A 144,179-nucleotide genomic window follows, 5' to 3' on the forward strand; every position below is an offset into this window, starting at 1 on the left:
CGGGCTGATGTGAAAACGCCTAATAAGAAATGAAATAGCGCGCTAATGCGGCGATCGCAAAAAATATCTCGAGCTTGGATTTTTATCGGGCTGATGTGAAAACGCCTAATGAGCAAGGATGATGACATGGCAGCCTCGCCATAAGAAAATGTAGGAGTGGGGGCTCAAGGAAGCAGAACAAAAGAAGAAAGCATGCGTAGATTCTACACAGGTGAACTTGTTAAGAAAGCGGTATTATTGCTGCATGTCTGAATTATGTGAGCTTCCTATTATATAATATCATCCTCGTTCAGTGTAATTTGTTTTGGTTCTTTCAGAATATTGGTTTCACTGCTCAAGTACTACAATAAGTCGATTTATGTACTACATGATGTGAAATTATGAAAATTATCTGGATTTCCCCTTTAATCAATCGTCATGAAATTATCAACACGTGATAGTTTCGATATCTGTCCCGAGCGTTTTTTTTTAATGTGTGTATGTGTTTTCAAACAGTAGATGCTTTTCCTGTTTAACTGCTTACATATTCAACTTTAATATGTCTTATGCAATGTAGAAACTACAATAAAAAGATCATTCAATTCAATTCAACTCAATGCAATTGAATTGAATTCAATTCTCTTATGCATAACATAAAGTAGGCCTGTGCATTCGTCGAGTCACAGGATTGCTAAACAATTTGAAAGTAGTAGAAGTCATAAAGTATAGCACAAAATATATGTACTATGAATTATTTCATTATGACAAAATGCACACTTTACAATGAAAACAAAAGATAAATGTGCAATAGAATGATCATTGCGGGCACTCCTAGAACATATATTTCTATAGCCGCGAGACTAACTAAACAATTCCGTACATTTTCACTTTGGAAATTTCAAATGCTAAATCTTGTAAACCCACTTTAAATGATGGAAACGCTTAATTTTCCAATTTGTAGATTCTGTAACTTTCATTAGCAGATTAAAAGAATAATGATAACCGCTCTCCTATAGACGAGCTCGTGGCAATGACAGTTTAGTTTTGTCTTAATCCTTAATTTCCGTTAGTAGTAGTTTTTGCTGGCATGTTCAACATTTCCTTTCGTTTACGTCGAGTTTCCATACCTAATACAAACTGGATTATTTCATTATGAGACAAAATATCACAAACGTCGAAACCATATCCAGACCGCACGAGAGAAAGAAGTTTTAATATAATTGATATAATTTTTTTAATTTCATTTCATTTCATTTCATTCATTTCATTAAAATTAATCTATTTCATTTCCGACAAAATGCAATCACACGCTAACAATATTGCATACACACATTTCTATCATCACAGTTATTATTCATTAATAATGATATACGGTACAAGTCTTACCATTATTTCTATGATACCAAATCATTATCACCATCACCATTATCATTGTTATTCTTTCATTCGGCCACAATTTATACAAGAAAAAATCTAGTCAACAAAATGCTCTCTTGACCCAGTTTCATGTATGAAATGAAAGTGACATTGCTCTCAAAATAGAATGGTGATCATGTTAGTAACCGATGACATGCTTGGTACCAGTGGTAAAAGGTCGGGTGACCCCTTCGTGAATAGAGAAACATCCAAAAAGGGTTCAAGCGACCTTTTATTAAAGTAACCAACATCTGATCCAGGTGCCACACTTCTGTCCCGAAATTGAGCCATGGTGGGCATACTCTCTAAAAAAAAAATCGAGTGAAAATGTTCACTCTAAAAAGAGTGAATACAAAAAAGAGTGAATTTCGAGTGAAATTGGAGTGAATTTTGAGTGAAAATGCTCATTTTCACTCATTTTGGAGTGACGTCAGGGATCACTCCAAAATCTCCAAGATCCCTGACGTCACTCCAAAATGAGTGAAAATGAGCATTTTCACTCAAAATTCACTCCAATTTCACTCGAAATTCACTTTTTTTGTATTCACTCTTTTTAGAGTGAAAATTTTCACTCGATTTTTTTAGAGAGTAGTTTATGACAAAGGAAATACTCAAATTCCGCTCTGATCACCTGATCACATGACTTCCAGGGGAGTTTATCTGATTCCAGCAGCGACTTTGTGCGGTGGCAAAAGTCTTCGCGCAGCTATTATATTGTGTATATCCTTCGTGTCTGATCCTTCGTATACTTCAGTAGTCTCCGTGTGTGGTTCGGGCGTCATCATTCGCATGTGACCTTTTGCATACAGGCATCGGACTTGTTTTGGCTGTTGCTTGGGTTTTGACCAAGTTTGGGACAATTTTGCACCAAATTGAAAACTCCACATTCGTATTGCCATCTTGTGTCAATTTCGGGGCAATATGAGGCACCCTAATGCAGACATCTTCCCTGTTGACAAGGCCTGTATTTTCCACGCCGTCACAGACGAGACAAGCTGTCGATGATAATAATAAGGTCTTATTTACCCAGGGTAGCCTCTTCAATGTTGCCACTGCTCTACCAGAGGGCCCTGCCATTCTACAGGTATTACCCTAGCGTTGCCAGGTACCCATTTATACACCTGGGTCGAGAGGGACATAGTGGGTAAAAACATCTTGTCCAAGGACGTAAGCATTGGGCGGGATTCGAACTCTGGTCCTCCGATCGGGAGTCGGGAGTCGGGAGTCGGGAGCCGTAGGCGCAGGATTCCAAGGTCACAGTCCCTTTGTGATGCTTCCAGTGGGTCTCAATTTGGTTTATGGAACGCAAGATCCTTGACGAATAAAGTCGATGCAGTGTCAACTCTGATCATAGATAATGATATTGATGTGTTAGTCATCACTGAGTCATGGCTTTCAGGTGACCAGAGGGATGAGCCTACCCTTGCTGAATTGAAATTATCCCTTCCAAATTTCAATATTATCAATCATCCCAGAAAGACATCTAGAGGAGGTGGTATCTGCGTCCTGTATAGGTCTGCTGCGCGTTGTGTTGTCAATGACACACACAAATTTATGTCTTTTGAACTGCTAGATTTCACGATTCATCTCACTTCTTCATCTACTGTTCGGGTTTATTGCATTCATCGCCCACCCCATTCCTCTCGTCACACCTTTACCAGCAACGACTTTCTTGATAAGTTTTTAACTCTCCTCGAGAGTGCTGCTGTTGATGCTCATCCAACCATTCTTCTTGGTGACTTTAATATACATGTAGATGATTCTGCTGATAGTTTCGCTCAGTCTTTTCTCAATGCCGTTGAAGCCTTTGGGTTTCATCAACATGTTAAGGGTGCCACTCACCGAGCAGGCCACACACTTGATTTAGTCTTTAGTAGGAAATCTGAAGATATTATTTCCCATATCACTGTATTGTCATCTTTGCCATCTGATCACTCCGCCATTCTTTCCGCCATTAATCTTAAAGGCCCACCAAATCCTAGAAGGAAAGTAAGCTTTAGAAAGCTTCGCAATATTGACACCAACTCTTTCCGCCAGGATATTAAACAGGCTTTGTTGACTTCCCAGTGTACGTCTTGTCCTACAGAAGCAATTTCAATGTATAATGACATGCTGAGTAATCTGTTGGACAAGCATGCCCCTGTTAAAACCGTGACTGTGACAATTAGACCCAATGCCCCTTGGTTCTCTGATGAGATTAGGGAGGCCAGGAGGCGTCGGCGTCGTGCTGAACGTCGCATGTTGAAGTCCGGCATGCAGACTGACATGGACCTGTATCGTCAAGAATGTGAGCTGTACTACAGTCTGATTACTGATGCAAAGTCCCAGTACCTGAGAAAAGAGATCGCCAATGCTGACTCGAAACGACTATTCAACTTTGTGAAGAAACTGTCCACCCCTTCTGACTCTTCTATTTATCCTGAACACTCATCTGATTCAGAACTAGCGCATAGGTTCAGTATATTCTTCATGAAGAAAATCGATGATATTGTGTCTTCCTTTGTATCTGACGTGAACCATTTGGAGTTATCCGTCCAGGCTCCTGAGAACTCTTTGAACTGCAACCTGAGCGAGTGTAATCCAGTCACTGATGAACAGCTTCGACGTCTCATCATGCTATCTCCACCAAAATCTTGCAGTCTGGACCCTCTTCCAACTTGGCTGCTCAAAGAGTGCCTTGATGAGCTGCTTCCGGTTCTAAAAAACATCATTAACACATCATTGTCATCGGGTATAGTTCCAATACCTTTCAAGACATCTCTTGTTTCCCCTCTGTTGAAGAAACCGAACCTAGATCCCGATGTCCTGAGCAATTACCGACCAATTGCCAATCTGCCATTTGTGAGTAAGCTTCTTGAAAGGATTGTGTCTACACAGTTAATGTCTTATGTTGACAGTAATCATCTGCTTCCCACAAACCAGTCGGCATACCGCAACCTCCACTCAACAGAAACTGCCTTGTTGAAAGTGCTCAACAATCTCCTTCTTGCTGTCGACAAGGGCAATGAGGCTGCTCTTCTTCTTCTTGACTATTCGGCTGCGTTTGACACGCTCGACCACACATTGCTACTACAACGACTTAGTAATGACTATTCCATCACAGGCACTGCCATCCAATGGATCAAGTCATATCTTCAAGATCGCACGCAGAGGGTGATAATCAATGGGACCTGGTCACGTCCTAGTCCTATCAGCTGCGGAGTTCCGCAAGGATCCGTTGCCGGCCCCCTTCTTTTTCTCCTCTATATAGGTCCACTCACCAGAATCATCAATTGTCATCATGGAGTCAACTACGCTATGTATGCTGACGACACTCAAATTTACATAATTATGTCACCTGGCGATAGGATTGCTGCTGTTAATTCACTGAGAGAATGTCTCAACGACATCAAAGCCTGGTCCACTGCCAACAGACTCCGTCTGAATGAAGACAAGTCTGAACTCATCCATTTCTCATCACAGTTTAGGAGCACAGTTCCTCTACCAGATCTAACTACTCGGGATGGGATTATTAAGGTCTCTGACTGTGTTAGAGACCTTGGCTTTACTTTGGACAAACACTTAACTCTTAAACACCATATCACAAACATTTGTAAGTCTGCATCATGGGGTATTTTCAAAATAGGGAAGATCAGGCGTCTGCTTGATCAATCATCAGCTGAGCGGCTCGTCCATGCCTTCGTCTCCTCCTATCTGGACTACTGCAACTCCCTCCTTGCCGGCCTCCCTCTTTCTCACATATCCCCTCTCCAACGTATCCAAAATTCAGCCGCTAGATTAGTCTCCCTTAGTAGGAGACAATATGACCATATATCTCCTGTTCTCCGCTCACTCCATTGGCTTCCAGTACATTCCCGTATTACTTTCAAGATCCTACTTCTGACGTACAAAATCACACGTAATCTTGCACCCATATATCTTCAAAACCTAGTCTCTCTCCGCTCCTCCTCTTCTGCCAGACCCCTCCGTTCATCTTCCTCTCTCCAATTACTTCATGGCCCACGTACAAAAACCCGTTATGGTGACCGAGCTTTCTCTTCCATTGCTCCCACTCTTTGGAATAAACTCCCTCTGTATATTCAGAATGCCTCATCTGTCGAATCATTTAAAATTCTTCTTAAAACTCACCTGTTTAATCAGCTGTAATTTTTTTTTCTGGAGGCGCACACAGTTATCAATTATTGTACCATTGTATCACATGTATTTTTCTTTTCTTTTCTTTTCTTTCTTCTTCTTTTGTTACTGTTAACGTTAATTTTGTTAATGTTATTGTGTTTTCTAGCCTATTTGTATGAGTAGCAAAGTGCGTTTAGAAACGTCAGTATGAAGCGCCATATAAATGCAATTATTATTATTATTATTATTATTATTAATCCACTGTGCCACAGCGCCCCCATGATATGGAGATATGAAGTGATGCCGAGTGAACGCGACAGCGAGCGATAGGCCTTTTTGACATTTGGTTTTTTCCTGATTGTGTAGTCATGAATAATATGGAAAGCTGTCCTAATGCAACTATACAAGCAGGGATTCAATTAACCATTGTCCATTCTCGACACAACTGATTAACAACAAAGCAAGCAAAACAAAACAAAACAAAAAAAAAAAGCAAACACTCGATAATTTGTCATTTTAGAAGTGAGGTCAATAATTAGCTTGACATCAAAGTGAAAAATATAAGAAGATTTCGAGCATCAATCATGCATTATAAAAAGTTTTTAACAATCTGCCTTGGATTTAGAGATAATGTAGAGTGAAATATAACTGAAAGCTCCACTTTCGTTGGTTTTAATTCAACCCGAGTATGTCTGCCCATGGATTTGTGTCATGGCTACTATTAATTTGACGAACACACTGAACAGTCGGTGCGTATTTACTTCGATGAATAGCAATTTTGTCATTCATTTACAACAAACAAACAAACAAACAAACAAACAAACAAATAAACAAACAAACAAACTCAACTTGACTATAAAGAAAGCAAATGTGAATATGAATGGTATAGCTTTGATGACGGTTTAAGGACAAAACACTTCTAACATTGTCTAATGCTCATTTGTTTTGTTTTGTTTCCTTCGTACACCTATTGAGTTTATTAACGAAATTAAAAGAAAAATTGTTGGAAATCTGCAAACAAAGTAACTGTATCAAAGAGGCACTAGGTGAGCTCCTCCTTGGGTGTATATTATGAGGTCATGTGTGATGATGGTAATTTTCCTTTCTCCTCCTAGTCATGCTGGCGATGGAGTTATAAAGATAATAATAATAAAAAGGCCAAGTTTACAACGAATCAATATGTTCGTTTGCAGAGACTTTTATACGTCGAATCATACTATTGGCAAACTGCAAACATTTGGTATTTGATCAGCAGGGACGTGAACTTCTGAAATTTTGAATCACCTGCTCAGAGTATACTGATCTTTGAATTAATGGACGACACGATTGAATGATATAAAAGTATGTATACAGACGAAAATCTGCATTTCAAGCAACGTGAGTTGGCTAAAGCCACAAACATCTGTGGGAGTCTGATCGCCTCAGCTACGTGAGTGTAACCTCCATGAGTTTGCTTACAGTCTTAATTGTGTATAAAAATACGAAGTCTTAATTCACTGTATCAGTTGAAGGACAAGTTCATCTTCATATATATGTTGATTGAGTAAATGCAGCAATATTAGTAGAACACATCAATGAAAGTTTAAGGAAAAATCGGACAATCCATTCAAAGGTTATGAATTTCTAACACTGCAGGATGAGAAAGCTACTACCAGGGAGGTGGGAAATCCCTGTTACTACAGTGCTTGATGTCATGCGTAGAACGACATAATGAATATATGAAGAGAATTTCACAAAAATTTACTTGTTGAAAACAGTGCACATTACATCGACTTGTCACTGACGTATGTTGAGGGTGATCATTCTCCCTACCTTCTGAAAGAGGGAAGTCAAGTGTTCTTATATTATGCGAGAAAAGTGAAAAAAAAATATACGTTGAATTTTCTTTATCATTTTCTTAATATTGGTGTACACAACAGTAGAATGTGACGTCACAAGCTGTAGTAGTCTTTTCATCCTGCAGTGACTGAGCAGAAACTTCAAAAATTCATAAATTTTGAACGAATGGTTCGATTTTACTCAATCTCTCACTGATATGTTCTACTAATACAAGTGTAATATTGCTGCTTTCACTCAATCCATCACGTGCCTATGAACTTGTCCTTTAACGTTGCCAGAGCTGGCATAATATCTATACTTTTTTTTTTGTTTTGTTTGTGAGTTTGGAAGGGAACTGCCAGCAAAAAATGTGAAGTACTTTTTTGTTTGTATGTTTCTTTCTCTTTTTTTAACCTATCAGGTACCTTATATAACTTTGGCTATCACCATTGTCACTATGCTCGACATCGCTCTCAACGCCTTGTCCGATTTCGGATACAGCGGTCTTCTTTTGGTCACCATCACTTTTCTCGTCTTGACCCGGGTATTGAAGACTGACGGACAGCAGAAGTTAAACCTTCCGCCTGGTCCCGGGGGCTTGCCGTGGCCGATCAACTACCTGATTGGATTTATGAACATCTTTCAAAATACAATCATCGTGATCTACAATCTCTCTAAGAAGTAAGAAATATTCCATTTCAGCATGCTTTTTTTAAACTCTGTTTCTTGTTAACGCAGAACTCTTCAAAACAAACACAACAACAGCAACAACAACAAAAACTACAGCAACAACTATAGTTTCTCAATTTTCGATATATATATATATATATATATATATATATATATATATATATATATTTCGCCTGGTAGGAAATCCTGCATAGTTTGTGAGGAATGACGAACCTTCGGGGTAACAAATTGTAACCATTATTGTCATGATTGTTAATTGTCAATAGCCAACAACTATAAAACTCAATTCGGTTTTCCCACATCTCTAACCCCCCCTCTCCATCACCTGATCTATGGTGTGTAGGATCTGTGTGTAGGATCCTATGGTATCTTGACTTGAGTTACCATGACAAGATTGATAGCGCTGCATCCAACACATCATGATAATGATCTTACACCACAATAATGACTTCATGACCACCATGTACGATTCTAGTAAATTTGATTCAATTCCACATCCTTAACGTTTATTGTTTAAAGGTACGGGGACGTCGTTTTCCTGAACTTACTGGAGAGGAAAATGGTTTTCTTGGCCAGCCCTGAGCTGGTAAATGAAATTCTTGTCAAACAGGCTGACGTCACAACGGGAAGGGAGCCGGATAAAGAGCTTTGGTCCGTGCTGAACTACAGAGGTAATTCTTTTTACGAATCGGTGATATTAAAGTCTGTGGAAACGACATGCTCATATCGCTGGCCAGAGCTGGCCGGGGTGGGGGTGGGGGAGGGGCGGCCGATACATAGGAATTCATAGGGTGTATAACCACTTGGGCCCCACTCTTTTTCTTTTTACCCCGGAAGTGGCGCCAGAACAAAATAGAATGTGGTTATATGGTTGAGCTTTTGTCGATTGCAAGTTGCACCAGACGCTTGTAAGACGTGTGTGTGTGTTTTTTTTTTGACTTGTCAGCTGAGAAAATCCGAAAGTGGCATTAGACAGGACGTTGCGCTGAAGACCTCTTTTTCCCTTCTTCTTCTTGGTTGAAGAAACACGGAAATGGCATTCACCAGAAATGTAAACTACACTCATTTTAAAAACGTGGCGCCGACCATGCTCAAAGAACTGGACGCAAGCTTTCGTTGAGAATATGAAATCAATGCGCAAATAAATGTTCTTTGTATCACGTTTCCGTAGTGTTGGAGTTACCCAAAAGCTATGAATTGTTTGACGCCAAGAAGGAAGAAATCGCACTTGTCCACTCGTTTAATTAAAGTTGAATACGATTAGAGTTCTATGTCTAAACTAATGCATGAACGCAAAGAGTGTAGTAAAGGAGAAGTGCACATAATAAAAGAATACCTGTAAAAGACCATGTTCCTCTGTATTCATTTATTACCAAATGGTCTACACGGCACTCGTCCTCGATACAGGTGGGGTGGTCTTCTCGGAGGGCGCAGATTGGGTCGACCATCGGCGGTTCGGTCTAAACGCTCTACGCAATTTCGGCATGGGGAAGAGGAGCTTGGAAAGTCGCATCAACGAGGAAGCGCGCATGCTGAAAGACGTCTTCTCTTGCAAGGGTGGTGCCCCACTAGACCCACATGCCAACTTTGTGACGGCCATCTCAAACATCATCTGTGCGATCACCTTTGGTCACAGGTTCGAGTACTCGGATCCTGTGTTTCAGAAACTCACACAGTATCTGAACGACGTGGTCGCCGAGCCACCTGGCGTTTTCAAATTTATGCCGAGCTTCCTCTACAATTCGCGCAGAACCAAGCTCAAGGCCCTTCAGGAGTTCATAATAGACGATGTGAGAGAGCACGAGAAGACCTTTGACCCGAATGACGTGAGAGACATCATTGATATGTACATCAGCCAAGTACGAGAGTTGGAAAAGACGGGTCAAAGGTCGGAGCTGAGTATGGAGAAAGCATGGTCCATCGTCTTTGATTTCTTCATTGCGGGGACAGAGACAACATCAACGACGATGACCTGGGCGATTCTCTTCATGGCTGGTTATCCTGATATCCAGAAAAAGGTAAGTTTTGTATGAAGTCATATAATTCCTTCCTTACCCCGCATTGACCCATCGCTCACCCTTCTTTACTTCAACTTAGTTAAAAAGACCATTTTGTGGTACGACATCACGTTACCCGTAGAAAGTTGGAGATCATAACAGAACGAATACGCACGTAAATCTGACTGTGGCAACACAACTTTTTCAGTTTTCTAATTCTCATTTTTTTTTTGTAAGGATATTTTCAAAGTAATTTATAGGGGAAATTCTAATGTATAAATTCAAAACTTGGCATTTAATGAATCCATCAAAAGAAAAGACTTCCTTTTTTGGGGAGGGGGCTACAGAAACATGATCTATGCTTTTTCCAATTCTCTGAATCATAAAGAAAGACTCCATAAAAGACTTTGCATGATTTTTGTAAATATTAGGTAGTGTTATGGGAGAGCAGAAGAACGAGCTCACCCATCGCATATTAAAATGAACTTTACCTCCAAAAACCAATTCACAGGTTGTTGCGGAAATTAAGCGGGAAATCGGACTCGACGCAGCACCTTCTTACGAGCATCAGAAGGCAATGCCGTACACCCAGGCAGTTCTGACAGAAATTCTGCGATTTCGACCCATTGCTCCTATCGGTGTCCCGCATCGAGCCACGGCTGATATTAAGATCAAGGACTACGACATTCCAAAGGGAACAAACATCGGGATGAACATCTTGTACATCCATCATGACCCCAAATTGTGGGGCGACCCGGAAGTGTTCCGACCTGAGCGTTTCCTGTCTAAGGATGGGAAATCTTTTGTGAAGCACGACGCGTACATGCCCTTTGGCGCAGGTGAGATGGAGCATTCTGGTTTTCGGGAATATCACAATTCTGTTAAATCATTCATTACCACCAGCAACGGTTCTGTCTAGAATATCATTGGTACTTTAAGGAAATTGTATTTTGATTTTCAAATAGCCAGAGCAAGCCCCAGTTTTACTGTATTCTCTCACGATTAGTTTGAAGGGGTTTTTCTTTAAGAATGTCACCCTGTAAACAAAGATTATAAGATTAAGATGCTACTATTCATTTTATGGTGAGTTGTTGATTGTTCCGTCGTCATCGTTGTGGCAGTTGATAACAGTTCGTTATTCCGAAGGGTCATTAATGGAAAATCAAATAAGGTTAGGACGTTCGAAGGTTCTCTATTCCGAAGGTTTTTTATTTTGCGAAAGTCAAATATGGTTCGTTAACCTAACTGTTCGTTTCTAAGGAGGTTTGTTTTACCGAAGGTTCGATAATCTGAAAATGAAGCAACGGTCGTTATTCCGAAGGCGCGGTCATCCGAAAATAATATAAGGTTCATTATTCCGTAGGCTCGTTGATCCGAAAATGATATCAAGTTCATTTTCTCAAGGTTCGTTAATTCGAAAACAACGGAGGGTTCGCAATATCGAATGTTCAGATTAACAAATCTTATTGCCTTCATTTTCAGATTTACAAGCCATCAGAATAGCAAACATCGTTTTATTTTCGGGTAAAAGACTTTCGGAATAATGAACCGTGAGATTAAGGAACCTACGGAATAACTGTCCGGATTAAAGGGATGGTATTAATTTGGTGAGGATGGGGTATTCCAATGTCAACTTTTCGCGAGATGATGAAAAACCACTTATGAAATATTCAAGATCATACCATTCTAAAAAGGAATTCAAAATTAAATTGATAAAAGTCAGTTTTGGAATTGCTGAGATATCCAAAAAATAAAAATAAAACAAAGTTGTCCTAATAACAAATGGGTCACATCTTTTATCGAGACCTCTTTACTTTTGCATATCTTATAGCTATTTCACAACCAATTTTCATCAAATAACTTCAAATCCCTTAAGAATTGTATTCTCTTTCATATTTCATGATGGGTTTCTCATTATCTCATGAAAAAGTTTGGAAACATGAAACTCCATCTTAAACCACAGACGATAGAGTTCCTTATAGCCAAACTATACCATCCCTTAACCCAGTTTCATTGTCAGATTTACAAACGTTATAGGTACAGGGAATTTGTGCTTTTTGGAACAACAAACCTTATTCCATTTAACAAACATTTCAAATAGTTTAGAACGTTTTGGGAATGTACCCCTAACAAAAATAAATATAATATGCATTAATTTAAGGAATTATGAGAGATAATACAGGAGTAACAAAGACAAGGACAGAAATATTGACAAATATATAGATTAATACAGACCGTAAATATGAATACATTAATTCATTGGCCATTGAATACAGTAATTGATCGTTGTGATTGATTTACAGGTCGTCGCAAGTGTCTTGGTGAGCAGCTGGCCAAGATGGAATCATTCCTCTTCTTCACCAACATCATGCAGCGGTTCAAAGTTTCCCTTCCCCCGGGGGTCAAGGCTGACTATAGCTTCGGTCACCGTGTCACTACCCTCCTCCCGAAGCCCTACCAGGTCATCTTCGATGAACGCTGAACGGGTGTAACCATGGCAACATCATCAATGGAAGTACAAGAGTGTACACCAGGAGACTGGACTGGATGGCATCAGAAAGACTCGGGGAAAATGCATCTTTAAAGTCGCTAGGCAATTATTGCTGGTATAAAACATAGCTATTATATTCCCATTCCTATAAAGAAGGCTCCTCAACTTTCTTATCATACGTTAAAAGTAGAACAAATTGGTATGAGGAACAATAAGCATAGAATTATTTTCTGGGGGGAAAAAGGATCAAGATAAGCATACAAAACGTAAAATACGAAAGTCTGAAATCTGCCTAATATAGCGTAATATTCGTGTCTAACGAATTTGGTCATAATTATCATTTTTCGTTATAAAAAATCGTATTTGTAAAAATGTTTATAAGGCTGTGTAAGTAGATAGAGCTTTAAGCTGCGTATATAGCACTGCCGATGATTCATATGTCGCTCCATTCACGTCACATCGTTTTTAATGTCTAAATCTATACATATACGCATTCTTGCTCTTACGTGCTTTTCGGCGTGAACGTTATCAGTCATTGTCAAACTCTTGCTTGTTTCTGAATCATAATATATGAAAACGTTTCTCTATCTTTCTTTTCTCTTTTAAAAAGTTTTTCTTCTAAAAGTTCTGTAACAGCACCCTCCTCGTTGAAAGAATCAGACTTCACTGGGTGCCTTTGAATACTCTGTACTACCCCAGCAAATGAATAACCTAATATCAGCTGCATCAGTTGTTGTATTTTATGCTATGGTTATACCATATACACACATTAACAGGAACGTTTTAAGAATTTCTTGCATCGAGTCATTTTTTATTGCAACTCTTCGACAAATTGCCCATCATTGTCGTCGATTGGTAAGCACTGATTATTCATTGATATACTAGTATATAGATATGATTATAAGAAAAATGATGGGCATACATACTCGGGCTGAACGCAAAACATGTCTTTATAACTGCGATATACTCTTTTATGCAGATTACTAGATTTTTGATATCAAAATTACCTCTGTTCTATTCCATTATGAAAAACCATGCACACCGTCGAATGATCAGTTGATGTATGAAAATATGCAGCTTCTAGACTTCCACTTTAATCATCTCTATCTCATTGGATATCAAATATCCATCGTGTTTAACAGTATTTTTTCTCTATGTTGTAAATATCGTTAGAGTAAAATTTAACACACTCGTCTCTGTATAGATACGAATCCCATTTAGATCTTTATCAATCTGTCTATTTTTCGTGTGAAATATATTTCACTGCAAGCAGAATGTATACTCTTAGGGACATATACCTGGATTTAAAAAAAGAAAAAAAAAATCTTGTTGACTTGTTACCGTCATATGTTTAAGATTTAAGCAAGGTTTTTGAATAGACCCTCCATTTTCATTCCCATCCGTATTTAATTTGTGCTATGCGTATGTATGAAAAACAATAATAAAAACCCAATTATGTTTTCTTCATTTTGATACTCATTATCCCATATATTTTGTAAATTAACGCGGTTTTTTATTGCAATTGTTACAAATATATTCTGCTTATTCACTAATTATACATAAGTTTTCTGCTTATTATTTTGATGGAAATGAATATAAATTTGAAATTTCAATTAAGCGATGTTATTCCTCCTGCACTTGTACAATGAGTGCTCATCCATCATTATGGTAGAAAATGAAAGTATGCCCACAGTTCTAAAGCATAAAGTAAAATACAGAAATTAGGCATGGTTAAAGGGGAAATCAAGTCCAAATATATAAGTTAGTTTGGTAAAAAAAGGGTGAAATCTTACAAGTTCAACTGCAAAAAAATTGACTGAAATCGGATGAAAATAAGAAAGCTATGTAATTTTGAAGTTTGCTAATTTCTGCAAAACAGCTATTGTACAGTGGATATGAATATGCAAATGAGTAAGCTGACCATGTCATACCCTCAGAATTTTCCATTGATTGTGTACAAAAAATTATGAAAATTCAATGTTTTGTCATTGAAGTCTGAAACATCATGTTATTCCTAATTGAATAACTTCAGAATAGCGATCAGTTTGATATATCAGGATTTGAGCATCGGGCATAATTGCGTTTGAATGAAAAACTGGAAATTTCAAAATCTTATGTACAAACTATATGGCAAGTTTCAAGGGGATGAAATGCTCAATTTTCCTTTTGCATATTTATATTAACAGTTCAAGAACTAAAGCATTAGCGAAACTTCAAAGGGTCATATAAAACCTTATTTTTCACCTGATTTCGATCAAAATTTTACCGTTGAACTCGTAATATTTTACTTTTTCTCACCAGACTAATTATATTTGGATTGGATTTCCCCTTTAAAGTGAAATGATTGCCATGATGCCACTGCCAGGCAAAAAAGAAAAAGGAGTTCTCATCCAAGGACCAAACAATACACAATACCACATAATTTTGTTGACTCTAGCTTCAGAGGAACTTGGCCTCCTTTTCACATCTTTTTGTTGACACGCGGTATTGAAAAAGTTCTGTATATATTAACTTGTTAGAAAAACACCTTATGATCTGTCATGCAGTTTGACTATTATTTTTTCTTTTGTTGGCACATTTCTAGCTCTTTATGAAAGTTACAGTCTGTTGCGATTATTCGATACATGGGACGGTTTCATTTGAAGATCGAACCTTGAACTAAAATACACTTGTAACACCGGCGTCACGTAATGTACAGATTTGCACGTTAGGGCGTCTCTGTCTGGAAAAAAAAAAAAAAGGTCGCGTGAACCTATTGCCGATGAAAAGGTCGCGCGACCTCCAGATATTAGGGTATCGTTTCATGATAGTTGCCAGCCCTGACAAGTTGTCAGTTTCTGACAACTTCAATGAAATCCTTTGTTTTGATTAGCTGACGAGCTCTGGTCACTGATTGTTACTCTGTTGATTGTAAGAGACTGACAACTTGTCAGGGCTGACAACTTTCATGAAACAGTGCCCCGAGCTCTCCCTCCAAAACTTCATGCCACTGTGTACCTTCTTATAATTTAATATGCTAGTTTTTATGTTATATTCTCATTTTCAGTGGAGGTACATACTATCCGAGCACTGCTACACAAGCAGAATGGTAATTATCGTTATCCCTGTGTAAAGGGTTCATTATACATGGCTCGACACTAACTTTTTTGTTTGGTGGCCCGATGGGGCCGCCAATATCCTAAATTTCAAATTTTTGGTGGCCCGAGAGAAAAAAAAAAACATTAAAAGTCCTTTTTTTAATGAGTCAAATATTTAAGATTTATGATAGTAACAATTAGAAGTTGGGCATATCTACTCATAAATAAACTTCAACAAACTTGCAACACTCACTCTCAGGCATTCATTCAGTCCTTTTCATCCATCCTTTGAACAAATTTAACTGCTAATTTCCGGCGCAAAAAGTTAAGAATTTATTGACATACTTTTCAAAAAATGTTGGTGGCCCGAGGCGGGCCACCAAATTTGCCTTTTTTTTTGAAATTTGGTGACCCGACTTTCATTTTTGGTGGCCCCGGGCCACCGGGCCACCGTTAGTGTCGAGCCCTGATATATATATATATATATATATATATATATATATATATATATATCAACAGTTCTGTAAATTGTCATACATTTTCTCGGTTCTCCTCCCAGAAATGCCTCCTTTTAGCCAATTAGTGTTGCAATGTGAGTATTGCCCATAAGCAGTGAATGTAAATTAAACATTGCTTTCAGCAAGACTTTCCTCGTTCCTATGTCTTGTACCTCCGTAAAATCGGTCTAGCGACGTAATTTCCCTGAAGCGTTTCCCAACTTCTCAAAAAGATGAATAGATAAATAAATGAAATAAAACAGAACTAACAAGATTGTCGAATTGGAATACAATCGTTTTGTAATAGGGAAAGAAATACTCTTCGACGTCTTAAGTTTCCTGTATGGCTATTAGATTGATTTTCGGCTAAAAAAAATGCAAGGAAGCAACATTTACTGCAAAACAACAACAATGCACCAACATCACAGATATTTTATAATCTAATATACACCATCAGAATCCTCACATCCACTATCATCACCACCAAACGACAGCCAATACTGCGACTCTTAATGCACACTACAAATCGTATCTACACAGCAGCAGCAGCAGTAGCAGCAATAACAACAACAACAACAAAATGCAATAAATAAAGATGCCAACAGCCAGAAAAAAAAATTGAACTACTACAATTGATTTGACATCACTACAAATATCAACACAACCGACATCAAAAGTGTCATTTCCACTGTCACAACTATCAACTAATCGACAACTCTACACAACTATCACCACCCCTATCACGACCAAACCATCCACCGGTACTTACATGATATTAGCATGAATATGACTCCAATCAAAGTTCAATTTTCTGTAGGATGATATTTAACGATTTCGAAAAAAAAAAATGTTGCACTGAACGATTACTACTAGTTTAATATTTCCAAATACAAAAAGAAAATTGTAATTACAGATACAGTGCTTTGGATTGAGAGGTCATGCGACCTTTTTGCAAGCACATTTTTATTTTTTTTTTCCCTTGACGCAAGCGTTATTGAGTGTCAGCATTGTCCAAGGCCGTTACCTTCAGCCAACACTCGTTTGTCTGTTGCTTAAGTTGGCAATCTTCCCTGGGAAAATAGCCTGACGTATAGATATTTGACCACATTGTGTATTTGAGCTGAATCATTCTTGGATAAAGCAGAGAGAAAAAAGGAAAAAAAAATTCAATGTTTGTTTTCCTCGGCGTGATGTCAACATAGTTTCAGGGCATGCTCTGAGTGCTCGGTACGAAGTTGTCGTGTAATTCTTTCTATTGGTGGATTGTGATCATGTGACTTCTTGTTGGCCTGAGGTTGAACTTTATGACCACTTTTTCACAATCCGTGGTGCTCGTATAAGAGGCTAGATGCAAAGTGGGTGACAAACACTAGCTCTGCCACAAGTTCAGGTAAGAAAACAGATCGCTTTGTCTGCAAGCTGATCACAACTACACATTAAGGGGCAAGTCGAAAAATACTGCTCTTACCATCGCCATTATCGTCTTCATCATGATCAACCTCGTGATCAACGCCTTGTCCGAAGTCGGGCAGACCGGTGTTCTGTTGGGTGCCGTGTTTTGCCTCGGCCTGAGTTGGATGCTGAGGAGTACCAAGAGTCGTCGACGCTTCAACCTTCCACCAGGGCCTTCAAACCTCCCCTGGCCTCTAAACTACGTCTTCGCCATCACCAGTATCTTCAAGAACCCCATCAAAGTCATCTACAACCTCTCCAAGAGGTAAGGATTCAACCAACAAATCACACTCTCCTTGTTATATGAATATTGTTGTCGTTTCATCAAAGTTAGTGCAGTGGTTCTAATCATTATCATGAACATAACAACATAGGCTACTTGATTATTAGTCTAGATTTGAGTCTGCTCTACTTTTTGTGATATCTTCGAGATCACAATAAGTAGAGATCACAACATTCATTAATAACAACTCATTAATTTTCACCTTATAGTGAGATGAGCATTGTTTTGAAACGTTCGTGACTTTCCCGTCAGATTCGTCAACCTGCAGCACAAACTTGTGATTACAACAAGACCGGCGTCACGCTTTTAAAAGTGGTTGTGTGTGTGGGTGTGTGGGGGGGAGGGGGAAGAGGTGGGGTTGATATTTTTGTTGCCACTTCCAGTCTTCTTCAGCTGACAAGCATATAGGGAAAAAGCCTTACCTTCCAGGTTTCATCGGCTTGCATTGGCTCGATCGTTAACGGGCCGTTAACGATTGCCCCGTCACTGTGCAGGCATGCTAGCCTGGAAACATTGCACTTTACACATTACTTGACTATGAGACCGTTCCAAAGCAAATAATTTTCACACAACAATAATAATGTACTCTTAAATGAATCCCACAAGGATTGGAACAATCATCACCCAGCATTCCAACTGATTCCCACTGATCAGTTAGTAGCCATCCCCTTTATGTAAGTAAATGAATATAGGACATATTTCAGATTTTCCAAAATTATTCAATCTTATCAGCAGAAATATTAAAAGAATATCAAATTTGGGAAAAAAGCCACATTACTAAATCCCTCATAAATCCACAGTGTATTTCAATTGTAAACATTATATAGAGCTCGTTTGGACAGCCTTTTAGCGAGAAAGAGAGAGCGAGATAGAGAGATGGGGGTGGGGGTGTAGGAGTTGTGGCTTAAGGCACTCCAAAGTACATGACCATGAAATCATAACGGTTAAGTCTTGTGTATATTTGATGAAGTAATAAATCTTGTTTTACATCGTTTTTGTATATTATGATATACATCAAACTTTGCAAACAAACTTATGTGACGTAATGATACACAAATTAATGGGTCTCATCTCGTTGCTATTGTCATTACATTAGATTATATCGTGAAATGTCTAATCTCTCATAGGTATGGGGACGTTGTGTACTTCGACTTAGGTGACCGGAAAATGGTATTCTTGTCAACCCCCGAACTAGTAAACGAGATTCTCGTTAAGAAAGCTGACGTCACAACGGGAAGAGAACCTGATCGAGAACTTCAGTCAGTCTTGAATTACAATGGTAAGCTCTATATTCCTGGCATTGAAGTAGATTTTCTTCATTTCTTATGAGGTCTGACTACTCTTGATTATAATTTTTTCTTTATTTCTTGTCTTCCTCTTATAACTGTGCCAAACCAATCGTATCTGCAATATACCTATTATTTACATAATTAGCCGTGGCCAGTAGGCAGAGGCCAATAAAAGTTTGTGTCGGGCCACCACATTTATCTTTTGGTACCACGATCGGGCAGCTAAGACTCAATTAGGGATTGTTACTTTTTTTTCGGCCCACTTGACCTAGGCCTACTTTGTATGTTTTTCGTTACCCCCAAATTTCAGATTTGAAGATTTATTGGTCCGGACACCGGGCCATCAGGCGAAACGGTCAGTGTTGAGCCTTGCTATATACTAACTATCTACTCGAATTACCTGATCCTCTTTCATCTGTACTTCCTACTCAGGTGGGGTGATCTTGTCAGAGGGTGAAGATTGGGTCGACCATCGTCGATTCGGCCTAACAGCGCTGCGCAGTTTCGGCATGGGGAAGAGGAGCTTGGAAAGTCGCATCAACGAGGAAGCACGTATGTTGACAGATGCCTTTGCAAGCAAAGGTGGCGCCCCGCTAGACCCGCATGCCAACTTCGTGACGGCCGTCTCGAACATCATCTGCGCCATCACCTTTGGTCACAGGTTTGAATATTCCGATCCAGTCTTCCAGAAACTCACTAAGGACATGAATGACGTTGTTGCTGAGGAACCAAGTATTATCAAGTACTTTCCTGCTTTCATTCCAAACGGGCGGAGAAGGAAACTGCGCTCAATCCATAACTACATGAACAAAGAAGTGAAGGAGCACGAGAAGACCTTTGACCCGAATGACGTCAGAGACGTGATCGATATGTACATCAGCCAAGTACGCGAGTTGGAAAAGACAGGTCAAAGGTCGGAGTTAAGTATGGAGAAGGCTTGGACCATCGTCTTTGATTTCTTCGTTGCGGGGACAGAAACGACATCGACAACAATCACATGGGCGTTGCTCTTCATGGCTACTTATCCTGATATCCAGAAAAAAGTGAGAAATAAACTGTTCAAAACGTAAATTCTGTTTAAACCGCTGCAATTTTACTACCAATGGTCATAGTTATAATTGTCATGAAACTGAAAACATCTGTTTGCTTGAAGACAAAACAAATTGCATAATGAAACAATGAACTAAGAACGATTTCTCCCCCAAATTGCACAATGCAACGAAGATCGAGATCCTTCAGGTATGAGGGCCATTCTCAGATTAAGTGTTCAATTCCATGTGAGTAAAACCGAAAAATCAACCACAAAGTAATACATTCAAAGATGTGTTTTCGGAAACTTCAAAACCGGTCAAATACGAAACAAAAAGTGGAACATTCTAAATGATGGCCATTCATTGAGTAAAAATGAATTGAAATAGAGCATCATATATGATTTTTGATCACCAATCAGATACGTTACCGCAAATTTACATGTTGTAATGGACTCCTAACTCTTAATTAAATTTATTGTTTTGATCCAATTTCTGTTCAGGAAAAGACATCTGTCCCCCTAAAGATATTGGGGTTTTTCAAGAGGTAAAGATGTTGTCATCCCTTGCTAATTGGTAGAAATTATTTCTGTGTGGTAGGTTGAAATATGCTTTTTGCTGAAATGAAATATAACCTTAAGATTCACTTTGTATTTTTTGCAAATTTCGCTTACAAATAAAGTTTCGAATCCCACAAATCATGCAAAGGGAACGATTCGATCTGGAATTTCCACAGGAAACAAATATGAATTGCTTTCCTGGGGAAATAACTATTGAAAAACATCGAATCACCTTTGGTAACGTATCTGGTAAAATATAAGTAATAATTTTAGTTGTGTATGAATTAATAAATATCACCTGTTTAATTATTTACCTCATGAATTGATGTAAAAATGAACGATGTAGGCCCAAATTAACCATTTTAAACATTGTACGTAATATTTAAACTATGAAATGTAGTGGAAAAGAGCCCTAAATGTGAAAGCTAAGTTCTTCATTCACAGAATATTCTCATCTTACGTCTGAATGTATTTATCCATCTGACTATAAATATTCATTAAGTTTTGATGGATAATGCAAACAAAGTTTAAAAAATATATTTTTGCAGGCACTTAGAAGGAAGTAGGTACAGTTTCTATGAACTCGATATGCTAACCAGTTGTTTGACCTATGGTAACGTATTTGGCTCATCCCTTTTAATGAAAATGAATAAATAATTGTTCAACTTATCAATGAATCTTGAGTAGTTCTTCATATGTTGAAAAACACTAGAATAAATATGCAACAGAACATTGAAACTTTTCTCGGAAGCGTTTCATAAACTACTTTTTACTCTTTCAAAGTTTGGTAACGTATCTGGCGTACCGTAAATGAATCTGTCGGTGAAGTTACAGAGCAATTTCTACTGAACATTCTTCATTTGAACATAACTTAAATCTTTTATGGAAGCGTCATTCTATGCAGAATTGTTTTATGAGCACTTTGTTTTACATAACATTCTTTGTCACCGTGGGTGCCCTGAATTATACGTAACGTATCTGCTAAATATGAAAAGCAAAAAACTGATATGCTGAATCTTAGCTTCGTCTTGTAAAATAATCGTTCAAAGTTGTTGCATAGAATATGAAAGTGGCTGGGTTTTATAGAATAGAACTTTGGAGTTTATGAGCACACAACGATTTGTTTGTAAAAACATTTACAATTTCTTTTCAGTATTTTGATTATGTGGTAACGTATCTGTCGGAAAACTTGGTATTAAGTTGTGAGACACTGACGCAGAAAGAAAAACCATGTGGAAGTGTTGCTCTTTTTCACCTCTCTGTCCTTTTGGTGTAAGAATATAATCCTGAGGTTCAACAAAACGAAGCATGTAATTTGTAGGGATGAATTTTGACCAGATTTGATCCCCAGAAAGCACAAGACCAATGCGCAAAATTCGGTCACGTATCTGGGGTAACGTATCTGTGGTAACGTATATGGTCGATCATATTATTATGAGAGCGATATCTACCAAATATTTCTCACTTGTACTAAACTTTAATGTTGAATCGATGCGTCATTCCGAGGAGTAATGTATAATATACAATTTGTCTGACATTGCAATATCTGTCGCAGTGGGTGGCGTGAAAAGTATGTAACGTATCTGTCCAAATAAAAGTGTAGAAAACCGATATTTCAAACATTGTACCGTATTCTCAATAAAGAGCTGTTGCACAAAAAATCTAAGTACTTGCAATGTATGAAGTATATCCTCAGGGTTTTATATACACAGGGTCATTGCATAGTCTTGTTATTTTCGCAATGCTGTAACACTAAAGAAACTGGTAACGTATCTGGCGGTGAACTTGGCGACAGGTTTCAAAAGGCTATAAAAAAAGAAGTCAATAAAAATTTTTGGAACTTTTTGAGTATTGTGATTAGCACATATGATATGCTCATCGTCCATGAAAATGATATTTGGAAAGTGTGTTTGTGGATGGAGAGAAGCAATAAAACATAATTCTGAAATAGCCGGCGACACTGCGTTTTGGGGGTCTTAACGAAGTTTAACAGCAAAATTTTATACAAAAAGGCAGACAACCGCATTTGATCGTGTTTATTTCTAACAAATAAAGTCCTCGTGATATATTATAAACATTTAAATAGTATCTAATAGGTTTCAGGGAAACGCAAACTGTCATGGAATGTCGGCGACACCAAAATTCCGTATTTGAACGCTTTTACTGAGAATGGGCCATCTAGATGTCATAATCAGTGCTTTGTATAATTGTTGTTTACAGACGTTGCAACCGAGTAATTTTAAAGACAGTCTTGGAGACACTATTGTGTTGCTACTGGCGCATATTTTATTAGGGAGCTTTAGATTTTAGACGCGCGGACGTTCCAAGGAAAAAAACATGATCTGAGCTTGCGCAGTAGCGCGCGTAAAGTCAATCTATTTTTAGCTTGCGTCGCCTGAGTTGTTTACTACGCGTACTGGGCTATTTTCACGTCCGCACAGTTTGCGACGCAGAGAGCTCCTTCATGCACTGATCATATGGGGGCGCGATTTTATTTTTTATACGTTGCGTCCCAGCGTAATCTAAAGCTACTTTTCCCCACGACGCAGGGAGAGGAGAACGTCCAGCGCAAGCGTCGGCTCAAACGTCCGCGCGTCAAAATCTAAAGCTCCCTATTATTGCATTTTTGAAGACGTAAAGGCTTAATTGCACCTCTGAAGTTTCAACTTCAAATTTTCTTGAGCTTTCCAGCAATATTCGTTTAAGTTTGGAACGGTCTCTTAGTGACTCACCAAAATTATGCACACCGATCATGCCGATAGTTGTTATTTCTTTCGAAGCGAATTTAGGTTATCATTTAGCATTTTTGAATGATTGACGGCACGGAGCAAGATATGTCAGATTTTCAATCAAAATATGAATGTAACACTTACAGGTCGTTGCTGAAATCCAACGAGAGATCGGATTTGACTCACCGCCGTCATACGAGCATCAGAAGGTTATGCCGTACACCCAGGCAGTTCTGACAGAAATTCTGCGATTTCGACCCATTGCTCCTATTGGTGTTCCCCATCGAGCCACGGCTGATATGAAGATCAAGGACTACGACATTCCTAAGGGAACAAACATCGGGATGAACATCTTGTACATCCATCATGACCCCAAAGTGTGGGGCGACCCGGAAGTGTTCCGACCTGAACGTTTCCTGTCCAAAGACGGGAAGAGCTTTGTGAAGCACGACGCGTTTATGCCCTTCGGTGCAGGTGAGCATGACCTTTGCCCTATGAGGATGAACGTGATACATTCATCTCTTTGAAGACATTGGTTTCTTAAATTCCATTGCAAATTGCAGAAGAAAAACTAATAAAAAATATACCTTCCCTGTTTTGCTTTGTCAAATATCCTACCGTTGTATAGACTTCTTCTTTAATCACCCCTGTAAGAATATAACGATGCCCGGTATGGAAGTGCAGATATTAATAAGATCCCGAGTTCGAATTCGAGCACAGTGCGTTTCTGCACTTACGTTTCAAAAAGATGGTACCAATGCTATAAGAGGAGATGCTAATGGGTCCTCGGAGGCGATACTGTAATGCACCAGCAAGAGACCTCTATGATTACAACATAGTAACGTTTTACTTTATAGCTTTGACGACTATTATTTGTAGTTTTGTAGTAACATTAGTAGTAATAGTAGTATTACCATCATAATCACTATAAGTGCGTTTGTAATGTTGGTTGCTGAATATATTGTTGTCTTTGATTGACAGGTCGTCGCAAGTGTCTTGGTGAGCAACTGGCCAAGATGGAATCGTTCCTCTTCTTCACCAACATCATGCAGCGGTTCAAGGTTTCCCTTCCCCCCGGAGCCAAGGCAGACTTAAGCTACGGTCACCGAGCAGTCACTTTGCTCCCGAATCCCTACAAAGTCCTATGCGAGGAGCGCTAAGCAACAGCAGCTCCCAGTGGACGAACAGACCTTTACCACAGGTGGACAACAGCAACAAGAAGAGAGGATCGCGGTCAACAGCAAAGACAATAAAAAATAACAGTACTTAATACTGCAAAAGTGTCTTCAATATGATATAAGATTTGATGAAATATTCGAAGGTGATATGTCTCGGTAAACGGCGCAATTCTATGTTACGATTGTGCAACACATTGCGAATGTTGCTCTTTTTATGGAACGGTTTGAATGTGTGTTTGAATGATGTATTTGAAATGACTTCTTTCACAGATCCGATCCTGTATGATATTTTACTCAAAGATGGTTCCTCTAAATGTAATGTTATGTTTGTTTATGTTGATACGTTCAACCAATTTTCCATCTGAGTGTCAGGCCCCTTATGATATCTACACGAGTGTAATATGCACCATGAATAATAGTTAGATAAGCTGAATAGGAACGGTATATGAGATACATAATGCAACTGCACTATTCTTCATTGAGAGTGCAAGCAGTGAAATCAAGATCATTTTCTTTAGATTTCTTTTTTACTTTATCGTATTATAAACATTCATACAATTCCTGGAAATAATGAGATAGACGATTTAGTTTTGAATCATGATGTTGCTCATTTTCATCGAATTACAGGGAAATTGTTTCAGAATACTTAGTACACACCTTAATTTGTTGATTACATATCTTTACTTTGTATGTTTTTTCATTGATAGTACCGTAGTATGACATTTCAATTTCAATATCAATTCAATAGTTTATCTATTTCCATCAAAGAAGAAAAAGAAAACACGATTCAAAGCGGTACAAGTTGTCAATTTGACTTTGATTCATCTAATAACGACAGTTCGTCGAATACAATATAAAGTATATGCACGAATGATGATATTGTCATGGTAACAAAAGATGTAGGTAATCATTACGACGGAAAAGAGTGTTCCAATTAAAAAAAAAAGCTTGTGGAACGTGAAACACTGGAATGAAAGCAACGATACCACCAATATACCAATAAAATGTATTCATATTTAATTCATCTATGTACAATTCTACATGTGCTCATTGATATGTGATGTTGATGATACAAGCATACTGTGTATAATAGTACTTACGATGATTTTAGAATGTTTACAAATAAAATATATTATAAGATAGCAAAATAATGGCACAGACACTGTGTATATAGACTTGCATATCAGGAAAATGTGACCAAGAAGGAAGATATGCACGCGGCCACACAAAACAATATACCGACAACTACAACAAAACACAGAAATAACAGAAATGAAGAAAATGCACACACACAGTTCCTCGACAAAGAACCAGGAAAGAGGAGCAGGGAAGAATGATGCAAGAAAAGGAAGAGGAAAGAAATGGAAAAGGTCTGTGGACACGTACGCTGCACAATCTCAAGGACAAGTAAAAATATGGAGGATTTTTTTTCATAAACGTAATTAACTGGTATATGCAGAAAACATATATTTTTAAAGTGTATATTTGAATGTGATTAACTTAACAGATTCTTTTAAATCATAATCTATTCAAAAATCGGGGTCGAGTATAAACAAATGTATTTTGAGTGTGTAGGCCTACAGTTCTCACCAAGGAAAGATTAAATTCATTGGATTGTCTTGTAGGATAGTTATATCACGTGGCTGCTACTCTGAAATAAAGAGTGACATATTTTGGGTTAATGGTATACCTGTATACGTGCGATTGCATTGCAAGTATTATTGATATAACACTTCCATGAAAGCTTGTTATCAACACAAGCACCTACAAAATTGATAGACGAAACCTCTTTTAGGGGAGTCGTGTCAAATACAACATTACCTGGAAGTCTCTCTAAGGAATTATTCAAAAACTTGAAGTATTATGCTTTGTCTTTTTTATATTTAGTGACAATCTATTTGCACAAATGCATTGAGTAGCATTCTTTAATATTCATGATTCACTGTACTAATCAAAATTAAGGGTCAAGGTGGGAATAAAAAAAATTAGAATCATCCGCAAATATAGGTTTTCCATGTCAATTTCATATTTTTGTCATTCAAATTCATTAATGTGCATTCAAATTCACACAGCACAAGCACGCGAAAATATTCGGGCATTCAAATTCAGAATCCGAACGATCAATTTCATTTATTGGCGTTCTATTTCGTTTTCGTGAAATCAAATTCACGATTGGACATTCAATTTCAAAATGCGAGCACCAACTTTCCTACTCGTGCATTCAAAATCATACGATAATCATGTGATAGTCCCAATGAGCTTGTTTGGAGCGTTCAATTTCATTTTTAGGCGATTAAATTCCTACTTCGTGCAATCAATTCAATGACGAAAATGGAGTAGACTTTTTAAGAAAGGAAAAAGGGCCAACACAACCAATGAAGGCTTGCATATAGTGTGATTATGATTGTTTACAGGTTCTACATTGTTCTCTGTTCATGCATTCTTTGTGTTTCATCTCAATAAATTTCAAATTGTAATGTCCAAGCAGCAGTGCATCCAAACAACACAAAGACAATTTAATCATATTTCTTCTTGATACTGCATGCTGACTACGCCCCAACACCAACCACATAAGGACAATTCATCAATTTAAAGACAAACTGACACAATCATCTCACATAGTCCCGCAAAAGTAAACCAATTAGACAGCAATACACAACAAACAAGACGTATAAAATGTTCATAAATCAGTTTCAATATGGTGGAAATTGTTTTTATTTTTTTCTCGAAGGTGTCAACGTCATCCAACTCTCCATATTATGCTCTTCTGTAGGCCTATATACAATGACTAATGTTCGTTTGTTTGTTTCATTTTCCATCAAAGAAGATGGCTGAATAGTCCATATTCAGCTGCAATAGCTGGTTATCCATATGGGGTCCAGTTGGATGTAAGCCTTAAACACCCTGCTCTTTGCGATGAATAAATGAAGTGGGATCTTTTACGTGCATGAGTTGTGACTCTCTCACACATGGGACCACCATTTTATGTCCAATCCGAGGGACATGTGCCTGTATATTCCTTTTCGCTAAGCGCGAGTTCAAAATTTTCTATGAATAGGTGGACCTCTACTGCAAAATAGATAATCATCATAGATCCCAATATATTCAAAACCAAATGAAAAACACATGCATATATACACGTCCCAAAACTAATTAAATTCAGGACTTCTTTTAAATTGAATGCACATTTGGAACATGGTTGCCTATTCACGAATTTGAATGACCGACGAGATTCCGTCGCCAGCTTGACATGAATTTGAATGCTCATTGATGAAATGCGTGCTCCTCTCTTAAATTTGAATGCTCTGATAGTGAATTTGAATGCCCCGTTAGTGAATTTGAATGCTCCGACAGTGAATTTGAATGCTCGGATTTTGAATTTGATTGCTGATTCTGTGCTGCGAGCGTGGAATGCGTGAAATCGAATGATTGTAAAAGGAACTTGAATGACAAAAGTGAAATAATTGATCGGGAAAACCTATGATATAAACGAGAGTTTATCTGAAGACCATAAAAATTATTAATGTAAACAGTGGGTCTATATAACAAACATCCTTGATGAGCACTGCATTCATTTTTTTTTATTTTATTGAAGAATCAAAACTGTTAACATGTACATTTTGTACATCTATTAGATAAATAACTCGTGAACCATTGCAAGACTTTTCCACGTATGCAGTATTGGGATAAGTTTAGAGAGAAGCATACCATGATTAATCTTATTTAAAGCCTATAGGAAAAGTCCAGGAAGCTGCCAATTCTATGCGAAAATGTATCGAGTGCATGCGTTGTCTTCTCCACAAAGGTAAGTAAAACGTGTGTGGTATTATGATTTTCTCTAAATCCAAGTTGAAATTGGTAAATATATTACTCATGTTAAAAAAATTCACTGTTCGGATGTACACTATTCTTTCAAAAATTTTAGAAACTGAAAGTGAATAGCGACATTGGTCTGTAGTTATTGGCATCATTTTTCTCCCATTTCTTATGTATAGGAATAGCTTTTGCAGTCTTCATCTTATTTGGTACAAGTCCAGTCATAAGCGATAGATTAATAATGTATATACATGTACTAAAGGATCTATTATTAATGTTTGGGCAATTATATTTGTCAATAAATGATTATCGATTCCATCACAATCTAGACTTTTCACTTCTTTCAAATTATTAAAAAAAGATAAGTTCCTCATTATATGTGGGGTCAAAAACATATTTTTGGGATTAGGTATTTCTAAAAGTCAGGAAACACTTAACTGGGTAAAGGGATATTTTGTGATAAATTTTTCCCGATCAATAATAAAAAAAAAATAAGATCGTAAAAATTTTCAGCAGGTATATTGCTTGAGGTGTTACCCCATCCGATCGTACTTCTGAATTACTAGATACATCATTGGATGTATTCATAATATTTGTATTGCATGTTCTTATAATTCACATATTTTTGTCTGTTTTTACCAGTGGGGTTGCTTAAACAATTTTGTTTTTCTATTTCATATCGATCTTAAAAGAGATTGGGTTATCCACGGGGGGTCTTAAAGTTCTTTTGTGATTACTTCTCCTTGCACAAAACGAATGTTCATCAATTTTAGAAGTGATAGTTTTCATGAAATAATCATAAGTCAAATTATGATCAATGCTATTGAACACAAAAGACCAAACAACAAAGCATTCCCGGACAAGCTCCTTTTTTTTTCATACTTGCCGGTAAAGCAGTATGTGCAGTACATGTTTGTAATTCAGCCATGCAAGTTAAGTATTCATGAACTATTAGTGAATCTATATCACTGGACTTACTTGAGTTGTGGAATGGCGACGTTTCACGTCCTCTCCCTGACGCTTCATCAGACCGCCCGGTCTTTGGCTGCAATATTGCAGACCCGTGACAGGTTTGGGGGATTACTATTCTTAAAGAGAAGCTGCAAGCTGTTAGCTGTTGTTTTTTTTTTTTTTGGTCTCTTTAGTGTTTCATTTGTCTTGATATGATACATGTATTATACAATCATAAATACATTTGCTAAAAATGACGAGATAGTTGATTCATCAAGAATTATAATATCGCCGATATGATTGTGTTCAATTGACTATTTTCACATGTTTTGTTGACACACGGTATTGAGAAAACTCGGTATATATACATATCAACTCAGTCTTGCGAGAAGAATATTTTATGGTCTGTCATGAAGTCTGGCTAACATTTTCTTTCTTTCATTGCACATTTCTAGCTCTTTATTGAGGCTACCAGTCTCTTGCGATTAATCAGTACATGGGACAGTTTCATTTGAAGGGCGAAACTTTAAACTAACATAACTCCAGCAAAATAAATATCCAAGCTTGGCACATAAAGGGGCGTCTCCATTGTCTGAAAAAAAAAAAAGGTCGCGTGAACCTATCGCCGAAGAAAAGGTCGCGCGACCTCCGAGGTCTTTTTTTTTTCCTTCCTAAAACTTCATGCCACTGTGTACCGACCTATACTTCTGCTAGTTTATACGAAATATTCTCATTGTCAGTGGAAGTTTTGATCACTGCTACATGTGCGGTATAATGATTAGTGTTAATCTTGTACAGGGTTTATATTCCTTTCATAATATATGGTTGCCAAATATTTTGTTCTCATCGCATTTCCTATCTTTGCACATCGCACATCTCCATCTTGACAATAAATGAACCGTATTTTCAACATAATATAGTCCTAGTAGTGCCTGTTAGCAATTTCCTCAACATTTTCTACGTATAACATGCATATATTGCCGATGAAAAATATGAAAAGGAGTCCTCATATTTCACAGCAGTTCTGTAAATTGCCATGCAATTTCTCAGTTTACATGATTTAGGTTAAATGATAATTATCTTCTTCCATCAGAAATGCTTTCTTTTAGCAAGATAAATGTTGCAATGTAAGTATTGCCCATAAGCAGTGAATGTAAATGAAACATTGCTTTCAGCAAGACTTTCCTAGTTCCTATGTCTGGTACATTCTCATATACATCGGTCTGGCGACGTAATTTCCTTGAAGCGTTTCTCAATGTCGCAAAAGGATGAATTGATAAATAAATGAAATAAAACTGAGAATTCACAAGATCGTCGAAATTGGAATTCAGTCTTTTGAAATAGGGAAACGCTTCAACCACCTCGACGACTTTGAAAGTTTCTTGTACGGCGATTGGATGAGTTTTCTGCTCGAAAAAAAAATATTTGCAGTAACGGTGACAAAGGAAACAACATTCACAGCAAAAACAACAACAAAGCACCAACAATAATATCACAGCTATAATCTGACCACCAGAATCATTACATCCACCACCATCACCCCCAAACAACAGCAACTATGCAACTCTTTGCACATCACAAGTTGTGCCTACACCGCAACAATAAGAACAACAAAAATGCAAAAATCAAAATGCCAATAGCAGCATTATTTTACAGGGAAGTAATCCATCTGAACTACCACAATTGACTTGATATCACTACAAACATCAACACTAATGGACACCGATATCTGCAATTATCAATCACTACTGTTGTGATCCTCCCAGATTTGTGATTCATCCAATTTGAAAGATGCAGTTACTAAGCCAACAGCACCAGCATCTGTCATCTTCTCTCATCAACACAACCGACATAAAATTGTCATTGCCTCTATCACAACCATTAATTAACAGATAACGCTACCACTACCACTACAACCACCCACCGGTACTTGGATGACATTAGCATGAATATGACTCTAATCGAAATTCAATTTCATGGAGGGTGATATTTAATGATTTTCGATAAAAACCCATTGCACTCAACGATGACTACGATACTTCTTAATACAAAAAGACAGTTGTATGTACAACAGTGCTTTTGGATTGAGAGGTCACGCGACCTTTTTATAAGCCCATTTCTTTTTTTTCTGACGCATGTGTTGTTGAGTGTTAACAGCATATTGTTCGAGGGAGTTGTCTTCCGCTAACACTCGTCTTTGTGTAACAATCTTTCCTGGGAAAATAGCCTGGCGTACAGACATTGATTTGACCTGTACTGACGTGGTGTATTTGAGCTAAATCACTCTTGGCTCAGGCACAACAAAACAAAAATAGTGGAAAAAACCCCGGTAAGATATTTTTCTCGGTTCTGGTCTTCCTCGGTGTGATTTCAGCAATAGAGTTGTAGGGTTTATAGGATATTGTCGCTTGATTCTTCCTATTGGTGGACTGTGATCACGTGCCTTCTCGCTGAACTGCTTTCACGGTCCGTGCGTGGGATTGGGTGAGCATATAAGAGGTGAGATGCAAAGTGGGTGACAAACACAATAGCTCTGCCTCAAGCTCAGGTAAGAAAACAGATCGCTTTGTCTGCAAGCTTATAACAACTAGACTAAGGGGCAAATCATAGAAAAAACAATACTGTTCTAATAATCGTCATTATCGTCGTCATCATGATAGACCTCGTGATCAACGCGTTGTCCGACGTCGGACGAACCGGTATTCTACTTGGTGTTGTGTTTTGTCTCGGCCTGAGTTGGATGCTGAGGAGTACCAAGGGTCGTAGACGCTACAATCTGCCACCAGGGCCTACCAGCCTCCCCTGGCCGCAGAATTACTTCTTCGCCTTCACCAGTATCTTCAAGAATCCCATCAAAGTCATCTACAACCTCTCCGAGAAGTAAGAGTTCAAACTACTTAAAACACACTTAACCCCTTTCCCTCCGTGTTATGTAGGCCTATATAGTATCATCGTTATCATTACCAAAGTCAGTGTAGTTGTTATAATCATTATCATAATGATAACAACCAACTTGATTATTAATCTAGATTTGGGACTGTAATTATTATCTTCATGATCACAATAAGTAGGGATCACAATTAACACTCCTTACTTCTTGGCACACAAACAAGTGTAAAGTAATGATACACAACTTAATGAATCTAATCTTGTTGTTAGCATTATAAAGTTAAAAGAAATGAAGGAACGTTCAATGAAATGTATTGTCTCTCACATGCAGGTATGGAGACGTTGTGTACTTCAGCTTGGGTGACAGGAAGTTGGTTTTCTTGTGAACCCCTGAACTGGTGAACGAGATTCTCGTTAAGAAAGCTGACGTCACAACGGGGAGAGAACCTGATCCAGAACTTCAGTCAGTCTTGAATTACAATGGTAAGATATTGTTTTTTCCTGGCATTGAAGTGGATTCCTTGATTTCTTTTCACGAGGTTTACGCTCCCCTTGAATCTTTTTTATTTTTTGTTTTCCTCTTACTGTGTCACTAACACCCCTATAACCTTACACCATGTATTTACCTAATTATCTACATGCAGAGTGCAACACAAGCGGTGGCCCTGTAGCTAGGGCAACTAAAAATTTGTGTCTGGCCAACAAATTTATGTTTTGATGGTCCGATCGGATACTAAGATTAAAAATGAACTGATAATTTTGCTCTCTTTTTTTTCCCACAAAAGTGCACTCCCGTTATACCGAACGCGGTTATAACGAAATTCCGATTCCGAAATAAAAATTCATGTCGCAACATTATCATTTCTATGTTTGTATATCAATTTGTTCGGTTATGAAGAAATTTCGATATAGCGGAAGAAAATTACCGGTCCCGGGATCGACTTTTTTTTTTTTTTTTTTTTTTACAACGGGTACTTATCTTTTTCTGCCCGAAGGGGCCACCGGACAGGAAAGTTAGTGTCGACACTCGCGATATAATATTATTATCATCTACCCAGATCACTTCATCCTCCTTCACCTGTACTTTTTTCCTCAGGTGGGGTGGTGTTCTCGGAGGACGCAGAGTGGGTCGACCATCGACGATTCGGCCTAACCGCGCTGCGCAATTTCGGCATGGGGAAGAGGAGCTTGGAAAGTCGCATCAACGAGGAAGCACGTATGCTGACAGATGCCTTTGCAAGCAAAGGTAGCGCCCCGCTCGACCCACATGCAAACTTCGTGACGGCCGTCTCGAACATCATCTGCGCCATTACCTTTGGTCACAGGTTTGAATATTCAGATCCAATGTTCCAGAAACTCACTAAGGACATGAATGACGTTGTTGCTGAGGAACCAGGTATTATCAAGTACTTTCCAGCTTTCATCCGCAACGGGCGGAGAAGGAAACTACTCTCCATCCGAGACTACATGAACAAAGAAGTGAAGGAGCACGAGAAGACCTTTGACCCGAATGATGTCAGAGACGTGATCGATATGTACATCAGCCAAGTACGAGAGTTGGAAAAGACGGGTCAAAGGTCGGAGCTAAGTATGGAGAAGGCTTGGACCATCGTCTTTGATTTCTTCACTGCTGGGACAGAAACGACATCAACGACGATGACCTGGGCGATGATCTTCATGGCTGCGTATCCTGATATCCAGAAAAAGGTGAGAAATAAACTGTGTGAAAACGTACATTTTTAAACCACTCCAATTTCACTGCCAGGCAAAACATCATGTTTGCTTGGTAGACTGCAAAATGAAATAATTAACTAGGAACGATCCTCCCCCCAATTGCACAATGCTATTTAGATGGAGATTGTGCTTCAGTTCTAATCAATGGCACTTGTTGCTTAGGCACGTTTAAACCGTGCAAAATGACAGTTGTTAACATCGCTAACTCCAAAGGGGCTGCTATGGGCGCATATTTTATGTTTCCATCTTTGAAGACGTCAAGGCTTAATTGCACCTCTAAAGTTTCAATTTCAAATATTCTACAGCTTTCCAGCATTATTCGTGCATTTTTTTTTTACTAAATGAGCATCATAGAAATGCACTCTTATAGCTGTGTGATGCTTAATCAGAATATGAATGGAACATTTACAGGTCGTTGCTGAAATCCAGCGAGAGATCGGATTCGACTCACCGCCGTCGTACGAGCATCAGAAAACAATGCCGTACACTCAGGCAGTTCTGACAGAAATTCTGCGATTTCGACCCATTGCTCCTATCGGTGTCCCGCATCGAGCTACGGCTGATATGAAGATCAAAGACTACGACATTCCAAAGGGAACAAACATCGGGATGAACATCTTGTACATCCACCATGACCCCAAAGTGTGGGGTGACCCGGAAGTGTTTCGACCTGAGCGTTTCCTGTCCAAAGATGGGAAGAACTTTGTGAAGCACGACGCGTTCATGCCCTTCGGCGCAGGTGAGCATGAACTTTGCCATATATGAGGATGAACGTGATTGAGTAGCATTGATATCTCTGAAGACATTGTTGTTTTACATTTAATTGCAATTTGTGGGCGATAAACGAATGAAACAATGTCATTATTCCCCCCCCCCTCTCTTTTTTTTTGTCAAATACCATACCGTCTTACAGGCTTCTTCTTTAGTCTCTCCTGTAAGTGTATGTAAGATATCATAAAAATATTCGTGGATACTCGATCTGCTTGGCATACAGTGCCGAAGCAAGATATAGAAATGCAATAGTAAGATTCGAGGCATCAGTGCGTTTTTTGACCAACGTTCAAAAAAGATACAACCGATGCTAAGGCGATACTAATGGACCCTCGGAGGCAATACCGTAGCATACATTCAAGAAACGCCCCAGATCACATCATATTTTTGTAGTATAGCTTTGACGCGTTTGAAGCGTAGTAATGATAGTTCTATTACCATCATGATCATTATGCTTGTGTTTGTAATGTTGATTGCTGAACTGCTGTCTTTGATTGACAGGTCGTCGCAAGTGTCTTGGCGAGCAACTGGCCAAGATGGAATCGTTCCTCTTCTTCACCAACATCATGCAGCGGTTCAAGGTTTCCCTTCCCCCCGGAGCCAAGGCAGACTTAAGCTACGGTCACCGGACAGTCACTTTGCTCCCGAATCCCTACAAAGTCCTATGCGAGGAGCGCTGAGCAACGGGTTCTCCCAGTGGGCGAACAGACCTTTAACACACGGTGGACAACAGCAACAGGAAGAGAGGATCGCGGTCAACAGCAAAGACAATAAAAAATAACAGTACTTAATACTTCAAAAGTGTCTTCAATATGATATAAAATTTGATGAAATATTCGGAAGGTGATATGTCTCGGTAAACGGCGCAATTCTAATGATGTTACGATTGTGCAACACATTGTGAATGTTGCTTTTTTATGGAACGGTTTGAATGTGTGTTTGAATGATGTATTTGAAATGACTTCTTTCACAGATCTGGCCCTGTATAATATTTTACTCAAAGATGGTTCCTCTAAATGTAATGTTATGTTTGTTAATGTTATGTTCAACCAATTTCCCATGAGAGTGTCATGCCTTGTATGATATCTATACGATTATGATTATATGCACCTTGAATAATGGTTAAATAGGCTGAATAGGAACGGTATATGACATCCATAATGCAACTGCACTATTCTTCACTGGGACTACAAGTAGTGAAATCAAGAGCATTTTCTTTGGATTTGTCTCCTCTTTTTTTTCACTATATCATATTATTAAGATTGAGACGTTTGCTGGAAATAATGAGATGACGATTTCGTTTTGAATTATGATATTGCTAATTTTAATTTTATTACAGGGACATTGTTGCAGAATACTTAGTACACAACGATTAATTAATTTGTTGAAAACAAATCTTTGGTTTGTATTCTTTGTCATTGATAGTCATTTTTTACCTGAGAAACAAAAGCACGGTAGTATGACATTCCCATACAAGCCCCAATTAATTTCATACTTTCCGGCAAAGTAGTATGTACAGTACATGTTTGTAGATCTACTCAGATGTACTCGAGATAAAGTAGTTCATAAACTATATCAGTAAATTTAGTCAAGGATTTACTTGAGTTTTGGAGTAGAGACGTTTTACGTCCTCTCCGGGACGCCTCATCAGGCCGACTGGTCTTTGGCGGCAATAGTTTGTCGACCTGTGACAGGGCCGGGGGAATACTATTCTTAAAGATAGGGAGCAAGCAGTAAATTGTAGATTTTTTTTTTCACTTCAGTGTTTTATTTGTCTCGATATCTTAATTATCATACAATGATATATTTGCTAAAAAATGACCAATAGTTGATTCAATAAAAATTGTGATATCGACTATTTGATTGTACTCAAGTGACAATGTTCCAGAGAACGGTGTACACAATAAGGAAAAATCTGTCGAAAGATATTATTGGATTCAGTATGATGTAAGAGAGTTAGCGATTTTTTCTATTCCACTGAATTTCTTATGAGAAGATTTGATATAAAGTGAATGTCTTTCTGTTTAACGGTTTCATACTTGCTTCACTTGAAAAATACACGTTCGTTTTGACCAGCATTATTTCCTTGTCGGAACATCATAAATTGAATTTTCTTGTATAATTATACTAACCATCAAATCATATAAGTGTGATATGCTCTCTCTCTCTCTCTTTATATATATATATATATATATATATATATATATATATATATATAACGTGTGTGTGTGTGTGTTTGTGTGTAGTGCCTGTGTGTGTGTCATATTCAAATGTACGACGTTGACAAAGAGTTGTGGTTGAGTTGGCAATGACTTCCAAGCATCATTTAATTTGATTGTGATCTCTATAGAAACAAAATAACTGTGCAATAGCATCAAATTCCCGGAATAGCCCCCTATAAATGTCACACTCGGTATTATTTACGATATGATATACGTATGTATCTAGAATTATACATTTAATGCGTTTATCATAATATATGTATATACAGTGTATATATATATGAAGAGTTTGTTCGCAAAAACCGATATATTTGCCAAATAGAGATATTTGCTATTAAAGGTCAAGAAAAACAAGAATAATAATAAGAAAACTTTTGCTTCTTTTGACCATAACTTCAAAAATGTACCTTTATCCGATTATGTAGTGACCAATATGTCATTTAAAAGGTATCATTTTGTACTTTATGACAGAGACCGTACTTCAAAATCTTCAAAAATAGACTTATCGGTTTTTGCAAACAAACTCTTCATATATATATATATATATATATATATATATTATGTGTGTGTGTGTGTGTGTGTATGCGCGCGCGCGCTCACGTAATTTTATGTGATCTACATTCGATACACATTTTGCCAATATCGCATACACGCCTGTTACACATTGACTCTGATTTTGTGATTCGACTGCCCTAGTAACGTAGCTTCATACTTTTATTGTGTCGCTCCATTTTTTTTTTTGAGGGGGGAGGGTATGAAACAGTCAACTATCACTATCACGGTTCCAGTTTTCACAGTACAAGATCATAGGGGAGGGTCTAGATATTGCACATAGCATTATCAACGTTATGAGACTTTTGACGCTCATGGCCTTTAATAGCTGAACGTATTCTATGGGTTGGGGAGGGAGGGTGAGCGGTCTTGGAGAATCGTAGCACTGCAATGAACGCCTTACAAGCGGAGAGGACCGCTGTTATTTTGTTGTTGTAGATGTTGTTCTTGTTATCCGTCAGCGATCTTGATAAATGAATGTTTAAAGTTTTCGGTAAGTTACTGCATGTAGTGTCGTATAGGAGAAGAACGAAATATTGTAGCCTTCGTATCAAGAAGACGGCACGTGAATTAAAAGGGCACTTTAGGACCAATCAAAGTATCATTTTTTTTTTTACCAAAAAAATCTTGTAGACTACCCTACATATCTACGTTTGTGTATATTACTATGATATTATACTGCCTATGAAATAATGGCTGTTTGGAAGAAGGTTTACTGTGCTGCTCTTGGTCGTGCTCCTCTACTTTCTTTGTTTCTCTCCTTTCTTTTCTTTTTTACATTTTTTTACAATTTTCTTTCTTGTCCTGTCTTTGTTTGCTTTCTTTTTTATCAAAAATTATTCTTCGTGTTCCCCTTTTCATCACCTAGTCCATAGGATCAAAAAAGTTCTGAGGCATAATCTCAGGAAGGGACGTGTTAAGATTATGATCCATGAATAGAGACCTTTCCTATCAATTGCAACTGATTGACAATTTGCCCTACATCGACGTAAATAAGCACTGAATATTGATCAGTGTTTTAGTAGTAGATATGATTAAAAAAATCATGGGCGTACATACTCGAGCAGGATTTGAACCTACGACCTCCTCATCACCGGACAGGCGTCATCTCCACGAGACCACCGAGCTTTCGCCCGATAGCAAGTGTTGGTTCTAATCCTTATAGCATGCAGCGGGTACTGCGTAATTATTCAAATTCATGAAAGTCTTTTGTCGAGATGTTTTCACTGCATCTGATTGATAAATTGCCCTACATTGACGTAAATAAGCACTGAATTTATCAGTGTTTTTAGTAGTAGCCATGATAACAAAAAATTGAATAATTATGCAGTTACCGCTGCATGCTATAAGGATTAGAACCAACACTGATTGCTGTCGGGCGAAAGCTCGGTGGTCTAGTGGAGATGACGCCTGTCCGGTGAGCAGGAGGTCGTAGGTTCGTTTAATATCAATGTTGAAATAAGCCATGTACACAATCATGACGATGTTTATCTGGTAATGTCTTAGAATGTAAAGAGTGCATTCTCATATTATCGTTGCATAGATTATCTACACGAGGGGCAGTTATCGTAAAGTCAACGTCACGAGAAAACCGTACCTTCCACTCAATGTCGTCAGTGGGATTTTGTAAACATGTCGTAGAAAAAGGTTGCGTGACCCCTATTTTGTATTCACAAAAGGTCGCACGACCTCTCCATGCAAAGTATTATTTAAGCTAAACGTTCCATGCTAATACTATTGTATGACTATACATCTATCGTTATCAACTCTTGTAGACGAGATTAAATCGATGAAATTTGGGTTATGCAAGATGATGGATGTACTTGATAACGTCATACAACTGGTCACAGTAGTATACACGCGTTATTCATGTTGTTTTTCCAACAGATTCCAACTTTTCATTGATCGTAACAAAATCGTTGTTTCCTAAATGGTCTTCATCAAACTTTCATCTAAAATGACAAGATAGCTGTTTAGATGGAACAAGTTTCCGTGCTGTCAGTTACTTTTGAAAGGCCTTCGAATTTTCAGCTTTATGTCAACCATGTTCCAATTCATCATTAGTCCCACTCTGGTAAAATGGAAACACTTTGAGAACTCTTCTGTTCTTTCAAGTCGAGTGATGTAAGAATGTCACCGTGCTAGATTTACACTCAGTAATAATGATAATACATACAATTACTATATCGTCATTTTCAATTCTGGTTAAATGCTCAAGGCTTTTTACACCGAAGCAAAAAACCAAAACCAACCCCCCCCCCCCCCCCCAAAAAAAAAACAAAACACCAAAAAATCCCCACAAAAACAAACAAACAAACAAACAAAAAACAACAGAACAAAACAAATCAAAACTGAAAATACCATAAAGGAAGAAAAAGAACAAGAAGAAGAAAGAATGACGGATTCTGCTTGTGAAAATCAAAAGTGCCAAATTTTGAATGTAACTGATTTTTTTTTTTTGTTAGTCCAACTACTTACAGTAGAGATGATTGGAAGGTGACGTGATCTAGACACTTGTTCCCCGATTTTTTTTTTTCTATTTTGAGGGGTGGGGTGGGGGCATTCCGGCATTAGAGGGGTTTTTTCCTATCTGTCTGAAATTTCCCAGGGCGTTTATTTAATCTGTCGCTGACACACCTAATTTTTCATGCATTGTCATTTTTCAAGATCAATCACTTTTCAATTCTTTTCAAGAGCAAACACTTTTGTACAAAGGGCTTGATATACACTTAACTTCAATCGCGTTTGAAGTACATGGGTGCAAACACAGTTTGATGAAATAAATGAAATCGAATAAGACATTTCTTTCTTCGTGTTTGTCTAGCTCGTCTTGACGAGGGCATGATCATTTGCAGGTCATGTTCTTATCTATCAGAAACTCTTCGTCTTTTATTGGTGGACTGTGATCACGTGATTTACTTCACTAAATATAAGAGGCTATTGTAGGTGCGTAAAAATATTCATCGTCAAGTAATTGGTCTCAATAGGACCGATCTCAAGACTCCGGAGTAAGAAATTGATTTCTTCATTGTTGCATCAAAGTAAGTATACCTTTATCTTATTCATGAATTGATGACAGTCATGTTAGATAGAACGGTTTGGAGGTGCAACTTCGTTTATGGAACTCGAGTTGGCATATAGGCTGAAACCCTGAAATTATTATCATTATTATCATTATTATCATTATTATTATTATCATCAGTAGTAGTAGTATCTAATTATCTTCTGTTTGATCGCAATACTATCTCGTATATTTAGATGAGAATGAGCCCCCAGGGTAGGTATTGTTCTTTTGTAAACCAGTGTATAGGTGAAACAGGAACATGGAATTATTGAGAATTTGAGTGCTGATCACATAGAAATGATGAAATACTTGATAGAGACTTTTTCTTTGCTTTACAAGCGTATCTTCTCGAATGTCTATTTTCTTCAACTCTCTGTTAAGATATGGAGTCCTCTTTCCTGACCTTCCCGCTGGAAAAAAACAAAACAAAACAAAAAACATATGCAGTGTCCCACAGTGTGTAACAGTGCGTGAAACACAGTGTGAGCACATTGTAATTACAGTGTGAAATCTCTTCACACTGTTAAATTCGAGAGTTTTAACACTATGAACACATTGTGAATCATCTATTCACAGTACGAAACAGAATATTGCTATGTGAACGCTCTGTGAAAAACCACATCATGGTGTGAAATTATCTTCACAATGTTAAATTTGAGCGTTTTCACATGTCCGAAAATGTGAACACATTGTGAACACACTGTGGGACACTCTGCTCTTTGCAGCAGGGCTTATTCGTTGTGTGTGTTTGATTTGCATTTGCCCTTTGGAAATTTGAAAATCAATTTCCCTTGATAATCCCTTTGAATTATCACGTAGAGAACCTATAGTCCTACTGTAAAATGCATTCATGTTTATAGAGCCAACAGCTGGAAGAACTGAATGTGTTTGGTAGAGGGAATGTATAAGGTTTCCACTGCTTTAAGCAAATGTTAACATGGTTAAGAAGGTGTGTTGTACTTTAAATCGTCTAACCGGATGGGGATTTGAGAGAAGCAAAAAGCGTACAACAGCTAAGGGACATCGCCGGAAGACATCCCTTCCTAATTGAGTTTGGTCATCTTATTTAACGTAAACTCAGTAATCTGAGTTTTTAGTCTTTAAGAAAAATGCTTCCCCAGTTGGTAAGGAAATCATTTAACTTGGTATATACGGGATCCATTGCTTACTAAAATCTAAGTTTTGACCTAGTAGTTACTTTTTTTCTGTATAGTAGTTTAGTAGGGTGCAAATCATGCTTAATTTCGTGATGCGGAATTCCCTCCAATTATGTTCAATAACCTTATATATTTTTGCTTGAAATTTCGTGTATTATACACTTCTTCCTCGTGATATAATAAAATAACTGTAGGCACAGCGCAATAATGCGTACGTTTGTCAATGTTTGTGATACGTTTGTAATTACTGATTCTGTGTTATATTCTGTTGGAAATAAATTAATTGAATTGAATTGAATTGCATGGTATGATTTCATAAACTACTAGAAAGTAAACACTTCTAAAACATTTTCTTTTTTTTAGGACGCAGCTCTCGTCATCGTCGTCATCATGATCGACCTCGTGCTCAATGCGTTGTCGGAAGTCGGACGAACCGGTATTCTACTTGGTGTCGTGTTTTGTCTCGGCCTGAGTTGGGTGCTGAGGAGTACCAAGGGTCGTAGACGCTACAATCTTCCACCAGGGCCTACTAGCCTCCCATGGCCGCAAAACTACTTCTTTGCGTTCTCCAGTATCTTCAAGAATCCGATTTTCGTCATCTACGACCTCTCGAAGAAGTGAGAAAAATAACCCAGGGCACACCACCGTTCCTTTCCTTTCTTTTTTTTTTTCCTTCACATAAATTGTTTTCACCCGGACTTCAATGTAGATAGCTGTCTTCGATGAGAGTGGAGTTCCAATTAAGGGCCTCTTATTTTTGCCGACGGACCATGCGAATTGAATTTATTAATGATTAAAAACCAATTTATACAATACCGAATAGGCCTAACTATAACCGAGAAAACTGGATGTTATTCGCCTTTGAGAACACTGGGACCCAAGTTAGGCGAGTAGCATCACATACCTTTGAGATATCGTCATTTCGATCTTTCGGGGTCCGAGAAGGCGAAAGGGAAAGTTGTGAGATCTCAAATATCTTGTCTTTCAGAACACTGCTAACTGCTGACACGATTTTTTTTTTTTTGCAGAGGGGTATAACCCTTAACAATTTAACCATGTGTAATAAGATACTTACATATCTGTATTTAATACGGAAAAGTTATGGAGCTCGGGCTGTTCGATTCTATTTTCAGTTGGTGAGACCTGTAATGTCAATAATTCCAGAGCCATCTCAGAGAGCATGCAATGCGATGTTGAGGTGAATACACTAATTGATAAAGCATGCTGTCTTTCCTTTTCAGATTCAATTGTTATTGGTATACCGTCACCACTGCTCTAATCATCACATTTGTTATGACATTTCTTGTCATTTATAGATACGGAGACGTAATGTACTTCAACTTGGGTGACAGAAAGTTGGTATTCTTGGCATCTCACGAACTGGTGAACGAAATTCTCGTGAAGAAAGCTGACGTCACAACGGGAAGGGAGCCGGATCCAGAATTCAAGGCATTTGTTAAGTACAACGGTAAGAGATCGTCTGTCATCACATGCAGTAGTTTTTTCCTTACCCAGTTATCTGTGCACATTTCATGTGTATATCTATCATGTCAGCCTATCTGTATGTTTTTATACTCCACGTACTAAGAATGTTGCAATAGGATTGGTCCAGAGCTGATCACGTGATGAAGCGTAGTTTTACCCATCACATCACCTGGGAAGAAAAGCTCGTTACACTCTATGCTGATTGTCCCTTTTGTTTCGCTGATCTCCACACAGTCCACACAGTCCTAACGCAAGATGAGTATAAAAATAAAAGTGTGGACTATCATGTGACCTAGGTCACTTGATAGTACACAGTGCAATGCACTTTCACTTTGGTGCCGCGCGGTGCGCGCAGCAAATTCATTGTTTTGTCAATCTACGCACACACGTAGCCTAAGCCCTAATGATACCTAAAGACAGCTAAAACGGTTTCAGATGTGGAATAAAATGGGAATTTCTAGGACCCTAGATGTGGAATATAAAGCAAATAATCACCTTTTAGTTTCAGGCAATGAGACAAACTATCACTTCCTCGGCGATCTGAATGTGTACGCTATCTTTCCTCAGCTGCGCTTCGGAAAGATAGCTACATCCAGGTCGCCTCGGAAGTGATAGTTTATCCCATCACCTTCACCAACTTTGATTATTTGCTTACTATCTTCCTTTTTACTTTTCCAATGTACTGTTTGTCAGTCTGTCCGTCTCTCTTTTACATTTCAAATCATTTCCCCTCACCCTTTGTTTACTATCACCAGGGTTCCGTTCTCGTCAAGTGTTGAAGATCATTATGATATCAACAGTCTATGGTCTTGGTGTACTTAATTTTATTTGAACCATGGATCCTAGGGTCCATGTTTGAACAAACGTAAGAGCTAGGGTCCATGTTTAAGCAAACATGAGAGAAGAATCACCCTTGGCTAACTTTGATTATAAAATGCCCCTTGTTTGACTCTTCATATTTGAGATGGTATATATTTGCATTTTGTTCAAACAAAATTCAACAATGTTGTATTCATCAGCGTTTATGTCTCTGGCTTTGTTGTAGAATATATATCAGCCTGGTCAGTATAAAAGCTAGCTTCCGATCTATTCAATGCATTTATTTTTCTATCCATCTCTCAAACCGATTACTTGATCATCTCCTATGGGGCGCCAAGTGTTGCATGGTCTTTTTTCGTAACGAAATCGGTCATATCGTCGACGAAATGTTCACTTCGTTACGAAATGAAGCGTTTTATCGCAAAACGATCTAACTCCATTCTTATTAAGTTTAGACATTTGTGATTAAATCGGCTAAAAACCAAAGAAAATAGTTAGAAAATACAGTTCTATAACTTAAATCTATAACTTCTAGAATGTTTTTTTGTTATGTAATTAGTGAGGTATTACTGATGAAAATATGGCACTTAGTTGATTTTCCAATAAAGCTCTTCAATGTTCATTTCGTTACGAAATAAAGTCATTTTGTAAAGAAATTAACATTTCGTCCACAAAATGGCTACATTTTCGAAACGAAATGACGAAATGTTCATGCAACACTCGACCCCCATCTTCTGCATGTCTCAGGTGGAGTGGTCTTCTCAGAGGGCGCAGAATGGGTCGATCATCGGCGATTCGGTCTAAACGCTCTGCGCAATTTCGGCATGGGGAAAAGGAGCTTGGAAAGTCGCATCAACGAGGAAGCGCGAATGCTGACTGACGACTTTGCAAGCAAGGGTGGCGCCCCGCTAGACCCACATTCTAACTTCATGTGGGCCGTCTCAAATATCATATGTGCCATCACCTTTGGACACAGATTTGAATATTCGGATCCAGTCTTCCAAAATATGACGAAATACCTGAACGACATATTTGCTGAGGAACCAACTATCATCAGGTATTTTCCTACTTTTATTCGCAACGGGAGGAGAAATAAAATGGTCCGCGTCAGAGAATTTTTGACTAATGCAGTGAAGGAGCATAAAAAGACCTTTGACCCAAATGACATCAGAGACGTCATCGATATGTACATCAACCAAGTACGTGAGTTGGAAAAAACGGGTCAAAGGTCGGAGCTTAGTTTGGAGAAGGCAACGACCGTCGCTTTTGATTTTTTCGTCGGAGGGACGGAAACGACATCAACAATAATGGCGTGGGTGGTGCTTTTCATGGCTGCGTATCCTGATATTCAGAAAAAGGTGAGAATATAAGTAATTAAAAACATACAATTCAAACTGTTGCCATTTTCCTGTCACCGGTCACTGATGACTGCTATTCATTATACAGAGTGTTAACAGCACTGGAAAACTCGAGTGTGCTTTTCAGCCAGACTATACATGAATCTAATTGGAGACGCTTTCGAAGTAGCATAGTACTATATACGCACGTAGAGATTGTTCGGGTCCTGGTTGATGCTTATTAACTTGGAATACCAACAGAGGAAAAGACAAACTTGTCAGCATCGCACTATATGTGCATATTATCATTGTTTATGTATCTTAATGTCAAGGGTTATCGACCTTTAGATTCTTTGCATTAAATTTACCTAAACTTTCCAGCAATATTTCATCACTTTTTTGCACAGTTTCCTTGTTGAGGACAAAAATAAACGAACCTACACGCGTGCTTATATCTGATGTTCATTTTGTGTTTTAAAAGAGGAAAATAATCGTCATCTAAACGGAACCGTTTCAGGTCGTTGCTGAAATTCAACGAGAGATCGGATTCGACTCAGTGCCGTCATACGAGCATCAGAAGGTAATGCCGTACACTCAGGCAGTCCTGACAGAAGCGCTGCGATTTCGGCCTATAGCTCCCATCGGTCTTCCACATCGAGCTACGGCTGATATTAAGATCAAGGACTACGACATTCCTAAGGGAACAAACATCGGGATGAACATCTTGTACATCCATCATGACCCAAAGGTGTGGGGCGACCCGGAAGTGTTCCGACCTGAACGTTTCCTGTCGAAAGATGGGAAGAGCTTTGTGAAGCACGACGCGTACATGCCCTTCGGCGCAGGTGAGAATGACCTTTGCTCGGGTGATCGTTATTGAGAGAAAACTAGAGAGGGAACCCATCTAAAAAAACCCAATGAACTTTAAAAGAAAGAAAGAAAAAATCCGACAGAACGTTGCAAAAAATGACAAAAATTGGATAAGAATGAAAAAAGATATGACTTTTTTCAAATATAACATTCATCAGCAAACATTTCTTGATCATTCCTTCCTTGAATATTCAAATGAGTGAGTTGGACGTGATGTCATGTCCTCACAATTTTGTATGTAGGTTTTATAAGAAATTTAGGAAAATTTTCCTAACACACGTAAAAGCATACGTTAGTCCCATACCAAAGTTTTCATAGTTTAGTTTTCATCTATTCTGGGTGGTTACAAGGCCAGTTCTATATTTATACAGCTGAAATGTGATTTTCATTTTGGGAATCTGTTCTGTGTATGATAAGAATAAGAAATTGTGATGGCATGACATCATCAACTTGTTGATTTGAATATTCATAACAACTGGAAAAGAAGTGTCCACCGAAAATGGTGAAATCTTGGAAGACACAAGCAAGTTCGTTACACAGCTTTACTTGCATTGAATTACAATTTGAAAATGATATCAGAACAAAAACTTATTTTGCTCCATTCCACAAAATAAAATATTTGACCCACTGAATATGGTTCTTGTTGAAAGGCTATATTAACCATTTCCAGATGAAAGAAAACCCAGCTTTAGTGCTACAAAATACACCTGTACTTCTCAAATGTGAGTTCGTGATAGAAACAATTAAAGGACAAGTTCACCTTCATAAACATAAGGATTGAGAGAATGTAGCAATATTAGTAGAACACATCATTGAAAGTTTGAGGAAAATCAGACAATCCGTTCAAAAGTTATGAATTTTTGAAGTTTTTGTGCAGTACCCGCTGGATGAGAAGACTACTGCAGTGTATGAATAACTTAGATGTCACATGCGTACAACAATATAAGGAAAATATAAAGAGAATTTCACAAAATTCCATCTTTTGAAAAAAGTACACATTCCCCTGACTCGTTACCGACAAAATGTTATGGGTAATATTATTCCCCCTGCCTTTAGAAAGAGGCAAGTCAAGTGCACTTTTATTATGCCAAAAAAAGTGAAAATATGTTGAATTTTCTTTTACATTTTCTTCATACTGTTGTACGCATATGACTCGCAAGCTGTAGTAGTCTCCTCATCCAGCGGTTCCAACACAAAAATTAAAAAAATTCATAACTTTTGCATCGATTGTGCAATTTTCCTCAAACTTTCACTGATGTGTTCTACTAATATTGTTGCATTTTCTCAATCCTTATGTTTATGAAGGTGAACTTGTCCTTTAAGGTAAAAATCAATGTTAAGTATTGCGGAATATACAAAACGTGAACAATAGTTATAATTAAATTGTTTCTATAGAATAAACAGTCCACAATAATTATGGTATATTGAGGAAAATAGCGATATCTCCTTTATATTTTAGGGTTTGTCGGGTAATTTTTATATGGTAGGGTGTTTTGTTATACAATTGACTTACACACATGCATCAAGTTTGATAAACACTCGAAAATTTCTTTAAATTTCTGCTCCCAATGATCAGTGAAGTGTATTTAAATGTACTGATATAGTGATTCGTAATACATGTACTTATCATTATTGATATCACTATCATCTTCATTGTTATCATCATTAGTATGTTGATATGTTATTGATTGCTTTTTTTTTCTTCTTTGATTGTCAGGCCGTCGCAAGTGTCTTGGTGAGCAGCTGGCCAAGATGGAAATGTTTCTATTCTTCACCAACATCATGCAGCGGTTCAAGGTGTCTCTTCCCCCGGGAGCCAAGGCTGACTTTAGCTACGGCCACCGATCCTTCACTCTGCTCCCGAAGCCCTATAAGGTGATATGCCAGGAGCGCTAAGGAGCGGATACTCCCTGTAGGGAACCCAAACTTATAGGCCCAATTTACGAAGGTACCGTGGTACAATCTTGTCCATGGTTTAAGACCATGGAGTGTCAAGTGTCGCATGGAATATTTCGTGACGAAAGCAGTCATTTAAGCAACGAAATGATTATTTTGTAACGAAATGACTGATTTCGAAACGAATATTCCGTGCGTGTGACACTTGGCGCCCCATAGTCTTTGTCCATGGTTTAAATCATGGACAAGATTGTACCACCTTCGTGAATTCGGGCCATAACGGCGGACAACAGCAACAAGGAGGTCACATGAAATACAATTCACAAGGGGAAAAAAGAAGTAAGAGTGCCTATTAATTGCTTTGAAGTTGTGTACATAACGTCAGTTTTGGTTTCCATTTAATAGCCAGAGGGTCACTTTCTTCTTTCCCAGTTGTAAAGATGTTACGGTTATGAAATACATTGTGGGCATTGTGTCTTTATTGGAGGGATTAAAAGTTTGTGTCAATAGATGTGATGTACGTGTATGATTCATTTTGAATCGATTTGATTTGATGTGATTTAGTTACAAAATGCATATAGAGCTGTACATACATTATACACAATATATGAATAGTTTACATGGTTTAAATCATGGACAAGATTGTACCACCTTCGTGAATTCGGGCCATAACGGCGGACAACAGCAACAAGGAGGTCACAAGAAATACAATTCACAAGGGAAAAAAAGAAGTAAGAGTGCCTATTAATTGCTTTGAAGTTGTGTACATAACGTCAGTTTTGGTTTCCATTTAATAGCCAGAGGGTCACTTTCTTCTTTCTCAGTTGTAAAGATGTTACGGTTATGAAATACATTGTGGGCATTGTGTCTTTATTGGAGGGATTAAAAGTTTGTGTCAATAGATGTGATGTACGTGTATGATTCATTTTGAATCGATTTGATTTGATGTGATTTAGTTACAAAATGCATATAGAGCTGTACATACATTATACACAATATATGAATAGTTTGAACATGGAATAGGCCTATATCAGATGCATTTTGTGTGGATCGCCATAAGATATTTAAAGCTTGACTAGGACGTCAAGCATACATGACTTACGCACAATTATGGACAGAAACGTTACACAAAATATATTATTCACGCTCAGTAGTTTTTATAGCTAGGGATATAATCACTTCTCAGAGGAATAATCGTGTATATATAGTTACTGTAAAACCAGAAATATTCCGCTGCATTTTAATTTCGCAAAATTAGAATGTACGAGATACTTCTCGTCCACACTAAATGCATTAAAATAAAATGCCAGTGACAATATAATGCCGCGAAAAAGACCGTCGGCTCCAGTTCGCGCAATTTTGATGCCGCCAAAATACTTTGCTTTACAGTACTCGTACAATGGGTCATATACATGCGATGTTATATTTGTTTATGGATTAACGGTATTTCCATAAAGCTGTCATGTGACGTAATTAACATTATCATAGCTTAAATATGGACAATGACTGATGTTTTGATAGGCTGAATTGAAAGTCCATGAGATTCAGAATGCCACGTTACTATTCTTTTGTTTCAATTGAACTGAATTCAATTCAATTTAAAATGATTTTATTTCCATATAAAGTAATACAAAGTGATATAAATAACGCTGACACGAATACAATTATTATAATGATATCAACTCAGGTTTGGATAAATAAACAAGTAAGCAAAATAATCTTAGTTTATAACTCTACATGGAAAAGAGGAATTCACAAGAAAAGCATGAACTTGTTTAATAGACAACAGACAGTAAAATGTAAAGCGTTTGTTTTTCTCTCCTTTTTGTCTACCTGTATAAACATAATTTGCATCATACCCATTGATAAATTTTGTTAAAAGTGACAAGATTGTTGATTTGATCAAGAATTGATACTGTTTCACAGGATTCTGTACGTTGCAATCAATCCTCTTGATAATTATATAACATTGAAATCATTGAGGTGGTTGTTGTATTATATTACATTGGTTTTCTTCTGGAAAAGATGTACATATAGTGAGTATCTGTCTGGTTTCCTTTCTCATGCTTGTTGTATTTTTAGGGGAAAATATGTTCGTCTTGAACATGTTGAATAGCGACATTTGCTGATCTGAATTCCATAGCTTGATTCTTTTTTTTTCCGGCAAAACATCAAATTCTTTTAGTCGGATGTGAGGGGCATTACACATACCTATGTCGTTAACGAATTGTAGAGTTAGTGTTGATGAACTCCAGCGCTCTCGCAATGTGAATGTGATGTCTAAATAGAAATAAAAGAAGAATTGCAGACTCGCATTTCCAGATACACCCCCATTTATGTCGCACTCGTTGCTCACACTCGCCAAATCTTTTAGTTTGTTATATATATATATATATATATATATATATATATATGTGTGTGTGTGTGTGTGTGTGTGTGTGTGTGTGTGTGTGGTCTTACATTCATCACCTATGTATATATATATATATATATATATATACATATATGTATTTATTTTATTACATATATATATATATATATATATATATATATATATGTGTGTGTGTGTGTGTGTGTGTGTGTGGTCTTACATTCATCACATGTTTCGACAGATTAAAAATCACACACAGGTGTCCGACATTGACTGGAATAATGTAACTACAACTATATAGAATTAATTAAAGTAATTTATATCTTTATTTGTGTCTGTAAAATTATGTTATTGCGGTGTAATAGAAAATCGGACGATCGGTTCAGATGTCATGAACTTTTAGAATTTTGAATAAAGCTTTGTGGCGTCATCGAACACTATCGTCATTTATCATGACCTGTGTCTAGAACATCTAACTTCCTTCTTTTATAACTCGGCTAGAAGGGGAAACCTGCAGCCGCAGGGGGGGGGGGGGGGTGTGGGGGAGTTAATTTTTTGATTCCGTATGTTTGTCTGTCCACCAGTCTATCTGTCAGTTTGTCTGTCTGTCTGTTTGTGTACTAAATAACTCGAGAACAAAATGAACGGATTTTCACCGAACATGGAGAGTGTGTTCATAATGAAGTAATGAAGAGTCAATTAAATTAGGTGTCACGAGGTTGCGAGGGCAAAAATCAAACTTTATTAGGGGTCATACCAGGACATAGGGCCGAATGCATAAAACAAGCAATTGCTTGTAAGCAATTGCTTCAAGCAAAAACCACAAGCTCGTCTACCAAAAGGTCTAGCTCAAGCAATTGCTTAAATCCATATGCATAACATTCTTGCTTGTGCTTATACCTTTTACTTGTCCCGCACCAGCAGTTGCTTGCATTTTCAACAAAAGGGACGTCACGCATGTGCGAACACAAGAAGAAAGGCGAGTGTGACAGCATGTATTTGAAAGGGCGAGTGTGTACGAAAACATTTCCTGACATAGCAGAATAATTAGCTATGAAATGACACTCACAAAGGCACACACAGACGCACACACACACATCTATACGCACACACATACTGGCTGCTTCCCATCACTGCTTATAGGTTAGCCCGGATCTGCCAGATCGCACGTGAAGAGAGGCTCCTTGCTATCCACCGAAGTCAGACATCCTACCTGTTTTTCATCACATTTTGCGTGCTATATAACCACTGGACATTCCCGTTGTTGAAACGAAAAAGCTTCTTACACTACTTAGGAGTAATTTCTTGTAGATTTATACCACTCCTGCACAAGTGTGGTCTTTCTTTTATGAATATGAAAATGATACTTAAAAGGGACCGTCCCAGTTAAGCAAAAGCTCAAGCTCATTTTACAGAGCTTGGAAAATCGTAAGCAATTGCTATATTCAAGAACAAGCAAAAGGTATGTTTTATGCATACGTTTTTAAGCAAATGCTCTGCTTGTGCTTGCTAGTAATTGCTCGTTTTTATACATACGGATTCGAGTAAAAGGATAGCACAAGCAATTGCTAACGTTTATGCATCCGGCCCATAGAATAAGCTTCGTCTCCTAATAAGCCAACACCGAATGATCAGATTTTTACCAAAATGTATAGGGCCTACTACCTTATACCTTTAAGTTCGTGTAGATATACTGTGATGTACAGTATACTGCCTATGAAATCATGGCTGATCTCCGGAGGTGTGCTCCCTCGGAGTGCTTTTCTAGTTTTTGTGTTTCTTTCCTTTCTCTTCTCTTTGATATTTGTAGCATTTATTCTTTCGTTCTGTCTTTGTCTGCTTTCCTTTTTTTTCACACATTCTTCACAGCCTTTTTCCTTTTTATCACTTAGTCCAAAGGATCACATTCACTCAAGTAGGTTTTAAGGCATAAACCCACGAAAAGACGTGTTACGTGTAAGATCCATGAATAAAGGCCTTTCCTATTATAAGTAATGCTGAAATAAGCCATGTACACAATCATGACGATGTTTATCTGGTAATGTCTTCGAGTATATAGAGTGCATTCTCATATTATCGTTGCACAGATTGCACGAGGGGCAGTTATCGTAAAGTCAACGTCACGAGAAAACCGAACCTTCCACTCAATGTCGTCAGCGGGATTTTGTAAACATGTCGCAGAAAAAGGTTGCGTGACCCCTTTTTATGGTAACAAAAGGTCACGCGACCTTTGAGTGTTTCTCCATTCAACAGTAATACCATGGGTCTACTGCAACAAGCTGCATGGTATTACTATTGTATGCCTATCAATTCCATCTATTATCATTATTAAAGCTTGAAGAAACTGCCTTATCGATAAACTGAGTTATGAAAAAATGATGTATGCATTAACAGTATCATACAACCAGCCATTACATTGTAGACATGATATTCATGCTGTTTTCAAGAGATTCCATCATTTCATATTTTACAAAGTAGTCACTTTGTAAGTGACCTTCATTAACATTCATCTATGATTAAATTGTACAAGAAAGTTGTTTAGATGAAACAAGTGTCCGAACTTCCAGTTACACTGGATTGGCCTCTGAATTTTCAGCTTAATTCCAACATAGTCCTTTTTGAGTAAAATGGAAACACTTTGAAGACTATTTTGTTATCTCTTAAGTCGAGTGATGTAAGAAAGTCCTCGTGCTAGATTCGAACTCAACAATAAAGGTTTTCTCTGCTGATTTTATTCTGTTGTCACTGAATTTCACTTTGGAAGCATGTATTTTCGTAAAATTTGCTTAGGCATCGAAATATCGTCATTCTTAATCATTTTTTCTTCGTTCAAATTGGCAAAGTCGGTAACCGATTTCCCATTTACATTGTACATTTTGCGCATTCTTAATTATTGAATGCGCATACATTTTCGACCACGGTCTTTTTCCTTTTTTCAATTCCGATTCCCCCTGTCGCCATCTCTTTCCAGGTAGTTAGATTTGCATATTGGCTAACCTGTTCATAAAAGGAGCATTCAGATTAAAATGTGTACCGCATCTTACAATGTCTTAAATTTAATTGTAATGACGTCTACATCCGGACCACACACGGTTATGTAAATAAGTATGCAAACACCCATATAAAGATGGCAAATCGTTATGATGATTTCAATTGAAATTAACATGTCAAGTCATAGCTACGAACATGATTTGATGATCTTATCAAATTAAGATGTAAATTTGAGATAATTCAACAAAACCATGTGATGGCACGATGAAATTTCTTTCTGAGGTAGGGGAAATTTAAGGATATGAGGATGTAATGTGTTGTATAATATTTGTTAAATTTTGAGTTTAATAGATATCAGTATATACAGTATATTAAGATATATACAGATTTGATACTGCAAATTTGATTTTGATGTTGGTATTGTATGATTATCATGTGTTTATTTGTATGTATGTGTTCATGCAGGGCCTCCAAGAACAATAGTGTTTAACCCACTGATGGAGCCACCCTGTGAAAATAAAACATATAAATAAATAAATAGATAAATAAATAAGGACTTCATAATATCTGTTGAACTTTACATACTGGTTATGATAAGCTAAAAGAATATCTGGATGTTCAAATAAACAAATATAGGTTATGGTGATGACATTTAAAGTAAATATGAGAGTCACATTCAATCATTAAGTGGACATAATCACTCTAATATATATATAAATAAACGTTGATAAACATTATGAAATTGAATGATTAATTCTGAAATTGTTTGTTCCAAAGCAAAATATTGAAAATGCTTTCAAGAGTTTATCGAGTCCAGAGACTCCAACCCAAAGCACCTTCTGAGTGGAGATTCTCCCGCCTGAAACTCCTAGCAAACGGGAGACTCCAAGTTGATGTGTGCGAAGCGCGAAATTCCCAGGGTTCTAGATGCTCTCTGGTGCTATATAAGGCTCATTTTTTGTAACATACAATAGCAATAAGTAAGAAATCCTTTCGAACGGGAGACACAGAGCCAGGGCGGGAGAAATTAAATCTCAAACGGGAGAACGGGAGATTTTGCAAAAATGGGTTTTCGGCGGGAGATTTCCAGTCGAAAACGGGAGAGTTGGAGTCTCTGCGAGTCCATAATACTAATCTGGATATACAACCTTGGAATCCCAAGCACGAGATTGAATGCTTATATCGGAATTTGAACTCGTTCCCCTCATTTAAAGGGGCGCTTAAATAATGAATATGAAATCATCAGAAGAGAAATCGTTTGACCAATGTCACTTCACCGATTCAAACTCACGAATTTGAATGGATATAAAATGAAATTAAAATGAAGGACAATTTCACGACATTGGACGGTAAAACCTAATAAAAATGAAAATGACTTTTCAGTCAAACTACTTGCAGATTAGGAGGTCACGTAACCTTTTTTTTTTTGTCGGGGGGGGGGGGGATCAGGTGGTTCACGAGACCTTTTTTTTTCCCATTGGCCTCAATATTCGAGAGCATTTACCTAACCTGTCCCTGACACACGAATATTTTCCTGGCCCAAACACATTTCTAATGCACTTGACATGCGGTGTGTTTGCACAGTTGTGAGAAGGATTTGATTTGATAAAAGAAATGATATCGTTTGTCCATATCATATGCGCAGCTCGACTAGACGAAGTTATGATTACCGACAGGGCGTAGTCCTATCCCTCATTAACTGGACGTCTTTTTATTGGTGGACTTTGATCACGTGGTTTCTTATCGCCCGGCGGGGGTTCTTATGCTTCCTCCGAACAGTGTCTTGCTTTTCTGGATATAAGCTGCTATAGTAGGCATGTTAAGACATTCACCATCAGGAACTTGGTCTCAAAAGGATCAGTCTCCAGACTCCGTGACAATTAGAAATTGTTATCTTCATTGTTGAATCAAAGTAAGTATATCATACCTTTTTATGTAATTCGTCTTCTGTGTGATTGCAATAATGTGTATAGATGGGAATGGGCTATACTGGCAAGGTATACTGTTTGTAAACAAGGTACGCGAAGCGGGAACATGGAATTACTGAGCGTTTATGTGCTGGTGACGAAATGCTTAAACATATCATGTAACGACTTTTTTTTTCTTTACTTGAAAAGTTAAATATGCCTGTTTGTTTTTTCTGGTGTTCTTTGCTTTACAAGCGCTTCTTCAAGAATGTCATTTTTTTTCAAAGCTTTGTCAAGACATCTGTCTTTATTCCAGTTCTGATCAGTTGTGTGGTGGTTTTTTTTAAAATCTCTACTGTCCCATTCAGAATATCGTCCAAGTTTAACATTCATTTTCTCTTCTACAATCCGCTCGGATCGAAGCGCAGAGAACCTATTGAAACTACAAACATTTGTGTTTTGGTTATCTAAAAGAGCCAACAACTGTAACTGCCGAATGTATTTCGTCGGAAATGGTATAAGATTCCTATTCTTTTTTTTTAAGGTGAGTAGTAGAGGTTCTACTTGTAAGAGAAGTAAAGGCGTGGAACACGGTAACAGGACATTGGCGGAAGACATCCTTTGCTTATGTTAGAATTTTGTTATCTCATATAATTAAAGGTAAACCCAGTAATATGAATATATTATAATCTTCCTAAGAAAAATGCTTGCCCGAGTTGATCAGGAAATTCTTCAACCTGGTCTACTGGAGCTTACTAGAGTTAATAGGTTTTGTCTTATATTTATGATTATGCCTGTATAGTGTAGGATGACGATATGCTCACTTTCGTGATGAAGAATCCCTACCAATTATGTTTAATTATGTCTTTCTACTTGACATTTCGTGCATATACAAACTTCTTCTTGGGGATATATTAAAAAAAATCACTAGGCACCAAGCAATAATGTGATTTCACGAACTAAGTTCTGTAACATTATTAAAACATGTGTTTTTTTTTTCCAGACGTAGTTCTCGTGGAGGTCATCATCATGATCAACCTCGTGATCAACGCTTTGTCCGAAGTCGGACAGACCGGTGTTCTACTTGGCGTTGTGTTTTGTCTCGGCCTGAGTTGGGTGCTGAGGAGTACCAAGGGCCGCAGACGCTACAATCTTCCACCAGGGCCTACCAGCCTCCCATGGCCCAAAAACTACTTCTTCGCCTTCTCTAGTATCTTCAAGAATCCGATTTTGGTCATTTATGACCTCTCGAAGAGGTGAGAAAATAGCGCCCACTATTCTCTTCTTTCCTCCTTAACCTTCACATAAGTTACGTCCATGCGGACTTAAGTAATAACTTTGATGAAAGTTGCGTTCCAAGGTCCTTTATTTCAGGCGAAGGGCCATGTGAATGGAATCAATCAATGATTAATATCAATTTGTACGGAAGCGTATAGGCCTAACTACCACCGAGAAGGCTGGATAATTCTGTTCGCCTCGGATCCGTGTTAGTCCAACAGCGTGATATGAGATAAGATCGTCCTCACGATCATTAGGGGTCAGCGAGAAGACGACAAGGAAAGTTTTGAGATCTCATCTTCCAACCTCGCCTTCAAGAAGGCGCAGTCGAGAGATGAAGATCTCCTCTTCTCGACACGTCAAGAAAGTGAGAAATGGAGATGTGACGATGCGTTGTTATCTACTAGCTTTCATTTCCTTACTTGAAGCCGAAAAGAAAACCAATACCTGGTCTTTTCAGTAAACACTGCCTGTTTCACACAAAAAGGTGAAAAAATGCTTCCTCTGGATTGACCAACAATGTTTAAAGTAAAGAACATGGCAAAGTTATATGAAATACATGCCCAGTTTTGTGTTATTAGTTTTATACATTCAAGTTGATCAGTACTATTTATTGACTGTACTCCTGAAACATGCACGGTTTTGTTTTGTTTTGTTTTTCTCAAACTCTGGTGAGAGGTCCTGAAAGAAAAGACACGGCTTTCAACTGAAAAATTGATAACATAATTATATTAAAGTCTTTTTTTTTCATAATCGAAGTTGAAGCGATAATCCCCTTGAAGATTTGAAATAAAAACCTATCCAGCAGTAGAACAAAGCGATTTTTGTAGAGGGGTAGTCTTTAACAACCATGATTACTATAAGTTCATTACATCTGCCGACATATGATATTCGGATTAGTTATTGCATAACCTTTGTTTAGTACGAAATAAGTGATGGGGGTCGGTGTGGTACGTTTTACTTTCAGTTGTGAAAACAGAGGTGTTAAATAATTCGGACCCCTCCCAGAGAGCATACAGTGGAAGTTGAGGTGAATACATAGTTACACTGCTGCGGGTAACAATGAAGCATGTTATTTTTCCATTTCAAATTCAAATGTTATTGCTAAACCGTCACATTTGTTATGACATTTCTTGTCATTTATAGATATGGAGACGTTATGTACTTCACCTTGGGTGACAGAAAGATGGTTTACTTGGCCACCCACGAACTGGTGAACGAAATTCTAATTAAGAAAGCTGACGTCACAACGGGAAGGGAACCGGACCCAGAGTTCAAGACATTTGTGAAATACAACGGTAAGAGATCGTCAGCTATATAGCAGTGCTGTTATTTTCCTCACCCGATGACCTGTGTGTATTTATTTCATGTCCATGTACATCATGTCGGTCTATCTTTATGTTTCTATCGTTCTTTGTTCTCTACCAATGTATTTTTTTGGGGGGTCAGTCTGTCCGTTTCTCTTTTACATTTCCACCGTTTCCCCCTCATCAGCACCACTTGTCTCTTAGTATCAGGTCTCCCCATCATCAAGTGCTGAAAGTCACGTGATATCAATAGGGCACAGTCTGCTTGCACTAAACCTTGGTTGAACAAACGCAAGAGAAGAATCACCTATAGCTTAGCCCCTTGGATAATGTATAACCCCATGTCTGACTATTCATATTTGACAAGTTTGAGCTTGTACATTGTATTTTGTTCAAACTGCGGTTAACATTGCTGTGTTCATCAGCGTTAATATTTCTGACTTTTTAGGTTGCTTCATTTGATTTATTGGTCCTTGTAGTATTATTGAATATGCACATATTATGTATACATGTAACTTTTGGTGCCATATGTATTTATAAACATAAGCTGTTAACAAAGAATATTTTCTTAATTTCCTTTACAATGAATATAAAAACGTATCAATAATACAAAGAATAATATAGAAGGGCTGCAGCTGAAGAGTATAACTTGAATTGCACGCAGCCCTCGTACCTAAGCATATTGAAAAAAAAAATAGGAGGGAGGGATGGCTTGCGTAGAGAAAGGATAGAAGAAAGGGTTTACAAAAAGTTACCTGGATCACTGATCAGCGAGGCATGGCAAAATATTTTTAGCACCCAGGTACAGGTGTGTATCTGTCCAGTTAGCTTGCTAGTTCCCGATCTATCAAATGCATTGCATCTTACATCTACTAGTATGCATCTCTCCAACCGACTGCTCATTGGCGGGTCCAGAGGGGGCGCACGTCCCCCTTTAATTTTCGTTAAAAACAAAAGAAATACAAAGAAAAAAAATAAAATGAAACCCGGAAGTGACACCAGAATAATTAGTTGCGCCCCCCCCCCCCTTAAAGAATTCCTGGATTCACCCCTGCGATTGTTTGATTATCTCTCATCTGTATTCTCCTACCACTCCTCAGGAGGGGTGGCCCTCTCGGAGGGCGCAGAATGGGTCGACCATCGGCGATTCGGTCTAAACGCTCTGCGCAATTTCGGCATGGGCAAGAGGAGCTTGGAAAGTCGCATCAACGAGGAAGCGCGCATGCTGACAGATGCCTTTGCAAGCAAGGGTGGTACCGCACTAGACCCACATGCAAACTTCATGTGGGCCGTCTCAAATATCATATGCGCCATCACCTTTGGACACAGGTTTGAATATTCGGATCCACTATTCCAGAAACTCACGCAATACCTGAATGACATAACTGCCGAGGAAGGAACTCTAATCAGGTACTTTCCTACTTTTATTCGCAACGGAAGGAGAAATAAAATGGTCCGCGTCAGAGAATTTTTAGATAAGGCAGTGAAGGAGCACAAAAAAAAACTTTGACCCAAATGACATCAGAGACGTGATCGATATGTACATCAACCAAGTGCACGAGTTGGAAAAAGCTGGTCAAAGGTCGGAGCTAAGTTTAGAGAAGGCGACAACCATCGCTTTTGATTTTTTCATTGGAGGGACCGAAACGACATCAACAACAATGACGTGGGTGATTCTTTTCATGGCTGCGTATCCTGAAATCCAAGAAAAGGTGACCCACGAATTACTAAAAATACTCCTTTAAACTACTACCATGCTCCTGCCAATGGTAACAGCTATCTATCATGAAATATCATTAAAAAAAAACACCATGTAATCATGAAAATCGACCGTGTGCCGGACAGAAAAATAATATACGAATGGTTTTTCAAGAATTGCATAATGCTACGTAGGAGTAGCAGTTGTTTGGGCACTATTAGTTTTTGCTTATAAACGTGAAATAACACACAAAAAAGCTTTGTCAACATCGCCAACTATAAAGAGAGCACTATTGGCGCACATTCAATTGCTAATCTTTCTTAATCAGAATTACTTTCATCTCTATAGATGGTATAACTTTAAAGTTTGCGTGAACTTTCCAGCAATATAAGCCATTTTTGGCTCAACCTCCAAGTTTCATGAACACGACAATAGACAAACCAACACGAGCGTATTTTGAGCTTTAAATGATTACTTTCCAAACTTGACATAGAGTAAACTAATCGACATATAAACGGAACGTTTACAGGTTGTTGCTGAAATACAACGAGAGATCGGACTGGACACAGCGCCGTCATACGAGCATCAAAAGGCAATGCCTTACACCCAAGGGGTCCTCACAGAAGCGCTGCGATTTCGACCCATTGTTCCTATCGGTGTCCCGCATCGAGCCACGGCTGATATTAAGATCAAGGACTACGACATTCCAAAGGGAACAAACATCAGGATGAACATCTTGTACATCCATCATGACCCCAAGGTGTGGGGCGACCCGGAAGTGTTCCGACCTGAGCGTTTCCTTTCCAACGATGGAAAGAGCTTTGTGAAGCACGACGCGTTCATGCCCTTCGGCGCAGGTGAGCATGACCTTTGCCCGGTTGATCGTTATTAAGAGAAACTTATAAATCTGAAGTCATAAGGAAGTACGTGACATTTTGTCATCAATTATTACGATTTGTTAATCACTTCGTACCATTATTGAAATCAATTCATCTTTACAATCATCATTATTGAAATGTTTCTCATCGTGAAATTCATTATGACAGTTACGGGTATACAAAAAAACAAAAACAAAACGGGTATACAAAATAAACATATACATTGTATATCATACAGCAAAGATTTAGTGTCTTAAGTGTTTCGTATCTAAGCACACGTTCGCATTTTGCCCCAGTTCGGAAATTTGCAAGTGTCTTTTTTTTCTGCTTAAAGTGCGCAAAAGTAATAGATATCTAAGAAAAACTACGGTTTTACCACTCGAGAAATCCAAGAGAGTCTTTAAAATCTACACTGAAGAAATGTAGTACCCTAAGATTAAAAAGAAAGCCTGTGTCAAGCTTCCAGATGAGGGTTGTATCTTTTTAGAGGGGCTCACCCTCACCAACCTCTCTCTCTCTCTCTCTCTCCCTCTCTCCCTTTATATATGATATTTATATATGATTATATATATGTGTGTGTGTGCGTGTATTTATAATAACGTTTATTCGTATTATATCAAATTGTTAAACAGTAAATGGTTATTTTCTTCGATTGACAGGTCGTCGCAAATGTCTTGGTGAGCAGCTGGCCAAGATGGAAATGTTTCTCTTCTTCACCAACATCATGCAGCGGTTCAAGGTGTCTCTTCCCCCGGGAGCCAAGGCTGACTTTAGCTTTGGCCATCGATCCTTAAGTTTGCTCCCGAAGCCCTACGAAGTGATATTTCAGGAGCGCTAAGCAGCGGATGCTTCCCGTAGGCATGGTAAGGAATCGAAATTTACAACACAGCGGACAACAGCAACAAGAAGGTCACCAGAAATACAATTCACGATAAAAATAGGCATAAATAGTGTTTTATTTCGTCAAAGCAAGGATGGTGGAACACAGCAGCCCAGATGCTGCATTACGTGCAATTGATGCAAATGTTCATACTGTTAATGTAGGCCTACATATAAAACATTACAGTGATTCTTCACATTAAGCATAATGAGAATCCATGTAGGAACTACTCCATTTCAACTATTCAATTCAATTTCAAAATACGATTTGGTATAAAATACTAATCACACATAGATGATTGCAACTGAAAAGGTAAATCCACTGATTTGGAAATATATTATATTAAATCTAAAGATTTAAACCTTACCTAGTATTCAAATCTTATAAGTTTATTGATCATAACTCAAAATTGTGGAAAGTTATTAAAAATACACCACAATACTATGTGCATAGAGCTTTTAATATACACTGTATAATATTATTGTCTTAAAAATGTGTAAAACATACAGTGAATTTTATGTCTATAAAATAGTCAGGGTTACCATGTCTCTCGGCAGGTGTAAAGACGTATATAGATATAAAATACATTATGGACATTGCGTTTTATAAGAGGGATTTAAAGTTTGTGTTAATAGATGTATTTGTATCCTATGTTTTGAATCACTTCCTTCACAGAGAACTGATCGTGTATACATACTGTGGAAACCAAAATGATCGCATACATTTTAATTTCGCGAAATTAAAATGCACGCGAAAGTTATTGTCTATACCATATGCATTGAATGCGACGGTTATAAGATACATTATGGGCACTGTGTTTTATAAGAACGATTTCAAGTATGTGTTGATAGATGTACTTGTATCCTATATTTTGAATCACTTCCTTCAGAGGACTGATTGTGCATATACTGTGAAATAAAAATGAACGCATACATTTTGATTTCGCGAAATTAGAATGCACGAGAAAGTTCTTGTCTATACCATATGCATTGAATGATAGTGACAATTCGTGAAAATTTCATGCCGCCGCGAGAAAGACCGTCCGCTCCAATTCGCGTATATTTCATGCCGCAGAAGAATCTAGCTTTAGAGTACTCGAAGACGGTTTGTGTACATTCGGTGTTATATTAGTTTAAGGTATTATGAATTAAATGTAGTCTAATGAAACTGTCATGTGCCGTAAAATAACTTTATCGTAGTATATATGGACAAAGTCCAATGTTTTGATTGGCTGAACTGGAATTCAATGAGATCCATAATGCCCCATCTATATTATTCTTGAGTTAGACAACAGACAGTGAAATGTAGATCGATTGTTCTTCTCCCTTGTTTTGTCTATGTAACATCACTCGTATCTTACACATTGATACATATGTTGAATGTGAGAAAATGCTTGATTTAACCAAGAATATTTGCTATTTGATTGCATTCTACCGACAAAGTTTCAAAGGATTTGGTACTTAAAAAGGGCTCCATTTGTCCATCGATTTTTGTCCCCGCCGAACGAGTTCGAGCAGGGGACTATGAAACGGGCTCCGTACGTGTGTGTGTCTGTGCGTCCGTCCGTCCGTCCGTGCGTCCGTCCGTGCGTCCGTCCGTGTGTGCGTCCGTGTGTGATCAAAATGTTCAATTTGCTACTTCTCTGTCATTTATGAGCCAATTTTGATTCTGTTTGCTTTATATGATAGCACTACATGGGAGCTTTAAAACTTCTACACAGAATTTCAGTTGTGACCTTTGACCTTGACCTTTGACCTATATTGTACATTTTGCTACAAAATGCTACTCCTTCGCCATTTCTAACCCGATTTCGATTCCGTTTGCTTTATGTGATGGCACTAGGTGAGGGCTTCAAAACTTCTACACAGAATTTTGACCTTTGACTTCTTTGACCTTTGACCTTGATTTTTGACCTATATTGTACATTTTGCTACAAAATGCTACTCCTTCGCCATTTCTAACCCGATTTCGATTCCGTTTGCTTTATATGATGGCACTAGTTGAGGGCTTCAAAACTTCTACACAGAATTTTGACCTTTGACTTCTTTGACCTTTGACCTTGATTTTTCACCTATATTGTGCATTTTGCTACAAAATGCTACTCCTTCGCCATTTCTAACCCGATTTCGATTCCGTTTGCTTTATGTGATAGCACTAGGTGAGGGCTTCAAAACTTCTACACAGAATTTTGACCTTTGTCTTCTTTGACCTTTGACCTTGATTTTTGACCTATATTGTACATTGGCTACAAAATGCTACTCCTTCGCCATTTCTAACCCAATTTCGATTCCATTTGCTTTATGTGATGGCACAGGTGAGGGCTTCAAAACTTCTACACAGAATTTTGACCTTTGACTTCTTTGACCTTTGACCTTGATTTTTGACCTGTATTGCACATTTTGTTACAAAATGCTACTTCCGGCGGGGACATATATTACGCACCGCGTAATTTCTACTTTTCCTTGTTTAGCCCTGAAATGATGAAGGGATGTTAATTGTGATGTATTATAATGACGTTCTTTATGGAAGAATGTCAACTCGAGTGAGTATCTTTCTGATTAACATTTTTATACTTGCTTTTTACTTTGGAATGAATATGTTCGTTTTGACCAGAGTCATTTCCTGGTCAGGAATCCGTAGCTTGGTTATCATTATTATTCTTTTCCCACCCCCAAACACCAAATTCTATTAGGCTGACTTGAGTAATGACACTTATCTTATCTTACTACTCAGGAGGGATTGTACAAGCTTGGCTTTTTAGCAGTCCCCTCCATTTCCGACTCTTTCTTTGTTATGATTCAGTCATATTTTGTCCATGTATTTCTTCATCTTAAGTACGTTTATTATTTCATGTAAAGAAATGACGTGCATTTAATTTCATTGGGATATGCAAAAGTTACATTGTACTTGATTTGTTTATATGCACTTGTCATATTGTATACTTTGGCTGGAAATGAAATAAAAATGAAATGAAATGAAATGTCGCTATTAAACGTGAAATGATTGAATTGGTGGTGATGAATTCCAGTGCTCTCATAATGTGATTGTAATGTCTTAAAAGATACAAAGGACTGTAGAGTCACATTCCCGGACAAGCCCACATTAATGTCACTCTCGCCGGTAAGGATTACGGTATTCCATATATGTATATATATACATATATATGTATATATATATATATATATATGTATATACATATATATGTATATATCTATATATATATATATATATATATATATATATATATATACAGTCAGACCGCAGCACCCGATAATTCGCTCGTATTTATTCAACTCGTATGCAAGCCCGCTCTAGGCTTGCATACGTAATGAGCTGGGGAAGGGGATTTTGTCCTTTGGCTTTCGGCAACAAAAATACAACTTATATTCACAAATTTGGTAGCAAATTCAAGGAAAATATGTAAACTATCGTCACATGTTACTCAAATTATTGTAAATGAAAAGTATCATAGCGTAATTTGAGCTTGAAAAGTGATGAAAAAAGTAATTCGTGCAGTACACGTTCAAGACGTCAAAAAAATACCGAATTCACTTTGCATCTCAATGTAAATGCATTATTTGGTAGTCTATCTCTTATTCTTTCTATACATGTAAACATCTTGACAATTTGTTGCTTAAACCGGTCAGGAACCAGTAAACTATACATCGATGTCAGTGCTGATCAGCTTGAAACCGTGCAATCTCAAGAGTAAGCTCTCTCATTGGACAGCGCTTGCATTCAGCGCTTGCATTACGTCATTACGCTGCTACATAACGGTTTGATGCCACTTGCGGTTTCTTGGCACGCGTGTAGTTCAAGCCAAGTTCAAGTGCTGAATGCAAGCAGTGTCCAATGAGAGAGCTCTTTCGCGCCACTGTAAACTTTGTGTGGAGCATACTTCCGGCTTAGGAGTGAATTTTACAGACATTTCAAAACAGAAAAACTAGTATAAATCATGCTTGCATCTCCTTGACTCCAATATATGATGAGTAAAAGTTTCCTCTCTACGAAAAAGCCAAAATCAGAAACAACAGTTTCTTAAACCGGTCAGGAACCAAAAACGAACTTTAGACGACAAAATCTTCCGTGAAAAGCAGGTAAAATTTACGCAAATTCAACTGATTATATCGTCATGATAAGATCCGATGTTATACGCAAATTTAGTATCAAAATAAAGATCGAGTCTGCAGAACAATTTACCATGACTTGTAGCCATGACGAATGTATGTACAAGTCGCTACACTGTGAAAACCATAGCCCTGTCAAACTCTCGCAAAATCTCGCACGACGAGACACCTTTCGAAAGCAAAGATCGTCAACGAGAGTGCTGAATAAATCTTGCCGGATCGGCTCATTAGCATACGTGCTGCGGTCTGACTGTATATATATGTATATATATATATATATATATATATATATATATATATATATATATATCTGTGTGTGTGTGTGTGTGTGTGTGTGAGATCTCAATGCATCCAACACATGTTTCTAGAAAGAAATCACACACGGATGTCAGATATTGACTCGGATAGCATGATTGCAACTCCTATTGAGTAATTAATATGTTTGCCCGTGACTTTATATATATATATTTTTTTTGGGGGGGGGGTGGAGGCGAGTGGGGGAGGGCTATGAAACAGTAAGTTACCACTGTCTATGTAACAATTTTCACACTGCAAGACGATATTGGCAGACCTAATGATTAACATCATTATTGATATCAATCACGTACGGGTTCAGTGAATGCAGAATATGAGTGGAATATCTATTGCAATATGTCAGTACAGTTTGGACAAAAATAGGACTATTCGTTCAGATGTTACGAACTTTTATAATTTCTGCTGTAGTCATTGCTGGCTTCAAAACATAGTGAACCTTGCCTATATGAACTTCAGTGGATCAGGAGAGATCCTTCGTCCTAATGTGAGTTTCGACTTTATGATAGAATTAACCAATAAATCATATTTACATTGATCTAGAATGGAATTTTTCTTCGACCTGGGCATTTCTTCTACTTGTGAAAGGCCAACTTAACACAAGGCAAACTTAACACAAGGCCAACTTACACAAGGGTGTCAGGGCATGAAAACGATGTACAGAAGGCATGAACAAAATTACACACATTTTATGTTACTAGCAGTCTTGCCAGATATATTCAATGATTATTTTCTACTCATGCCAAGAAACATTCTTTCAATACTAGAAATAAACAATGTTATATTTTACCATTTTATCGTCTGAAAATCAGTCAGTCCAACTCTATAAAGTACAAAGGGGCTAAATTGTGGAATATATTAAGCATGAAACTGAAATCTGTTAACACATTGAATGTTTTTATGACTCAATATAAGCAGCTATTTCTTAATCTGTACTGATTGTTTATTATATATGAATGAATGATGAAAATTGGGCAATTCCCATACAAACCTTTGACAAATACCCTGCATGTTTGTTTTGTTTTGTATTGTATTGTATTGTATTGTATTGTAATATATTGTATTAGTTCAGTCGTTGTTTTGTTTCCTGTTTCCTGTTTCCATCATAATATATTGTTGATTTTGTAACGGTCTCTAATCTAAGTTCTATTTTGATATATATGTTTCATTCAAAACTGTGATTTTAAACTATTATTGTAAAGGAAATCTCCATTTCCAAGCCCTAGGCTTTTGCGTGATTTCCTCCTTTGACTCACACATTTATGTAAATATTTTATATGGGATTTTATGAAATGAATAAATTGAATTGAAAATTGAAATTGAAGGATAAAAGATCTCTTGACCGACAGATTAACATAACTGTTTGTTTTTTATTTTGGCAGAACAAGCCGAGGAAATGTACTTCTCATAGGAGAGAACTAAGTTTTGAGGAATTTTGTGGATTTTCCATTCCATATCCCCCCTGTTGTGACATCACGAAATGCTGTAGTCTTTGTTTCCGGTGATGGCAGGTCGTGCATTAAAAAGAAAAAAAAAATTAGACCAGTTAAAACTTTGTCTGAAAAGAAATCATGAAATTTTGTTCATGAAGTACACCAAGAACTTATGTTGTGAATGAGACAAATATTAGTTAAATCGTTAACAAGACTAAGTTTCCCTCAGTCTTGGCTAAAGAGTTCATTGAATGTAATTGTAACCACAAATATGCAAATTAAGGAGCTCATTGTCGGCACCACCTAACAACTTTCCATCGATGCCGTTAAAAAACAACAACAACAATTTGGAATTTTTCAGAAAATGTAAGATAAAATGGTTTCCTGCTTTTGATCATTTGAATAATAATGATTAGTCAAAATGTATTAGAATTTTAAACTTGGCAGAGTTTCGTTTGAAAGAAAAAAAAAAGAAATTTCAAGATTTTGTGTACAAACTGTATAATGGCAAGTTCATAGGCGATATCACTCATATGCGATATCACTCATCAGGGCCGGCGGAACGTTTTCAAAAGTGTGGGGGCCCACTTCCGGGTTTCATCTCTCCTCTTCCATTTCCGGGTTTCTCCACTCTGAGCTGACATGCAAAAAAAAAAAAAAAAAAAGGGTCTTCAGTGGAAAAACGTAACTTACTGCGCTCACACTTCAAGATATCTATCTATTTCAATTTAGTGCCACTTACGTACTTCCGGGTTTAAAAAAATTGTGGGGGCCCAAAGTGATGACATCTTATGTATTCCTTTGTAATGTGCACAAAAAAGCGTGGGGGCCCGAGCCCCCACGGCCCCCACGGCTCTGCCGGCCCTGCTCATTTGCATATTCATATTCAAGAACAATTTTATGAAAAATCCCGAACTGCATAACTGTCCTAATATCTATCTTATATCATAGACTTTGTTTTTTATTAGTGAACTTTTTTACAATTTCTTTTTTTTTCCGAAAATTGGCCGTTGAAACATTTCAAATAAATGAATTTGGAATTTTCCAGATAACTCACGCTTCACTGTTTTGTTTTGATAATGTGCCTGTGTTAGACTCCACACCCGCTTAGGAGTATTCAACCCCCCCCCCCCCCGTAAACCGTATAATTGTCATAATTTTTAGGGAACTTATGTACGGATGGTGAGATATGTTGCATCCGTATATACTACACGTGCTGAGATCGATTTTGCAAAAGATATGAATAGTGATTCCTCCATGGTCGTCCATTTTTATGTAACATAATGATACAATTCAGCCTCATCAACTAATATAATGAAAACACACACTACACCTTCATACCTAGATTAAAAAAAAAAATGGGCAACCGCTTCAACTTGAAATACCTAAACGGACCCTGGCATCTATTCTGCCTTGGAGTCGTAGATTGTATGTATTATTGTGTATAGATGTTTTATTGTTTATACATTATTGTTGGGAATGAAAGTGAATGAATAAAAGTATATTAAGCATGTGTATATAGATTGCTGTTTATACGTTTTTGTTGCAAATGAAGTAAATGAATTAAGGAATAATTGAAAATTATTACTAATCTTCTTTGTACTTGGCTATTCATTCCCTGAAAGGAAGAAGTATACCACGTCAACCTCTATTTTTCTTTTCGCCTGTGCTTCTTTCCTTTTTCTTCCCTTTCTATGTCTTCCTTTTTACCATTTATTCTTTCTAACTTGCTTTGTATGCTTTCTTTTCTTTCTTTATGCATTCTTTTTCGTTATGCTCCCCTTGGGAGCAGTGAATGTTCGAGTTTTCACGTTTGATGCATGTGTAGGTCAGTTGTATCACAATATATATATTTTCTCAATAAAACATAACAGTAGACGGTTTATTCTAGAAACAGTTTTACTATAGATATTGTTCACATTTTGTATGTCTAACAATACTTAATATAGATTATACTGATTGATATTTTTACATTGGTTATTTTTGGTTATTTCTATCCCTAACTCACATCTAAGAACTATTTTGAAGCATTACAGCTGGGTTTTTTGTTTCATCTGCAAATGTATATGCCTTTAAGTACCTTTATTTACTATAAAGCCTTCGAGGCATAATCTGAGGAAAGGAATTACGTGTATGACCCTTGAATAAAGACCTTCCTTAGGTAATGCTGACATAGCTGACATACGTCATGGACACATGACTGACTATGGCTAATGTCTTAGAGTATAAAGGGTGGGTACTGCCTGTATAGATTGCACGAGCGATAGTTATTGTACAGTCAACATCACAAGAAAGTTAAACAGTCACTCAAAGTCGTCAGTGGGCGTTTGTAAATATGTCGCAGAAAAGGGTCCCGTGACCTTTTTTTTTTTCGTAACAAAAGGTAGCACGACCTTTGCGCTTTCTCCCTGCAAAGTATTACTATTGTACAGCTGTCAATTGCTGTATATCATGATCAATGCTGTAAGAAGCGGCTGATCGAAGATATTTGGGTAATGCAAGGTAATGAAACCATTTTATAGCATCATCCTAATAATAAGTGTACATCACGTAGAGCCTATTTTGTTATTTTCAAGATTCACCCATTTTTTTTTTCGTAAGATCGAAACTGGCTTATGTGCACATGAGTGCATAATTATGACATTTTCCCCCTTAGTTGTTGAGCGCTTATTCTCTCGTTTTCAAACCGAAATAATGCATTTAAGCTTGCACGTTGTATAATAATTTATGGAATTCATGTTCAAACAAAGAATGAACTTGCGCAGAGCAGGTGACAAGAATGGTGTGGCAATTAACACTCTGGAAAACATACGTTTCATTGTTTTGCATTAACTGTATTAAGTTGTTTTTTCTATTGACATTGTTAAATACAAGACTTATCATTAATATGGATTACATGAGTATAGGCCAAACATTACACCTCAGATGCTTAGGTAAGCTACATACCGACATGGCTTTTGGTATAAATGACCTTTTTCTGCTCATGCGCAAAGTGGAATTACAAACTGGTATATTAATGATTTTCTTTGTCTAACATTAGTTTACCCTGAATCAATGGCATCTCCGAGTGAAATTCAATGTCGCCTTACTTCTTGAGCTTTCTGTGCTCACTCAGCGTAGTTTTTGCCATCTTTTTAAAACAACTATCAAAATAGGAATGCTATAGGATTTTATACCAGTGCAACGAATTGGAGTGAGAAGTCACGCGACCTTTGAGCATTGTTAGCAAGCACTCCGTCATTAGCGGGTTCACGAGACCTTTTCCACTGCCTCAATTTCAAGGGGCATTTTACTTGCTCTGGCGCTGTATCATGTCTCTTTAATTTGATTGTCTGATTTCAGAAGCTAAGTTTTTCTACACTTTACGTCTACGGGTGTGTTTAAAGTTTTTACTGAAGTGTAAGGCAAACATCTATTTGTTAAGATCTTGATTTGATAAAAGAAATGATATTTGATGAAGAAATTGCTCTAGTCATGTTTGTCTAGCTCGACTAGACGATGCTGTGATTATTTGCAGGGCAAACTTCAGTATTCCTATCTATCAAAAGATCGTCGTGTTTTTATTGGTGGACTGCGATCACGAGGCTTCATGTCGCAAAGCGGGATGAATTTTGTGCTTGCCAAAAGCAACGTCCTTCTTTTCTGATATGAATTTAAGCAGGTTCATTTAGGCGTGTGAAGATATTCATCATCAGGTAAGGTGTTTAACAACAGTCTCAAGACTCCGACGCAAGATATCAATTTCTTCATTATTCAGCTTGCGTAAGTATACTTTCGTATAATCAAGTTAATAAATTTAATTAATTAATATCCTTTTATGTATTTATACAGTTACTATAAGTAATTCGAACGAACGTTTATAGAAATTATGATCTTTCGGAAAGTCGGAAAAGCATGCTTCTTAAAGTGTCCTCCTCTTTACATTCCTGAAAACTTTTCCTGAAAGGTCACATTTCTTCGGGTCCCTGATAGGATAAGTGTCTTAAAGCCTGCCCCGCTTTAATCTTTGTTGTGGTTTGTTTTAAGTTGTGCTTTCTCACTGCAAGCAAAGGCCTATGCCTCTTTGCCCCTTTTTTAATCCCTTTGAATACTGAAACACACAAAAAATATATATCCTACTTTTGCTTCTGCCTTAGGTCTATTTGGAGAGCCAACATTGTAGCAATCGAAAATTTGTGATAGGCGTTGGGGAATCAGTTGATTTCGATTCTTTCTACATATGGTGTATTTATCTGTTATATCATCTTTACTGGATGGTTGTCTGTTAATGAGAAAAGTAAAAGACTAAAACGGCTACAGGAAAAAACTTCTTCGTAATACACTGTAATATGCTTAGATGTCTTCTCGGATCTTATTATTCAAAGGTATATCCGGTAATCTTGAATTGATGAAACCGTCGCCAAGTAAGGAAACCGCTCATCTGTATGGTATCGGACCCTTTGCCTAAAGTTTCGGATTTTTACTTACTTTTCTGTTTTTTAAGTTTGTTTGTTTTTTTTTTTTGGGGGGGGGGGGGGGGTTAAAATTTGATGCATTGCTTCTCCCACGTCAAATCAAACCAACAAAACAGAGCTCGCCAAAACAAACCTGTCTAACATTTTTAATTCAGGCACAGTCTTCCCCGTCGTAATCATGATCAACTTTGTGATCAACGCCTTGTCCGAAGTCGGGCAGACTGGAGTTCTACTTGGCGTTGTGTTTTTCCTCGTCCTGAGTTGGATGCTGAAAAGTAACAGGAACAGAAGACGCTTCAATCTCCCACCGGGGCCCAATTCAAACCTCCCCTGGCCGCTGAACTACATCTCTGCCTTCGCCATCGTCTTCCAGAATCCGATTACAGCCATCTATAACCTCTCTAAGAGGTAAGAGACTAAGCCAGCTATACCTATAGGGGCCACAACATTTAGTTTTCTTTCCTCATTGCTGCTATTACCGTTCACATGGGATACGTTCACACTGAGCTGCCGTAGATTTAATTTCTCTCAATTTAGTTACAGTGTATATATAGGTTAGGGCCTGGCCATAATTCTATCATGTACGCGGAGACTGGTCGCCGACACCAGCAACCAAAAATGACCGGCGACCATCGACGACATCTCATCGGCGATCAAACCCCAAAATTTCGGTGCGGCGACTGGTTGCAGACCAGTTACTGACGGGTAGCTGACCGTTGTCAAACCATTTGGTGAATGATAGGCAAATGCCATGTGAACGGTTTGCTAACAAACAAACAAAAACAAACAAACAAACAAATAAAAGAAAAACCTGATGATGACTTGGCAACTGCAAGTAGAAAGGTATGCACATAGTCGGCAAATGCTTGTCGACTGATCAGCGATGTAATGAGGACCACGAGAAATTGGTCGCTGATTTTCCCTTAACAGCAAGTTGAGGATTCCTTTCCCTACCTCAGTCTCAGAGGCAGAAGATTGCTTGATCGTGTGAATATAGCTGCTGCCACTGTCATTCGGCAGCGATCTCCCCCGTCCTTTATCCTTACCCTTCTCCGCTGACATTGCCTATGGCATGTTTTTAAAATTGTATAGGGGTTTCTTTGTGTGGTCAGGAAACGGTGCATGAATGAAAGTGGACTGCATCAAACTCCTTCATTCTTGGCAAGTGGATTGACCATGTGGACGCAGACACCACAGAAAAAGTTTGTAGCAGTAATTGTTATGATAACACACCACAATTAAAATTGTCTGCAATCAGTCTTTTATTGGTCGGCAACTGTTGCCGACCAATATCTTTACGCAAAAGGCTAGCAATCACTGAAGACCAGTCTTAAAGAGGTTGGTATAGCTACGCAATGACCAGTTGTCGACCTTTTGACGTAAAAACCTCTTGTGAGTAGCTACATGGTGTTATATTCGCCACTGAAAATTTTCAAGTGCTTTCGCCCTCTACGCCAAAAAAAAAGCCGTCTGGATCTCAAATGAAACGTGTCCAGGATCCAATGAGTTCTATTACAAAACCTTAACAGGCTTTTTAACAGGCTTCTATGATTTTTGTGTGTGTTTTTTCAGACTTACTTTAGTATTTTGGTTGGGAAAAAAAGTGATAGGGTTCGAACTGGTCCACATTCTGGTGTGAGAATAATAATCCTGAAATATTGCACAGCCTTCTTGGAGGATATTGCAAATCTTGATTGGATACATTGAGTAATAAAGCATGTTATTGTTATTGCTGTTTTTTCATTGCAGTTTTGTATTGTTATCGTTATCATCATCAGTAATTCTCCCAATCATTACTATCGCTGACCGAATCTTGTCACCTACAGATACGGAGACGTAGTGTACTTCAACGTAGGTGAACGGACGATGGTGTTCTTGTCAACCCCCGAACTAGTGAACGAGATTCTCGTTAAGAGAGCTGACGTCACAACGGGAAGGGAACCTGATAAAGAATTCAAGGCAGTCATGAATTACAACGGTAAGAAATCATGGAGCATGACAGAAGTGCTTATTCTCACCCATATAAATCTGTGCTGACAAGAAAAAGACTGACATAAAGATTGTAGATGTAGGTGAAGACCAACCCTCTATGTCACAAAGAATCACCCTCAAATTATAGCACTCTTAGTTATAATCTCTCTTTCTCCATATCTATCTATTTATCTATTTATATGTCTATCTATCTATCTACATGACTCTCTTGTCTGTCTTTCTGTCTGTCTATCTTAATGTCTACATCAGATATGTGCATTTTTGGTACCCTGGGGGAGGGCCTTCCAGATAAAAGTCCGTCATTTCGTTGATATTTAAAAATTATTTGTATCGTAACAATCGTCTTTTTTTTAACCCTGCACCATAAGTTATACCCTAAAATGGATGGGAGTAATCTTTAGTGCTCTGTGGAAAAAATTGTTTCCAAACAATAAGATCTTATGAATATATATGAAAAGTGTGGTTATTTGTATCATCATTATTGTATAAATTACGGCTAAAAAAAAATAAATAACACGTCTGAATCGGTACTGGAATCGTTATCACCCAGTGCTAAATTTGGCAGCCATTATCTAAGACTATGTTTGATGAAAGTTGGTTCTGAAATGGCCGATATCCAAAAAAAAAGTGGTCTTAATAAAAGTTTCTTTTTTTCATATTAGTTCTAATCATTAAGTCTGTATGTCGATATACCTAACATTATTTTGAACAATTTGATAAAAAAAATACAAAACAGTTTATCCTCGTGATAACAGGTCCATGTACAGTCTACATGTCTACAGTCCCATATGTAGGACACTTGTTATCTATTACCAAATTGAGATATATGTTCAGCAGATTTACAATCATCAGATGTGAGGATTTGTGTGATAACCAGAAGTTAAATACGAACATGAGCGTTATTTTCCAAAATACGATCAATAATAATACTACTACATTTATAAAGCGCATAATAAGCACATGCTTCTCAATGCGCTGTACAATTCAGATACAACATACAAACAAATGACTAACAAATGTAACAATCAGCATAATGAATACAATAATTAACAAAAGGGGTAATGAATGTTTATCTTAATCAAGGAAGATGGAAAAGGTGAGTTTTAAGAATGGATTTGAAATTTGCAAAATTGGGTGCACGTCGAAAGTTTTGTGGGAGATTGTTCCAAAGATTAGGTCCAGCAAATGCAAAAGATCTGCCCCCGTAATATGACGTGTTGGTTCTGGGTGTGTGAAGAAGCGCTTGGGTACTTGAGCGAAGGTTGCGAGGAGGGTGATTCCGCTTGAGCAAATCTGCCAGATATTTTGGGGAAGAACTATGTTGTGCCTTGTAAGTCAGCAATATGAGTTTGAACATTATGCGTTTGTCAACAGGTAGCCAGTGTAATTTTTTGAGGGTATGGGGTTATACTTTGTTAACGAGGAGTTCGTGTGACAAGCCTGGCTGCGATGTTCTGCAGCATCTGAATTCGGTGGATGTCGGTAGAAGGAAGGCCATACAACAAGCTGTTGCAGGAGTCTATCCGGCTGGTGACAAATGCATGAACCAGAGTGACTGTGGCTTTATTTGTGAGGAAACCTCTGACTTAACTGATGCATCTGATTGCTGCCATAGCCAATTTGCAGACAGTTTTTATATGTTCCTTCATACTGATATGCTTATCAAAGACAACCCCAAATTACCAGCATTAGGCACAGGATTGATTTGACCATCACCAACACAGACATTCAGTGGGTTAGGTTGAGAACAAAACTTTGATGTAAAATGGATCACTTCGTTTTGGCATCATTCAGAGACAGCTTGTTCCTCATTGCCCAAGCTCTGACATCAGCTATACAGGCGTTTAATCTTTCCAACGACTCTTCACGTTCGGTGTTCTTAAACATTATGTACATTTGAGTATCATCTGCATAGAGCATTACATTCACATCATGGGCTCTTATGATGTCATTATTGGTGCTGTATACATCGTAAAGGAAAGGGGCCCGATGACGGATCCTTGAGGAACCCCTAGTTTATCCAACTAGTACCTCCTTGGTTTATCACTGCCGGTTTCCGAAAGGGCATCTTTTATCTGAACTGTATGCGTTCTGTTCTTCAAATAGGAGCAGAACCATTGAAGAACAGTTCCCCTAATTCCAAAGTAGCATTCCATTCTCTCAAGCAGAAGATCATGGTCAATCGTATCGAATGCTGCGCTAAAATCTAGCAACACCAGTACCGCTTCCTGACGAGCATCTAAAGCCAGAAGGAGATCATTCTGGACCTTCAGAAGAGCTGTTTCCACACTAAAATGTTCACGATAAGCCGACTGGGCTTGAGGAAGGAGATCATTCTCACTCAAATACTCCCTGATCTGTCTGGCAGCAGCTCTCTCGACTAAGTTTTCAACGTAACTGAGATTCGCTATAGGTAGCTTGGACCTGTCTGTTCCTGTTCGAGGTAGCTTGATATATCATCATGGGGAAGATCATCCTTTTTTAGTTTGGGAAGAATGATTGCATGTTTCAAGCATGTTGGCACAATACCGTTTTGTAAGCTGGTATTCACAATTTCAGCAAGAACTGGGGTGAGACAGTATATTACATTTTTAAGAAGAGTAGTGGGTATTGGGTCCAGATCACAATAAGCACTGGATGTTGCTTTGATGATTTTAACTATTTCATCCTCTGCCACCATGTCAAACTCACTCAGACTAGATGATCAATGCTCTCGAACAGGAACAGACAGGTCCTTGTAGACTGAGGTATCTAGATTCTGCCGGATGCGTTTGATTTTCTCGTCGAAGAACCTACGAAAAGACTCTGCAAGTTTAATGGGGGAATCATGGCGTGGCAGGATCTGGTTTGATGCATTTGGTGATGACAGAGTCCGAACCATTCGATACAACCCTCTTTGATCACGAGGATCAATTTTCTTCAGAAAATAATCTGTTTTGTCTGGCGAAGAAGTGAAAAGTAACCTTTACACTTCTCCCTATATATAGATGTCCGTATGAACGCGAAGACCAGATTTGTAGCATACCCTCTCAGCTTTCTTGCGCTTTTGCTTTAGTCTCCTTAGAACACCAGAATACCATGGAGTATGAGGTCTAAGGATGAATTTCTTCTCCTTGCGTGGGACATGTTGATCTAACAACCTCTGCATCTCCCTGTTATATAGATCGGCAATATCACTGCAATCATCAGGTGGATTTGTGATTAATTGAGATTCCTCAATGTCCTGTCGAAATTTTCCCAGATCAACATCCTTGTAGTTCCTCAGGATTACCTGTTAGGATCTATTCGTAAGTCGTAAGTCTTTGTACATGTATCCAAGTATTTGTGGAGTGAGATATCTAATTTCCGGTCTATCTATTCCTCTATCAACAGATCAATTATAATAACCCATGTTAACGATTTTTTGGGGGGCATTTCTAATTTGTATGCTTATCACTACTCAGGTGGGGTGATCTTGTCTGAGGGCGCAGAGTGGGTCGACCATCGACGATTCGGCCTAACCGCGCTGCGCAATTTCGGCATGGGGAAGAGGAGCTTGGAAAGTCGCATCAACGAGGAAGCGCGCATGCTGAAAGACGTCTTCTCTAGCAAGGGTGGCGCCCCGGTAGACCCACATGCAAATTTTGTGTCGGCAGTCTCGAACATCATCTGCGCCATCACCTTTGGTCACAGGTTTGAATACACCGATCCAGTGTTCCAGAAACTTACAAAGGACCTGAATGACATCGTTGCTGAGGAACCAAGTATTATCCAGTACTTACCTACTTTCATTCGCAACGGCCGGAGAAACAAGCTGCTTTCCATCCAAGACTACATGAACAAGGAAGTGAAGGAGCACGAGAAGACCTTTGACCCAAATGACGTCAGAGACGTCATCGATATGTACATCAGCCAAGTACGAGAGTTGGAAAAGACAGGTCAAAAGTCGGAGCTAAGTATGGAGAAGGCTTGGACCATCGTCTTTGATTTCTTCATTGCGGGGACAGAGACGACATCGACGACGATGGCATGGGCGATGATCTTCATGGCTGGGTATCCTGATATCCAGAAAAAGGTGAGCGATGAATTGTCAAGAAAATGTGTGATCTTTTAACCTGTAGATTTTTGTTCTGGCACCGGAAGTAGCTTACATATTCTCATATAACGCATCGCATAACTGTGAAACTTTGTTAAACTATTGACATATAGTAATCGTTTGTCAACAAACATGTACGAGCCTACTGAAATGTTTATCCGCTGTGAGAACACCGTGGCTTAGTGGATAAGGTTTCAACAGGAGAAATATAATTTATTATGTTCCTGGCAGCTAATTATAACTCTCTGTAGTGAATTTAAATCATGTATGATGATATATTACATATTTCCCATACCCATAGGCGTGAAAAAGCAATCAACAACACAATAAAAACTCAGAAAAGATTGAAAAAAGGCAACTGGCTAGCTCTTATGAGACCGGCTCTCTTGACGTTTGTATTGTTTTACCGCTGGATTATAAACAACCGTCTTTTTTATTATTTTAAGCAGTATATTGTTATGATTCAAGCAATGTGTTTTAAGCAGTATGCTATGAGTTTCTGCAGTCTCCTACAAAAGTAAACAAAAACACAGGTACACATTTCTCTGATGCTCAGTAGGTCCTAAGGAATGGCTTTCAGATTTACTCATGCTGGACGGAAAGCGAAATACTCACTTTGCCTAATCAGAATCAGAACGGAACATTTACAGGTCGTTGCTGAAATTCAACGAGAGATCGGATTCGACTCAGCGCCGTCATACGAGCTTCAAAAGAAAATGCCGTACACCCAGGCAGTTCTGACAGAAATTCTGCGATTTCGACCCATTGCTCCTATTGGTGTTCCCCATCGAGCCACGGCTGATATGAAGATCAAGGACTACGACATTCCAAAGGGAACAAACATCGGGATGAACATCTTGTACATCCATCATGACCCCAAGGTGTGGGGCGACCCGGAAGTGTTCCGACCTGAGCGTTTCCTATCCAAAGATGGGAAGAGCTTTTTGAAACACGACGCGTTCATGCCCTTCGGCGCAGGTGAGGATGAAGTATGCATAGCCTGAGTAATGCAACTCGGGGGATCGCTAATACTTGCACTGATTCGACTGTAAATGTACACTCAAGATGGTTAAAAGCATAAATATATTCAAAGATGTCATAGGCCTAAATTCTGCACTGAAAGAGTTTTTGATTCAATAAACGACAACGCATGTAGTTATATGATAACCGCGTGGAACCAATGGATTTTGGCAAAAGAACCAACATTTTGAGCATGTTTTTCTTCTCACAAGAAATGCACATGCTAAACTTAGTGGTGAGCATTGCTCATTATATCTATGATTTTTTTTAATCATATAAGTGTTCCCATCAGCGTGTAACAGTCTTGTCAAATAAGGTTTACAGTTGAGGTCTCTTGCCATGTACGTGATTTTCCACGGACACACTCGTTGAAGCGTAAAACAGGTATTCAAGATGAACGTAATACAGAAAAGATTAAGTGTCTTTCGTGTTTTGTATCTAAGCACACCAACGCATTTTACTCCAGTCCTGAAATTTGCAAGTGGTCTCTTTCTGCTTAAATTGCGCAAATAGGTATCTGAAGAAAGACTACGGTCTTACCACTCGAGAAAATCAAGTGAGTCTTTAAAATCTGCACTAAAAACACGTAGTCCCCAAAGATTTAAAATGAAAGCGTGTGTCAAGCTCTCAGATGAGGTTGTTTTATTCTTTTTATACGGGTTCACCCTCATCAACCATTCTCTCTCGCTCTCTTCCCTCTACCTCTTTATATATGTATGTGTTCATACACATATTCATATATTCAATTATTTAAGATAATTCACATAAAGAATTGATTGCTATTTTCTTTGATTGACAGGTCGTCGCAAGTGTCTTGGTGAGCAGCTGGCCAAGATGGAATCATTCCTCTTCTTCACCAACATCATGCAGCGGTTCAAGGTTTCCCTTCCCCCCGGAACCAAGGCAGACTTAAGCTACGGTCACCGTGCCACCACCCTCCTCCCGAAGCCCTACCAGGTCATCTTCGAAGAACGCTGCTGAGCAGTGGATGTTAGTTGTAACTATAGCAACCATGCCAGGACCGCGGCATGATGGCGGAACCAAACACTATTAAAAAGATGCATGTTAACGCAAGGATAATCTGCCATTTGCTATGAACGATGGCGTGAATGATAGCCTGCAACCAAACACCAAAATACATTTTAGCAATAATTCAAAAAGGAGGACATTGATGAAAAGAGCCAAATTATAGTTAAAGATGAAATCCACCCCCAAAATGAATAAACTTCAGAAGAACGAGAAAAAAAAAATCCCTACAGAAGGATATAAAAATGACAAAAATTGGATGAGATAAGGCAGATATGATATTTTGAAATTTCACATTTCTTTTCCGAAAACATTTCTTGTCCAGTCCTTATGACTATTCAAACGAGCAAGTTGACTATGTCATGCTCTCGCAATATTTCTTATTCATTTCATATACAGAAATGACAGAAATCTCATATTTCAGCTGAATTTATATAAAACTTCAATTAAGACCGCCTAGCCTTGAAGAGAAAAGAATGTTAACTCTGAAATCTGATTTTATGCTTTTACTCGTGTAAGCTAAAAATAACAATATTTTGGAATTTCATATACAGCATCTATGAACAATTGTAAGAATATGACATCATTAACTTCCCATTTGAATATTCATAAGGACTGGTTAAGAAATGTTTCCCGAAAAAATAGGAAATTTCAAAATGTTATATCTTCCTTTTTTCTTATCCGATTTTTGTCAATTTGTATCGTTCTATGGGGAGTAATTTTCTCTTTATTTTAAACTTTACTTTTTTTTAGGTGGATTTCCTCGTTAAAGTTTTGCCTCGTCACCCCTGCATCAAGTCAAGAATAAGGTTTCATTCTTTTTTTTGCATAATGAATTCTATTACAAAAACTTTCTTTTTTACATGGTGAGTATTATTAGGTAATGGGACAGAATCGCTGTTTATTTTTTTTCTGTAATTCCAGATGATAACCTCTTCCTCACCCATGCATATTAAGTAGGAATGTGTATGTTTGTGTGCGTATGTATGTGTCGGGGTGTGAAGGGGTGTGTGTGTGTGTGTGTGTGTGTGTGTGCTTATGGCTGTTTCACCCTTTTCTGAATTGTTTGATTTCATGTCTGTTATCAGAATCCAGCACTGTAAAGAAAGTTAGAAATAGTTAGATATAAGAATGGTAAATAATGTGTAGTAATCTTTTAGTGAAGAAAAATAATGTATACGATGAAATGTCATTTGAGCCTTATATTTGTACATACCGTCATAAAGACTTTATTAGGCAAAAAAAAAATATGCACATAGTGAACGACATTTAACGCCCACTAACTCTATACTTTATCATATCATAGTAAAGCTTTTAATTGTACACTAAATCATGCTGTCTTTGACATGTTGTAATACAGTATTTAATTTGCGTTGGCCTTAAAAGAGAACAAATTTCTCTATTTTGGACAGATTGTCTGATGTATCCACTTATCTTTATGCACTCCTTGAATTCATTTGATATGTCTAGGGAAATTTTCTCTCAAGGATTGTACGATGGTATGTGGTGGATATTGTACGACGATAATAGTAATTATAAAAACTCGTGGTGTGTTGTGTGTGATTTTTTCTTGTTTTCGTTTTTAATAGTATTTTCCATCCCCTTATCAGGCATTTATACACGAAATTATTATTTTTCATAATTCGAGATAATCAGTGCAACTCATTTTTAAGAACCCTTCATTGTTCATTCAATGACCGAAAAAAAGATTGTTTTTCTCTAAATGCCATTATTTTGCTAATTATCAACATGGGGTATTATGTATCCTATAAAACATCTCACAATATAACTTCAAAATTGTATCATTCGATATTAATACCAACATAAACTTGAACTTAATTAAGTGATTTTTCTTTCAACTTAAAATAGCTTATACTCGAAATCGATAAAGATGTAAAATCATATTTCCCCATCCCAATACACAACGAAGGGACATTTACAACTCTTATCGTATACACTTCCCTCATATCACAAACTTTTCAAAAACACTCCCAACGAACATAGCCCCCTTCTTTCTACACACACACACACACACACACACACACACACACACTACCAAAAACACATACATGCACACGCACATATAAATTCATACATGCAAGCACCCTCCACCCATCCAGATCCGGCTCATATGACTCACAAAACAAAACAAAAGCAATACAAAAAGAAAAAGAAAACAATTCCATTAAAATGGACAAAGCCATCGACTTGTTAACATTTTAGTAAATGCACATTGAATTTCCCCATTTTATTGGCTATAATAGGTTATCTCTGTTGTCTTTCATAATGTACATGACTTTTGCACAATATGGAAAGGAGCTTTTTTTTTCTATAACTATGAAGAAAATAAATTTACTGAAACACACGCACACACATACACTTAGTTACCATTATTCTTTCAGTTTTACCGGATAACTCCATAAGAACAGATTTTAAGAACTTCTCTTGGCTAAATCCGTTTCAATTCCCTCGTTTTATAGGTGTTTAACAAGTAATCAGTTTAAAGATAAACAGTGTGTTTCTACGTTTCTATCTACACAAGGAACAGAAATAATCTTACTTCAAGCCAAATTGAAAAATCCTGCTTCAAACACATGTTTTTCAATCTTGTGAATCTTCAATTCAATTCTCCAATTTGGAGATCCGATTTACAATGTCTATAAGCAATCAGTAATCTGTTTCATTGTTTCACATGCAAGGCATTCACAAACTTTTCTTTTTATTGCCAATTGCAAGGTTTATACTGTCCTGTGGATGCACTAACAAGCTCCGTTTATAAGAATAACATGAATAATAAGTATTCATACAACACCTGAAAAGAAGCTAGCTAAACGATTGCTAGATTGTATAAAAGAGATACAAAAGAAATAACGGTGTATTAACGGCGTTTTTGTCCCGCTGAAATGGGTCAAAATTCAGGGTGCGGTTTACAGCCTATACCTATATTAAATGTGTGCGTATATTGCGCAGACAATGTTCCATGTTCAATATTCGAACGTTGATGAAATAATTTCCTTTTCTTTAGGCATTCTACTGTACATATTCCCTTTTTATGGCTCCAAATGAACACATTTTCTCCAAAAACATTTCCTCAAGTCAAAAAACATGTCGGTAGTATCTCAATCCATTGCGTGGCAGTATCCGCGCTCGTCGGGCGATTGACGGGTGAAAAGGGAGTGCGGTTAATACACGGTTATTCATGGTATGCCTATATAGTGTACAGTGGTATGGTCACGATGGTCTGTACTCGTGCAATGAAACAAGATTTTGCACTCGTGACCATTCATTATTTGTACAGTATTAGAGATTCAGATCTCAGTAGATTTAAAAGCCATTTAACATGCCTGTTCATACTCATGTGGATCTACTCAATCATGGACGTTCCTCATTTGTTTATTAATTCATGCATTGTTTCAACGCACTCTTTGTATATAATGTTTAAGTAATACAAGGTTCGATGCTTAACAGGGCCGTAAGAATCAATCAATGTATTATTATTACTAGTAGTAGTAGTATTATCATTATTATTATTATTATTATTATTATTATTATTATATGGTTGCCCGACAAGTGATATTTGGTGGCCCGCAAATAAAGAAAAAGGAATCTTTCACTGAAGCCTGAAAAATAACTACAATTTATAACAACTGCGTAAAAGGAAGCAAGACAGAAGAACGAAATAACTGAAATTATTTGAGACATGTTAAAACAACTTTAAGCGATCATAAGTGAGTTAAAATTGACAGATCCCATGTAAAAGGGCTTCAAATATCAGATACAGTAACCTAGTTTACTAAGTCTGAAATATCAAATATTGACTTGAGGCATAGGAATGACTTTTCTTTTCCCATGACATCCCGTATTCATGAAATGATTAGATTACAACTTAAGGGTAATTACAATAATTACCTACTTTATCTCTAGGTAGATAAAACTTTCTCTATGAATAATTATAAAAAGTAATGTGGCTAAATTTGGGTGCAGAATAGACCGAGTTCGTCAGTGAAGGAGAGCATTATTTTAGTAACCTTTGCCAAAGCATTTAGCTGAAATATATCCAGTTCAGTACCAAACACCTAGCATACCGCTGGCATACTCACGTAAACACATCAAACAATGTACGCAATCACAAATTTCTCTCAAAGGAACAATGAAAAGACACTACATCAACAATAGGTTGACAGCCTTCTTCACAATAATCAAATCGTCCACCATCCAATCATCAAATTAGCAAGCAAAGATTTAACCTTTACCATCCATGGCACGGGTTTTACCATTAAAAGAATATCATAATATATGGAAACCAGAAAATGACATTCATCTAAGAACCAATTGCTGAACTTTTTAAAATTTCTTTAACATATTATTTCTGTCAATGTATCCATGACTTAATGCCAATTACTGTTCACACCTCTTCATTCCATATCATGACGTCAACTTCTGATGAATGTGGTGTTGAAACAGTCGTATGCGAGAGTTTTGGCTTCCATGAGGTAAGGAAACTGCTTAAAGATCTGAATATTAAGACCTACATAATCACTCATTCACACACACACACACACACACACACACACACACACACACACACACACACATATATATATATATATTTAAAGACATTTATACAATATGAATGTATATCATAACAAATATCATCCTTATCTTTCATGACATAGCTTATGAGCGTTATATCCACAATCTAATCTTATTATTAAAATTTGCATCAATCACCGCCAACAATCAGCAAACAACGCGAACAAAAAACATATTTGTTTCTCTCCACACATAACGTTTTCCTAAACACACACTCACACACACACAGATTTCATTTTTCCTTTTTTCTTCCTTTTTTTCCTTTTTGTCTGACAAAAACATAGTGGGATAGGTCTCTTAGCGCTCCTCGAAAATGATTTCGTACGGTTTTGGCGCCAGCGTGGTGAAGCGATGGCCAATACTATAGTCCGGGACGGCACCGGGGGGAAAGGACACCTTGAATCGCTGGAGGATGTTGGTGAGGAAGAGAAATATTTCCATTTTGGACAGCTGCTCACCAATACACACTCGACGACCTGAAAGCGTTTGAAACATCAAAACATCAGCCTCATTATGATGATGACGACATTGATGTCAATGACGAAGCGATGAAGACGATGAGAACGAAATGACATTGATTGGCTATGTCACTGGTTTACCAATTGATTTTATATGGTTATAGTAAATTTCCAATCGGCTGTCCCTTTCTAATTTTTAATTGAATTGTTAGAATTAGCAGTGCAAGTATTCCTGCCTTACCGATGATGTAAAGTTGAAATTGCATGATAGTGTTGATCTATGATAAAAGATCTTGACAATGAATTGGTGATTACGGTTTCATGACATATGCTCCTTCGACTATTGCTCTCATGAAATGTCTGCCAAAAATAAATTCCACTTCGACGAGGAGATTCCAGTATAATAATGGATAATAATTGCAAATTATCAAAAATAAAGTAAGAACATTGGACGCCCGACAACAAGAGGAATAAATCAAACAAGTTATCCTAGCTCTGCCCTGCACTGATGATCACAGCTCTCCTAAAAAACAACAACAAATAAACAGCCATATAAATCCGGGTCTACAGGAAATATAAAGTCATGTCACATTCGTAGGAGGAACGTTTTAGATACACGTAATAATAATAACAATGATAATAATAATAATAATAATAATTATTATTATTATTATTATTATCATTATTGTCGTTATCATTATTATGTGTATTTAAGATAATAACAATAATAATAATAATAATGATAATAATAATTATAATTATAACCATTATTATTATTATTATTATTATCATTTGAATTGAAATGGAAATAAACGAATTGAATTTGATACTAAGGTCTTCTTTGTGCAGCGTAGCCTCTTCAATGTTGCAACTACTCTACCGGAGGGCCCTGCCATTATTGTTAACGTGGCGTTGCTAGGTATCCATTTATACACCCACACACCTGGGTCGAGGGGGACATTGTGGGTAAAGTCATCTTATCTAAGGACATAAGCACTGGGCGTGAATCGAACTCGGGTCCTCCAATTGGGAGTAGGGAGTATTATCTACTATGCCACAGCGCCCCACTTCATTTTATCTTGAGATTTAGATCCCTAAAAGGTGCAATGCCGACAGACGTTTCCATTGACTTATGACGCGGTCACATCATCTTGTCCACTTTGCACCCGGGTGCAATCAATACCACTACGCCAATAGATGTAACATTGGGGATTTTTTGTTTTTGTTTTAACGTCATAAAAATACTTTCACGGTCCCGATTTTGACGAAACCTTTACTCTGTCTGATTTATTCTACTACGTTCGTTCAAGATTCGACAGCGTGGAATGGTAAGAAAAGTTTGGCGCGATTACTCTCCATTCTCTACCACCATGGTACATTCGGAAACCACGACTTAGGGTAACCTGCTGGAAAGAACACAGTGTCCCACAGTGTGTTCATAATATGTCGCAAAGGCGGCTACTAGTAAATTATGTCCAAACGCTCAAATTTAACAGTGTGAAGATGATTTCACAATGTGGTGTAGTTTTTCACACAGTGTTCGCATTGTAATGTTCTGTTGACACTTGTAATCGATGATTCACAATGCATTCATATTGTTAAAACACTCGCATTTATCGGTATGAAGAGATTTCACACTGTGATCGCAATGTGCTCACACTGTGTTTTACATAGTGTTTCACACAGTGTGAGACTGTTCTTACCAGGGGAGTATGCCTGCTACAATAGAATTGCCCGTCATCAAATGATATGAGCGACAAAGCTTATATCTAAATGGGTGACGTTAAACTTCAGTCGAGATTCTTCGCCTGCATAAAGTGCGCATGCGTACAAATCTGCTCACAATTCGTCCTGAGAATATCACAATTCATCCGAGTCAGGCCAGCCAGCGTTCCCAGCGCACGGTCTCCCTATGCTGGTTAACAGATCTTGAAAGTTTCAATAGCGTAAAACAGGAGGTGAACTGCAGTGTCAATTCTTAGCATAAATAAGATGGAATGAAAATGGGTAAGAAACATTTTTTTTAAAATAAAAATCATATTAAAATTGATTTACATAAAATAATTAAATCGATTATCAAATAAAAAAAAAAAAACAACAACAACAAACGATTATATGCAGTAAAACTCACCAACACCGAACGGGAAATACGCTTCGGGCTTGACGATTTCCTTGCCGTCCTCCGACAGGAAGCGCTCGGGTCGGAACACTTCCGGGTCACCCCACAATTTGGGGTCGTTGTGGATATAGAGTATGTTGGCACCGATGTTTGTGTCCTTCGGAATGACGTAGCCGCGGACCTCCATGTCCGCCGTGCATCGATGCGGGACTCCACTGGGTGCGATGGGGCGGAACCGTAACGCCTCCATTATGGTGGCCTCCGTGTAAGGCATACTGGTTCGATCCTCATACTCGGGCGTCCTCGAGTGACCGACAACGTCATCGATTTCGGAACAAACCTGCATTCGAAAACAACGGGGTTTTTTTCAGAAAAATTGCTAAAATGGTGACATTTCTGAGACTTCTGGTAATGACTCTCCTGAGTACAACCTCTTCTTGCAACGATGCCGGAAATTTTTAACTGTATTGTGCACGGTACATTTCTTTATCTGAAGGGTGGTACTATGTAAGATAACTTGCCAGATTACTTTTTGTAAGGGCAAGTGTTTTTGTCCGATATTGTATGATGACATCACTGTTCGAAATCGCAAACTAGCATATTTATTATTAAGACGATCTGTGCACTTTTCTAATCTGAAATTGCCTAAATCCCTGGTTAATCAAGTAGTCTGTCCCGCTATTTGAATATGTACTACACTGTGATTGTTCAATAAATAAAGGCATTTTTCGAAAATTTTCCGGAGTCTGCCGCCCTTTGCAATTGTTTCGTAAGACCGCACTTTAATACTGAATTACTTTCTTCCTCTCTTTCATTGTCACACAAAAACACACACACACACACACACACACACACGTTGAACTCGAATTCTAACATGTATTATGGTGTTGATTGATGCACTTTCCTGTTCCAATAGTACACTATAAAAAATCTTTCAGAAATCTACGTTTGAAGAGACGCAGAGACGCAGAACGTCAGGGTGACCGCTCTATATTTTGAGCTCTAATTTTCGATTATTCCACTGTTTGGATACAGGAGACTGGAATTTGATATTTATACTTCTTGGCATACCGGTTTTTCCTGTAGTCTGTGGATCTCAGAGAGGAAACCGATTCTATAACTCGATTTTCATCTCACTACCTGGAAGGAAAGCACTGCGTCTTCAGTCCCTTCGGCCTAATGTAGTCCCATCACGTTATAGTACTTGTTAGTACATACGTACGATGTTCACGAACATATTGACAGGACGTTTGAGACGCATACATATATCCAGGATGATGTAACATACGACGGTTGTTTTCCTATCCTGCACCAGACATGGTAACTATGTGATACATGCCGATATTATATGAGATCTGTGATATGTGATTAGTCGTCGAGTCATCCTAAGTGTCTCCCTATACCACATGACTTTGATGAATATGGAACACGTGCCTCGTTTGATATATCACCAATATTTCCATACTTCATGATACCACATCGCCCTTTGCGAATATTACCTGGAATAACTGACCGAAATCTTTTGATACTGTAAATTTGGACGGCTCTGTTTTTATCATCTTGTGTTCACAGTGTTCTGAGATTTGCTATATTTCGCAGTTTCATTTGACCCGCCATTATGGCGACCCCGGGTAAGCTTGACGATGTGGAATGCATTGCTGACGCAGTCTTAAAGCGATACATAAAGGGAGAAGAATTCCTGAATTCTATTCGTCAAGCAGTGCGTGACGCCATAAAGGGTGAACTAGACGACATGATGCGACGAATTGAAGTCAGTGAAGGAAGGATTATCGACCTGGAGTCCCAGCTGAACAGCAACACAAAGGAGATCGCGAACCTCAAGTCCATCGTTGAAAGACAACGCTCAGCTCTGGACAAGGTTGGGCGAGCTGCTAACAACCAGGAACAATACTCCAGACGAAATTGCCTCCGTTTCCACGGCATACAGGAATCAGCTGGTGAGGACACTGACGAGATCGTTTGCCGCATAGCCAGGGAGAAGTTGAAGGTTGAATTGTCCAAGAATGACATCGAGAGGTCCCATCGACTTCCTGCGAAGAAGAGTGAGGACGACTCACGCTCAGCAAGCAGGGTGACACGCAACAGTAGGCGCAATGAAAGGCCTCGAACAATCATCGTCAAATTTGTTTCCTATCGCATGCGCAGCATGATCCTATCCAAACGCCGTGTCCTCAAAGGAACGAAAATGGGGATTGAGGAAGACTTGACAAAAAGCAACGCCCAGCTACTCCAAAAAACGAAGTCTTGCAGGAAAGTCCTTGCAGCCTGGACATCGGATGGCAGGGTTCTTGCCCTCCTCCCAGCAAGCGGGGGGAAGACAGTCAAAAGAGTTATAACCCACGAAAGTGATTTAGACAGAATATGACCCAATAGGCTATCATCACTTTCTCATTTCAATCGGTAAAAACGAGGGAATATTGATCACCGGTGCAGTTTGTGTATGATTTTATAAAACGACCCTAATTATCATTCGTATGACTGTAAATGCTAATAATAATTTGTGATATTTTTTGTTGATGTTTTAGTTTTGTTGGTTGATAGTATAGTTCACATGGTACGGAGTTACCCGTGCGTGTGCTGCTCTAGATCTGTGAAAAATAATCAAAAGGGATTACAATGCACTAGATGTAAAAAATGGGTTCACATCCAATGTGGTGGAGTAGATGAAAGGGATTATGATGATATGGGATGTGTATTTCTAAACTGGGAATGTCCTCAATGCGTTGTGAAACACTCACCTAGTTTTATAGATGATATAGAATTAGCTGATACAATCAATGGTGATACCGTAAACGATGCAAGTACGACATCCTGTTCACAATGTATTCCGAATAATTGTTTAAAATATGATGAGTTAAATATAAAGGGTTTGAAGATTTTGCATCTAAATGTACACAGTCTCCTCGCGAAGTTATCGGAAATCAAACTGCTTTTGAGTCAGAATGATGTACATATACTTTCATTAAATGAAACTTGGCTTGATGATTCAATATTTGATAGCGAGATATGTATTGAAGGCTATCGAGTCCTAAGAAAAGACAGAAACAGACATGGAGGAGGCGTAGTAATATATATGAAAATGAATTTGAATTATTCAATTTTACAACACGATTCCTTGAGACATTTAGAGGCCATACCAATCATAGTTGGAGAACAATGTCCGAAATCTTTTATTTTTGTATCATGGTACAGACCACCAAACACTTCAGTTTGTATTTTTGATTATTATGAGCAATTGGTGTCTTTTTTAGACAGCTTTAACAAAAATATTTTTATTGTGGGGGATTTGAATTGTGATATTTCGAAAAAGAATGTAACTAATGAAACCAAACATCTTAATGAAATAAACAGTTTGTATTCATTGAAACAAATAAATGGTAACATATGTACAAGAATAACAAATGATTCGTCTACCCTTATCGATCATATGTTATCAAATGCTCCAGATATTGTATCTGTGTATGGAGTAAAGCATACTGGCATAAGTGATCACTCATTATGTTTTATGGTTCTGAAATGTCACGTCAAAGATAAAGGGCCCCGTACACTTAATTACAGAAGTATGAAATATTTTGACCACAATTCATTCATTCGTAGCCTACAGTCCCAACCATGGTTCGAAGTGTATGATATAGAAGATATAAATGAAGCAGCTTTTCATTTTGAAAAATTGTTATTGTCGGTGTTCGACAAACATATGCCTATTCGTGAAAAACGAGTTAAGGAAACTTCTTCTCCTTGGATGTGTAGTGAAATTATCAATCTTATTTATAAAAGAGATAAACTGAAGGAAAAAGTGAATAAGCTTAAAAGGATGATATTGATTGAATCTGATGGAAATAAAATAATATCACTGGAAAATAGATTGAATGATTTGTGGAGTGAGTATAAGAAACTTCGTAATGCTGTTACTTTGAAAACAAGAAAACGAAAGAGATCTTTTTTTGCTGAAAAATTATCGGCAGCTAACACATCTGGTGAGATGTGGAATATCATAAAAACAGTGTTGCCTAGAGATGTTTCTGGCATGTGTGAATCAGTTACAGGTAGTAGAGATCAAGATAAATCCAATGAATTTAATACATTTTTCGCCAATGTTGGTAGAGATTTGGCTGCAAACATCCCGAATGTCCATGACTCTTCAATACAAGAATTTGACAATGTGTATGAACCGATTGATTCGTTCTCATTGCAACTTGTCACGTATGAAGAAGTGTTTAAAGTAATTCGTGGTATGAAAAATAAGAAATCTTCAGGACTTGATGGTATTTCTATGTATATGTTAAAATGGCTGCTTCTGTTATAGTGTACTCCCTTACTCATCTGATAAACAGGTCATTGTCCGAAGGCATTATTCCGTTACGATGGAAACAGGCAAAGATTATACCACTATTCAAATCTGGTAACAAGCGTCTCCCGGAAAACTACCGTCCCATTCTTTGTTCTGTTTCTAAAATCATTGAAAAAATCGTCCATAAGCAACTATGTCGTTTCATAAAATTGAATGGTTTACTTTCACCAAACCAATCTGGCTTTAGAGAAAAGCATTCGACTACCACTTCACTGTTAAAAGTGACGGATGACTGGTTACACGCCATTGATAGAGGCAAGTACACTGGGGCGGTTTTCATTGACATGAAAAAGGCATTTGACACCGTGGAGCATTGCACAATGATAAAGAAGCTGCACTCTATTGGAGTTTCCGATGAAAGCCTTCGCTGGTTTGAGAATTACTTGTCTGGTCGACAAATGCGTACATACTTTTGTAATGCAATGTCAGATCCCCTGGAAGTGTGTTACGGAGTACCACAAGGTTCCATTTTGGGGCCTCTCCTCTTTACAATTTATATCGATGACATTGTCAAACAGATTGAAGTGTGCAGTATTCATCTTTATGCAGATGACACTATTTTATACTTTTCTCATTCTGATATTAATCAAGTTGAACAGGCTATCAACATTGATTTGAATGGCATCAATAGATGGATGTGTTTAAATAAGTTGAGTTTGAATGTTGATAAAACTGAATGTTTGTTGATAGGATCACCCGCAATGTTAAAAAGATGCAATATGATAAATGTACAGGTAATTGGTAAGCGTATTCAGTCCAAACAAACAGTGAAATATCTCGGAGTTATATTTGATCAAGAATTAAAATGGAATATTTATATAGAAACATTGTGTTTGAAGATAGGTAATTTGATAAGGTTTTTGGGTCGTCTTCGTTTTAATTTAAATGAACAAAGTATGAGGATAATCTATAATTCTATAATTAAACCTTTGTTTGATTATGCAGATGTACTTTATGATTCTGCCCATAAGAAGTATACTGATCGATTACAGAAATTACAGAATAGAGCGGGGAGAATGATCCTGAGAGTCAGTCCGTATATGCATGTTTCAAATCACGTTATTCATCAGACACTAAATTGGGAATCTTTAAAAACACGTCGCTTAAAGCATATTTTGTTAATGGTATTTAAAACTCTAAATGATTTTAGCGCTCCTTATTTATTGGACCGGTTTAATTTTGTATCTCATCAATATTCTTTACGATCTTATGGAAGATTGACGCTGTCAAAACCTAAAACAGAGTACTGTAGACGTATGTTCGCGTACCGTGGGGCATCAATGTACAATACTGTTCCCTTGGATATAATATCTTCATCATCATGTAATTCCTTTAAGAAAGCTATAAATAATTATGTATTACATTGGATTTTATGATAATGATCACGTATCTCTGTATTATGTAAAACATTATGTTATATGGGGAGGGCTGCGGGTGGGGGAGGGAACATTGTATTTTGGTAGTCGGTATAGGGGTATCATTTTCATAAGTTTGTTTTTTTTTTTGTAATGTTGTTTTAGTTGATTTTGTACACTGATGTATCATTTTTTTTTTCGCATCATATCATTATGTGTAAGTAAGCTTGTGTTGTTTTTATTGTATGGAGTTTCGACTATTGTAATTTTTTGTTCATGTGAAGTTGGACCCCTCGGAAGACCAGCACGGCCATGAAGGCCGAGCTGAGAAGGGCAATCCATCCGTTTTTCTTCAGTTATATATTCCAGTTGTATTGTATCATTGTTATCTTTTTATCTTATACGGTGAATAAATAAACAAACAAACAAACAAACATTAATGCCTACAAAACTCCGTTCATTTCAGGCATACACAGCCAATCGTACGGGTCTTCCCATCAATATTAAAGTAAATAATCGACGTTGGTGAAGGTGATGGGACAAACTATCACTTCTGAGGCAATCTGGATGTAGCTATCTTTCCGAAGCGCAGCTGATGAAAGATAGCGTACACATTCAGATCGCCGAGGAAGTGATAGTTTGTCTCATTGCCTGAAACCAAAAGTCGATATTTGCTTTATATTCCACACCTAGGGTCCTAGATATTCCAATTTTATTCCACATTATTCTGAAACCATTTTAGCTGTCTTTAGGTATCATCAGGGCTTATGCTACGTACTTTAGACGTATGCGCGTAGATGACAAACAACGAATTTGCTCCGCGCCAAGCGCGTGGCACCGAAATAAAAGTGCGTTGCACTGTGGTCTATCACTTGACCCAGGTCAAATCATAGACCACAGTGCAGCGCACTTTAGTTCGCGCGTACTCAAAATTGTAAGCAAATAACGTTGGTGAAGGTGATGGGACAAACTATCACTTCCGAGGCGATCTGGATGTAGCTATCTTTCCGAAACGCAGCTGAGGAAAGATAGCGTACACATTTGGTAGATACTTTATTTTCTGCAAATCAATATATACATAGATTGAATAATCGTGAACATGGGAAACATACAAAGTATTTTGAAACAGAGTCGTTTGACTTGCATAAACAACGATATAAAAGGAAATTAATGATATTACAGTATGCATGTCTATGCAGCTGGGATTACAATAACAACATTATATTTAAGAAGTCATAATGCAGAGGGCCGCCATTGTAAACATTGCTTGAAAAGATGGCCGGCCCGAGGAAAAGGTAGGTAGGTAAATTGGTAAACAATACAAATTCTGCTGCGAAGATAGCAGGGGAAAATAAACATTCAGATCGACGAGGAAGTGATAGTTTATCTTATTGCCTGAAACTGAAAGTTGATTATTTGCTTTATATTCCACATCTAGGGTCCTAGAAATTCCTATTTTATTCCACATCTGAAACCGTTTTAGCTGTATTTAGGTATCCTTAGGGCTTAGGCTACGTGTGCGCGTAGATGACAAAACAATGAATTTGCTGCGCGCACCGCGCGGCACTGAAGTGAAAGTGCGTTGCACTGTGTACTATCAAGTGACCTAGGGTGCGTTTATAAGATTTTTCTTCTGGCCAGAAACAATGTTTTGAAACACTGTTTCTGGCCAAACAGTGATTCTAGCTCGAAAAAAATTCTTATAAACGCTCGCCGTGATTTGAAACAGTGTTTTGAAACAGTGTTTGTAAACGCACAAAACAGTGCGTTTACAAACAGTGTTTCTGTAGAATCAGTGTTTCAAAAATCTTATAAACGCAACCGCGATCGCAAACACTGTTTATGTGACGTCACAATGCCTTGCGCGCACCCTGCTTGACCTTTTGCCGAGGAAAAACTGCGCAGAGTGAGTTGCGCAATGGCACAGTCTGAGCGAGATCCCCAACACGCTCGGAGAAAAACATCTTAAGGCCACCGCACACTACACGATCCGACTGGTCTTAAAGTCTTAAGCCAAGCTGGGTCTTAAGACCAGTCGTACGACCGGACACCGCACACTATACGACCCGACGGTAAAGCGCGCGCAGTGCGCGCTGCGTGCGTTTGCATTTTGCTGCATTGTGAATGGCTGAAAGCTCACGACTGGTCGTAGAGATTCAACATGTCAAATCTCTACGACTGGCGCTAAGACCCAGTCGTACGACTAGAAAATGGCAAGACTGTGACGTCACACTTCTAGTCTTAAGGTCTTAAGACCGGTGAATCGGGGCAAAATCGTGTAGTGTGCGGCGGGCTTTATAAACGCTCTCCTGACGAAAGTGTGATTTCAAACAGTGTTTCAAAACAGTGTTTCAAAACAATGATTCTAGGCCCGCAAAATCTTATAAACGCACCCCTAGTTAAATGATAGTCCACAGTGCGACGCACTTTTATTTCGCGCGTACTCATCTCGCGTTAAGACTGTATGGACTGCCAGAGATCAGCAAAACAAACAGCTGTCTTTATTGACCGATTCTGTGACGCGCTATGTGTATTTTTGGCATGGGCACAGCCATAGTGGGTGTATCAGCCGACCCCCCCCCCCCTCCGCACTCCCCCACCCCTCTCCCTACATCAGCACGCGCGCAGAATGAAAAACTGCTTTAGCCAATAGGCGTCTCGCACTGAGTGCGCGAATGCTTGCTAGTGCGCGAACCTTTGTTACAAGTGCGTGATAAACATGTTGCCCGGGGGTGGGGGAGAGCAGGGGGGGGGGGGGTCGGCTGATACACCCACTATGGCTGCGCCCTGTGCCGTAAAATGTCTGCTGCCCTCAACGAACCCGAATCGGTCAATAGATGACAATACAATGAATTTGCTGCGCGCACCGCGCGACACTGAAGGGAAAGTGCATTGCACTGTGTACTATCAAGTGATCTTGTTCTTCTCAGGTGATGTGATGGGCAAAACTACGCTTTATCACGTGATCAGCTCTTGACCAATCCATACACTCTAAAAAAAATCCGGCTCTGAACTGAACCGGAACTGGGTCCGTTGGGGTCACTACCGTTCCGGGTAAAAAATGACTTGGAATTTGGTCATGAAGACCCGGAATAGGGTCACCCTGACCCAATTCTTGACTCTGGATGGGGTCATATCTGACCCCATTCCAAGTCATTTCTGACCCGGAACGGTGTGTGACCACAACGGACCTAGTTCCGGGTCAGTTCTGACCCGGATTTTTTAGAGTGTATAGCAAGATTCTTAGTATGTGGAATATGATAAGTTATATCACCCGTTAGAAATGTTTTGACTTAGAGATCAGCGAAACAAAATGACTATCATCATAGAGTGTAACGAACTTTTCTTCCCAGGTGATGTGATGGGCAAAACTAAGCTTTAACACGTGATCAGCTCTTGACCAATCCTTTTGCAAGATTCTTAGTATGTGGAATATAAAAGCTGATATCACTGGAGTAAACTGCCCAATTTTTTTTTTTTACCTTCTCTTGGATTTCAGGATTCCCAACAAGGAAAACAAATGCCCATAACAATGATGCCGACGACGTCTCTGTTCCACCCAGGAAGAGATCGAATATCAGCGTCCATGCCTTCTCCATCCCAAACTCCGTTTTTTCCCCGGATTTCTGGGCACGCTGTACCTCCAACAGGTATCTGTCGATTGCGTCTCTGATGTCATTAGGGTCAAAGTTCTTCTCGTGTTCTTGGATCTCTTCGACCAGGAACTTTTTGACCTCAAGGAGGTTTCTTCTCCGCTTGTTCATGAAAAAGGCAGGCAGGTTAGTCAGGATACCTGGGTCCTGGGATGCGTAGCTTTTGATCCGATGGGTCATCTCCGTGAACTTCGGATCGGAGTACTCGAATCGGTGGCCGAACGTGATGGAGCAGATGATGTTGGAGACAGCTTTGCTGAGCACAACTTCGGGGTTAAAGGGAATACCAATGCTTTCAGCAATTGCATCGACTAGAATGCGCGCCTCCACATCGATGCAGTGCTGTAAGCTCTTTTTGCCCTTGCCGAAGTTACGGATGCTTGCAAGCCCTAATCGACGGTGGTCAACCCATTCTTGACCACTGGAAAATATGATTCCTCCTGTAATAAAAGCACAGAGCATGTTTACATGAGATGGGTGACGGCTGTCAAAAAGGTCCTGCAAAAAGTATGTTAAATCAAGACTCATGTGTTCATATCTGGGACATTACGCCGATCTCAGGATTCTAATTAGATGATCACAGTCATCATCATGATTATCATGATTATTTCCATTGCCATTATCAACGCGATCATCTCCATAAACACGTCAGTCAGTACATTCATTTTCTAGACTAAAAGAAAACAGGCTTGCTTTTGGCAATGCGAAAAATATACCTAGACAAAAAACAAAACAAAAACAAAAACAAAGCAAAACACAAAATTATTCCCGCCAACCAAAATCATATACCTTTACACTTTGCTACAGCCTTTAACTCCCACAATTCCTCTCTCCCCGACGTGACGTCAGCCCGTTTGATCAAAAGGTCCTTCACCAACTCATAACTGGCCAGGAACGCGTATCTGTAATCCCCGTCACATATGTAGACGATGTCACCATACCTTATGATAGAAGGACATGAAACACTTTTTTTTTTTCAGTTCAACATGTTCTACGAATGAAAACCGTTCAAATAAAATTCAAAATTAGAAAGACTGTTCCCTATCACCTGTGCACTGTGTGCGGATGAAGCATAATGTTATTAGTGCTGTGATTGACAAGAAAATTGGTCACTCGCATACTGTATGCAGGTCACGAGCTGTGTTAGACATCGCACTGAGTTTGTCTCCGAGACTCACAAGTGAGAAAAAAAAAACATATACATGAAAGTATACGAGAGTGATACATTCTAGCTTGTGCGTGACATGTGTACGTTCATGATTGCCACAATCAGGGAGGTGAGTACTTCGTCTAAAAATGGAGCATGAGACCATGATGAGACACATCTTCCAGATTGGTGGTCCTTTCATAGTGTATATCGGACGTGCATGATATGTTCCACTTGCGTGAGAGGTTGTTGTCAGAGTAACACTATTATCTTATAAAAGGAAATTCCTGACCTAACTGACGCTAGATATATGGCGTGCTTGGTCATCACAGCACTTTCGTTGTGTTGATATCATTAAGCTAAGTGAGTTAGATTATAAGGCTAACAAATCAGATGTACAGGATTCGAATGAGAATGCAGAAAACCCGTGTGACTGAAACGGTGAATGCGCATTATTGTGTAACCCTCTTATTTCACCTAGAGTCCCTCAATAGAGAGAGTTGCGACATGGGAGGTCCGAAATTGAACACCTTTTGGAAACAAAATGGAGGTTCAAATTCTTTCTTTTCAAAAGAAACAGATTCTCACCGCGCGTGAATAGAAAAGTTACGTAATAGTGGAATTTCTGGAAACATGGCGGCGTTCAAATCTATGGTTGTCGCAACTCTCTCTATAGGGCTCACACCCATAAATGTTTCCCCATAGGGATGTGTGTTAAAAATCAAATTTCAAAAAATTCAGTAAAACAGCTGGGAGAAATGAGGTGTTTCAGCTTCACTAACCTGGATAAGTTAGATATACCCTTTCATCCATCAAATTCTCAGGGTGGATAATTCAGTTCAAATTCTGTCCAGGGGTCCGCAAAGCCAGACTACGAATTCTTGTCACTCAAAAAATCACCCATTTTCCGTACACGTACCCGATGAAATATAGTCCCCTCAAATTCCACCAGAAAAGCTTTCATCTTCCAACCAAAATGCATTTTGTAGAGGAATTCATACTCAATATCTACAGCTATTCAGTTTTTTGCCAAACTACATCATTGATTTTTAATCAATTTTTTTCTTCATTTATTTTGGTATCTTTGGTACGAATTTGTGAAGGGGCCTGGGACATTCCATTGTATTTACGGGTGTGAGCCCTATATAGGAACTCTAAGTTCACCAAGGCTACAGCGCCACCTTGCGACTCACTCCCACTGCCTGCCAATGAAGATTGAACAAGGACGTGAAATTGTCTTCACGCATTTGAAACTCTTTGTGGTGCATTATCATTTTAACATAGCGCTATATATTTCGGTGAGTATGATTGGACGGGTTAGATTGTTGATCAGGAAGATGCATACGACGCTGTCAGTTGATGTCGTTAACGGATACAACCAAGCAACTTTTAACAGCCATGAAATTAATGATATAAGCTTTTACAACATCGTATTAAACGCAAGAAATTGTTCTGCCCAGCAACCAAGCAATAGTGAAACCATGTAACCCTTTCAACCCTTCTCACCGTGCAACCATATAGCCGTACAACCGTGCAACTGTGCAACTGTGCAACTGTGCAACTGTTCAACTGTGCAGCTGTAAAATGCCTGTATGGCTGTCACTTATACTAGACGAAGAGTCACAAAACATATTTATGCATGCATCACAGAACAAGCAGTCGAGATGGTAAACGCAACCTACCGCTATACAAATCAGGATGCGTTAAACTAGGCAGCTATTCCTTCTTGCACATTATGGACAATAGTTGTAAGGCTTTAGCCAATCAGGATGCAAGAAACCATTAAGCTGTACTCCGGTAGGTCTCTATGATTAATTGTATGTCTTCAAGCAAGCAGGAGACAGCCATTCCTCGCTGAGGTGCATCCACGAAGGGATGTAAAGTTCTAACCAATAGGGATGCTACAAACCAACCAGCCATCCCTCTGTGCGGCAGCAGGGAGGAATGTCTGTGTAGTTTATTTCGCCTTCTGATCGGATTAAAGAAAAAAACGACATTAGTTCTATCCCTGTAAAGTTGTTCGGTTATACGTATTAACGGCAAGGATAGCCCGCCATAGACACGCATTTGATAGTTCATCCACACACATCAGTTACAAGTAATTCATTGTAATTTGTATCACCTCTATGCCAAGGGTCACATTGCATCATCTCGTATAGGCCTACTCACTGATTGTGGAGTTCCCTGATTATTTCGAGGGGGTTCTTGAAGAGACGGACGAGACCCGTCAGGTAGTTGAGAGGCCACGGGATATTGATAGGCCCAGGAGGGAGATTCAGCCGTTTCGACCCCGTCCGTTTCCGCATGATCAGCATCAGGAGGAGGCTGACTACAATGCCCAAGAGTATGCTGCTGTATCCAACGTCGGAGGCGACGTCGACAACGAAGCTTGCCATGGTGTGGCTGACCTCAAGATCGAGTCGATGCCGGTTAAATCTCCTCCAGGCGGTCGCTGGAATCAACACCAAGAGATTGCGGAAGCATTAGTAGAGATAAAAGTATGAACAGGAGTAATAGAGACTCATTGGTACACACTGACACAATCCGTGGTGAAATATAATGAGGGATACGGAAGAAGATTAAAAGAAGGAAAAAGAAAATGAAGCATTATTGTAAGAAAATAAGAGACTTCAACGCAACGCTATTTTCTTCAGCTCGCCAGATGAACATGCCCCCATTTTTTGTTTCAACCCGGGAGTGGCACCACAAGTTGCGTTGAAGGCCTTTTTTTTTTTGTTTTACCTGATGAAACCCGGAAGTGCCCCCCCCCCCCCACTTCTAAAAATCTGGCGCCGGCCATATTAAGTCACATATAGCTGTCACTTCATACAAATTCGAATTCCGAGGAGGCGGACTACACCTTTTCCCGTTCGGTTTGATCGTTCCATTTTGCACAAAGTTAATGCAAAAGTGTAATCAGGGTTTGTTTGGGTTTTTTTTTCGAATACCCCAAAACGCTGATTGTCATTCAAATTCGTTATAATTTATTATAAGGCAGCTAAAATCGTCAATCGGCATTCAAAATCGCTAAGGATCGTCGGCGGTCATCAGAAACGTCTTATATCCCGAATTTCTGTCTAATTTTGATTTTGAGATTTTCAGTCATTTCGATAGTGGACATTCCGTTACAAATATTGTGAAATTTTCAGTTTGTAAGTTGAAGTAATTTGTGTGTAATTATCACATTTACAGAGTCTTGTCATTTCATTTTTTTTTCATTCCCCCATAGGTGCGCGTGTAAACACACACACACACACACACACACACACACACACACAACGATATGCTTAGTATACGGTTGGGATGACCGCAAACACACGCAGAGCGCGCGGTAAAACTATCGCACATCGGCGCATTGACTTTTCGCGTAATATTTGAGATATACGACGGTTCGGTGGCCGGAAGTACTGTGCGCGCCGTCAACAAAACTGTTGTACGAGCCTTTCAGCTCGCAGCTCGCAATGGACTCGCACACAGCTCGCAGTGGACTCGCGCCCGCAGGCACGCAGGGGATTGGAGCGACTCCCGCAGCTCGTTACACTCGCTGTGACTGTGTACGCACGTCCGCAAATCATTGCAAGCTGCCTTTATAAAAGGCTATCAAAAAAGTCCTTTATTAGAGGCTATTGAAAGACAACGGCATTGGAAAATCGAAAAAAAATATCTCTCTCTCTCTCTCTCTCTCTCCCCCCCCCCCCCCCTCTCTCTCTCTCTCTTGGGCTTTATCGCATAATTCCGAACGATATAATTCGGCGAAAAAGTCACACGTTAGAGTAAGAACTAACGTCTGACGTATTACCGAAAAAAAGATAATTGGAAATGGCAGACATAAAAGTGTAGCAAACATAATAAAAAAATTGGGTAACTTGAAACGCTATTACCTTGAAATGTCATTCTTACGTGAAAATTGCATACGAGTATACGACGGTTCGGATGACCGCTGACGAATCAAAGGTATGCTAGAAACTATACCGGTTTGTTAAAGTGGAAACAACTGGACAAAACTTCTCCTTCCCCTCTGATACTAGTTGCGATCAACTTAACGCAACTGGAAGATTGACCAGTTGATTTCTTTCCAAAGCAGGGGCGGATCCAGGGAGGACAGCAACCGGCGCACGCCCCCCTTTATTTTTTTTTTTTTGTTGAAACAAAAGAAATAAAAAGAAAAAAATGGGGGAGGGGTGCGTGCGCCCCCCTTTAATTTTGTAAACGCGCCCCCTCTTTACGGAATTCCTGGATCCGCCCCTGCAAAGGAGAGGTATAAACTGGCATACTATTTAAACATGGCAGTTGATTCCAGAAGAAGTTATATATTATTAACGACACGCACGTCAAATTTTACATGTTTCTTAGTACATTCTGTTGAAAGAAGGGGAAAATAAGGTTTGAATCATCATTGAATCATCAAAGAACTGGATCAAACGGGACCCATTAATTGTTACCAGCAGTTGAGATCAACTAGACACATCTGGAAGATTTGCAGTTGAATCCACTGAAAAACAGTTGTATATAAACTGGCATATAGAATTAAAACCTACTAGTTGAGTCCAGTGGGAACAATTTACTGGCTCAAACTTGGCCCTTTGACACCAGCATATTGAACCAACTGGATAGGAATGGAAGATTCACCATTTGTTTATTTCACTTTGAAGCAATGATAATGATAACTGGCAAATAAAAACACATGTGTATGGAAAACAAGTGAACCAAACAGCCCCTTCTGATTCCAGTATACACAACTGGACCAAACTTAACCCTTAGATACCAGTCTGCAGCAACTGGACATAATAAATGTAACAATTTCTGGCTGATATAACAATTTCTCCACTCAAAAGCAATGATATAACGTCCCGGCATACTAAATCACGCCAAATCATGTCAGATAAAACAACATGTCTGGACTAATCGCTGCATAAAAAACATATTGTATTGATTGGTTCCATTGTGTTCATACTTATGAAAAAACAACAACACAGAGTTTATGCCAAGTGAAGTTATAGTGTTCGATGCAATTTTGAAGCTGAGTAAAAGTATACACATACCTCACTCTCAGTCCGCTACCGGCGGTTGCACGCTTTTCGGCGATCCTCAGGCAAATGGTCCAGGTCTTCTTCGGGCGGGGTGGGACATGTAAAGGCTTCCTTCGGTCTGGTGGTTTTATGTGGGTTTCTTCCCCCAATCATCGTAGTTCTGGCGGCATTTAGTGATTAGTTCCGATCGACGGCTGATGGCGTTTCCTTTGTGGCTTTAACCAGGGCATCTAAGTTACAGTATTTCCCCTTTCCATTTCGTTAGGTTGGACTTCTGGATTATGTCCCATCTTAATTTGTAGAATACCTTCTACCTTTTGAGTTAACAAATGTATTTTGATGGTTGGATTCTCTTTGTTATTCTTTTCATTGCGAAAAGACGTCATGCGGTACCTGAATTTCTTCTTGAATGCCAATAGAGCGAGTCCAAAGTAAAACTTGACAATTTCATTGATGTGCTGTGGCCATGAGTGATAGTGGCGTTCGGCCGTGTTTTATTTTAAAAATAGCGTGTTTCACAGCGAGATTGAACTTTCGGTATTTTCAGTTGTCGAAAAGGGCATTTAAATACTATGCTCGAAGTCAGTTTTCATCCAGAATTCAGTTTTAGACTTTACTTTTGATTTTCTTACATGTTTTTGTCTCAAGTTTAGAATAAAATAAAAACTCTTATATGGAAAAAATGACACATTTTTTATAGATAAGCTATCCCTTCTCTCAAATCACGGCACACTGTAAAAACATCGGTGTTAGATTCAACACCATGGGTGTTAAATCTAACACCGATCAAACTTCAATAGAGGACCACACCCACAGATATAGAAAATGTATTGAGACGGTGTTAAAAAGTGTTCACCTGGCACTTCGTGGTGTTAATTTGACACTGTGGCTGGTGATATTTTTGACACTGCGCTGGAGTTAATTCAATAATGACACCGCATGGTGTTGATTTGATATTGGTGGTGTTAATTGCAATGGTATAACACCCGTCCAGCTTCAATAGGGGACCACACCAACTGGTGTTACTGTGGTGTAAATGTGTTTACACATTTTTTTTTCAAAAATTAAGTACTCTATCGTAAAATTCTTTATCGTCTAGTTGAAGTTAAAAATTAACAAAAAGTGCAGTAACTAAGAAACTATTCAAAAACAATTTTAAATTTTGAAATGACAACCGGTGGTGTTAATCTAACACCATGAATGAGCACCGGAAATTTAACACCTGATCGGTGTTTCATATAATTATTTAACACCGGACTTTTTGCAGCGCACAACGTTGTTAGACGATCGCCAAAACCAAACAGTTGGCACGTATAAGGCACTCTCCTTTCACTCTAGAGTTGCGTTTCTCGAATTGTTCGGACTTTTTGATGATTTTGTCATTATGTGACTTCATAACAGAATTCATGTCTTGTGCAAATTGATACCTGTTGTGAAAGTAAGATCAGAAATTAACCGCCAAGATAAACAAAGGTTTTCCAATCACTGCTGAAAGTTGATTTAAAGAGTTGGTTGGTTTAAAGTTGGTTTTAACATACGGAGAACGATATAAGAAAAGTACAAAGCTAATTTCCACATTTTTTTTAAACAAAAGCACACATTTCCTTATCACTAGCTGTACTTAGTCTTCTCATCCAGTGATGAGAATAATGAAACTGCGAAAACTTACAACTTTTGAAGGAGTATGGAATTAACTTATACGGACTTTCATTGATAACATTGTATTCTATTTCGCTGCATTCTCTTAAGCTTTAAAGGCCCGAATTGCTCTTGAAAAGCGAACTCATCCTCCGAGAAATGGCTGATGGATGCGTTTAGCTTGTTTTTCAACTTGAATAGACAAGAGCATACAAGCAAGCTGCATACAAGCCCACCTCCTCTGCAACGGTTTTCTCCTATATACTATACACCGTGCATGATGGTGACGAGCGGTCTGTTTGGCCCATTGTCGTGTTTGTTGTGTATGGGCGGAAGCCCAAATTTATATTTCATCACTTTATTGATATACAAATCGAACAAAGGAATACATAAATACAAAACATAAAAGCCCAGGACATAACTGGATAAACAGAATAAGCAGGGCATATACCTAAATATCACACAATGTTACAGAAGATTTACGAATATAAATGCACATATCTTTGACAGAATCCTACACATATTCAAAGTGTGAAAAATATTGTATAAACAGGCAAAAGGATAAGAAATGAGACCAGAAAGATGAAGAGTAGAGAAAATGGAAACTAAGAAAGAAAAAGGAGAAAAGTAAAATAGCATGAAGAAGAAGAAGAAGAAGAAGAAGAAGAAGAAGACGAAGAAGAAAACTAGGACAAGTATAGTACATACTTAAAAAATGATACACTTTTCTCTTGACGGCAGTTAGCATACCTGTTGAATATTAACAAACATTTGCATTGATTTACATTCCAGTGAGTCCAATATAATAGAGTGGGGCGATAGCATGCTTAGTCGCATAACATTTATCATACTTCCCACAGTGAAAACAGAGCCTGTCCGAAGAAAAGCATTATCCAGGTTAGCTGCTATCATCTTGATTTCGGTGTCTTAAACCGCTTACCGTGTAGTTGACATTCACCCATCCGTTTCCAAGTCTCTCCAACTCGAGTGCTAGCACTCGAGTTGGAGAGACTTGGAAACGGATGGGTGAATGTCAACTACACGGTAAGCGGTTTAAGACACCGAAATAGCTGCTATCATCTTGATTTCGGTGTCTTAAACCGCTTACCGTGTAGTTGACATTCACCCATCCGTTTCCAAGTCTCTTCAACTCGAGTGCTAGCACTCGAGTTGGAGAGACTTGGAAACGGATGGGTGAATGTCAACTACACGGTAAGCGGTTTAAGACACCGAAATCAAGATGATAGCAGCTAACCTGGATAATGCTTTTCTTCGGACAGGCTCTGTTTTCACTGTGGGAAGTATGATAAATGTTATGTGACTCGATCCGCAACTAAAAGAAAAACAAAACAATACAATAGTCGCAGATTATAAATCTCCGTAAAGCCGCTTAATTCGCACACTATACGCCCTTACGACCATGAGACCAGGGCCCTGTTTCATGAAGCTATTCGTAAAGTTACCAACAATTACGAGCGACTGGTGATCAGTTCTGATGTGCTATACTTATCAGAATTTCAATAATTCAGCACAAGAACTGATCACCAGTCCCTCGTAAGTAAGTCGTTCGTAACTTTACGAACAGCTTTATGAAACACCCCCTGGGCCCTATTGCTCGATACTTTGCGTTTAAACGCCACTCGAAAAATCAAACGAAGGTCCTTGAACAAATCACACGCACTTTCCGTTTAATCGCAAGTGATGCAAATGCGTTGCTGAAAGGACTTACCATTGATTTCATACGCAGGAGATCAAACGTAAACTGCCAACATTATAGTAAAAACAAAAGCCTCCAGTATGTCGCATTTTGTTCATCATTATAGCTTTATCGAATTGTGTCGAGTGAATTCAGTCTCTAATACATAGTAGAAATTTTTGAAGGTCGGTTTTCGTCAACTAAAGAAATGAAGACTGTTGACAAGTTTGACACACTGTCTAAAAACAGCCCCTCCCCTCCCCTGTGATTGTTGTCATTTAACGAAGATAGAAATGCACGTATATGCACGCGTATACGTACGTATAAATATGCATAGCTATATTTCTATATGTTTATATAAAGATGTGTGAATGCCGTACTCCAACGTCGCGAAATTGAAATCAAGCACTAACAATTTCTATCGAAATTAGCGATTTTTTTTTCGCTGTAGCAAAGTATTGGACGATCAAATTGACGTAAAATTTGGCATGAGTGACTGCTATCATTAGGTAGGCACCTTTTTCGACTGTCTCTCGCAATCCGTTGCCATGGCAATGACAAATTTTAGTCAAAATTACAAGATTTCGGGAATCAAACTACTCTCTCAGTGTAATAACAATTAATTTGTAACTTGGCAAATGCGATTAACTTAACTGTGTAGCTGTGCAAGACACATTTTTGTGTAGTTGTTAAGAAATATTTTGTGCCGTGGCAACAGCAGTTTTTCATACAAATCACACAAAAATATGTGGAGTGAACTAACTAACTCAGTTTTTGAGAAATTGGTCCTATATTTAACATGCCTGACCACTATCACAGGTATATGTGGAAAACTTCTTTTTTTTGTCAGGATTGCATAATGGGTTGCCATGGCAACGGCTAATTATAAGAAACACGAAATGTGGATCGAAGTACTCTCTCAGTTCAAAAGCAATTCAGTTGAACTTTGGCACGTGTAATCGATGTAATGTGTATACATGTACTTATGCAAGACACCTATTTTTCGTCAGTTGCCATGGCCCAACCAGCGTTTTAAACAAATCATACGATCATCAATTTTTATGATTTTGGGGTGATTGTTATGATTCTGGATAGTTTGGTCTCATGATAACTGTGTTTCCTGCTAAAGCATTGAAATCGGCACCTTTTTTTCTGCAATAGTTGTTTAGTCATTGTTAGTGGTGATTTCGGTGGATATTTTTCTCACGAACTGCATTGTCGGTATTTAGGTGGGTTTGATTATTTTTCCGGCTTGATATTTGCGTGTATTTTTTTTTTGTTCCTTTCGCATCAGTTCCTTGTTTCATGTGTACTAACTACTATTTGCAATCTTGTTTTAAGTTTTTGTTCTTAATATATCAATCTCTTATGGAATATCATTCTGTCAGAAAGAGAAATCAGTATCATTTGTCTTTCAGGTCGATCCATCCTTAATTTCTTGATATTTTTTATTTTGTTTTCTAGCTCCCGGTTTTTCTTACGTTGTATATATTCATGAAAGCGTATATGAATGCGAACAAGGTACACTGTACATTAAAGATGAGTGCTTTCCTCATTGCTAGATGTAGATTACGTGGATGGATAAATCGAGTAATGCCGAACTCTCTTAACGAGGCATGTTCATAAAAATCATAACAAATCATCCTTATTTTTCCACTGAGCAATAGCCTACGAAAGCCGTCGACGTATTTTGAAGGACAAGAATATGACTTGTATGGGGGTACATGTATTTTCATTTTTGTACAGTAATCTCGATCAGGGGCGGATCCAGGAGTTCGGTAAAAAGGGGGCGCGTTTACAAAATTAAAGGGGGGGCGCACGCACCCCTACCCCATTTTTTTCTTTGTATTTCTTTTGTTTCAACAAAAAATAAAGGGGGGAGGGCGTGCGCCAGTTGCGGTCCTCCGTGGATCCGCCACTGTCGATGTTACTCCTTTCATCGAAGCTGTTGACAAAAAGAAAAAGACTTTTTTAAACAGTATAAAAGGGCTCACGATGAAATACGTGATGGAATGTCGTCCTAATGGACATTTCCATTGTCACAATGTCCTGACATGTCTGGTCAAAACGAAAGTGGTATAACATGAATCCGTGGTGGTAATCTGTGTGAAAGGTTATCTGCTTAGATGCCAAACGCTATTTATCTTCATGCTCTTATACAGGCAAGAAACGCTTACTGGACAGGCGAAGGGTATAAAACCATTCATGACCAGAAAATAATCACGCAATAGCACAAGGACTATTATCAAGCATACCAAAGGATTCGTCATCAAATTCCCATTCGAAATGCTCGAGAAAAGAAAAAATCAGGCTCCTTCAGACTCCCATGGATGGAATTTGTGCAGATACAAAAAGCGTGTTTTGAATTCCAGGATATTGGATTATAGAAGGCTTAACTGTGCAGTGCGTATTCTTTTCTCGTGTACATATGTGGCCCTGAAAAGGGCCTACCCACCCACATACATTATATTCTCACCTACATATTCTAACATAGATATCATTCGAGAAAGAATACGTCTGGCACCATTAGGCCTTCTCCCACGCAACGTTCTACCACCACGGAAGCCTTCAAAGATTCAAGGGGGTTGTTACTTCCACTTGCACCTGTCTACTGGCCATGCCACCTCAACAAAGACCAGATAATTCAGATGATCGGGAGTAAGCTATGGCAGAACTGTTGTAGAAAAATAACAGCAAGGAAAAAAGGCGGCACATAGGTTGCGAGGTTGCTACCATCTGAAAATGTGAATACCGTGATATGCGCCCCCCGCCATGCCACCTCAACAAAGACCAGGCAATTCATAATGATTGGGGGTAATCTATGGTAGAAATGTTGCCGAAAAACAACAGCAAGCAAAAAAGGTGATACATTGAAACATAAGCTGCGAAGTTGTTACCATCTGCAAATGTATATACCGCGATATGCGCAATATGGGGCAAAGCTGGGGGCCATCTTGTCAAACAAAATACATGTATCCTCACCCAAATGTCGTCATAAATTGACGCAGGAGAGACTTCTTCGCTGTGCATTATATGGTTTTTTTGTTTGGGTTAATTTGTTCACTGTGACATTAAGGTCCCCGAGCACATCAAAGTGGCACTGTTCTTTTTTGAAATGTATCCTATTTTCACAAAAAGTGCGGACGTGACAAAGTTGACAGTTGCTTTGTCGCTGACAGAGCAATTCATTCGCTCAGCACCATTGAGCCACATTGGCGCAGATATGAAACTGCAGAAGACAGTTCATGTCTACAGTTGATCACTTTCCTGCCGGGTTTATTGTAAGAGCGATTTTTTTTTTCCTTCGTTGTACAGCTGTATGTCGAGACGTTTCAGCGGTTCACGCAAGCTTTCTTCTCGTCTTCCTCGTTTGAGGAAATTCTTAATTCTATCTCTTTTATATGGATTGGGGCATTTCTCAGGTTTGCATGTCGGCTATTTCATGCGCCTATTACTATACATTCCAATGTATTAACAAAGAACTCCGAGACCCAACAGAAAGGCATATGAAAACAAAGTATACTTGAGTGACCTGCAACTCGTCATGATTAATGTTTATGCATGTTTAGATCACACTACGTCACTGACATTTTATGAAATCCCATTCACATAAGGGAAAGGTTCTGAAGATTTAAATAAAGCTACAAGTTCAATGATCGAGACCTGAAATTTGCAGCTATCGTCGTCAAACACGAACGATGCGGAATAGTGTTATACGCTAAGGATGGGGCCCGCACCTCGTCAATCTGCGCTCCCGTAGACAAAACCAGTGTTGCCAGATGGTGATTTCGGGAACCAAAAAGGGTGAAATTTGGTGATTTTTGAAGTTGTTTGGTGACAAAATTTTAGCCTGGTAACCAAATCAAAATTTGGTGATTTTTGGTAACTTTTTGGTGATTTTTAGACCAATGAAAAATAATCACACTAATTGAAAACGAAAATGCATTTTGCCCAAAGTTTTCCCCTTATTTCCTTTAGAAACATAAGATGTGCCCCTTTTTTTGTCACTCGACACACACAAACACTCACATATCCATACACATCGTACACATTTTGCATTTAGTATGTTTGACTACGGCGCGCCGAAAATTGCACCGAGACTCGCGCAGAGTGTTTGATAAAGGTTTATTGACATAATCTTGTCTTGAAATTGAAGCCTTACCTACGCTTGTCCAAATTTGGTGATTTTTGATGGCTTTTGGTGATTTTTTACAAGCCTTTTGGTGATTTTGCTCTGTTGGGACCTGGCAACGCTGGACAAAACACGTATAGGACGTGTGCGTGTGACCGTGATGATACTGATATTACGCATTTCTTACATAGATATAAGATTTTCAAGAAAAAAAAAACTGGTTTTCACCTCAGTTTGCTTGGTTGTGGTAACCCTGCAAAGTTTCAAGGGTACTGAACGCAGTCCCGAACGTAAATTTTTGTTCAGTGGGCTTGTAGCAATTTTACGCAGGGTGACGATAATAGGGCCCCTGACCACTGAACTCTTACACATAGAAGAATCACTCGCCACCCGTTTTGTCGCCGTCGCTCGACTCATTGTCACGTGACGTCCGCCATTTTGCTTAGCGGAACTTTTTTTGCGTGCAAATCCCAGCAGACGCTATTCACATACAGTGACTGCATGTTGTACCGTGTTTTTCTGACGTTCCGAGACTCTGAGCGAGGCATTAAAATACCATATTGTGCGGCTGTAAACTGCACAAATCACTTGACAAAAGGATGTGGAAACAGGTAAGTTTGACACCAAGGCATGATGAGAATAACAAGTAAATTAATTCCCCAAGTAACGTTACAATTAGGCGGATCGGTCGTATGTTGGCTTTCTTGTGAGCGCAGTAGCAAAGGTAGTCCCAGACACTGGATTTTGTGTTTGCCGTCGACATATCTGTTTACCACCAACTACTATGCAAAATAAAAAAGATCAAGTAGGCCTAATTTAGGCCCTGGGGCTATATTACACTCTGTACGTTGTGTGTTGGGGCAAACAGCTTTGTACATGAAAAAAAAGTGTACATTTATGTAAATTTGAGCTTAGGTGTAAACTTTACACGTAGATTTATTCTTGTCTAGCTAGTTTGAGTCACAGTACCAGTGGTGAGCCAGTGTCGGTGTCAGTGACAACACTACTGTCGTTTGGATACTAGATTGTCTAGACTGACTGTGTACTCTAGTATTAAAGTAACCTCGGGACATTGCTTTCGCAATATGCAATATTTGTCATACATGTATTTGCGAGACTTGTCTTGCCTACATATTGTTGCCACGTTAACATTTCGTACTATACCATAGTATGTTTTCACACTCATAAGGATTTCATTTTGAATTGTGCTTGAAGCGAACAAGTGCAAGTGAAATCTTGGATTATACAGTACAATGTATTGCCTTTGATATTTTTTTTCATATTCTTGCCAGTGTCCATTATTCATGGTTTTATTTTGCTGCCATATTGTATGCTAAGTGATTGTACATGCATTTGCTTTTATGATATACAATACATGTAGTTGTCTTGAATATTTGTGACACTTGTTTTGCCTACATGTACATACTTTGAGATACAGTGTAGTATGTTTTCACACTCTTTAGATTTCACTTTGAATTTCGTTTGAAGCAAACGGGTGCGTGTGAAATCTTGCATTATACAGATGTTCATGTATTGCCTTTAGTTGATATTGTTATGCCAAGAATGCATTTGATATTCTTGCCCGACAGTGTTCATTGTTTATGGATTTTATGTCGTTGCTATATTGCATGATAGTTGATTATACAGGCATTTGCTTTCGTGATATACAACATTTGTTGTATATCTGTGATACTTGTTTTGCTTACATGTTGTTACCAAATTATGTTTTCATACTACACAGTGTATGGGATAGTTTTTGTTAAACTCATTACTAAGGATTTAATTTTGAATCCTGCTGAGCTAAGTACAAGTGAAATCTTACATTTACAAATGAATTGCCTTTAATACTGTTGCCAGGAATGCCTTTAGTGTTTTTTTCAGTGTTCATAATTCGTAGATTTATATTGCCATAGTGCATGCGGATCAACACAATATGTTTTCATACTATACCATAGTGCGTTTTTACACTCATTAGGATTTTCTTTTTGAATCACGCTTGAAGCTATCAAGGGCAAGTGAAATTGTGCACTATATTGATGTATTGCCTTAGATAATCTTGCCAGACAGTGTTCATTATTCATGAATTTTATGTTGTTGCCCTATTGCATGTCCATTATAGATGTATGCATTTGATTTTGTGATTACAATAGTTGTCACAAATTTGCGACACTGGTGGTCTTGCCTATCATTTGCATAATATGTTCCTGACGCATGTACTGCCTGTGATTATAGGTATGATAATGGTATGTGTACTTCAAGCAAATGGTATATCACTGTACTGTGGTTGATTCTCAGCAATCAACTTTGACCTTGATAAATGTCAAATAAATTGTAAAAAATCAGGAAAATTAACTCTGTCCCACTTAACTTTCTGTTTTATGTGGGAAGACAATCTTGAAAGGAGTTCATGCTTGTGATGTGTGTGTGTGTGTGTGAGTGTGTGAATACATATATATATATATATATATATATATATATATATATACATAGATGATTATATATACATACATATATATATATATATATATATATATATATATATATATATATATATATATATATATATATATTGATTGAGTACCGGGTATAGTCTACATGTTGGTGCAGCAATATCATGATATTGAAAGTAAAACAGAAACCAAGTTCATGTTGATCACCAACAATTTATTTACAGCACACAAATATTTGAGCGATTCGCTCTTTCTCGAGCGTTGTTGCAAATCGCTCAAAAATTGGTGTGGTGAAATAAATTGTCGGTGATTAGCATGAACTCGATTTCTGTTTTATTTCATGTATACAGATATACAGTGTGTATATGCCTATAGGCATATTGCTTCCTATACCAATATGTGCAATAGTGGTAACTACTGATAACAGCAGTAATATAGATAATTAAGGTGATGTTGTCTTCCAAATTTCTAATATGTTGAACGAGTGTCAGATGGGGAAGATGTATTACATGATCATATCCACAAATCATTGATTTTTACAACTGGACTGACCGGAAATTTAATTTGACCTGTTTAATGGGAGAAAAATCAAAAGCACGAACACACATCTTCTTACAATATCATTGGAGGGGGAAAAATGCAAGACGTAGGGTTGAGAGGGGTATCAGAAAAATGGCAGGACACAGACAAGGACAGGCGCGCGTCTTAGATTATTTTATACCAAAGCAGATCACGTCTCCGAAGTCAAATAGATCTATCCGAAAGGGGAAAAAAACACTAGGTTTCAATACAGACAACTTTCAGGGAAGAGTATGAAATAAATAACATAAATGAGTACATGAATCTGTGGTCAACGCTGGATTGAGAAGTACCAGTATGACAGTTTACAAGTTCAAGTAAATATCAAGGGCTAATGCGGCTGTCATACTGTCCGATCAGTGAGTTGACCGTACCGTACTCGCGAGGAGCTGCGGAGGTACCGCTAAGCAACATGGCGGCGTGTGCACTGAGGCGTCACATCCGGGGTGCGCGGTGGCGACACCGAGCTCAGCGGGTTGTGAATGGGTGTGATTCTTCTATGTGTAAGAGTTCTGTGCCCCTGACTCATGTACAATCTGAATATTATGTAAGTGTTGAATATCAGTCGTGCATTTTATAGTACGAAGAAAGTTCGGATTTAGGTTTTTGTCCCTATTTACCACTGAGTGCCAACAAACGCAAGGCTGAAGGCTAGAGAATGTAATTACATTCGGACTGATAATCCTGCAAAGGTCGCTTTGTGGTGTGTGTGTGTGTGTGTGTGTGTGTGTGTGTGTGTTTGTGTGTGTGTGTGTTTGTGTGTGTGTGTGTGTTTGTGTGTGTTGTGTGCATGATAGAGTGTGTGTCCTAATTCGAATTAGCCTTTTTTTTTCTTCGATTTGTAGAGTAAGCGGCTCTACTCCTCTTCCTCCTCCTTCTTCTTTTCCTTTTTTCCTTCTTCTTCATCATCCCCTCCTCTTCTTCTTTTCTTATTTATCAGAAATAAAAAGACTCAGCCATGATAATTGTATATACCTATATCGTGCACCTTCAATAATTATGTAAGCGCTCTGCTCAAAACTCAGAAAAAGTCGCACATCAGCCAATGAACTATGAACCGACATGAACCAATGTCTCCTGAGATGACCACCTCAAATTCTGAAGTTTGTGTTATCTTTGAGAACAGTCTTTTCTCTAGCACTTTCTAGTGGTATATACTAGAGGCTCAATCTCTAGACCGCGTTTTTTTTTTTTTTTTCAGGCAGACGCTGCTTTAGGAGAACGTGTTTTTTGTTAATACGATGTACCTCTGCACAACACGCCTGAGTGGCCCTAGTCTTTGAGTCCTCTTCATTTTCTCCCTTTTCTACGAAACTGCCCCTCCAGAACTGTCTCAATTCTCATTGTGGAAGCTAGGTACACGCAGATGATTTAGTTTGATTGAACGACTCAGATTTCTCACAGTGGAGAGTAATTTCCATTGTGTGAATGAGTTTAATGGATTAGTGTTGTGTATTTAAAGGCACTCAGTCGTGGCGAGTGGTTTCTGCGGCACGGAGACAAATCTCCCCAATTCTGTATCAAATGTAGTGACCCCGAATGAGAATAGCGCTGGCTCAATGGTCAGCGAACAACACGCTGACCTACAAGAGCTCTATGCTACAAATCTCCTAACCCAAAATGGCTGTCCGAGCGAGCCACGAGAGCTTCCGAATGGACGCACACTCTCAGTGCGCATGCGCATGAAGAGATGCCAAAAGAGCCACGCGTCTTCTGGCCTCTCTCCTCCAATCACCGCAGCTCGCGGTGACAATGTTTGTATATGATGCGTAAACACACACGCACACACACACACACACGTGTCTCAGTGGCAGCATTGTCCCACACGTTTATGGATATAGCACCGAGTCTGGCATTGCGCAATTGCATGCACAAACTTCGGTCGTTCGGAGCCTACGCACCATAAGGGATGGCGATTGGCTGCCTTTAAAGTACATTTTTCACAGTGTGAGTGTTTTCACAATGGGATTGTTTACAGTAATGGGGGTACCTGTCTATCATAGTCTTAAAGCTGAGCGTTTGAATAGAGAGAGAGTATGGTATGATCAACATCATTTCACTTTTCTAGCATAAAGGGAGAGAGAGAACTTGAGTTATCTCTTTTAGAAAGCAAGAGAACCAATAATGAAATTTTGTGTAAATTTTTCTTTACATCGTTTTCCGTATGTCACACCATTAACTGCTGTAGTCTTCTCGTCCAACGATGGCAGCACCGAAATTTCGATGCTTTAGACGTTTCCAACAGATTGTCCCATTTTCTTCAAACATCCATGATGTGTCGGATCATCCACTGATGCATTTACTCAATCGAGAATTATACATGTATTTGGAATTCATTTCCCTTTGACAACATAAATGGTGTGCAGTTGAAATGCATATTACGATACTAGTAATAGTGGTTTATTCATGATCAAAGACGAATACGTTCAAAGTGCGGAAGAACTGATGTAAACGTAATGGTGACAGAGCTCTACGCATGCTGACTGCTTGAAACATTAACTTCGCTTTCCTCTGCTCTGTCAAAATTACTGAAAGAAAGCAAACAACGAAAATGAAATCTATAGAGATCTACGATGACAGGATACAGTATTATGTCCATGATAAATGCGAGCCGTTTGAAGCTTTGCACGCTGATTCGTGCTCTCTCTGTGGCTGTATACGCACTAACACATGAATGATTGTACATGTATTACAATTATGGTCGGGCATGATTATTAGTTGACTAGAAGGACAGAATCAATAAAGAAAAACAGATCCAAAATTGACTTTGATGGTTCAATGATATTTTGATGCAACATTGCCATCCTCACAACAGAGGACCCATACGCCCACAAATTCTTCAACGAAAGACTTGTAACATACAAAAGGCAGGAGCTCTGCTCTTTGAACGCACGATACCGGCCCTGCACCTCAGCACAAATGACTGTCCCGCCTTTTATATACAGTGTAGTGTACTGATCGTCTCAGGAGTGACCATTTTTGCGTAATCTCAATTTTTGATCACCCGTCAATAGATGGCGCAAGTAAAAAATGTCCAGGAAGAAACCTCGCAAAAAAAAAAGGCGTTTCAAAGAGTAAAATCTCGAATTCACACTGATGGAGTGCCACCTTTAGGAAAATGCATTCCGTGTCCACGTCTCTTCTTTGCTCATGAGGTCTCTATAGCTCTGGACGGCAAAGAATATTTTATTGGTTTATTTCTTGCTCCAAGTAAAGCTGTTGATGTGTTTGGGATCATTCAACATCTTCAGATGATCTTTGAAGGTGTTGCTAATGGATACCTCCTTTACTGTTCACCATGTGGTACTAGTCCTGAAAAGGACTGTTGGAAGAGGAGATGGTAGATATTGATGAAGGAGAAGCAAGAAAGAAAGTGAGTGAGATTAGAAGTATTCTTTCTTGAAAACGTGAGAGTCCTGAAAAGGACTGTGAACCAGAGGCAAGAGTAAGGAGAGCTAAGAGAGAGGCTATAGGGCTCGACGTTCCGGACAGCTTGACTGTCTGTCCTCAGGAGGGCGCTCGTATTTCAGCTGTATGAATATAAAGCTTGTCTTAAAACCACCCAAAATAAAAAAAGACCAAATGTTTACTCTGCTATACCTTGGTATGGGAACATGATTTTACTTGTATTAGCTAAAAACAACAATTTTTCCGAGTGTCATGTTATATATAACGTCCATGAAAAATTGTGAGGGGATGACATCATTAACTCACTCATTTGAATATTCATAAGGACTGGTCAAGAAATATTATTAAAAAAAAATTAAAAATGTAAAATTTTAAAGTGTCATATCTTCCTTGATCTGATTTTTGTCATTTTTATGTCATTCTGAGCGGAATATTTCTCTCTCTTTTGAAACGTATTAATTTTTAAGGTGATTTCTTCTAAAATGGTTTCAAACGCGCGTATAAAGCTCATCTTGTGAGCTTGTCTTCTTCCATTGATGACTTTGTATAGATATTACTTTTATCTGTTATCTGTTCTCTATGATTGTTGTACTTGTGTTTGTGTTTTACGTTCTTGTAAGAATATATGATATTTTTATACTTCCGCGTTTAATGTGTCATATTATACTTTTCGTTCTTCTTGATTCCCGTTCTTATAAAACGTTCTTTATGTTTGTAGTTGCATGTTTATTTGTATTTAGAGTAACTTTTATGATGAATGAAATAAACCGAAACTGAAAGTGAAACACACACACACACACACACACACGCGCGCGCGCGCGCGCGCGCACACACACGTACACATGCATGGTGTAAAAAAATGACTACTTGCAGAAACGTACATGTACATGACATCTTCCAGAGCGGTACTTCGGACTACTATACTAAAGAAGGTATGTTCACGTCACAACTGATTGTTGTTGGTTTTTTTTTTTATTTATTGAGACTAGTGTGTCAAACTGTGAAAAAACAAATGACTTCGCACCCATCCGATATATTTAAGCTTAGAACCCATGAGTGTGCAAACCTAAATGAACCATATTAAATTCTCAGGGAAACGAGGACACACACAAACACACGTACACGTTTATGGCATGGTGTACACAAAGGGACTGTGTGCAGAAACGTACATGCATGATGACTTATTTCAGAGCGGTGCTTGACAAAAGAAGTATAGTTCCTCATCATAACTGATTTTTTTTTCTTGTTGAGTAAATTTGATGAGACTTGTACGTCAAAGTTTGAAAAAGACTAGGGTCCGTTTTTAATACATTCTTAGAACATATAAGTGTGCAAAGGTCTAAGAACAATGGACACTTGGAAGCGAGAACACATACTGCCCTAATCCTTCCAGGAAACTTAGAACAAAATATACTACATTAACTTTCCTAAGGATCTGAGGACACATAATTGCACTACCCTCTCTTTGGGAACCGTGGAAATATAATCTACTGACTAATTTTCGTACAGGAAACAGAGGGCACAATACACTGTATTACCACATTTTAGGTCCTCAGTTCAACGGGAAGGTTATTGCAGTATGTGCAGAAAATCAGCTGAAAATTTCTGAACGTTCTTGAAACATTCCACGTTCGTTATTTGGACGTTTTGTCAAAACGTTTTCAGAACGTCTTTCTATGGAAGGTTTACGGCGTATCTAAAACATTTCAAGAGGAAGTTCAAAACAATTTTTAAACGTTATAAAAAACCAATAAAACCTTTCTAAATTTCTAAAGACTTGCTGAAAACTTTTGGACGTTATAGACGTCAGAAAAAATTTCAAGAATTTACAAAACGTTCTTTGGACGTTCTGCGGACATCAAGAAAACTGTTAAAACCATCTAGAATGTTCAAAATATGTTTTAAGAATGTCTAAAAAAAAGCCTTTTGATATCTTTTAAAACGACCAGATAACCTTTCATGAACATCTAATGTGTATAAACAAACATTTTCAACTTCTAGAAAACTTGAAAAACTATCTTAGAACTTTTCCGGAATGTCTATGATATCCTATAAACGTTTTAAGAACATTCAAAGAACCTTTGAAGAATTACACAAAATTAAAAAACGTAATGGGTAAATATAAGGGTTGTTTCGGGCAAACTATCTAATTATGTGATTATATACAGGAACAATCTTTTGATTACTTACCCTAACCCTAATCTTAAATCCTATCATCATCTGTTCCTAATGTCCTACCACCTATATATACCAACTACGCCCTATTGGTAGCTGATGTCTGTGTATCATTATTTTCCTATATACCAGCAAAAATATTGTAATTTGTGAAGGCATGTTTAATAAAATTGAATCGCACATACCTTAATTATCAAAATAACAGATTATGAAATTACCTCTCCATAACACAACTTGAAATACAACTGTAAATAAAGTGTGAAGAGATTTAGATTTGCATGTATTTTTATCTAGTTTTTTTACACTACATGTAGTTTTCAAAAAGTATGAAAATGAATGAATTGCATTGAAATCTTAGATTTTTGTCTTGAATATTCATAAACATGCATGAATATTCATGATATAGAAGCAAATAGAAGACGTCTTTTTGTAAAGCGTTCATTAAAGTGAAGAAGTAACAGACCAAATAAAAACATTTTGTGGACGTTTATACATGACGAAGACGTAACGTTTTGTAACGTCCAACGTACGGAACCTAAACAACAACAACAACAACAACAACAACAACAACAACAAAAGAAATAAGGTTCGTGAAACGTTCTTAAGACTTTACGTGTTTGTTGAGATAGTATGAATCTTCGATTCCGTACGAAACTTGGTATATTACTTTTCCTCCGTTCCCAAGGAAGGTTAAGCCAGTATGTCATCTAGATCCAAGAAAGACATTATCCCTCCTTTCATATTTCTCTGAAGATTGAGCAGTGTGTTGAGAGGCTCATGAGGGATATAAAACAAATACCCACTTTATATACAGATATACCATGGTTTATATACCGGACGGTATGGTAATTCCTGGTAATGGAAATTTGTAATCACTGCATGGTAATGAAATTCAATACGCGCGGGACTTCTTAGATTAGACTTAGAGCGTTGTATGGGCCGAAATCGCCAAAAATGCGACACAGACATGTAGAAACGCTAAGAAGTTCACTCTGCAAATTAAGAAGATGTCGATTTATCACGAGATTTTATCGCGTAAATTGTTCGAAATGTTTATGTCAGACCTTTTACCATACAATACGAAATATGAGCCTCATTTGCCGATTTTCTCTTTGTCGTCCGCTCGATATGAATTTGTATGGTGAATCCATGCAGGGTATGTATTGTGTGATTCTGATGCATGGACATAATGTGAAAGACATCGATTATCCCATTACGAAAAACGTGTCCGGAATTATGGTGCAATTTTACAACGCACTAATAGATACCTTTTTTTAGATGGGTAACTTGAAGTCTATATTCCGAAAATCGGAGTGAATAATCTACATAATATCGTAAAAATTCGTGATATTTAAGGACTTTGTGAATAGCTAGTGTTGCTTTTGGCCGAAATTTTATCCTCTGAGTACGAAATACAGAGCCACAAAAATAGGCTTTTCTCTGCTCTCGCAAACTAAGAGCATTCAGAGGCACAAATAGTGACTTTCCCTCGAAGTAGATATATATGTCAATTCTACCATACCCTTGGCATACCTTGGTATACAAGTCAGTTTGCTATACATTGTCCTGAGGAAAGTTGCTATTATACCTCGTCACTAACTCATAGATCTTGGTAAACCCTGGAACGTTAAGGTATAAAAAATCATGTCTATAAATGTGTACACCTTGTATTACATACGGCTTTGAAAGCTATAAAATCTATCTCTACAATCAACATTTACTCTACAAAAAGCAAGATGAATGTGCCAGATTTGTTCCACCTCAAGTAGTTGGTTCTTCCGAAAACCCCCAACATTGTTTTTTCCTTTATTCTTACTCTATTATGCAGAGCAACAACTGAACGGAATAACTCGCTCAGCGCTCCTCAAGAATGATTTGGTAAGTCTTTGGTAGGAGCGTGGTGATTCGATGACCAAAGCCATAGTCCGGGACGGCGCCGGGGGGAAAGGCGACCTTGAATCGCTGGAGGACGTTCGTGAAGAAGAGAAACATTTCCATCTTGGCCAACTGCTCACCTAGACACACCCGACGAGCTGAAAACAGATTTAAAATGTAAAGACATCAGTCCCGGCGGCGACATCAATTGCGGGGACAAAACGATTACGACGTAGAGAACATAACAGAGTTGACGCTGGTTGATCGAATAAGTCATTGATCTTTGGCTAAAGCCAATTGCCATAATGTGCTGTCTCTTTTCGACATTCTGAATTGAAACATACAATTAGTGCAACTAATCTTCATGACTTACAATGATGAAACGGTTTAAAGTGCATGATAGTGTGTGTGTGTGTGTGTGTGTGTGTGTTTTATCCATAGCAGAATACTATTCAGTATGAACAATTTTATTGCTAAATACCATGTACACAGAATCTGGAGACACTACATATTTAGAGATGCTTCATCGCTCCCAAACAAAAAGAAAGATGATTAATGTCTGACATGCAATGCAAAGATTCCATAAAAGTTATGGGTGATATATAGGAATCATGAACAGTAATGAAAATAGAAATTATGAAAAGTGATGAAATGAGCAGTGAAAGTCCTGGGCATAGACAACAACAGAACAAAAAACAAGCTATCTAAATTAAGCCCGACACTCCTGATCAAATCTTCTGTAATTAATCTGCTTGTTTGATTTTACTAGTTTTTGGGATTTGCATTGCACCATCAAAACCAATGGGATGAAAGGAGGTATATAACCCTTCAAAAAACCAACATAATCATATTCAGTAAAACTCACCAACACCGAACGGTAAATACGCTTCATTCTTAACGACTTCCTTGCCGTCTTCTGACAGGAAGCGCTCTGGTCGGAACACTTCCGGGTCACCCCAAATTTTTGGGTCGTGGTGGATGTAGAGTACGTTGATCCCGATGTTCGTATCCTTTGGAATGTCGTAATCGCGGACCTTCATGTCCACCGTACATCGATGTGGGACTCCACTCGGTGCAATGGGGCGGAACCGTAATACCTCCATCAGGGTGGCCTCCGTGTAAGGCATACTGGTGCGATCTTCATACTCGGGCGTCCTCGAGTTGCCAACAACGTCATTAATTTCAGATAAAATCTGCGGCGAAACAAAGTGGTGGCATTTGCACAAAAACAAAAATGTCTATATCACGCAGCAAGTACTGTTACATGAATAAGGAAATATCTTCATGGTTGCACTTTCTCAAAGGGGAGTACTTGCGTATCAGTGCAATACCAATCCCCCCTTTCAGCTAAATACTATTAAATTAGTGATAAGGTAAGAATAGTAAGGATTGAGAATTAGTTTAAGTTTAGGGTTAGGGTTAGGCTAAGCAGGAGAGTTTAGATTAGGGTTTAAACAAGGGGAAGGGTCCGGGGTAATGCCTCAGGAGGCAATTGCCCTAGACCCAAGGAACTCCTAACGCTTCTATTCTTCTTCTTTTATTTTTTCTTCAAAGTTTGACACTTCCGACATGATACAATTTCCTCCGGCCGGTTTCCATTTGAAATGTGTAGAATTGTTGAGTGAATAAAGGAACTTTCCGAAATTTTTTCAGGACGCTGTTGCGCCCAGCAACTGATCCGTACCCCTGTAACCCTGTCTGTGCCAGGGACTTTGGGGTATGCGTGCAAAGCTATGGGGTTTATTGAGCCAATCGGCACTCAGCACACAGAGGGTTAAAATTGAAATCCTCCTCCTTCCCTCTTTCAATCTGGCTTCTAATTCATGGTGTTGATCAATGTCCTCGCTCAGTAGGATCTTTCAAGTATCTCTAAAGCTGGTATCTCACTGAGCGGCGAACGTTTGCGAACGTAGCGAATTTGAGATTCGCCAACTTTTCTGGCGAACGTTTGCGAAAAATCAAGGTTCGCTTCTGCCATTAGCGACAGTTAGCGACTTTTAGCGATGTTTAGCGACAATTAGCAACACTTTAGCGAACGTTTGCGAAAGTGTTTGCGAAACACAGGTGGCGAATATTAGCGAATGTTAGCGAATGTTAGCGACAGTTTTGCGAATGTTAGCGACAGTTTTGCAAATGTTAGCAACTGTTTGCAAATCCCTTGCGACAATTGCGAATGCCTTGGGACCTGGAAAATTACCAGGCGATTATGCATAGTCAGACCCATAAAACGAGCGTACAGCCTTCCACTGCATCCAGATCTCTTGTGACCACCGCTCAAGATGGATTTCAAAAGCATGGAAATGAATTTCTGCCAAGAAGAAGCTCAACGTGCGGCTATCCTTGAAGAGCTTCTTTGCCTAGCTGCTGCAGCTACAGCTATCGTGCAGCAAAAGAGAAAAAGAGAAGATGAAGAAAAAAAAGAAAGAAAGAAAAAAAGAAAGACCGTTTGGGTCAGAGAGTGGTTGCTGCAGAGGACAGACTTTGGCCAATACGAAAAGCTCTTGCAGCAGTTGCATGATGGAGATGTAAAGAGCTTTAAGAACTTTCTCAGAGTGGATCCTGGCCTGTTTCAGGAGCTTGTTGAGAGGTTAACCCCCCGCATCCAGAAGAAGGACACAAACCTAAGACGAGCTCTTGAGCCTGGTCTGAAGCTGGCCATTGCATTGAGATACATAGCCAGTGGTGATAGTTATAAGTCCCTGTCCTACGGGTTTCGTGTTGCACCCAACACCATTTCGACCATTGTGCCACAGGTCTGCCAGGCCATCTATGAGGAACTTCATGAAGAATGCATCAAGCTTCCTACAACTGAGGAAGAGTGGAAGGAAGTTGCCCAGGGCTTCTCCGACAGATGGAACTTCCACCACACGCTGGGAGCCATTGACGGCAAACATGTGGCTATCCAGGCTCCGTCTCACTCAGGATCCGCCTACCATAACTATAAGGGCTATTTCTCTATTGTAATGTTGGCAGTTGTGGATTCCCAGTACAAATTCATGTATTTGGATATTGGTTCCAATGGCAGCTGCTCAGACGCTGGAATCTTCAAAGATAGTGAGCTGTACTCAGCTTTGGAAGAGGGAGCAGCAGCCCTACCTCCACCAGAACCCCTGCCTGACGATGATCATCCAATCCCCTTTTTCTTTGTGGGGGATGACGCTTTTGGCCTCAAAGACTGGATGATGAAGCCCTATGCCACCAGGAACATGACGAAGCCTGAGAGATTGTTCAACTATCGTCTCTCAAGAGCAAGGCGAATAGTTGAAAATACATTTGGCATATTAGCACACAGATTCAGATGCCTGTTAACCACAATGCTCCAGAAGCCTGAAAATGTGGAAACGATTGTGCTGGCTTGCTGCTGTCTCCACAACTTGTTAGCCGCTAGAACACCACAGAAGATCGCCAGAAGAGCTGACAGAGAAGAGACTGATGCAGACCATTACCAGTGGACAGATGGAAGCTGGAGGTCCGAAGACACACTTGCCTCTTTGCAAGTTGTTGGAGGAAATGTTGGAACCAGAAGTGCTAGAGCCCAGAGAGACTATCTCAGAGACTACTATGCCACAATTGGCAAGGTTTCTTGGCAGGACAAGGCTATTGATGTGAACAAGTACAGGAAGAGATCTACCTGATTTTGAACTGTGTTCGGCAATGCCAAAGACTGATGATGGAAAGTTATGACGTTATCATTATGTGTAAATATCAATTTTTTTGAAGGGTCATTCTGGGGTCCCCCCCCCCCTCTCCAGTTCTCGGAAGCTCTATCTTGCTCAACTCGGTCATGACTATCTCATTTCTATGATTTAGCAGAAAAGTGTACTCTGAAAGTATTGTGTATCGGATTTCCATTTTTTTCTGACATCATGACGTAAAATTCAATTCTTTGACACTACAAAATCGTCCCTATCGCCATTGTGTCACGTAATGTGTATTATGCTTATCGAAGAAAAAGAACAAATTCAGCGCAGAAAAGAAGTGTTCTGTCAATAATAGGCAAAGTTTGATTAGTATGACCAAGTTCAGTTTGTTCACCGTGGTTTTGTTGGTATGCACATTATGATTGTGAAGAATGTAATTACAGGTCTTTGGGAATGAATAAGAACTATCGTAAGACCTTGTTTATTGATCCCTGTGAAATTGTTACTGATGAAATACCGTGAGTTCATTTTGTTTCTAGATAGGGTACCGATCACCGAAAGTTGTGGTTTTAACAATTCTAATTATCTACAATGTCTCTCGCTATGTATTTTCGGTCCATTGTGGTTTCAGATTCACGGATAGACCAGATTACAAAATCCGGTTTATTTGGTCTGCTACAAATGATAATGCATTCAAAGAAACATCCGAGTTATCTTTGCAGGGGTTCAATGTGACATGTAAAATAGAGTTTTCCCCAATGTGCATACAATTTCTTTCTCTATTGAAATTATGTTGAACTCATAATCAGTTGGCATAGAATGAAGGTAGACATACATATATACCAGGATAAAATAGTGTTTTATTACATCTCAAAATCAACGGTATAGAAAATGACAACATCATATTCATGTTAACTACTGAAGCAAATTAAACTATACACAGTGCGTTCCTAAAAAAAAAAAAAAAAAAAAAAAAAAAAAGGTAATAAGAGTTCAGTGCAGAGACAACTGTCATTCCAGATTCCTTTCATGGACGGGAAAATGAGTCATGTCAAGACCAATCTGTTTATTAAAATGTTGTGGTTTAACGTGGATTTGACTGGTCTTGTACTCTTTTTTTACTGTTTTTTTTCTTTATTAAGTTAATTAATTTCTTTATGCAACTTTTGTATCTGTGTCGTGAGAAACGGTCGGTTAATCAAGTAGTTGGTAATTGAACAAGCGACGACGGAAATCGTTCAGTTATCAGAATTTAACGAGCTCATGAATCTAACGGAAACAGCGTGACATTGATCACTTCAATTTTAGATTTTCTTGGAACATTTGAAACTTGGAAAAAGTGGGTTGGTACCTGTCACATTCTGAATGGTAAAAAAAAAGTGATGCTCGACAGTGGTGATGCAAAGTAGGTGTCAATGAATAAAGATAAAGAGTCATTCCTTAATAAATCTGTTAAAGATCTATGGTACAAAATTGTGTAGTTGAGTTGAGAAACCTTTCCCCCCTCCAAATTCACATGTAGAGTGCACTCCATAAATGAAATTACTTACAGTTTATTGGTAATATATATGAGAAAAGCCATAAATCCTGAAATGAAAAAAAGGAAGACAATTTTATATCAAATATCAACAAGACAAAAAAGATATAAGAAAATTACATTTATTACAATGTAACGAACTCAGTCTCGAGTCTATCTCGAGTTATCTGTATAAGGTGTAATAATAAATGATTACTACAGCTTCCAAACATTTTCATTTGCTGGCAATTCAACTTCATACTTGTGAACTGAAATGATCAACAACAGCGGAAATGCCAATAAGAAATATGAATAAACTACAATGAAAAAAAAAACACCTCTCCTATTCTATCTACGTACCTTCTTTATGTGTGTTTGTAATATGAAACGTACATGACAGTGTTTGTTTAACATACAAGTGTATATAGTTTACTCTATACTAATAAACCAAATCATATCAGAGGGTCTTTCCTGGTAAGGGAGTAAAGACATAAATACCGAAATAAAAAAAGAACTAAAAAACCTCAAAATCAACAACACACGAAATTACAATCAAATGAAATAAAAAAGTTATAGACTACAATATGCAAAACCCTCTCTTGTCTAGGTTTTTCTGTGGGGTTTCAGTTCGAAATAAGACAAAAAACACGTTTTCAACATTGACTAACTTGCAAAGGTGACTCCATACCTATGCACTGAAATTATATCACGCTTATTTCTATTCTTGGTAGCATAAGTATAAGCATACGTACGCAAATTAAAAAAAAAAAAAGGAAATGACCATTCATGAATTCTACCTCTTGAAATCAACAACAGAGAATGTAAAAGATGTCGTTAAAAATTACACACAAAAAACTTATCTTGTCTACGTTTTCTGTAGGGTTTCAATGTGAAATGTAAAAACAAGTTTTCAAACTTTACTAACTTGCAAGATAACTCCATACCTATGAACTGAAATTATATCACACTTGTTTCTTCTCTTGGTAAAATGAGTATAAAAATGTAAGTACCCATATAAAAGGAAGGTTATTCATGAATTCTGAATCTTAAAATCGATAACACAACATGTAATAAGAAAATTACACAAACGATAATATAACATTGTTTTTAGAGTTTTTAACCGGATTAAGTAGTGGTGGTGGGTGTACTGGTCTGGCAAGTGACTGGGCTGGCTACGAAATCACGTCCGGAGAAGTTCACTAGCGAACCGAGACTGGAGTTTATGCCATCACTGCCTGTGGTAGTAGGTGTCAAGGTGGTGGTGCTGGTGGCGCTTGGCTCTACCTGCAGGGTAGCTGGCTGGCGGGTATACTCTAGCTGATGTGGAGGGTATAGCTGTTGCGGCTGCGGAGGGTATTGTTGTTGATGGTGAACGTACTGCTGTGGCTGATAAAAGTACTGCTTCTGTTGCTGCTGACTGTGTTGCTGCTGCTGACTGTGTTGCTGCTGCTGACTGTGCTGCTGCTGCTGACTGTGTTGCTGCTGCTGACTGTACTGATGCTGTTGAGTGTGATGTTGTTGATGCTGCTGCTGCTGCTGAAGGCAGCGCCTACTGCCAAACTCCAGAGTCAGGGCCAGCACCTGCTGGCTGTAGTCAATCCATTCCTGGCCTTCCGGAATCCTAGTCATCAGAGTTGCCAGGTACTGAGCGAAGCTTTTAACTTCTGCCTCGTGGCTCGAGAGGGATACGTTCTGTCCTAATCTCTGCTGCATTGCCTGATCTGCTCTAGCCAAAATCTGGAACAGAGAGAGAGAGAGAGAGAGAAACAAAAGCATGTCATCAATAATTTTGTTAACAATTGACACGTATAAGCTCCCAAGACAGATCATGACTACTTTTCACAGGTATGCACTATTATGTACACTAAAACTCTACAATGATACAAGATACCTTGAAGACACTTGAAATTAGGCCCTACATGAATAAAAATCCATATACAGAGCACTTCATATTATGGACTGGGTGACTGATAGACAAGTGCATCTCTACAAGCAGTACACTGCATGAAAAGAAAATAAAAAAAAGAAAGGTTGGTTACCTGTGAAAGCATTTCATCAGTGTTCTCATGGATGGTGAAGGAATCTCGGCAGAACTGTCTGCTGGCAGAAGCACTCTGCCTATTGACATCCTTATCAAGTCCCTTGTGCCCAGGAAGAGTGCTGGTGGATGGAGCAGAAGGGATGGAATCTTCATCATCACTGCATAAGGAGGCAACTGACGGCGGTTGTGATGTTGGTTTGGAAGAAGCCTTGCAAGAGGGGAACTGCAGCATAAAAATATCAACATGTCAATGCTTTGATAATAGATAAAAGGACAGTAAACTACTTTTATGTTTATTTTTGTTTGTATTTTGAAGGAATTGGGTGGGATTCTCACCTGGTGTGTCACCTTGCCACGCCTCTTCTTGATATGTGGGCGGAGGTAAGCAAAGTTGGTCATTATCCACTGGTCCGTAGCTGTGAGCTGCTCATCTGCCTGTCCAGACTTCTTGCAGCTAAGCTTGACGAACCTGGTCCTGTAATTTTTCAGGAAACCCATGACCTGCTTATCTGTAAAACAAAACAGAAAATGAATATATACAGTGCTGTATGTAAGTTCTTGTTTAAAATGTTTCGCGTACCCTAAATAAATTGCTTATGTATCATAATTATATGTTTCATTGTTATTTCATTCAACATGTTATTTGTTACAAACTTGATAATTATACCCAGGACCATGTAGAGCAGTATTGATAAAATTATTCAACTGCTGACCTTGTCAGGGTTACATAAATAATACAACTAGCGGAATTAAAAACACGCGAAACTCCGGTAGCGAAAAATTAGTCGCACGAAAATATCCACTTTTACAGTAACTGGGATTATGCATAAAAAAACATCATGACGGCATCAAAATTGCATTATAGCATAATCGCATTAATTCACAATACTCCAAATGAAATATATTAATCAACTTACAGGTCGGTGCGGGTCGGCCCTTGTCTTCGAATTTCTCCTTGACAAACTGCTTCACCACCTCTCTCTTGGTAGTTGTGTCCTTGAACTCTTCCAAATAGGAGTTGAAGAACATGGGGTATTCTTCAAAAAAAGCAGCTAAAATTTCTTTGTCCTCTGATGTCCAAGTATAGGAAACACCCGACTTCTTCTTCTTCTTCTTCGTCTGTTTTCCTTCCCCATCATCAGAGGGTGATGAGACAGAAGACTCCTCATCCTCTTCAACCTCAGTGGGTTCATCAGCAGCACCAGGGGGGTCAGCAGCAACCTCCTGGACTGGAGGGAGTTCTTCAACAGGGTCCAGGGCATGGTCTTCCCCCGTCCCCCGAAGGGCCTTAACTTTCCTTTTTACAACTTTCTTCTTCGGCATGACGAACTAATATGACAAATTTCTCTCAATGGACCAATTTTACATAGGAACCATGTGTTTACGTGTTCGCTAGCAGTGGCGAATCAAAAAGAATGTTAGCGACACCTTATTACGACCGTTTGCGAATTCTTGCGAATGTTTTGCGAATTCTTGCGAATGTTTTGCGAATGTTTGCAACCGTTAGCGAAAATACGAATTCGCAAAGGTTCGCAAAGAAATTTTGAACATGTTCAAAATTTCTTTGCGACAAGAAAAACTGTTTGCGACAATAAAAACCGTTTGCGAACTTTCTTGCGAATGTTAACGAACCTTTTGCAACCGTTTACGAACCCTGGCGAATTCCCAAATTCGCTACGTTCGCAAACGTTCGCCGCTCAGTGAGATACCCCCTTGACGGAACGCTGACATTAAGGTCTACATAAATATTCTGTGCTGTTAAAGTGTGGACAATACATCGTACTGGTCTTACCATCAATCCTCAAAAGAAGCTCATGTTACTCCAGTGAGACAGGTGACAGCCCTAAACTTTCTCACCTTCTCTTGGATTTCAGGATACCCAGCGACGAAGAGAAATGCCCACAGCAGTGTCGTCGACGTTGTCTCCGTTCCAGCCAGGAAGAGATCGAATATCAGGGCCCATGCCTTCTCCATCCCAAACTCCGTCTTCTCCCCGGATTTCTGGGCACGCTGTACCTCCAACAGGTACATGTCGATGACGTCTCTCACGTCGTTGGGGTCAAAGTTCTTCTCGTGTTCCCGGATGTCGTCTTCCAGGAACTTTTTGACTTCAAGGAGGTTTCTTCGCCGTTCGTTCATAAAGAAGACAGGCAGGGTTGACAGGACACCTGGGTCCTCGGCCACGAAGTAGTTGATCCGCCTGATCATCTCCTTGAACTTCGGATCGGAGTACTCGAAGCGGTGGCCGAAAGTGATGGTGCAGATGATGTTGGAGACAGCGTTGTTGATCACGAGGGCGGGGTTAAAGGGAGAGCCGTTATAACCTGCCATGGTCTCGGCCAGAATACGGGCCTCCTGGTTGATGCTGTGCTGTAAGCTCTTCTTGCCCATGCCGAAGTTACGGAGAGCTGCTAGCCCGAATCGACGGTGGTCAACCCATTCTTGTCCATTGGAAAATATGATTCCACCTGAAATAGAAGCACGGGTCATGTGTAAACGAGAAGGGTGAGTACAGTACGAAAGGGTGAGAAGAGTACAGTAAGTCGAAACTGTACTTACACTTTGGTCATATGCAGAACTCACCACATTCAGCACTGTTATCAAGTATTTATCATAATCATTGTCACCATTGTAAATAGATCATTTTCATAATTACTGTCGTTTTTAGAGATCGAAAGAGGACACAATTGCTTGCTGTAGCCAAATCAATCTTGAAAAAAAAAACACATTCCGGAGAAGATATAGGTCATACCTTTGTAGTTTGTTACAGCCCTTAACTCCCAGAATTCCTCTCTGTCACTGGTGACGTCAGCCCGTCTGACCAGAACGTCCTTCACCAACTCAAGACTGCCCAGGAACACGTAATCCTCATATCCGTCGGATAAATAGACGATGTCACCGTACCTAGTGATGGACGGGAAAAATGAAACACTTTTCACTTTTCACAATAGTGTTCTCGACCTCCCCTTTGTTTTGATTCAAACCCATTATACATTCTGCTGCATATTATGTATTCACCGATGTGAACTTAGACAAACTCGTCTACTGCATTTGATAACCCGTATGTCTTGGGTGGTAGATTGCAATAGACATTGTCTTATGAATGGTGTCTTGCACGGGAGAAATCAATCACTGATATAATTACTGTAGCTGTTTGACAATGTCTCAGCTGACGTACATTTCTAAGCTGTTCTTGCTTCCCGATGCATTGATACAAATTTGTTATCACTAACTGTCTCGCATTTGACAAGCACAAGCAAGGAAAAGAAATCTGTACATGAAAGTAAAAGAAAAGAGATGCGTTCTATCCAGCGTGACAAGTGTACGTTCATGATTTTGGGCAGACTGAAGCATGAGAAAAATAAGACTTTCGAATCGAATTTATTCATTGGGGGCGGAAGCTTACATGATGTTTCACTCGCGTGAGAGGTTGCAGTCAGAAACACAGATCCTATAATAGGAGATACCTACAAATGTAGGTCAAATGTCGTTAGATTATTCTGACTCCAGTCCAGTGCAGACGCCGGATGTGGTATAATCTGCTTATTCATCACAACAATTTTGCTACCTGCCTGCCTTCCTTTACCACAGTAAATCTGAGTATTTAGGCATCGGATTATTATCCTAATACAGAAAAAGAGCTTGTGAATGAAACCGTAAAGGCGCCATTGTTTAGTCCTCTTATTCACCCAAACTTGTATCTCCATTTTCATGATTTTTCGACTTATTCACGTTATATAAACTGCCAATAAACACTCGAAACTGCGTGAAGGTAATGAAACGCTATAAGTGAACGGGAGGTAAAAAATGTTTCTCCTCTCCACCACACACTCGTTGTAGCTCCATATTTAGTCCATCCATCCGCCTGCATGCATATCCATCTCTGGCCCTGAACCACAGAGATTTTTCTCCTTTCCACTGAGGAAAAGCTCTTTGCCCGGAACTCGCTAACTTCTGGGAGCTTGAGACTTCCGACCCCTATGTCAAAGATTCCATATCTCGTCTCGTATACTTACTGCTCGTTGAGTTTCCTGACGAGTTCGATGGGGTTCTCGAACAGACGGGCGAGAGCCGTAAGGTAGTTGAGAGGCCACGGGATCTTGATGGGCCCAGGAGGGAGGTTCAGCCCTCTCGACCCCGTCTGCTTCCGCATGATCAGCATCAGGAGGAGACTGACTACCACGCCCAAGAGTATGCTGCTGTATCCAACGTTGGAAGCGACGTCGACGAAGAAGCTGGCCATGATGTTGACAATGATTTGAAGGTTCAATCGATGGCTGTTATAAATACTTTAAGTAGTCGCTGGAATCAACACAGACAGATTGCAAATACATGAATACAGAGATATCAAGGTGTAAACAGCAGCAACAGAGAGTTGTTAATATAGACATCAATACATTTTATGGGAGAACCTGAGGGTGAACGGAAAAGATTCAGAGAGTGCATGAGAAGAAAGGCGGAGAAGAAAAAACACTCAGTATTTATAGCATTAAAGGTTTAGAACGGTCGTTACCTACCACGCTGATCATTATCTGATCATCAGCTCCCCGGATAAATAGATAAACAATCGAGGGGGCGCTATGACATAGTGGATAAGACTCCCGAATACCAATCCGGGGACCCGAGTTGATTCTCACCAAGTGCTTACAAGACAAGATGATTGTACCCACTATGTCCCTCTCGACCCAGGTGTATAAATTGGCACATTTGACAACCGAACCCCCGCCACACTTTTATGACAGTCGCTGCATACCAGATACCAATTAAATTCGAGGCAGTGAAATGTTTTATTTGATCAATTGGATATCAAACTATTAAAAAACCAAAGTATTCCTGTCTGTTAGCTACCCTTCATTAGTACACGGTAAACAGAACATCGTCATCTTGACTCAAGCTAAAAGTACACAGACAATAAAATCCCCCAAGAGATTCTTTTCCTATTCTCTTTGATTATTTTGAAGCTAAAAGTACACAGACAATAAAATCCCCCAAGAGATTCTTTTCCTATTCTCTTTGATTATTTTGTAGTTTGTCAGTTGTTGTTGTTTTTTTTTTCGATTTGTTCGCGCGGGTACATAAAGGTACATCGTATACCATAAGAATAGTTCGTGACGTGTTCGACTACAGCTATTCAGAGGGATTCGTATAGGAACCGAGTTCTTATTTTGAACCTGTCCATTAAGTGGACTGTCGTTTCTGGTAAGGATCACCAATAAACACTGAAATGGCACTAAATCCCGGCCCCTAAACAAAGAAATCAGTTTTGAATTTAAAAACAAAGCAACGAACAACAATGTATGCTCCAATATGAGCATCAAGTTTTCTCGTGTACTTTCAGACATTGTATTATCTTGAATCAAGGCAACAGATGCATAATAGATATCGTGTGCAAAGCAGAATTTCAAAACCGAAACACATACACGACATAGCACATTGGTCCTGTATTTTAATGTATTTCAGGGGTTTCAAGATACCGTGCGGATGGGGACAACCGTTATACTTTGTATGCTTTATATAGGTGCCTATATTATAACAATCACTAGACATGATCACACTTACAGGATAGAAACAGACAGGGATAACAATGTGAAATATATGATATTTATACCCATATAACGTCGATTTTAAATGCTTTGGCGCAGTCATTGGATGATGCGTTCACTAATGGGGGGGGGGGGGGGGGGGAATGGGGTAATTGATAATTCCGAAGTTTGGGAGCAATGTTTACGAAAACAATTCCCAGCTTATTTTGGAGTCTCCTGAACAGTCTGCTGAATGAATAAGGAAATTATATCAGAAGATTGTATAAACATACGTATACGTTCATAACAATGGAACACTTTATTAATGTTGCTGATCTCTTTATGATAGATTTGAAAACAAAGCGATAAACATGAATTCTTCGGGAGTTTCTAAGTCAGTATAAGTGAGTAAAACTGAGGGGGAAGGGTGTGTTTCAGAAGTCATGTTTAGACAAGTCTGATTAGCTTTGTTTTGCAGGGATTGAAGTCGAACCATGCATTTTCGTTTTTAATTGTGATGCCATCAAGAAAGATACTATATCTAAAAATGATGCGCTGCAGTAATAGCTAATGCCGTAACAGTACGTGTCTTTATCGATATGAAGCTATATAATACATAAATTACGGAAAAGATGACAGGCGTGACAGATATATTGATGTAAAATCGTTATCCACTTTCATGCACTTATTAAAAATAATCTAAACAAGATTTCGGAAAGGATAATGGGTTAATATAACTATATTGGGGTCAATATACATATAGATTATAGTCTCCTGTTGCTGGAAAAAAAATGACGACAATAACGAGGATTAGGAGATGGTAATTTATTATCAATAAATGCTTAGTCTGCTCTTGATTATGTTGAAGTTTATTGACAAACGCTTATTGTTGGAATACACAGGAAACTGGCTTTCAGTTTAGCTGGAACAAATTCTGAATTTCCTGGCGTGCTTGAGGTTTGGAAGGAATATTGGCATACACGTGGAACTTCACCTTCTGCTTTCCCAAAATATCACCAAAATATGAACTCTATAACGATAGAGTTCTAGAGCGGTCCTATGTCCACGTACAGATTTATTCTTCAAGCATCGTCAAGGTCATATTCTTAGCTTTTTCCCACTCAGGGTCAAGTTTGAGGAAAACAGACACTAGTAGCGTGAGTCAGCTATCTCTGGACACGTTGGTGCGCTCAACTTTAGCTAGAGGTGCAGTATACAACTTATCCTATTATAGTGAATAGGGCCGACACTTTAAATAACGCATATTCGTGAGTCCAAATTCAGATGCTATTTCGTCGGCCATATGCCAAAAGGGCTTTATTACTTCCACTGTTAGGCCCTTATAACGCTGTAGACTTTGTACACTATTAGTGACCTTTTGGCATAACAGGGGAAGTAAGGCCCTTATGGCATAATGCCGACGATTTCGTCAACCGTGGGGTTTTATACAAGGTAGGCTCTTGTTATGTTGCAACAGCAATCAATGACTCATTTTGTTTTAAGCGTCGTCACTTAGTGTCACACCGTTTAATACATAAATCAGACATACAGGTCTATTCTAGTTGTATGTGTTTGACGTGCGCTAGAGCTGATGTATTGCTACACAATTGGGCCCACATCCTTATGATTGTTTACATACAATATTGCGCTTCTTTCCACACTATCAAATGCGAACAACGGTGCATTGAATTAGGATAGAAGCCAGCGATAACATAATAGAGCTGCGAAGACAAGGTTTAATGGTGAATACTATCTACGATAAAAAGTTAATGCGAGTTGTCTGTTTTGATCTATGCTGACTGACGGGTGCGGACGGGTTGCATAAAATGATTGTGTAGTCGCACTATGAAACTACCGTGTTGTAGCTCCATATAATTATGATAATGTATATGGACCTTGGATAACTCCATTTAATGGACCTTGGAGCCGCACCCGTTTACGTGGTCTCTTACGCGTATCGGTTCTTCTGTCTTTGATATCTCGACGGAGAGACGCTAGAAGGAAAGAGTGAAGAGTGTCTCATTTTCCTTCTATAATAAAACCCAGATGTTAAAATTGATCCCCATAATACAGATCATCCACAAACTCTTACACGAAAGACTTACCATTAGTTACTGAAGCTGCAGGAGTTGTGTTCTCATTATAAAAATGCACAATATATGACTGTCAGCATTTGAGTACCGTCTCGATCGTTGGTAACTGTGATGATTAGCTCATCGGTGATAACAGGTAGGCCTAAGACCCGTAGCTATTCACGCGTGCAGATCCTTTTAATATAGGCCCTGTTTGTCGAAGTCACGCGCCTTCTCGTCCAAGTAAGGTAAATAAATGAGGCCGGAGGGGAAAAAAAACATCGATCTCTACCCGTTGGGGTTTGTTTGGGCGTCACACTAGTCTAGCTTCTGGACTCTTTTTACTCGTAGCAGTGATCGTGTACACGTCAAGCCGTATGAGGGCGTGACACCCGAGGATTGCGATACGCCGAGAACTGCGATACCCGAGAAAAAAGTCCTTCGTTGGGCGCGCAGTCTCTCGAATATCGCAATCAGAAAGTTTGCGCCCTCTCTTGGCACCAAGGAAAAGGGGACGGAGCCCAGACTAGCGTCACACTGGACGAAGTCGTTCGGAATTCTATTACGTAATACTCGTATAAGTCTTCAGAGGTTAGCATTTCCCAGGTGTTTAAGGCAGTGAAGTCAAAGTAGGTAAATATTCCAGGCAGTCCCAGTTGGCTATAAATACCTGTGTCAGCGAGCAGTAAGCATCTTTTTCAAGTGTGACGGCAGTGAATTATACCAGGGAGGTGAGACACCTCCCTGATTACATACATATCAAACTCCAATGTCTAGTGATCGGGAAGACGACGCTACCTCTCGGCCCCCATCCCCGCGGGGAGATCAGGGCATGGAAGGCCGCCTTGAAGCTCAACTAGAGATACTCTCCCGCTTCATGGATAGGGCGGCGGCACACCGTGGTAATGACAAACGGCATGCGAGACATGCCAGCTGGTGCAGGAGAGCTTCTCCTCCCGGCGATTAGTCCGGACATGCGAGCCATGTCCGCGGGGACAGGGGCGCTGCCTCGCCCATCGAAGACTTCAGCGAGCTAGCCAGGTTCCATCCCCATCGGCAGCTCATCAGACGACGATATTCTCATGTCAGCCTCCTTCCCGGCAAAACTGATTGCGTTATCCTGTATGGGTGGCCTTGACTCTCCCCTTGTGGTTATGGTCATTTTGACAACCGAATTGATCCGGATGCCATGCCCTTGCAGCCAAACTCTTTCAAAGCCTGGTACCAAATTTGATTTTAACTGAAATTCTGATTTTATTTGGGCCAAATTTAAGAATTGGCTGATTTGCTAATGAAGGCAGTCACACTGCCACATCAGAAGGTAAGTCTCTATAAAATCGCGAAGCAAATGCTCAATTGCCATCGAATGCCAAGCAGTTCTCACACCAAAGATCGAGAGCAAAATTTGGGCGATCCTCCTTCACGAGGCCATGGGTCTTGTGAGCTCCCAACTTCTACAACAAAATGTAGTGAAGGGACTTCTATCACATAGATAAATCCTTTCTGAAATTCACAGATCATGCACGGATAATCATCCATGCAATTGACACAACGAGAATATTAACAACTCATGTCACCATCGATGGCCTGACACTCCCGGGCTTTGCTTATCGTATTATCTGAGCATGCACCATCGAGGTATCTTGAAACCCCTTCTCAACCCTTCTCAACAACACTTGCGCAGCAAGTCGATTCCACTTGGTAGAAAGTTGTTCAGAAAGACATCTGAGAAAAATCGACAAGGGTGAGTGCCACATAAGCATACATCGTGTGTCATGAATGTCTCTACGCAAGCCAGCAAAAAAACAAACAAACAAACAAACAAACAAACAAACAAAAAGGATGAGTACTGTCCAAAACCGTTCAGTGCTGGAAATCTCAAGCTTTCCAAAGATGACTGGTCAAAATAATTCCCGAGCCTTGGATATTGGCCACAATATTTGGCTATGAAACCAATGATTTCATTTCAACCCCATACCAATAAATTTTTCCTCTACAAAGTGTACATTCTGGAGGAAAAGGCAACCCATGAAGAATTGTCTCCGAAGATTCTCGCAAAGCAAGCTATTAGAGAGATTCCTCACATGGCGTATCAACTCTATTCTAGCGCTACCAAAGACTGGCGGTCTAAGTCCAATCATAAATTTGAAAAACTTGAACAAATTTGTAAGATACGAACACTTGAGAGTGGAACAGTTTCACTTGATTACGGCCTCAATTTTGCCCCTCCAAAGGGTGCATATTTTTATAGGTATCCATTCACCTTGTTCACAAAGCATAGTCTTTCGAATGGAAATACAACTGTAGTATTTTTACTGCATTCCTTCAGTGCCTTCCATCTGGACTTAATTCGACCCCAATGCACAGAATTTCCTTAGAAACCTGTCTTTGCCTCGGTGAGGAGTAGTGGCATTAGAACAATCACCTATTTCGATGATATCCATATTCTTTCTCACACCAGAGAAGAGTGTCTTGACAAAGCCAATTTTATGATCAACTTGTCACCCTTAAAGAGCTTCAGTAAGGATTTCGACAAATCCAGTTTCAACCCAAAGCACGTCGAGACCTTCCTTGGTTCTCATATCAATTCCCAGCAAATGATTTTCAGTTTTTTCCTCAGAACAGGATTGACAAGGTTACTGCCCTTGGAAATTCAATCTTGTATGGCAACGAAACCAAATTTCGGGATTTTAATGCCTTCCACAAAGAAATTTACATTCTCGTCACTTGGGACTAGAAAAAATAAATCAACTAATGCTCTGCGTAAAGCAGAAGATGACTTCGACACGAAGTTTGGTTTCGTTATCTAGTCATGCGATACAAAACATTCCTTGGTGGTGGCTGTCTCGCAAGACAAAGAATTATTTTCCATCTTCATTAGCATGATAATTTCAAGCGATGCATGCATCTCAGCATGGAGAGAAGTTAATTCTGAACAATGATAATTCCTTTGCTCAGAGAGTCTGGAGTGCCAAACAGAATTCCCCGCATAGCAATGTGTGTGAACCTCTTGCAATTCAGAATGGTCTTGAAGCCCTGTGCGGCTCGTGTACAAAAATTGTGCTTATTCATAATTCGGTCAGACATTTCTACAGCTATAGTAGCATACCTGACCCGAACGAATTCACGGCCAACATTGGAATTGGTGTCTAGCAATTGGATATCAGCTTCACATTCAACAGATGTAGATAATTCTGAAGTTTTCTGCTTGTCTCGCAGAGACATGAACAACTTATTACTATTTTACATGTTTTTCACCACGTAATCCACAAACTCTACATATAGACTAACAAAAATCCTCATGTCAAATGGAAGCCAAGTTTTATTGCCCTGAATTTTGATGCCTTTTTTTCCTTACCCTAGAACGTTTTCAGTCCTCCACAAGCTTCAACTGAACAAGGTGACCTGAGCAATCCTCACTGCCCCAATGGTGGCGGCAGCCATGAGTCTCATTATCGCTCGAAATGCGAATAGGGCTCACACCCATAAATATTTCCCCATAGGGATGTGTGTTAAAAATCAAATTTCAAAAAATTCTGTAAAACAGCTGGGAGAAATGAGGTGTTTCAGCTTCACTAACCTGGATAAGTTAGATATACCCTTTCATCCATCAAATGATCGGGGTGGATAATTCAGTTCAAATTCTGTCCAGGGGTCCGCAAAGCCAGACTACGAGTTCTTATCACTCAAAAAATCACCCATTTTCCGTACACGTAGCCAATGAAATATAGTCCCCTCAAATTCCACCAGAAAAGCTTTCATCCTCCAACCAAAATGTAATTTGTAGAGGAATTCATACTCAATATCTACAGCTATTCAGTTTTTTGCCAAACTACATCATTGATTTTTAATCAATTTTTTTCTTCATTTATTTTGGTATCTTTGGTACGAATTTGTGAAGGGGCCTGGGGCATTCCCTTGTATTTACGGGTGTGAGCCCTATAGTGGAGGTCATATTTCTCATTTGACTTTTAAACATCATAAATGTGTTTTTGATGAGATTTGGACCTACATCATATGGGAAATTACACATTCAAGGGTCATAAAGCTTCTCAAAGGGACATTTTTGAAACTCATGCCCTTTGAGGTTTTTAAAAAAAATTAAAAATGTAGTGTGGATCAGTTCTTCATAAGATGAATATCTAGAGGCAGGCAGTAATCTTTGATTATGGGGGTGTCATCATCACATTATTGCCTACAAAATACTTGAAAAGACTCTGTTTTGTCAAACAGACTAACTTTATGAAGTTTGACCTGTTTCAGTGGTAGCCAAACAAAGAAATACATTAAAATAACACAGTCATTCAAAGTTGTGTGATACTGATGCCTGCTATGTACAAAGATCTATCTATATCACAACAACATAATAAGAAAACAAATTGTAGCCAAACAGAGTTGGGGGGGGGGTAGAGGAGAGAGGTGGGGGGGGGTAGGAAGGGGAAGGGGGGAGGGAGGAAGAGATCTGACACAATAGATCAACATAAACCAGCAGAGTTTGTATGGGATGAATACTTCCCATAGACTTGTGTGCATTGCATGCATCCTCTATAGTGGAGGTCATATTTCTCATTTGACTTTTAAACATCATAAATGTGTTTTTGATGAGATTTGGACCTACATCATATGGGAAATTACACATTCAAGGGTCATAAAGCTTCTCAAAGGGACATTTTTGAAACTCATGCCCTTTGAGGTTTTTAAAAAAATTAAAAGTGTAGTGTGGATCAGTTCTTCATAAGATGAATACCTAGAGGCAGGCAGTAATCTTTGATTATGGGGGTGTCATCATCACATTATTGCCTACAAAATACTTGAAAAGACTCTGTTTTGTCAAACAGACTAACTTTATGAAGTTTGACCTGTTTCAGTGGTAGCCAAACAAAGAAATACATTAAAATAACACAGTCATTCAAAGTTGTGTGATACTGATGCCTGCTATGTACAAAGATCTATCTATACCACAACAACATAATAAGAAAACAAATTGTAGCCAAACAGAGTTGGGGGGGGGGGAGGGTAGAGGAGAGAGGTGGGGGGGGGGGGGTAGGAAGGGGAAGGGGGGAGGGAGGAAGAGATCTGACACAATAGATCAACATAAACCAGCAGAGTTTGTATGGGATGAATACTTCCCATAGACTTGTGTGCATTGCATGCATCCTCTATAGGGCTCACACCCATAAATATTTCCCCATAGGGATGTGTGTTAAAAATCAAATTTCAAAAAATTCTGTAAAACAGCTGGGAGAAATGAGGTGTTTCAGCTTCACTAACCTGGATAAGTTAGATATACCCTTTCATCCATCAAATGATCGGGGTGGATAATTCAGTTCAAATTCTGTCCAGGGGTCCGCAAAGCCAGACTACGAGTTCTTATCACTCAAAAAATCACCCATTTTCCGTACACGTACCCAATGAAATATAGTCCCCTCAAATTCCACCAGAAAAGCTTTCATCCTCCAACCAAAATGCAATTTGTAGAGGAATTCATACTCAATATCTACAGCTATTCAGTTTTTTGCCAAACTACATCATTGATTTTTAATCAATTTTTTTCTTCATTTATTTTGGTATCTTTGGTACGAATTTGTGAAGGGGCCTGGGGCATTCCCTTGTATTTACGGGTGTGAGCCCAATAGCCCCACCTCTATTACTCCACGAGAAAATTCTTGCCCCACACCCTCACCCACCGACGAGCCTCCAGCTCACACTAGCCGCCTGCATGGGTGCTCTCTGCTAGCGATGACAAGTGGCAGACACATCGCAGCACATTGCAAAGCTCCTTTCATCATTATGGCGAGACAATACCAATAAACAAAACAAATGAGGGTGCTTGAAGACTGTAGCAATGTCCGTATTCTGAACAATCTTGTGATCCTTTTTAACCCATCTACAGAACACGTTGTCAACATTCTAATCCTATAGCATAGCTTTTCAACAAAGCCCACTCCACGATTAATTCATAGACCTGCTCGGTTTTCCATACTACCTGAAACCGAGAGCTATGACATAGGCAAACAGCCCCCATAGTCAGACTTATGAAGGGCGTATCTAACTCCGACCCTCGCAAGCCTAAATACAACAAGACTTGGGATGTTTCAATTGCTTTGAATCACTTTTTATCGTTTCAAGACACCTATGAACTATAGATTCCTTCAGTGCCTCGAGCCAAAAACAATTTTCCTAGCTCGTTTCGGCAAAACGTACACAAATTTAATGCTGAGATATCTAGTTCTTATGACATTACCGGAAGATGAGGCCACGTTTGCACATTAGAGATATGAAAGGTATATCTCTAACCAGGTTATTAAAGTGCCTTCTTTTACCTCCAACCCTAAACGCTTGTGTTCCGATCAACTCTTCACGAGTATAAATGCACAGAACATCTCCAACGAGCAAGTTCAGAAAGCAAACTCATAATTTCTCCGAAACATCCCAACAAATCGGTGACGACAAGCATCTTGGAGCGGAGGCTGAAAGCCAGTCCCTCGCAGCTGCTTGTATAAACACTATAACTAATATACTGTCAATAGCTGTACGTATACATCCCTGTACACTGTACTGACTGCTGCATACAATTAGGTATGAATGTATTGTTGCTATGGAAACATGTACCGAGTTTGTTCTGTCTTCGAGATCAGTATGAAAGGACGTACCTCGTGTTCACGTACATAAGGATTTGGGAGCACAGTCATCCCGCGTTCATCCCAGACTCTGGTCTGGTGAGACATCCAAGGATAATATGAAAGGGGTATCACATTCTCAGCTCATAGCTACAGCAGCGCCGCAACTTCTAAACTTTCGCGCATGGAGTATAAAGGTCTTAACGAAATCTTGTCTACAACTGACTTTACGAACGCTGGTACATTTTGAACCTTCTAACTTCTAATAATTGATTCCACATTAGTTCAACAATTCTCAGTTCTGCTGAGTTAGAAAGATACATGTAAATTGTGATAGTATGTGTATACCTGTATATTAGCATCTCAATTAAGAACGATGTCCTAATACGAGTCAGATAAGACACAAGACCATAAATCACGTTACGTTGTGCATTGGAAAATGGCGACACATTATTCTGCCACTCGTTTAGGAGATTCGGTCCGCCAAACTGATGAATTTAAACTCTAATATCAACCCAAAATGCAATGGACTTGCCTCTAATTATTGCTGCAATATTACTAGGCCGAGTATGAACTGGTTAATGTCTAATTCTTCCTTCAAATGTACATGAATTAAGGAACATGATTATGATTATGTCTTGATTGGAAAATCGGTACAAGAGGTCCATTGTATTTGATTTGTCTGTGCGCTGTCATGCTTAATCCTGCCCCAGTTAAAGCACGCAAGGTATCAAAATGATATCATACTCAAAACCTATATGCCTTGCACCTTATACTAGTATGTTCTTAAGCAAACTTTGCTCGAGTTCTTCTCCTGTTTGCGACAATGTGTGTCACCATCGATAGACACTCTCTATGCATGAGGAGTCATGACCAAAGTTTCAACCTTGTTGTGAAAACTGTCCATCAACCTTCTTGTCCTCTTGCCCTCACTCATGTCGCTAGACTGACTTCTGTACGTAACTTTGAACATGCTAACCTCTGAAGACTTATACGAGTATTACGTAATAGAATTCCTAACTTATACAAGTAATAAGAAGTATAATTAGAATTCTATTAGTAATAATGAAGTATAAGTCGAAGAGGTTCCTACCCAGCATCTCATTTAATCGATACTCTTCAGTTCTGAACCCTCCCTTTCCAACACTGTACAGAAGTCAAAACTGGTGGGCCCTACTTTATGCTGATGTTCTGCATAATTGCTTGACATGAGATGTCCATACGTATAAGAATGCTCCGTGTCTTTGGAACAGCAATGATTGTGCTTTATTTATTGCTTGTCTGTATGATGAGAAGGACCAGTGAGCTAATTGTCTGCATTGCACCCAATACTGCATGGTGTTGCTGGTCTGTCTATTTAAAGCCGTATTCTCTTTGAAAAGATGCTTACTGCTCGCTGACACGGGTATTTATAGCCAACTGGGACTGCCTGGAATTTTTACCTACTTTGAATTTCATTATGTGACTTCACTGCCTTAAACACCTGGGAAATGCTAACCTCTTCGACTTATACTTCATTATTACTAATAGAATTCTAATCATACTTCTTATTACTTGTATAATTTAGGAAGTATACTCCTGAAATGGCGCCATCACAGGTGAGGAATGGATTTTGGGTGATTTGGTTGTGGGGAGGGGAGTGAGAGAGTAGGAAATTTTTTTTTTTTTTTTTTAACATCGTCTTTTGCCTCTCCTTGAACCTTTTCTTTTCATTATTGATAAAACTCTTCCCTTATTTATTGTTGCCCGACATAGACATACCCCTTGCCCCCCCCCTTCTCTCTTGCTGACTAAACATATAACGCCACAAACAAATCACCTAAAAGAACTTTTCTCAATTTTCTAGCCAGAATGTTATGTGAAAAAAGCAGCTAGATTAAGAAATATCGGCAGTGTGTGAAATAATATATCAAATGCAAACATACACAACACACACACACACACACACACACACACACAATATTGTATGTAATTGATTGATATCAAGGCTCGATACTAACATTTTATAGTATATGTTTATACTATACAAATACTAAGGACAAGCTTTGTCCGAAATATGTGTTAGATATATTTCAATTCAAAATCTTCAGCTATAACGTAAGGAATTCATCCTTCAATTTTTGTGTTACCTTTGTGTGCGTGTGACTTTTGACATATTCTTGATCAATACATTG

General features: G+C 38.7%; 7 protein-coding genes and 1 pseudogene across 8 annotated transcripts; 6 read left to right on the plus strand and 2 right to left on the minus strand.

Moving 5' to 3' along the window:
- Nucleotides 1–6,887: 6,887 nt before the first annotated feature.
- Nucleotides 6,888–13,432, plus strand: LOC139729047 (cytochrome P450 2J2-like). Its single transcript, XM_071639973.1, has 6 exons — nt 6,888–6,940; nt 7,751–8,010; nt 8,539–8,690; nt 9,427–10,037; nt 10,528–10,855; nt 12,320–13,432. The coding sequence occupies exons 2-6, from the start codon at nt 7,787–7,789 to the stop codon at nt 12,496–12,498; spliced, it is 1,494 nt and encodes a 497-aa protein (XP_071496074.1). The 5' UTR covers nt 6,888–6,940; nt 7,751–7,786; the 3' UTR covers nt 12,499–13,432.
- A 3,993-nt stretch (nt 13,433–17,425) lies between these two features.
- Nucleotides 17,426–35,949, plus strand: LOC139729113 (cytochrome P450 2J2-like). 2 transcript variants are annotated; one of them, XR_011710852.1, is made up of 6 exons: nt 17,426–17,798; nt 18,944–19,095; nt 19,538–20,148; nt 23,569–23,896; nt 24,404–24,743; nt 35,605–35,949. XR_011710852.1 is itself a non-coding variant. In XM_071640038.1 (5 exons), exons 1-5 carry the CDS (start codon nt 17,572–17,574, stop codon nt 24,580–24,582), a joined length of 1,497 nt encoding a protein of 498 aa, XP_071496139.1. In that variant the 5' UTR covers nt 17,426–17,571; the 3' UTR covers nt 24,583–25,250. The 2 variants fall into 2 exon arrangements, 1 of the variants encoding a protein (XP_071496139.1); XM_071640038.1 differs by lacking the exon at nt 35,605–35,949 and having other exon boundaries at nt 24,404–25,250.
- LOC139729114 (cytochrome P450 2J2-like) lies at nt 32,016–35,607 on the plus strand. Its single transcript, XM_071640039.1, has 5 exons — nt 32,016–32,247; nt 32,588–32,739; nt 33,353–33,963; nt 34,402–34,729; nt 35,263–35,607. The coding sequence occupies exons 3-5, from the start codon at nt 33,430–33,432 to the stop codon at nt 35,439–35,441; spliced, it is 1,041 nt and encodes a 346-aa protein (XP_071496140.1). The 5' UTR covers nt 32,016–32,247; nt 32,588–32,739; nt 33,353–33,429; the 3' UTR covers nt 35,442–35,607.
- A 4,556-nt stretch (nt 35,950–40,505) lies between the features above and the next one.
- Nucleotides 40,506–50,468, plus strand: LOC139729115 (cytochrome P450 2J2-like). The gene is made up of 6 exons (XM_071640040.1): nt 40,506–40,576; nt 42,120–42,373; nt 43,073–43,224; nt 44,808–45,418; nt 45,915–46,242; nt 47,985–50,468. The coding sequence occupies exons 2-6, from the start codon at nt 42,147–42,149 to the stop codon at nt 48,161–48,163; spliced, it is 1,497 nt and encodes a 498-aa protein (XP_071496141.1). The 5' UTR covers nt 40,506–40,576; nt 42,120–42,146; the 3' UTR covers nt 48,164–50,468.
- A 4,882-nt stretch (nt 50,469–55,350) lies between these two features.
- Nucleotides 55,351–62,375, plus strand: LOC139729048 (cytochrome P450 2J2-like; annotated as a pseudogene).
- An 8,643-nt stretch (nt 62,376–71,018) lies between these two features.
- LOC139729079 (cytochrome P450 2J2-like) lies at nt 71,019–79,868 on the plus strand. The gene is made up of 6 exons (XM_071640003.1): nt 71,019–71,108; nt 71,956–72,208; nt 73,627–73,778; nt 77,236–77,846; nt 78,518–78,845; nt 79,687–79,868. Exons 2-6 carry the CDS (start codon nt 71,979–71,981, stop codon nt 79,866–79,868), a joined length of 1,503 nt encoding a protein of 500 aa, XP_071496104.1. The 5' UTR covers nt 71,019–71,108; nt 71,956–71,978.
- Nucleotides 79,869–84,803: 4,935 nt separating this feature from the next.
- LOC139729080 (cytochrome P450 2B2-like) lies at nt 84,804–101,504 on the minus strand. Its single transcript, XM_071640004.1, has 6 exons — nt 101,492–101,504; nt 99,780–100,062; nt 97,253–97,404; nt 96,293–96,903; nt 87,096–87,423; nt 84,804–84,982 (listed from the first exon to the last, which is right to left on the minus strand). Exons 1-6 carry the CDS (start codon nt 101,502–101,504, stop codon nt 84,804–84,806), a joined length of 1,566 nt encoding a protein of 521 aa, XP_071496105.1.
- Nucleotides 101,505–120,469: 18,965 nt separating this feature from the next.
- On the minus strand, nt 120,470–135,504 carry LOC139729049 (cytochrome P450 2J4-like). The gene is made up of 6 exons (XM_071639974.1): nt 135,419–135,504; nt 131,808–132,093; nt 130,544–130,695; nt 129,649–130,259; nt 121,459–121,786; nt 120,470–120,751 (listed from the first exon to the last, which is right to left on the minus strand). The coding sequence occupies exons 2-6, from the start codon at nt 132,032–132,034 to the stop codon at nt 120,573–120,575; spliced, it is 1,497 nt and encodes a 498-aa protein (XP_071496075.1). The 5' UTR covers nt 132,035–132,093; nt 135,419–135,504; the 3' UTR covers nt 120,470–120,572.
- Nucleotides 135,505–144,179: the final 8,675 nt, after the last annotated feature.

Source organism: Diadema antillarum, unplaced genomic scaffold (assembly GCF_040938485.1).
Source record: "Diadema antillarum isolate AM-2024a unplaced genomic scaffold, OU_Dant_1.0 seq00000217_RagTag, whole genome shotgun sequence".
NCBI classification, from domain to species: Eukaryota; Metazoa; Echinodermata; class Echinoidea; order Diadematoida; family Diadematidae; genus Diadema; species Diadema antillarum.

Bases quoted from the DNA above. Each gene is read 5' to 3' on its own strand.
- LOC139729079 (XM_071640003.1), top strand. From the start codon at position 71,979: ATGATCAACTTTGTGATCAACGCCTTGTCCGAAGTCGGGCAGACTGGA. The intron at 72,209-73,626 runs GTAAGAGACTAA...TGTCACCTACAG, and splicing joins ATCTATAACCTCTCTAAGAG to ATACGGAGACGTAGTGTACT. The intron at 77,847-78,517 runs GTGAGCGATGAA...GAACATTTACAG, and splicing joins ATCCTGATATCCAGAAAAAG to GTCGTTGCTGAAATTCAACG.
- LOC139729115 (XM_071640040.1), top strand. From the start codon at position 42,147: ATGATCGACCTCGTGCTCAATGCGTTGTCGGAAGTCGGACGAACCGGT. The intron at 42,374-43,072 runs GTGAGAAAAATA...TGTCATTTATAG, and splicing joins ATCTACGACCTCTCGAAGAA to ATACGGAGACGTAATGTACT. The intron at 45,419-45,914 runs GTGAGAATATAA...GAACCGTTTCAG, and splicing joins ATCCTGATATTCAGAAAAAG to GTCGTTGCTGAAATTCAACG.
- LOC139729049 (XM_071639974.1), bottom strand. From the start codon at position 132,034: ATGGCCAGCTTCTTCGTCGACGTCGCTTCCAACGTTGGATACAGCAGC. The intron at 130,260-130,543 runs GTATGACCTATA...CTTCTATTTCAG, and splicing joins GGCTGTAACAAACTACAAAG to GTGGAATCATATTTTCCAAT. The intron at 120,752-121,458 runs GTGAGTTTTACT...ATCTGTTTTCAG, and splicing joins GTATTTACCGTTCGGTGTTG to CTCGTCGGGTGTGTCTAGGT.
- LOC139729114 (XM_071640039.1), top strand. From the start codon at position 33,430: ATGGGGAAGAGGAGCTTGGAAAGTCGCATCAACGAGGAAGCACGTATG. The intron at 33,964-34,401 runs GTGAGAAATAAA...GAACATTTACAG, and splicing joins ATCCTGATATCCAGAAAAAG to GTCGTTGCTGAAATCCAGCG. The intron at 34,730-35,262 runs GTGAGCATGAAC...TTTGATTGACAG, and splicing joins GTTCATGCCCTTCGGCGCAG to GTCGTCGCAAGTGTCTTGGC.
- LOC139729113 (XM_071640038.1), top strand. From the start codon at position 17,572: ATGATCAACCTCGTGATCAACGCCTTGTCCGAAGTCGGGCAGACCGGT. The intron at 20,149-23,568 runs GTGAGAAATAAA...TAACACTTACAG, and splicing joins ATCCTGATATCCAGAAAAAA to GTCGTTGCTGAAATCCAACG. The intron at 23,897-24,403 runs GTGAGCATGACC...TTTGATTGACAG, and splicing joins GTTTATGCCCTTCGGTGCAG to GTCGTCGCAAGTGTCTTGGT.
- LOC139729080 (XM_071640004.1), bottom strand. The intron at 96,904-97,252 runs GTATATGATTTT...CTTTTATTACAG, and splicing joins GGCTGTAGCAAAGTGTAAAG to GAGGAATCATATTTTCCAGT. The intron at 84,983-87,095 runs GTGAGTTTTACT...AAACGCTTTCAG, and splicing joins GTATTTCCCGTTCGGTGTTG to GTCGTCGAGTGTGTATTGGT.
- LOC139729047 (XM_071639973.1), top strand. From the start codon at position 7,787: ATGCTCGACATCGCTCTCAACGCCTTGTCCGATTTCGGATACAGCGGT. The intron at 8,691-9,426 runs GTAATTCTTTTT...TCCTCGATACAG, and splicing joins GTCCGTGCTGAACTACAGAG to GTGGGGTGGTCTTCTCGGAG. The intron at 10,856-12,319 runs GTGAGATGGAGC...ATTGATTTACAG, and splicing joins GTACATGCCCTTTGGCGCAG to GTCGTCGCAAGTGTCTTGGT.